At 52.0% G+C, this 143660-nt stretch overlaps 2 protein-coding genes across 2 annotated transcripts; both read right to left on the reverse strand.

Moving 5' to 3' along the window:
• Positions 1-230: 230 nt before the first annotated feature.
• Positions 231-73820, reverse strand: FAM53B (family with sequence similarity 53 member B; the record flags this gene model as incomplete). The annotated part of the gene is made up of 4 exons (XM_079708111.1): positions 73728-73820; positions 64601-64655; positions 50070-50848; positions 231-593 (listed from the first exon to the last, which is right to left on the reverse strand). Exons 1-4 carry the CDS (start codon positions 73803-73805, stop codon positions 231-233), a joined length of 1275 nt encoding a protein of 424 aa, XP_079564237.1. The 5' UTR covers positions 73806-73820.
• Positions 73821-124732: 50912 nt separating this feature from the next.
• On the reverse strand, positions 124733-133141 carry EEF1AKMT2 (EEF1A lysine methyltransferase 2; the record flags this gene model as incomplete). Its single annotated transcript, XM_079712219.1, has 4 exons — positions 124733-124827; positions 128682-128898; positions 132133-132240; positions 133127-133141. 4 exons carry the CDS (start codon positions 133139-133141, stop codon positions 124733-124735), a joined length of 435 nt encoding a protein of 144 aa, XP_079568345.1.
• Positions 133142-143660: the final 10519 nt, after the last annotated feature.

Here is a 143660-nt window from a genome sequence, read left to right on the forward strand (position 1 = left end):
GCGGCTGGTGCTGGGCCAGGACCCTGCGGGCGGGACAGCGTCTGGGGAGGTGGTGGGCTCACTCCTGGGCCCCGAGGCCTTCCAGGAAGCGCTGATCAGGCCCAGGAGTGGGGCTCCCCCGGGGGCCCTGCCCAGCACCCGGCAGGAGCGGGGTCGGGGGGTGGTGGCGGGAGGCCCATGGATTCTAGCGCACCTCCTGCCCTGCCCGCCCCGCCGCCAACCGGGGCCTCTCAGTTGTTCTCTATCTGCTCAATGTCCAGCTCGCCGTCCAGGGAGCAGGGGCTGTTGCGGATGGGCCCGCGGTCCCGCCAGGCCGTGCCCGGCTCCCCACGCCCACCGCAGCCCTCGCCGAGGGCGCAGCCACCTGCCTCCTCGCAGCACGGCTCCTCCTGGCAGGCGGGGTGGTCGTCCAGGGACGGGGGCAGAGGCTCGGGGATCGGGGTCCCGGCGGGGGTCCTGCCCCCCGTGCCGGAGGCCGAGAGCAAGGCGGTCCAGGACCTGGTGCTGCTGATGTGGAGGGCGAAGGGGCTGTGAGGGCCGCAGTCCTCCGTCCCTGCGCTCAGGCAGCTGAGGCTGCTGAAGGTCTGACAGTTCTGTGGGGGAGAGAGACATACACGTCACTCAGGGTCACGTTCCTGGAACCCAAGGCCCGCACGCCCCAGCCAGCCAGGCCCAGGCCCCTGGGGCTATCTGCTGGTGGGCCCGCCAGGCAGCGGAAGACCACCCAAGCCCTGGCCTCCTCCCCGACCTGGGCAAGGACAAGGATAACGTATGAAGAAATACCCCTGGCCGGTGAACACCACGTTAATAAAGAAAATGCGAGGTGCAGCTATTCATCTGCAAGTTGGCAAAGAGGACCAGCTTGCCAACCCCCAGTTCTGGGGGCACTGCGGGGGTGGGGAGCAGGGGCGTGCCCACAGCCCTTCACACACAACCTTTCTGAAAACGGATCTGAACTCTTCATCAGGCAATTTCACTTCTAGAATTTTTATCTGAAGAAAACAACCCGGACAGATGCAGAAATTCAGTGACATGAACGTTCCTCGTCACGCTGTTAAATTGCAAAGAAGAAAGTGACCCAGGTTCCCTGCGATAAGGGTTCCATAAAGCATGTCTTTTCAGACAAGGGAAGCCTCTTTAGCCATTAGAAGAACACGGCAGGAGTGGATTTACTGACGCAAACGGAAACCCCGCCAGGCCGCACGGCTGCACAAAGGGGGCACGGTGCCCATGCCACCCTCTCGCCATGATAGGAGGGGACATGGGCCAGGAGGGTTGGGTTGACGTCCACGTGGTGCACGTCACTGCTACCCGGGGGGCCGGTTTCCACATGAGCCCTAGGCTCCTGTGCCCTCAACAGGCACTCAGGTGACGGATGCTGCAGCCCTGCTGGGGAAGGGGCCGGGCTCACAGCTGGGGGCCGCGGAGAGACCCCGCAGCCTCCCTAGGCCTCGGCTGCCTCATCTGTAAGAGGCGAGTGATGGTCCCCGCCTGTCCCACGGGGCCCTTTGAGGTCCCCGTGAGAGAATGTGGCTGCCCAGGGCTCTGCACCCGCAGGCTCTGCCTCTGCAAGGGGCCAGCCTGGAGGAGGCAGCCTAGGGCCGGCCCGTGGCGGGCAGAGCTTGAACACGGCCCAAGGGTGCTTGGGGCCACCCACTCACAAAAGGGGGCAGGCCCGGCACTGCGCACCGATGGGTTGAGCTACACGCCTGCTCTCCCGGCTGAGCACAGAGTCAGGACGGGGAGCTGTGCAGACGAGGGTGCCCACGGCCCAGCCCCACTGGTCCCCAGCAGGACCAGCAGCAATGCTGTGCCTTCTCGGGACGAGACAGGAGAGACGCGTGTCGAAGGCAGCAGGAGGGAGTCTGGGCTTCGGCTTCCCCCCTGTACTCACTGGGGACTTGGGGGCGCGGGGAGCACCGCACGTCTGCCAATGCCAAGGTCACAGGCCTGTCCCGAGGGCCCCTGTCCTTTCACAGGCAGCAGTGTCTATATGTCACTTTGAAATAAAGGTGACCACCGGCTGTCACAGCAGGCAAGCTGCTGCAACAGGCTTGGCAGATGGAAAGGGAAAGGCGCTCTCTCTGGAGGAAAGTGGCCGGGCCTGCAGCAGGCACGCTCACCGTCCCCACTGGCGCCACGGCGGAAACCGCTCTGATGGGTTTGCTCGTCTTGGAATCCTTTGATTGACTGAGAAAGGGAGGCTGGGGTACTGGCGGGGTGGGGGGCTCTGGGATGGAGGAAAGAAGGGCTGGGCCACCAATCAGACCTGAGACGCTGGCCCAGGTCGTGGTGGGAGCCAGACTGGGGACCCTCGCGGTGCCCCTCCTGGGCCACGTGGGGCTCGCTGAGGCCCCAGGCCACGTTCCCTCCGCTGCCACAGCAGAGGGCCGGAGGCAGGTCCTCGTGCAAAACGGCCGCCAAGATCCTCCGTGTCCTCAGGTCAGAACACAAACCTACTGCTGTGTGTGGGCAGAGGCCCCAGATGCCTGCGCCGGGAGGGTCCCTGGGGCCCCTTCTGCCTCCCAGCCACTCTCCTGACTGGCCTAGACCTGAGCCAGGACGAAAGGAGAACTGGGTAGAGAGACAAGAAAGAGGGAGGATGGCTCAGCCCGGGCCTATAGAAGCAGCGGTGTGTAAGGAATTTCCGCGAACGGCAGTGTGACCCGTTACAAATAATAGCGCCCAGCGTAAACCCGACGTGCTGTGAATGGGTCACAGGTGATGCCGAGACCCTGATGCCCTCAGCCCTACGAACATGTGTTAACTAAGGTGCAGGCGGCTGCCTGACTTCATGGCACACGTGACAGCCTGTGTCTGGGCACTAATCATGTTAAACAGCAGCCACGCCAGCAGCAGGGTGCTGGGGACCCCAGTTCGTGGGAAGCTTTCGGAGATGCGGCTTTTGCCTCACGTGTGCCCGGGCGAGGCCTGAGGTCAGAGAGGCTGTTACAGTCCTGGGTTCCGCCACACGCAGGCCTGATGGCTTCAGACAAGGCCTTCCAACCTCTGAGCCTTGGCCCACCTGACAAATAAGGGCTGGGCCAAGGGCACCTGGGAGACCCCCGTTCTGAATGTCTGGAATAACTGGGTCCTTTTTGCTTTGCAGCAGGGCAAGAAGCTACAAGGTTTGGTTGGTGAATGTTGTCACAAGCAAACCCCAGGATGCCACTGAACCCCACCCTCTGAAAGTCCTCAAAGGCACCTACTCCTTGGCTACAAAGCCAGTGTCACATTGAAAACATTGTTGACTCAAAACTCAGCTGTTTCAGCCACAGTGAAAACCTGCTGAATGTCCCAGCCGGTGGCACGCCCCACCTGCCGGGGAGGAATGTGACCTGCACAAAGGGGCAGTGTGTGTGTCCTGCCCAGGCTCCATCCCAGGAGGGCCCATCCTGTGTTGGCATCCAGGGCGCGGCCCTGGGGGCAGGGTCCCGCCCAGCCTCTCCTGGCGGCTCGCACTCCCCAAAGCCCAGCTCCCATGCAAGAATGCTGCACAGGCCTGTTGGAGGCCTGGAGGCCTGTGTGCCCTCAGAAATGTCTGGGGAAAGCTGCAAAGCTTCGAACAAGTTCAAAGCACTGTGTGAACACATCTTTCCAGGGTGAAATGGCTGCTTTGGGACAGACAGTGCCCCCTATGCCAAACTCTGTTCTCTTGAGACCCGGCCTTGGCCCGGGGATGGGCCGCCTACTTGGGCACGGGCCTGCCCAGGTAACAAAGCTCAGAGAGAACCATCCACGTGGCCTCAGGCTAGTGGCTGGAGACACTGCTCGGCACCCCAGTCCTAGAGTCTGGAGCGACTTTGGAATGGAGCCCCTGAAAGTCAAGTTGCTCCCGTCAGAACTGCCAGGCCTCAGGTACCGGCAGCAGTGTCTCAGCCCACCCACCCAGCCTCCCCAAGTCAGGAGCAACGGCCCCTTCTCTGCACAGCCCTTCTGTGCAGATATCTGCTCCCGTCCCCTCCTTCTGGGTGGCAGCCCCCTGGCCAGGCCCTGGAGACTGAGACAAAGTCTTCTTCTGGGCTCAGCCCCGCTGGAACTCTGTGTAGCCCTCATTGCAGACAGAGGCCCCCCAGACCTGGGTAGTGAGAGCACCCTGAGGGCCAGGCCCGGCTCCCATCCACGCCCGCCATCCACACCCAGCCCCAAGCGCCCACACTGTGAAGAGGCCGAGGAGGACGCAGCCCCTCGCCAGCTGAGGGCACCTCTGCCTTGAGCTGCAATCTGAAAACCAGATCCCCCCTCGGGAACCTCACATTAACTTAACGGACTCGGCCCCGTCCTTCTGTGCACGCCGGCCACCACCCACCCTGCCGAGCCTTGGGCCATGAGCTCCGTCCCCTCCCCAAGTGCCAGCCTGGGGCAGGCAGCCCGGGGCCAAGGGCGAGGCAGGCTGTGGGGTGCCGTGGCCGAGAGCAGGCAGCGGCAGCCCCCTTTCTCCTGGTCGCCTTGCCCTCAGGAGGACAGGCTGTTTTCCTCACCCCCCGTCTCCCTGGGCCCCATCCTGCCTTTGAACCGGGAAGGCCTCGGGAGCGCGGTGCACGTGGCCCAGGGGAGGGGCGCGGGATGCAGGGTCTGGGGTCGGAGGAACTCGCCCAAGACTGGCCCCTCCACTGACAAGAGTCGCCTCATTTGGGAAGTGAACAGCCGTCACTGGCCTGGCTGCCTCCCTGGGCCACTGCAAGGGTCCCACGAGAAAATGGATGCGACGCGGGGCTGCTGGGGCCCCACCCACGGAAGCCCGTTCCCCAGCGCCTGGCACAGCTCCCCTGCCCCTGCCTCCCGGGACAGCCCACAGCCAGTGACTGGCCGATACGGGTTCCGGAGCTGACCCGGGCCTGGGGGGTCAAACCCCAGGTGCTTTTCACACTGCTGGGCCCCCCTGGGTTAGGCTGAGGGCTCCTTCCCCGGCCCGTCTGCTTCCCTCACTTCCTACAGGTTTCTCCCAAGGGCCTCCTGATCTCTGGGACCAGATTCCCGGCTGAAGCTCTGCTTCCAAGGAACCGACCTAAGACGGGAGGTGAAAGCACTCTGTATCAACTGCTCATCGGTACTGCTGTTCCTTCCAGAACAGGAAAGCCGGGTGCCGCTCAGAGGCTGACCGCCAGATCCCGTCAGGAGTCCACCTGTCAGGACCAGCCTGCCTTGCGTTTACTGGGGATCAGTGGTTGCTGGGGGGCCTCTCCTTGCTCAGCCCGGGGCCTCGTCGTCGTGCCCACGTGAAACTTCTTCTCAGCATCGTGCTGGGACAGAACACGTCTCCCCAAGGCACACGTGTGCTTCCCCTTCTCAGACAAGAAGTGTGACAGAGTCCCCCAGCTTCCGTCTTCCGGCACCATCCTTCGAGGCTGGCTCAGCTGCTTCTCCTCTTTCTAATGCTATCTCCCTCTTTGTAATCCAATTCGTGGATCTCTCTGTGTTACTGATTTTTAGGGAACCACCTCAAATTCCTCTAGAAAGAGGGGCATAAACAAGCCCAACCAGCCAGGCAGAACGAACAGACCGGGTCCTCGCCTGGCCCAGGCTTCTGGAGCCTTGCAGCCACTCTGCTGCAAGCTGCTGGGCTAGGGCCCTGGCTAAGCGGAGGCATTTCCTCCCCCAAGCAGACGCTCATGAGAGCAGAATTCTCCAAGTATCAAGAAAACATCAGGCCATGAGAGTGGCTAGCGGCCTGGAAATTTTCTAAGTCTCACTTGTGCTGGAAGCTGGCACAGAGACAACCAGGGCGGTGAGGCATGCGGTTTCCTGGGGTGGCAGTTTTGTTTTGTTTTTTAAACTATCTCAGGAAAGAGAAAAAGGCACCGGCTTATTTGGGGCCTACCTTTAATCCATCTTTGGTAAATTGGAGTTTCCCATGAAGGCTGGACTGTCTCTCATAGGAAGCCCCAGAGCCCAAGGGGTCAGGTGGTGGGCTGCCCCGGCTCGGAGCTGCGGGTCTGGTGTCGGGTGTCAGGCAGGTGCTGGAGGTGGTCCCTCGCCCCAGGCATCCTATCACCGTGCTCAGGCCCCAACCCAGCTCCACTTCCTGCTCACTCAGGTCTGTGTCGGGCCCAGCCCGTTTCTGTGACATGCTTATTGCCCTTCGGACTCCACAAGAGGCAGCCCTTTTGAGCCTGGACTGCTTCCCTACCTCAGGAAGAAAGGCAACGCCGGCCACACAACCCAGATGGGGAAGCTGGGTCGCCGAGGCCTGAAAGCAGAAAATGGAGTTGCCTGAAGGGAGGAGCCTCTGGGGCCCAGGGAGCACCTCGGACTTGGCACTGGACACTTGAGGTTCTTCCCAGATCACAGGTTCTAGAATCAAACAGCAAGGGGAGGGCAGGACGTATCTGAGGGGTGGAAGGATGGCCCTGGCAGTTACTAGGAAGTCCCTGCCTTCCTGGGCCTTTTTCCTCAGCTCACTGCTGCAGAGGCCACAACTGTTTCCTGAGCACCCGTCACCTGGCAGGCGGCTCCTCATCCACTAGACCCCTGCAGGGGTGTCATCCCCTGCAGAAGCAAGCCTGAGCCCAGGTGTCCCCTGCTGGTCCCCTGCGGGCCCGACCCCGCACCCCAGCGCCTGGCTCAGGGGCCGGCTCATAGAAGGTGCTAGTGCAGCCCGGTGGGGTGGGAAGGAAGGACCCGCTGGGTTGGCCCCGGGGGCTCGACTTGGGTGTCCGCACAGCCCTAAGGTCCCGGGACGCTGTGGGCACGTCCTCTGAATGGTGGCCAACCCCGTGGTCTGGAGCCCCTCTCTGCCCAGGCCACGCCGTGGCAAACGCTGTTTCTGCACCAGGCCCCGGGTGGCAGATGGCCCGCCTGGACACAGAAGGTGTGCGGAAGCCAATGAATGGCAAGGGGCCTCCCGGCAAGCTCACAATTAGAAAACAAACATTTTCTTTCTGCGGTGTGCATCCTGGCCAGCACACACTCAGGACAGGACTTGTAAAAACACCTCGCTCTCAGCTTGGCGTGGAGGGAATTCTCTGCCTGACAAAAGTCGAGGGACCTTTCCAAAGTACACAGGGCGCTGGCGGGGGGACCAAGGCTAACGCACTGCCGGGACGCATGGGGACCCTGGGGGCGGCTTCTGCACCAGGACTGGGGGCACTGAAGGTGGGTCCAAGGCCCCAGAGGGGACGGCGGGCTCTGGGTTTTGTTCAGCTGGCTGGAGCTGGGTGCTCCAAGGGCCATGGCAAGGCACAGGGAGACAGGACTGCAGAGTATTGGGACCCTCTCAGCCCAGCCCGCCATTCTCTGTTTGGATATTGGCTTCCAGAGAAAGGGGATGCTTTTCGGAAAAACGGGCAAATCGCCAATCAGTCTAACAGCCTTGTCTGCAGATAGGCAGACGGAGGCCGGGAGAAGGGAAGAGACTTGCCCCAAATCCCACAGCTGGTTGATGTGCAATCATTCCTCTTGACTTCTGGGTCGAGCTCAGGAGAACATTCGATCCTCGGGCAGGAGGGCGGCCTAGAAGAGGCTGGACAAGCCTGGGCTGGAACCCTGGCCCTCTGGGGGCCCTGGGAAGTCCTGAAACTTCTCAGCCTCAGTTTCTCATTTGTACAATGAGGCTAATATGAGCCCCAAACGAAGCCACAGAATTGTTTGGAGGGTTAACTGCGTTGAGACCATGTAGGAGGCCAAGGAGGCGCCTGGCAAACCTGAGCTCCCTCCTCCCCCTGCGCCCACCCCGCCGTGCTCAGGCTAAGGTGGGGGGCCCGTGGCTCTCCGTGGACAGCACTGCACAGCCAAGGGGTCAGGGGCTCGGCTTTGGGAACAGAATCTATACTCTAGATGGTCAAACCCACTGTCCTTTTTAACCAAAACCTGCTTTCACAGGAGCCAGAGACATGCCAGCAACACGAAAGGTGAAATCTCTAGGAATAAAAATATAAGAGACAGAGAAAAGAGATAGGAAGAAAACCTTCTAGAACACAAATGTGGGCTTGAACAAATAGACATCCTGTCTGTGGACAGGAAGACTCAACCTCAGAAAGGTGTGAATTCTCCCCAAGTTAATTCAGAAGTCTAACTCAATCCCAATCTACAACATCTACAGCAGTCCCTCCCCCCACCTCAAGACAAGCTGATTCTCAAGTTTTCATTGGAAACGTAAACAGGTGAGAACAATCAGGAAGCCTCTGCGAAGAACAATTAGGAGAGACTAGTCTTACCAGATGCTAAAACACACTACAAAGCCTCAAAATTAACAGTATACTACTACATGAGGACACGCAGAGACCAATGAAATAGAAGAGGATGTTCTGAAGTAGCCCCAGGTTAGCATATGATAAAGGTGGAATCTCAAAGCAGAGAGAAACAGATGGAATTTTCAATAGCTGGTAGGGAGACCAGTGGGTAGACATACCAAAAAAGAAGAAAAGGGCTTTCCTGGTGGCGCAGTGGTTGAGAGTCCGCCTGCCGATGCAGGGGACATGGGTTCGTGCCCCGGTCCAGGAAGATCCCACATGCCGCAGAGCAACTGGGCCCGTGCACCACAACTACTGAGCTTGAGCTCTAGAGCCCGTGAGCCACAACTACTGAGCCCGCGTGCCACAACTACTGAGGCCCGTACGCCTAGAGCCCATGCTCCGCAACAAGCCACCGCAGTCAGAAGCACGCGTACTGCAAAGAAGGGTAGCCCCCGCTCGCTGCAACTAAAGAAAGCCCACGCGCAGCAACAAAGACCCAAGGTCACCAAAAATATAAAATAAATTTTAAAAAAGAAAGAAAGGAATGGAGTTACTGACACATGCTACAACATGGATGAACCTTGAAAACATTATGCTGCTCAGTGAAAGAAGCCAGTCAATGAGAGACCACATTACTGTATGACTCCATTTATATGAAATACCCAGAACAGGTAGATCCAGAGAGACAGAAAGTAGATTAGTGGCTGCCTGAGGCTGGGAGGCTAAGGATGAACCGTGACTGGCAGTGGGCATGAGGGTTTCTGGGGGGATGATGAACATATTCCAAAATGGACTGTGGTTGATGATTGCACAATTCTGTGAACATACTAAAAACCACTAAAAGTGTTCGCTCTAAATGGGTGAATCGCATAGCGTGTGAATTATAAAGCTGTTGAAGAATGCCAAAAGCAAAGTCAAAACACAAAGAACAAATGAAATAAACATTTGCAACTCATAGCAAGGCAAAAACTAATCTCTCTCATATAGAATCGAGAAAAAGAGCGACACCTCAATTTTTTTTAAGGGCAAATGAATACAGCAGTCGCAGAGGACTATACAGCAGAGGACATACAAATGACCTTTAACTACAAGATGCTCAACTGATCAGAAGAATGCTAACTAAAATGACACGGAGAAACCATCTTTCACCTACCCGGTTGGCAAAATCCACATCTGACCAGAATCTGTCGAGGCGGCGGTGGGGAAACGGACCACCTGAGGCACCCGTCGGTGGTGTGGGGCCCCCTCAGGGTCACCTGGGCAATATCCTCCCAGACGACAAGTGCGTACAACCTGCAACCCGCCACCCTAGTGGCAGGATGTGCCCACAGAGGGTACACCTGCAAGTCTGAAAGGACCCACAGGCAACACAGCTCACAGCTGAGAAGCCTGCCCCCGGCTTGGGAGTCCACAGCCGGGGCCTGGGAATGAAAGTGGGCACGTCCACACAACAGACCCTCCTGGTGCTGGGAAAAGAGGCGGCAGCGGCTCGGCTCTGACACCGAAACACTTCCAGGGTCTATTATTTAAGGCAGCGAGGTTCAGAAAACTAGATGTTAGCATGCTATCTTTCATATATGAAAGGAGAATAAAACAAGAACCTTCTTATTTGCTTGTATTTTTATAAAGGCTTTCTAGAAGGATCACAGGAAACAAATGAGTTAACCTGAGGCCACGGGGGATGGGAGGGATGGGAGCAAGACTTTCCCTGTATACTGTTTTAATTTTTGAACATGTGAATGTACTATCAAAAAATATGTGTGTGTGTGTTTATTTTAAAAGGAAAGGACACTCTAAGTTAGGAATGAAGAAGATGATGACTCACAGGCCAAACAATCTTACTGAAGTGGTCCCTCAGATTTTCAAAAAAAGAAGTCCCCCTCCCACACCATCTCCATATTAAAACCATTGTAATGTTTCTCCACCGAAGTTCTTTTTGACTTTCCTTTTCTCCTATTGGCAGGAACAAGGCTTATGCATCACACAAAAAATGGCACTTTGCAAAACTGCAGACAAAAAAAAAAAAAAACCCTCCACGGGGTTCTTGCACTTAATAATCACCAAATTAAATCTGAGTTTCACACGAGCACAAGACGTGAAAACATCAAGAAGGGCCAACCCTTGAACAGCAAACAGGCCACACATGTGCCAGACATCTGCCTGTGGGCAGTCGGCTGTTCGGGCCTTTTCCCGGGGCTGATAGGCGGGCTCATAAACACAGGCAGGGGGAAATCCCTGGGAAACATCTCGCTGTTCTAGAGGTTTGCAGGGCACCCCACCTGCCTGGTGGAGGCTGGCCTGGGGTCCTCGCTCCATGGGAGAACACTGCCGGGCCCTGTGGGTGACCCAAGGCGGGGCCGGGGCTGCTTTGCGCCCAAAACCCCAGCTTTCCCCAAACAAGGCCCGTCTCTTGGACTGCGCCCACCTTGCCCAAATGGGCCGGTGCCCGCCATTCAGAGCAGCTGCCCGGCCGTGCCCCAAGGCAGGGCAAGGTGGCTGCTTGTTTGTCAGAAACAGTCTAGGGGAACGGCCCCCGTGTGTCTGCGAGAGGCTCGGTGCCGAGGACGGGCGTGTGGGCCAGGTATCTGCAGTTGTGGTGCGTGTGGATACAGAGTCCCCACTTCCACCTGTCAGCATATTTCCACACCTGGTGAACACACGAAAAGCAGAGAGTAAGCTCAAAGTGCCAGATTCAGCTGGATTTCCTCTCTATTTGGTGCGGGGGGGAGGGGAGGATCTCTTCTCCCCTCCTTAATGATAAAATATAAATCAAAAAGAAAGGCAGGCAAACACTGTGGAAACACGACTGATTTACCTGCTCCAACCGGCCTCAGCACGGAAAACGTCTAAAGCCCACAGTCCCCAGGCCCCTCACAGACTGACCCTCTCCGTGGACAAAGCGCTCCCCTCCCGCTGGAAAGGACCACCAGGCGCCCTCGCCTCACTCCCACCCTCTCTGGTTTGGTTCCACCCCCTCCAAGCTCTGCACCTCCAGGCCCCCGGCCCCTGACTTCAGGGAGGACAGTGTCCGAGCCGGGCCCAGAGGCCACCTGCATAGCCGGGATCCAACCCACACCACTGGCTCCTGCGTCCACACTGACATCAACGGCACTGGAGGAGTGGGCTTCACAGCAATGGCCACTGGGCACTGACTCCCAGCTACCCGGCCCCGGCCAGAGGGCCGGAGAGGAGAAAGACATGCACGCTGTCCCCATGTCTGCTGTCTGGAACCTCGGCCGTCTCCCAAGGCCAAATACTGGAAAATCCAAGTAAAACTTGCCACAATCAGGCTGAACTCCGGGCAAACCCAAGGCCAAGAGAGCCTACACCAACCATCTTAGGATAATCCCAGCACCCCTCAACTCCTGGGAGCCAGGACCCTGGCCGGTCCCAGACAGCACTTGCGCTCGGAGCCTGAGGATGTAGCCAGACTGGGAGGGCAGGCTCGGGGAACAGGGATGGGCTGGAGGCCCCAGGCGAGGGGGCCTGTCTCCCCCGACTGGACCACCCACAGGGCACCCTGGTCTGTCCAGGTCCCCTGAGAGGGATATGGCAGGGCCACTGGCAAGAGGCCCCAGAGGGCCACTACACAACATCTGGCTGCCCTCACTTCCACAGCCTCAAGGGGGGCTCCCCTGCCCATCCACAGGGATTCCTCATCGGCTACAAAGCTGGCCACGTCACAAGCCCCAAGCCCCACTCCCTTGCTCTGTGACTTGGCCCAAGGTCAGGGTCCAAGGGCAACGGCCCCCCCCAGGGAGGCACTGGGCCCACGTGGGAGAGCGAGCCCCGCCGGGACATCAGACGCAGGGTCTGGGTGCAGCTCCAGGGCCTCAGGCAAACCCTGCTCCCCTCGCGGCCTCCGTCTGCCCTCCGTCCTGAGACAGGGTGGTCCCCAAGGACCCCGCGGCAGCCTCAAGCAGAAGGTGGGAGACGACAGGCAAGCCCCAAGGGCAGTGTGGTATCCAGGACACCCCTGAGGGGGTGTGGTCACCTGGCTCCAGGCTCCAGCCTGTCATGTACTGGCTGTGTCCTAGGGAAGTCCTGGGTCCACGTACACAACGAGGGAGTTGCTGGTCCTGCATGAGCCTGGCTGTCCCTGCCCGGCCTTGCCTGCGCCCTCCCTGCCCACTCAGGCTCCCTGGATGCTCTAAGCTCTCCTGGGGGTGCCCCACCTCAGCCAGGATCATCACCCCCTCGATAAGTCTCTCTGCCCTCACAGCCCAGCTAAAACACCCTCCCCGCCCCTACAAAGCCCTCTTGGAGCCTCCCTGCCCCACAGGCTGGCTGGCAGGGTTCTGGAGGGCTCGGCCAGGGAAGAAGTCTGCCGGCCGCACCTCTGATGCCTGGAGGAACGGGGTCGGGTGGCTGCATGGAGAGTTGACAATGGTGACCCATTTGGGGTGGAATCCCGCGTCTGCCACTACGTGTTCCCTCCTTGTGCAATCTGAGTTTCTCTTTCCCCATCTGTAAAATGGAGAAATAAAACTGCCCTTGCGGGGCTGTAACGGGGCTGAAATGAGATCATAACAGGGCCCGGCTCAGCGGGATCTCCACACCACATTATGGTGTCCAGCTGCACCAAGACGGAGGAGGAGGGCCGGCCCTGCCCCGAGGAGCTCAGGCGGAAGCCACAGAGGGAGAGCCCTTCACCCACAGCTGTCCCAACCGGAAGTGGCCCGTGAGAGCAGAAATCCCAGGCGTGCTGGGGAAAAGAGAGGCCGCGCTGGCCTGTCCTGGACACCAGAGTCCTGCGGGGGCGAGGAGGGGCGGCTGGGCTCCTCCAGCGTGTCCCAGCGTGCCTGGGCAGGGCAGGTGGCCACATGGCAGCGGGTGTGGCAGGACATTCCTGGGCACATTCCACCTCTGTGGGCTCGGCTGGCCCTCCTGCAGAGCCAGGGCTGAGTGGCAGGGACACCGTGTGGGGCTCTGGTGGTCCCAAGCCCCGGAGGTCCTATTAGAGGACCGCCTCTCCTGAGGCTCGATCTCACCTGGAGGCAGCCCGGACACTCAGCTACAGGACAAGGTGGGGGGCTCACCCCGGGCTCTTGCCCACCAGGCACTTTTCCTGGGATGGCCTGTCCTCTCACCCGTGTAAGTCACATCTCGCCAGCCAAATCCGTCACTGCAGCAGGGCAGGGGCCTAGCAGAGGCCCAGGATCCCTGGATGGAGTCCCAGCTCTGTCCAGAGCCCCAGGGGTGACCTGAGGTGTCATCCCCCTTGGAGCCCGGTTCCTCCAAGCTGCGGTGAGGGACGACAGAGGACAACCATGGGAGCCAGGGAGGTTGCAAAGACCTGGGAGCTCGCGCGGTGCTTGCGAAATTCTCTGGATGCTTGTGGCCAATAGCCCAAGACTCCTCAGTCTCCGCTGCCCAGGGAAACTCTGTCAGGGAACCCCTAGTGCAGGGGCTCTTGGGCTGAGGGGTAGGGGGAGCAGGCCCAGCATTCTCCACCAGGCCCAGGCCAAGCCCACCCCAGCAGGAGATCCAGATTCCAGGCCAGGAGCAGGCACCCAGGAGACTTTTTTTTTTTTTTTTTTTTTTTTTTTTTTGCGTTACATGGGCCTCTCACTGCTGTGGCCTCTCCCGTTGCGGAGCACAGGCTCCGGACGCGCAGGCTCAATGGCCATGGCTCACGGGCCCAGCCGCTCCGCGGCACGTGGGATCCTCCCAGACCGGGGCACGAACCCGCGTCCCCTGCATCGGCAGGCGGACTCCCAACCACTGCGCCACCAGGGAAGCCCCCCAGGAGACTTTTTTAAAAAAATATTTATTGGGCTTCCCTGGTGGCACAGTGGTTGAGCATCCACCTGCCGATGCAGAGGACACGGGTTCGTGCCCCGGTCCGGGAAGATCCCACATGCTGCGGAGCAGCTGGGCCCGTGAGCCATGGCCGCTGAGCCTGTGCGTCCGGAGCCTGTGCTCCGCTACGGGAGAGGCCACAACAGTGAGAGGCCCGTGTACCACAAAAAAAAAAAAAAAAAATTTATTTATTCGTCTTTACCTGGTCTTAGTTGCGGCATGCGGGCTCTTAGTTGCGGCATGCTGGATCTAGTTCCCGGACCAGGGATCGAACCCAGGCCCCCTGCATTGGGAGCGTGGAGTCTTAGCCACTGGACCACCAGGGAAGTCCCTGGGAGACATTTTCACAAAGCGCACTGGAGATGCCACAGAGGCTGTGCAGGGCATGTCCTGAGCGGCACAGGTGTGGCCTGGAGCATCACGCCCTATGCCACCAGACAGACACAGGAGCGGAGTGTGTGCTGCTCTGAGTGAGTCTGGATAAGCCGTTTCCACTTAGAGGCGTGATGGAATCATGATGCCTACCTCGTGGAAGACCCAGCTCAGGGCCTCAGCATGCTGACAGAATGCACTTCCCACTTGGAGGCCTGACCGCAAGCTCCGGAAGGGCTGGCCAGGGTGGGTCCCTGTTTCTTTGACTTTCCCAGGGACACACCTCAACATAACTGAATTTCCCGACAGGCTTATTTTTTTCCTTTTCTATTTTTTCCCTTTTGTTCGTTACTGTTTAAGTGCTTGACAGGACATGCAAATGCAGCACTGGCATCTCGAGGCATCTAGAAGCCCTCGCAGTCACTTGCCAAGTGAATACACCTGAGGTGGATGCCCAGGGCCAGGCTGGGTGAACCTCTCGCTCCATTATCTCGTCATCTAATCCTGAGAGGCGGGCTCTGCCAGCACCTCTGTGTACAGGCAGAGAGACCCAGGTAACTGGGCAAAGTCCCACGGGGCCGGTGGTGGGCCAGGCTCAATCCCGGCCCTGTCTGTGCACTTACCCGTCACTCTGCACCTCGTGGCTGCCAGAAACGCCTGAATCCGGGGTGGAAACCCAACCTAATTTCTACCCCCCAAGTACCCCCAGCAAGGCTTGCCTACTACTTGGTGAAAATTCCCAACTACAAAAGCCAAAGGCCCTTATGACAGCAAGGGCTCCGAGATGGCCCCGAGGAATGTGCAGGCCCCGGAGAAGCCCTAAATCATTCTTTCATCCAGACATTTCTTCTCATAAAGAGAAAACCGACCCACAAGGTTGCGCTACCGTAAATTCCACCTGTCATCCCCTGGAATCCTGCCTTGTTCCAGGAACGAAGTCAAGGCATTTCTGGGGGGTTCGTTCTCATGTCCTAGCAGCCGTGGAGCCTCTGATGGTAGTAGAACTAACGTCTACTAAGCATGTTCCCTGAGCTTCCCAGGGTTATCCCACTGAACCCACACGACACCCCCCGAATGGGGACGGGGGCACTCCCGTCACTGGAGGCTCGGGAACTTGCCAAGGCCACACAGGGAGTAAGTGGGGAGGATCTGAACCCCGGCAGTCTGACCCTGAGACCAAGGGCCCGTGTGCCGGAAGGAGAGACAGCGGGAAAGGACGCAGCCTCCCTGGTGCACATGCCAGCAACGCAGCAGCCCTGCCAGGGGCCAGAGGGAGGGTGTGCCCAGCCTGGCCCCGCACGGGCCAGGCCCTCAGCCAGATGGGAGAGAGCGGCAAAGGCCCCAAGTGTATAAGTGCTGGCCGGAGTCACCCCAGGTGATGATGTGTCGGGGAAATGCTGAAAGTGCCAAGGAGGCAGGCCCACAGGAGAAACCAGCCAGGGCCCAGTGACAGCGCCTGGGTGCACATAGAACCTGGCATCTTCCCAAGGGTCCCAGCTCGGCCCTTGCTCCCTTCCTCCCCTTAGATGTAAATTAGTTCACGTGTGTGTGCATGCACACCGCACACGCAGACACACACAGCTCCGCCATCTTGCAATCACTTCAAGATGCTGCAGTTCCGACAATCGCGTGGTCAATCTGACTCCGACCCCTTCGTGGCCATCCTCGACGGGTGAGGCGAGCTGTGATGGAGCCGAGATGGCAAATGAGGTGCCCACCGCCAGGAGACCAGCTAGCTTCCAGGCCTGGGCCCCAGCCTCTAGCTTCAGACCATCATTGGCTGAGCCCAAGCCAGGGAATGAGCCTACTTCTCTCCTGTAAAAGTGTCTGATGATTTGGAAAACGCATAGAACCCACGAGGAAGTCCCTCACTTTCCATCTGCAAGTGGCTACCACAGAAAGGAGCCGCCAGACTCTGTGTGTCATCAGCTGAAGCCCGGGTTCACTCAGAAAGGGGAGCCTTGGGAGAGAAGGTTCTAAAATCCCCATGAGAGCCACCACCAGGCCCTTAGGAGAAAAGCAGCCCCGGAGCCAGCCCACCCTCGGCAGGCTGGGTCCCTGCCCCCCGGACCACAGGAAGAGGGCCCCGTCTCCACCCTCTGTCTTCCAAGCAGATAGGCAGGTCTTATTATGAAAAAGAGAGCTGATAACATACTCCCCTGATCTGGGTTCCTATCATGTGCAGGTTCCTCCAGAACCCCTAGGAGGCAAGTGTCAGGGCTCCTACTGTACAGATGAGGAAACTGAGGCCCGAGGAGCCTGCCAAGGTCACCAAGTGAGAGTGGGAACCTCAGGCTACGCTCTGCACAAAATGGCACAGGCACACAGGCATGCACACGTGTGTGCAACATGCTCATGTGCACACACACACTGCCCTGCAAACCTGGAGGGGAAATGAGCCGTGGAGGCCCTCCTGGCGGGTCACTGCAGCCGCAGCCAGGGGTTGTTCCGAGTGGGCTCAGGGCAGAGAGCAGTCCTCCTTCTCTCCGCCTCGAGGACACTGACCCTGCCTGGGCCTGTTAGCAATCGGCCGCGCAAGCAGGCCAGGGGGACCTTAACGAGGCTGGGACTCCAGATGAGAGGCGATGAAAGCCGGAGCCACACTTGCGGACAAATCCACAGTGACAGGTCCCCCTCTTGTGCCAATGCCTCTCCTGGCTGTTGTGGCCAAAGCAGGCCAGCTTCAAGGGGCGGGGGGTGGGGGGGTGGACGGGCAGAGTGATTCTGCCGCGACAGAAGGGCTGCCTGGCAGAGCCCAGACAGCCCCAGATGCCACCTTCTCAAGCCTGGCACGTCCTCTCTGCAGGAGAACGGGCCTGGGGTGGTGGCTCCACCCTGGCAGCCCAGCAGGCTTGCAGGCGTCCCCCGCAGTGCGACAGCAGCCAGGCTGACGCCCTGCGGTCACAAAGTCCCCAGAGGGAACAAGGGCCCTGAAGCCCTGTGGGTCAGCAGCCCCCCAAACCCACCCACCCACACATACACACACTCACAGAAACCTGGGAGGAGGGCGGCCTTCTCTCTCTTCTGCACTTAAAATGGGTTCTCACTGCAAAACTAAGTATGAGCTAAGAATTTTCCCCAAAATTGTTCCGGCAGGATTGGAGAATCCAGAACAAAACTCCCTTAAAGTGCAGCACAAAGCTCTCCGGCAGTCGGCTGCACTGCTTGTCTACTTTCCAGTTTTCCCTCGCGCCGTCTCCCTCTTTAATCTCCGCCATTGTCCCCTCTAAGTGAGACCTCATGGTGTTTTCATGAAAGCAAGAAAAATTGACATTCCTGAAGGTATTGTGGGACCTGTCGAGGCAGAATCACTCACATATGCCTTTTTTCTCACTGTTAGCTTGAGATGATCTTAGAGAAAGAGAGAGAGACACACACACACACACACACACACACACACACCACACACACAAAACACAAACAAAAAAGTCCGTTCCTCGACTGGCCAATGAGAAAGAAAGCCGCACTCTGTCTCTCGAGGGAGAGACATCAATGGTCGGAGCGCTCAGGTTGACGGAGACACACAGAACTAAGCACCCCACTCACCCAGCTGCAAACAAGAGAGCAACTCCCAACCGACTGGGGGGAAAAATTAATTGCAGCTTTAGAAATATCCTTTCTCTCCCGCAGGACCCTGGGGCCCTGGGAGGCCATGGGAGGCCATGGGGGGCCCTGGGAGGCCGTGGGAGGCCATGGGAGGCCATGGGAGGCCCAGCCGCTTTGCAGGTTATTGCTATTCACTCCTCGCAGGTGGCTGATCAATTTCCCAGGGTTTATCAGCGTGGCGACGGTGCCGCGCTCTTTCAGCAAGGGCTGCGGGAACCCATACAGGGCCACTTAAATCAGTCTGAAGCTGTGAAAGGCTCCATCACTTGCAGCCTGGGCCTGGCCGCCCAAACAGAGCCCCGGGAGGGCTGGCGGGCGGGCGCAGGGCCGGGAGGATGGTGCCAATTAAAAACCCAAGCCAATGGGCCTTTCTCTTCCTCGTTTTCATTCCTACAGCTACATTGTGTCCACTGGCAGCAGATTCCAAAAGCAAGGCAGGGGCATTCACCTCCCAGGGCTTTAGGGCTGCCATTCCCAAACTAGGCTAATTAAAAGCACAGTCCCTTCCAGGCTGCTCCTGGGGAGGCGTGAAGACGGAGGCCTCAGGAGACAAGGCCTGACTGTGAATGCTGGACTCTTCCGGGGGCGGCTAGCAGTCTGGGAGGACGGGTCCCCTTCAGACCGTCACCCCATCTTCAGAGGCAGAGGGCCTCTGGAAGGAAAGGGCCCACTCCGGCATCAGTCCCCAGAAGAGCCTGGCCCCTGGGGTCTCTGGAACATTCCAGCATTCCCTGCGTGTGCCAGAGGCCCCCAAACCTGCTCAGGAAGACAGGGCAAACCTGGTGTGGGTGGGACTGGGCCGGTCTGCAGATTTCGCAGCCCTGCTACAGGGCTGATGTGCCTCTGGGAAAAATTCACCATCCCATGCCTGCTCCCAGGACACCCAGCGGACAGCAAGCTGGCCAGCCAGGGGTCACTGACTATGGAGACAGTCGTAGTCTGGGGAGGACGGGGCCCAGGCCTTGCCACTTCCTGTTTATCCAAGGCTCAGCCACTCTGCCCCTCTGGGCCTGTTTCAACTGGAAAGCGGTGACAATGGAAGTGACCTTGCAGAGTTGCTGGGCTAGCACAGTGCGTGGCATACACACAGCCTCACCCAGGGACAGCCAGCATTGTGACCACTAACCACAGCACTACCGAGTGGCCACCGCCCCCTCAGCAGCTCTGCCAGCAAACCCAGGAGCTTTGGCTCCATGGGGGCAAGTCAGAACCCCCAGCAATGGGACAGAGGGTCCTCCATGCCCCCCGCCCCCCCCCCCCCCCCCACCGCCTCCAGTGCCCCTTAGAATTCCAGGACAGCTCCTAGCCCGGCAGTGGATGAAGATGTGGGCGGCAACTCTGCTCTCTGAACAAAGTGCACGTTAATTCCAGCTGACCCGCGCGGCATGCAGCAGCCCTTCTCCAAATTACCCGGGTATCTGAGCTACTCAACGGGGTCCTCCCCCAAGGACGTCTCAGAAAGGCACCGCGCAAAGGTTGCTGCCGCAGAGCGAGGCCAGAGGCGACCTCCCTGGGCTGCTCAGAGGAGCCGCGGATGCCGGTTTCCCAGATGGCGGTGGGAGGGGGCATCTGGAGAGCTCCGAGAGGCCCAAGAATTTGACCTGAGAGGGCAGGCGGCTGTGATGGGAACGGGGGAGGGACGCAGAGGAAGTCAGCCTGGGCCGGCCCCTCCAGCCAGAGCCTCCCCTGGTCGGGAGGCCGGGAGACAAGAGGGGATGGTGTGTGCGGCCCCGCTGCCGTGGGACCCGACGCAGCCCGGAGCATCTGCCCCTGAGTGGGGTGATGGTGGCTCCCGCTGTACCCGGAACCATTCTTCCTCGAATGAGAGGAAAAGGAGCCGCGTGGGTGGAAGAAGAGGCCAGCCCTGCAAGGCAAGGAGCCCAGCAGTGGTCCCCTGCCTCAGGGGCGGCAGCAGAACAAGGACCAGGCTTGGGTCTCACCAGGGGAGCCCCAGGGTGCGCTGTGGGCCTGCAAGGAGCTGGGCCGAGCCCTCCATGCAGAAAGAGACGGCCAGCCCAGGGCTCCCTGGACGCCTCCAACGCAATGCGGCTCTGTGGCCTCACCTCTCCAGCGCTCAACGTCTCCCTCAAGGGAATATCTGGGACTCTGGTCCAGCTTCCTTTTTCTCTTTCAAGTTTAAAAGGCATTGAGCATTGAGAATTATAATAAAAATAACACTGATTCCAAGCCAGTGCCTCCTCAGGCCCTGCTGAGAGATGCAGTCTTAGCTCCTGAGACAGGCTCTGAGGCCAGGGGTGGCCCTGGTGTGGCAGTGTTCTCTCCAGTCCTGCTCCCAGGAGGGGCAGAGGACGGGGCCAGCTCTGAGGGCAGACAGGTGATGGTAAATCAAGTCGGGCTCGTGCCAGGCAGCTGCTAAGATCTTCCCGAGAACCCTGAAATCCGGATTCATGGAGGAGATGGCTCTGGGCTTTGGCAGGGGACTCAGGCGCCTTTTCTGATGAAAAGCAGTGGCGCACACTGCTGGCGGCTGTCTGGCAAAATGCCTGTTTGCCTGGCCTCCCTGGAGGGGATCAGGGGAGACCCTGGCACTGCCTGGGAGCCAGCAGGAGCAGTGGGCCAAGAAGCCATCAGACAGTGTCACCATCCTTTGTAGCTCCTGGGGTCTCTCCCCGGGGATGGGGAGAACAAAACTAACAAACCCGTCTCAGGGGCGCAGGCCCCGCACTGCCTGTGTCTTCAGGTAACAGGATATCCCGCCGCCCAGCCCTACCCAGCCTGCATGGCACTTGAGCTGAGTGGGCACTGAGAAGGCACCTCTCCTTTGCCACTGCCCAGTTCCGAAGAATAAGATTTCCTGTCTGAGGCCAGACATGTAACAGGGCCCCAGGGGCGGCAGCCACCAGGGAGGTCAAGATCTTTCTTTCATGCCAGTCAGTAGCCTCACCTATACAGTGTCGCCTCTAGGTGACTGTCATAACCTGGGGGAGGGGGAGCTTTGGGCACCTGTGGGTAGAGGCAGGGATCCTCCAGTGCAGGGCAGCTCCTCTCCCTCCAACGAAGACTCATCAAGCCCCAGATGTAATGCAGCCGAAACTGAGAGACTGCCCTAGTCTCAACAGCACAGCGTTTCTCCCTGTTCTGGAAGCTCGGTTTTCCTTCTCTTAGGCATTTGCTCGGTGCCTTAAAGAGTGTTCCCACTGCGGCTTCGGTGCTGACAATGGCCCTACAACAGGTTCAAACATCTTCCCCAGGTCTTCAGTGCCTGACGAGACAGAGGAGGAAAAACACGCAACTCTCCAGCCAAGCGGAGAAGGAATCCTAGAACGAATGGAACCTTTCTGACTGGCTACCCCAAACCGGGGCTCTCCCACTGTCATGCCACCAACTCCATGTCCTTCCTCGGTTCTTTTCCTCCCAGCCCTGGGCCTGCCTTTGGGACCTTAGGCCAAGGGCTGAAGGCATAAGGTTGGGTTCGCCATGGACGCAGGGGTTTATGGTGACTCAACATCCCTGCCCTCCAGCCCAGGTGGCGATGGTCAGTCACTCTCTATGACTCTTTTCCCCAAGTCTCCTCCTGCTACAGCGAGACCAGTCTGCACCCACCCTCCTCACGTGAACTCCGACTTCCCTTCTTTCTGAGTCGTCGGCCTGCAATACTGGGGTGACTCATATGCTTACAGAAGACGGAAGCAGGCACGGTGGACGCCCAGGGGTTTGGGGAGATGTGCGGGCGTCTTTTCCCCACTGCAGGAGGAGGGCCTGTGACAAGCAAAGAGCCAAAGTGTGAAGGCACAGGCGCCGTTCTCTCTGGGTCTAAAGGGAGGCCCCATCCACGGGATGCAAGGTGCCCAGGCACCCTTGGAATCAGCCCCAGGGGCCGTGACAGGGTGACACGGCCCATCTGGTAGGCACCAGGCCCCACCTGGGGGCCCAGAGCAGAAGGAGACCAGCCCGGCCTCTGAGGAGTCCAGTCGGGAAGGGCTGAGGCTGCAGAAGGGGGCTCGGGGCCAGGTCTCGGGCCAGCGTTTGCTGAGCACTTGGCTGGGATACCATCTCATTTAACGTACACTTCCCTGAGAGACTCAACTTTACTATTAGAAATGGGGAATCCGAGCCCCAGTGACGGGAATGAATGGCTGGCAGAAAGCCACCGCAGAGCCCCCCCCCAAGCAGCTGTCCAGGCCCCCGGGCCTCGGCCATTTCTCCTGCTCCCAGACCTGCACCGTGACAATCTGGTGCTTCAGGGCCTCAAGCTGGATGCTGATTTGTCCGTCTTGAGGCCCCAGATTCACGGGGTGCCCTTCGGATGGACAGGCGAGAGAAGGAAGGGAAGGCAGCCTGCTGAGGGCCCACCAGGTGCCAGGTCCTGACTCCCAAGCCGGCTGTGAGAGGATGAGCGTGCGTCCCCATACACCGTCGTGGACCGAGGGTACATGCCCAGTGTCCCAGCTCGGGTGTGGCAGAGCCCCGGCACCTGGCTGCAAGTGCCGAGGGCAGACCCGGGGTGAGCCAAGGATGACCTCCGGCCTCCCGAGAGACGCAGAGCAAGAGCTTTTGGACTCTGATGGGACTGTACTGGGGTCAGGGTTCCCTGCAGCACCCAGACCGCCAGGGAGGCCAACACGGAGCGCACTGGTAGCTGCACTCAGCTACTTGCCAGCAGGGCATCAGGGTGGGGTGAGGGATGGAGAGGAAGTGGGTGTGGGTGAGAGAGCATCAACAGGAAATGCACGGGACCTGCCTGTGAGCCGGCTGCCACCCCCCGGACTCCTGCCTTGTCGGTTTTCCCTCAGATGCTGAAATCCACTTGCCTCTGCAGGGCAAAATGGCACTCCTCCTCCTTGAGAAGGCCCTCTCTCTGGGATCGCCGGGGGCATCAACGCTTCTGGAAAGCAGACACTGAAGGCTCTGGAAACGTCTGCAGGAAACCCCCAAGTGTGAGAGGGATGGATGGGCATGGCTGCCCACAGACCAGCATGCCCAGCACCCATGAGCCCACACTCTCCATGGAGAGGAAAGCCTGGGGGGAGTGGGTACCAGGGGGAGGATGGATGAGCATCAGCCTGCTGGGTCCTGGCTGGGCTCTACACCACCCGCTGTAGAGTCATCAACCATCTCCGTCCCCCCTTAGCACCTCCATCTCCCCATCTGTGAAATGGCAATAATGGGCTCTGGCCAGCTCACCTGGCAGCACGACCGCGAGACCTCAAGGATAATCGTCATGAGGCTTCAGCAAAGAGAACCCACTGAAACAGCAGCAGCAGAGCCCTCAACTGCACCCCAACCAGCAGCGAGCCCTGAAGTGCTTTTCTCATCCTCACTCTGCACATGAGCAAGCAGGCGCAGAGAGGCTCAGTAAGTTGCCCGAGGTCCCAGAGCTGAAGGTCGCACCGCCAGAACTTGGGTGCCCGCCCTGCCTGCTCAGGGCTCCTCTTGCCACTATGAGCCTGGCCGGGATTAGCAGTCGTGGGAAGCTGCCCTGGGAAGAGAGAGCAGCATCCCAGCCCTTGAGGAATGTGCAGCGTCACCGGAGGCCAGTGGAAAGTGCCTGCCACAAGAGAGGCACTTGGAGGCGCAGGGTGTGGGCCAGGGCGGCAGAAGGAAACCAGTGGGAGAGGAGAGCCCCATCCTGCCAACTTGCAGGAACAGCTGCAGGCCTGCTGGGGAAGGTGCCAAGCGGGGAGGGCAGGCGACAGAGTGCTAGAGGGCCAGGGGCTAGTCGCCGCCGTCGCCAACCGACTCATGTCTGTGTGACCCTGGGCAAAGGGCCTTGCCTCTCTGGGCCTCAGTTTCCCCAGACGCGCAATGACAAGATTAGATGAAGGTCCCTTCAAGCTCTGAGGGGGCTTCCCTGGTGGCGCAGTGGTTGAGAGTCCGCCTGCCGATGCAGGGGACGCGGGTTCGTGCCCCGGTCCGGGAGGACCCCACATGCCGCAGAGCGGCTGGGCCCGTGAGCCATGGCCGCTGAGCCTGCGCGTCCGGAGCCTGTGCTCCACAACGGGAGAGGCCACAACAGTGAGAGGCCCGCGTACCGCAAAAAAAAAAAAAAAAAAACTGGGAGCGAGGAATCCAGCCCTGATTACTGGAAGTTCTCATGTTGTCGTCCTAGAGGAAAACACTGTCGTCTCAGGAGACACCGGCACACCGACCTCGGCAGAGGCCCCCGCGTTGTTCTTGGACTGGCCTGGCACCCTCTGACCACCCACCTGACCAACCAAGATAGGGGGATGGGTGGAGAGGGCGCTGCCCGGCACGCTGGCCCAGGCATCAAAGGCAGCGGTGGGAAGCAGGACGCGCAGTCCCGGCAGCCCCGCCTCCACGTGAGTCAGCAGCTCTCGCCCAACATACTTCTGCTCCACAGCACAGCACGGGGCACTGCCAAACCCCCAACAACTGCAGAGACGTGGACAATGCCAGTTCTAAACAAACTTCCACAGTTGAAGCCTGGGTCCGTGTTCGCACAACTGTGTGCAGGAAGCCTGCTGCGAGCGGCGCCCAACCGGAAGACGGCAGGATTCAGGACCAGAGAGCTGCCCCCACACCCCCAAACGTGGCCTGACAGCATCGTGCTCCCCCCGGCACGTGCTGGGAAGTGTGCACTTCATTCCAACCATTCCTTCAGGCTCCAAAAGCAACGAACACTTACTGGATGTATATTCGTCCCACAAACGATGCTATGTATCTCCAGTCCTCACGCTGCCTCCACGAGGCAGGTATTGTTAGCGCCATTTTTCAGGAGAAACAAACCAAAACCAAAACAAATCCAAAAACACCCCTGAGGCCCAAAGAAGTAACCTGCCCAGGATCGTGCAGCTAGTGAGCCAGAGAGGTGGGGTGGACCCCCAGGCCTCTCCCCGGGCTACCTCCCTCTCCGCTGTGTGCTCGGATCTCTCGTCACCTATTGAGGTATTTATAGCATTAAGAGCTGAAGTCATAACAAGATGATTTGGTGACACGCACAGATGACGTAATTATCTACCAGACGGCTCTTCTCCCTAATGGAGCCAGAATATTTTATTCTTAGTAATATAATTTAAGTATAGGATAATTTTAAGATACTGTAGGCTCTGCCTTGCACCCAGAGTAAGTGCTAAGAAGACAGCAACTAAGAAGCCCTCTCCCTACAAGGAAGAACTTTCTACCAGTTGGAAGAGGCCAGAGGTGAAAGAGCCTTCTTGAGGAGGCAGAACCCCAGGTCACACTGCAGTACACAAGAGACGACAGGTGTTTTCCATTAAGATTCAGAGAGCCAGGCATGAGACGAGCTTCTAAGTGTTCTCACTGGACTCCGCATGCTGGATGATGATGGAGCAGCGGATGGTGGTGATGATGAAGGTGATGTTGAAGGTGATGGTGGTGGTGATGATGACAGTGGTGATACTGAAGGTGATGATGGCAGCAGTCGTGGTGGAGATGGTGATGACATTAGTGGTGACGATGACAGTAACAGCGATGGTGGTGACACTGACGACAGGAGCTACCATGTGTTGAGCATCCACAGTGTGGCCGGACGTGCTAGACACTCGACACCCTTTGGCCCTCTACACAACCTCTGGTGTGTGATCTTCACACCAACCCTGTGAAGTAAGTTATCAACCCCGTTTGCCAAACGAAGAACCTGAGGCTCAGAGTGGTGACCTGGCTAGAGAGTGGTGAGGCCAAGATTCAAACACGAGTCCACTGAATTCCCAAGGCATTGCTCTTTCTCTACCTCATGCCTCCCCAAGGGACCTATTCCAGATAAGAAACCATTTTTTCTACTGATAACCAGTTTCCAGCCTCTATCTCCCCAGTATAAATGTCCCCAATCCCCCAATCAGGCTAAGCTCCCTTAGCCGTTGGTGTTTGTTTTAAGAGCGGGGGAGGCTTATCTGAAAGGAAAAGGCTCATCCTAGAGTGGACCTTGTGTGCTCCAGCCTCGGAGCCCTCTCCTGCCCTCAGCATTGAAGGAAGCACAGTGGGGACTGCTGGGGGCTGGGAGGGCGCTGAGGGGCGCTGCTGGGCTGTGTGCACCTCCCTTCCCCGAGGGCTCCCCAACCTCCCTTCAGAGGCCGCTTCCCACCCAAACCGCCCCAAAGCCAAAGCCGCAGCAGTGAAGAAGGCCGTGAGGCAGGGCGGTGGAGAGGCCAGGGCCAGGCACGTAGGCCAAGCAAAGGCTCTGTCCTGCCCAGCCAGCTTCTGCTGCTGTGCCACAGGGAGAGGAGACAAGGTCGCCCCTCAGCCCACCCCCGGAGCCTCTGATGGCCTCAGTCAGCCTGAAACCATGAGTCAACCATGAGTCCACTCCTGGAGCCTCCTTCTCCGCCCTCTACTTTCAAGCGGTTCTGCCAACAGCCAAGGAGAGATGGGCTGTTGGTCCATCGCTAGGGTCCCAGTGGGGTGGCGGCATCAGGCTAAGAGACAGGCAGACCTGGGCGCTCAAGGTCCTCTCTGCAGCCACGTCCTCCCTGGGTGGCCTTGGGCAGGCCCTCCACCCGAGCCTCGCTCTCCTCATCTGTAAGTTGGGCAAGCAGAGCCCATCTCAGAGGGGTCCCATGAGGAAGAAACAGGCAAGGCGTGTGAACGTACTCTGTGACTCTAATGTGCTGGTTGGATGGGAGGGGTCCACACCAGGCCAGGTCTGGAACACCTGTCGTCCAGTTCAGGGCCGGTGCCAGTTGGATTCTCCAGCTTATGTTTTTACATTAACCAGCACTGGCCAGAGGCTCAGCTGGCAAACCGCAGGGGTGGGGTTCCACCTGGCAGGCTTCTGGTAGTTCCGGTCAGCACCCTTCCCAGGCTGAAGCCTGCCAGGTCACTCTGTGGACTCAGGAAGGATGGATGCTCAGAACCATTAAAGAACCCACAGGAGGGGGGCTTCCCTGGCGGCGCAGTGGTTGAGAATCTGCCTGCCAATGCAGGGGACACGGGTTCGTCCAGGAAGATCCCACATGTCGCGGATCAACTAGGCCCGTGAGCCACAACTACTGAGCCTGCGCGTCTGGAGCCTGTGCTCCACAACAAGAGAGGCCGCGAAAGTGAGAGGCCCGCGCACTGCGATGAAGAGTGGCCCCCGCTTGCCGCAACTAGAGAAAGCCCTCGCACAGAAACGAAGACGCAACACAGCCAAAAATAATAAATAAATTTAAAAAAAAAAAAAAAAAAAAAGAACCCACAGGACACCAGGCACCAGCTAGGCTGCCACATCTTCCTTATTTGGAAAGGATGGAAACTCTTGGGTGTAATCCTAAATAAAAAGGCTCATATCATTACCAAAGGAAATAATTACAAAGCATTAAATGATAAAAACACGCCGTGAGCTGAATGCTGTGCCTGACACCCAACGCTAAGGTGCTCAGAAAAAGATCTTAGAACGAAGGACCTGAAGCCTTGGGCCCGCCTGGCCCTCCCCACCCCTGGGTCTGAGCCGTGATGTTCCCTCCACACTGGGACAAAATAGGACTGCAGTGGAACCCGGTCTCTGGGAGAGGGGCATTTCTGATCGGCTGCCACACAGGGACGACGGGAAGGAAGGGATGCTCCTGCAGACAGGGCTTCTGGCTCCCGGCGGCCGTAAGGATGGCGGCCGGGGCGGCAGGGTGGTGAGGGCTCATTTTCCACTTAGAGCAGAACAAACAGAAGTGAGTTACTGGGAGGCAGACTCTCCCTGATTCATCCGCCCAAGGCCCCCCTCCAGGGCCGGGGCCGTGCAGCACATGCCTGGGGCAGAAAGCCCGTCCTGTCACGTGCAGGAGTGGCCTCCGTCCCAGCGCGGCACAGGACGACGGCAGGAACTCGCTCCCTTCCGTGACCGGCATGGTCAGGGCCGACGGGGCACCGCGTTTTGGGTGGGGCGGCAGGTGGCCCTGACATCATGCTCTCTGCCCTGGAGGTCCTGGGTCTGCGAGCCAGCCGCTTTGTAGGAGCCCTGTGTGCCTACCCACCCATCTACGTTTGGCCCGAGAAGCCCCGAGGGTAGGTTCACACCAGATCACCCTGGCTTCCTTTAAAAGCAAGACACACAGGAAGGGCACAGAGGTCACTCTGACAACAGTCAAGGCTGACGTGAGCCACAGGTCCCAAAACAGAGCCCAGGTTACATGAGCCCAAGGCATATAGGTCACAGGCTTCTGGGAAATCCCATGGTCACGGACGGTGACATGGAATATGAGCTCCAGGGCCTGGGACTGCTTTCCCAGTCCCCTAGTCCAGCAGCCCATTCATAACTTCAGTGCCACACCAGCCACTCCCAGCCAGAAAGGCCACTGTGTCCTGCCACATTTAGGTGACAGGGCTGTTGAGAAGCTCAAGGACACAGTCAGCCCCCATCTCCAACCCACACCCAAGGACCATCCCATGATGACGCCCCCTCCCACACGGCAGACAGCCCATTCTGAGTTCAGCGTTTGGGGCAAGACCCGCTGGGCCGGTGAGGAGCCCAACACGCACAGACCTCGTGGATGGCAACAGGAAAACCAGGGGCTCCGCGGACTTGACACATTTCCCCTCCCGTGCACTTTGAGGCCAACACCATGGGACAGCAGATGCTGAGGAAAGGGGAATGGCGAGAACCAGCCAGCGCTGGGGTTCGAGGAGACAGCCCCTCCCTGGGGGCACCTGGCCCTCCAGGTGACGAGCCATCGCCATCCAGGGAACCACTAAGCGGCAGAGCTGGGGCCGGGCCAGGTGCGAGCCACCCCCGGCCGCAGCCCCATCAGCTACTGCCCACACAGCCAGCCGCTGGGGTCGCTCAGGCCGCCTCCCCACGGAAAGCCCTTCTGCTTCTCTGCCCATCAGCTCTGCCCTGCTACCCGTGCTTCTGGGCTGCTGAGCACTGACTGTGACGTGGTTTCTTCACCCCTGCTGACTGCCCACACAAGGGGAAGCTTCTGGAGAACAGGGCCACCTGCCCCGTGCTGTACGCTCGGTGCTGAGAGCAGGGCCGGCAGACAGCAGGTACACGGCGAACAGCAACGGCCCCGGAATGAATGGGATCCATCTGAAGGGAATGGGGTCCTGCCTCTCTTTTTCCTACTCTGCAGCACCAGCACGCTGCCCAGCACACAACAGGTCCCCCGAGAGAGGTGCTGGATTGAACGGATGGTGAGAGAGATACCCTTGAACGTGGATCCTACGTGGGAACAAACCAGCCCGAGACCCAGGGAAGCAAACACGACGGAGGCGGCACTTTTGGGTTTTCTCACATCAAACGCACACCCTGGCTCTGCTGGGCCAGCGTGGAAGCAAAAGAGGCCCCACAAACAAGCGTGTCCTGAATGAGTGCAGGGGCCGGGGGCTCCGGGGAGCACGGCTGTGGTGGGTGTGCAGGCGTTCCTGGGCACCGCAGCCCTAAAATGGAATGGTTCACTTAGAGAAAATTACACGGTCAAACCAGCTCCCCAGACTCATGTGCGAACTATTCGTAAAGAGCGAAACCAAAACAGCAGCAGGGCCCTGCCCCATTGGCAGCCGCGCTCCAAGTCCGTGGTACTGGGCTCGCACTGGAAATGATTCTTGAGCTTGGATGGGCTGGAAACATCTGGCCAAGTTATGCTCGGTGCAGCCAGGCCAGCTCAGCTCCTGCACTCAGGCCAATGAGCCCCCGGAATGGATGACGGGATTGATTAAATCTCATGAGGCGTGGTGTCCAAGCTGATGGAGAGTGTTCTGTGATGCTGAAGGGACAACAGCGTCATCACAAACTCATGGTACAAGAGAATCAACACATTCACCACAGAGGTTGGACCAAACAACCTAAAAGAATTCAATTCCATTTTGCACAGGGCCAAGAATTTTGTGGTCACCTCTTTTTTTTAAACCATGTCTGCTTCTCTTATTGGATAGAGTGAAAAACCAGTACTAGGCTCGTATATTTCCTGTTTTAATAAGTAGTATTTCTTTCATTTCTCTCTTCTGAAGGAAAAAAATTATTATTTCTTGTCATCATTCCCCACACGGTGTATCTGAACCCATGGAATCAATGGACTCCTAGGCTGGAAGGGGCGTCAAGGGTCTCCATTCAGCGTTATAGCTGTTTAGAAAAAAGACTGCAAGGATCTACACCAAACACTCAGTGACGGTATACCTGTGGGTGGATGTCAGAGGAATTTCACTTTCTGTGTTTTTACATTTCTGAACAGTAATTTTTTTACCTTCTGAACTTCAAATCTTTTACATGTATGCATTAACCTTGTAACCAGAAGAAACAATAAATAATGAATCTGGAAATTACCTGAGTTGATATGCAAGTGTTTGCCCCCATTCCAACAAGAAAGAATATTGCTGTATGCCATGAATTGACTGTTATGTGCCATTATGTCCTCAAAGTGAGACAGACATCATCTAACTCCCTATCATCATACCTATTTTACAGATGAGGAAACTGAGGCTCAGGGTCCCACAGCCAGAGCCGCACCCGGCTCTGCCTGCTTCCAAAGGCCTTGCTCTCAGCCAGCCTGCTCCACAGCCTCCTGGCAGACTTGAGGGCTCCTGTCTCCCTGTCCCCTTTTCTACCAGGCCACTGAAAGCAGCTGCCATTCTAATCACAAATGATACAGAGACCACAGGACTGGCGGGGGCCGCTCCGGAGGTGTCTTGGCCATGACTGGTGATTTCTCTCCCACAGGCGAAGAACCAGGTCATTCCCTACCCTCATCCTCAGACTGTCCAGTGCAGGGGAAAGGGGCAGGCTGGCAGGAGCCAGGGGAGAGAGCTTTGCCGGATAGTAGACTGCAGGAAACACTGGTGTGTTTAGAGATGGGGCTCCTACGGGGCAAGCACGGAGACCTGGCCATCTTCTGTGCTACCCGGCACCGTGCCACCCCAGGAGGTCTCAGGACCAGAAGCCTGGGGTCACCCCTGCAAGGGTCCTGGGCCACAGACCCCGGAACAGATATCAGCGGGTTCCCTCCTGCCCACTGCCACAGGCCCGGCTCTGATAGCGCGCTGATGGTGTTACCCTCTACAGAGGGTCGGCCCCACGCAGGCACGTCTGTTCAGGCTCTGAGAAGCGCGCCTCAGTGAGACCTGCTCAACCGTGCGGGACCTTTGAAACCCTTCCGCACAAGCCCGGCAGGACGAGGGTCCACGTAGCCTACCTCAGGAGAGAGGCACAAAGGCACACGCGAGGCCCCAGGAGTGGGCACACGCGAGGCCCCAGGAGTCGGCAAGGGGCAGGGTTACGGGGCAGGGAGGCGAGAGGCGCAGGCTGCCTGCAGCGGGGCTCCAGGGCTGCGTCCCTCCCCTCTGCACCCGCTCCCTGGCTGCGCCCAGGACACCTCCAGCCTTCGGAGCCCGCTCCCTGCACCTCCTGAGTCTGCGCGCACTGGCTCAGCACACACGCCCAGCCAAACCACCTGGGCTCAGATCCCACCCCCGCCAGGGCCTGGCTCTGCGGCAAGTTACTCATCAAGCCTTTGCTTCCGTGCCCGCAGCTGTTAACGCGGGTGTGAGCTAGCAGCACCTGTCTCCTGGGGCTGATGTGTTAGGTGAGCTCATACACGGACGGCATTTCGAGAGGTGCCCGGAGCACAGCGAGGGTCGGTGAAGGGCCTGCAGTTTCATTTTCATCACCCAGTGCCTCCCAGGGGCCCCAGAATGTTCCTGGGTCCTCAGTTTAGCACGTGCCTCATCCCCGCTAACTGCTGAGATGTCTGTCTCTCCCAGGCAGGGGCCGTCTGATGCCCACACACTCACTCCCAGCATCCTATACACAGTGGGAGCGTAGCTTAGGTTGCTAAGACTTACGGACTTTGTACGGTCTGTGAAGCTGAACGCTTCTTTGGAAAATCGTGGCCCCGCACCCCAACCCCGGTCTCCCTGCTTCTCGGCCACGGATACCGTTCAAGTGCGAGCGGAGTCGCCCACTGCACGGCCGCCCCTGCGGACGAGGTGGGGACGAGAGGCCTGCAGGGAGCAGCTTCTTTAAAGGGAGACGTACATCTTCTCCTCCTCCTCCACGCCTCATCTTCTCAACGGCTTCAGAGCAAGGCCGACGCCAACAGTGATGGTGGAAGTGGCTCCTGGTGGTACTAAGAACTTTCTGACCACATTCCTGGTCCCCGAAGGCGCTCCAGCCCTGGCCGCAGCCTCCTGGCTCCGGGTGCGTGTGGATCTCTCAGGCGTGGGGCGGCTCAGCCCTGGGATAGGCCGGCCTCTGTTGACTGAGTCTGAGATGGAGCGCAGGCTAGAAACCACGGCAGTCTGAGGCTCTTAAACGTCAGAGCCAACCTTCCCACCCTTATTTTCACAATGCTGTTCCAAAACCACCTCCCCGGGCCAAGTTCTGTTACCACAAAGTTAATATCCTCTAGCAACTTCCGAGTTGGTTGTCTGCCTCGGGGGCCAGAACACATCTGGCCAGCAGAGAGATTTCTGGATCCCCACCAGGGTGAACTTTCTAGGCGTTTGTCTTGAGTGACGAGAACCTCTGCTGTCTGCATCTCAGTTTTGTTCTACCATCCTGGGCAGAACAGCCTCACCAAAATTCTTCGAGGGACGGGGGAAAATCGAGGGAGTGAAAGCAGGAGGAAATGAACAAGCCTCACTTTGGTCCACACTCTCCAAGCACGGCAGCGGCAGAAAGGCAGCCTGGGAAAGACGGGAGCCCTGGGAGTGCACAGGCAACCCGGCCAACGCTTCCAGAGCAAGGCTGCTGGGAGAAGGCAGTTTTCAGTTTTAAGAAGCAATCGTGATTTTGTGCGCTGACACAGGAGGAAAGACTTGCTCTGACGCAGGCGCCCCAGTTAGCCAGGGCTCACCAGCCCCCGCAGCTCCTCTCTGCAGCTCCCTCGCCAGCGCCTCCTGCTTTTTTGTTTTGTTTTATTTTGCTTTTTGGCCACGTGGCTTGCAGGATCTTAGTTCCCCAACCAGGGATTGAACTCGGGCCCTTGGTGGCAGTGAAAGCGCAGAGTCCTAACCACTGGACCGCCAGGGAATTCCCAGCACCTCCTTCTTAGTTTCCACTTGGGGAGCACAGGAAAGGGCCGCGCAGGGGCCACGTTTGGACCCAGCAGAGCCTGAGAGTTGGGTGGCCCGCGTGACATGACTGCTGGGATCATGGTGCTGGGCCCTTTCTAGGACTTGCCCTCCTTGAGAAATCGCCAAACAAATTCCAGTCGCTTTCCCAGTGGGGAAACTGAGGCACTGGGTCATCCACATTAGGGGCTGGTAAAATTCTCTTGAAGGGCAAGAGAGTAAACATTTTTGGCTTTGAGAACCATGCGGTCTTTCTTGGAACATGAAAGCAGCCACAGGCAATAGTAAGAAACCGGCATGGCTGTGCGCCATTCAGACTTTATTTGCAAAAACACATAATGGTGGTTTGCTGACCCTGATCCACGTGGTTTGAGGGGACGGCTGTCACCACTCCTGGAAGGCACTGGCCATAACTGCAGAGCACCGCTGAACCCCACTTGGGAGGCCCCAGGGGTCCACTTGGTGGAGCTCTAGTTAGACTATTACATCTATCGTTATAAAATATTAAGTCACATCCCATACAGAACTCAACAGGCCTCCGTCCCCTGGGGTCCTGCTCTGTCACAAGGGTGGACCCTACAGCCCCTCCTGGCACAGGCTCAAGGGCTGAGGGTCAGGGGAGGCCCCGGCGCAGAGGGGCTCACAGCTGCCCTCTGTCCCACCTAACACGTCGAGGAAGAAGAGAAGGCGCCCGCAGACTGGAACAGAGGCGGATCCAGCTGCTCTGGACGCCCGGCCTCCAAAGAGGCTCAAAGGGATTCTGAAACCTGGGGTGAGGACCGCACTCTGCCTGTGTCTTTCCTTCCCCCCACTGGCCAGCTCTGGGACACGCCTCGTGGCCACCAGCCTGCACTGCAGGGTCTCTCTAGGGCCCGGGCAGTCGGGAAGGTCCGTGGAGAGAGGGGCCCTTCTTCTCCTCCACGCCAGGCCCTCATGCTGAGCCTCAGGCGCTGCTTCAGAAGCCCAGGGCGCTGCTTCAGAAGCCCAGGGCTCTTCGTGTAGGTCCCTGGGCTTCATCAAGACCACCACTGGTGCCCCCGCTTGGGCACTTGATCAGTGCCACCACTTCGATCTTAAGTTTCAGATTTCGGTAATAATTCAATTTTATCCTACTTCATCTAGAATGGTGACAACTGTCACCTTAGACCGTCTAGACAGCTCCAACAGCTGGCACAGCGGGGAGCAGATCAGGCTTGCCTGGAGATGTCATGTGAGATCCCAGCTGCCACCCCAAGACTGGGCACTGACTCCTGAGCCTGGCCACTGCACTGTGCTCAAACAGAGCCCCAGGTGCCCAGGGCCGACATGTCCCACCAAGGGCCCACCACAGCCGAGGAGGGAAGGCTCACTCCTAGCCGACCCACAGCCCCTGACTCTGGCCTCCGCTGGCCCTGACCCCCCACTGTGGATACCTGAGATGATGGCATAGGCCCGGTGCCCCGAGCCCTGCCTGGTCCCCTGACGAGGAATGCAACAAGCCTGGATCGCACAGCCTTGCCACACCCAGCCTTGTGAGCCTGGCTGCCACTCGGAACCTCAGTTTCTTCTTCTGCAAAATGGGAACAGCAATCCTCACTTTCTGGGACTGTCATCAAAGACAACATGTAACTACATGAACGCAAGACTCATCCCTGGTCCACAGGGTGCAGTGGAGCACAGGGACACACAGGCACAGTGCAAGCACGCTGTCGCACGTGGCAAGAGTCATCAGTGTTATCTTATCATTTACGTGTTGACCAAAGTTTCCAGGGGTGGGGCCCAGGCCACACAAGGTGCAGGGCTCCGGCTAAAGGTTCTCGACATGAACCAAGCTGTCCTCATTCCTGGGGAGAAGGGTCAGTGTGGGCAGGAGAATGACGAGGCAGGTGACCCAAACCAAGGCAGAAGGCCCCGCTGCCTCACTGCTCTGCTCAGGAATGTTACCACTGGCCTTCTTGGCTCCTAGGAGGAAAAGGAAGCCCTTTCTGACTCCGTTCATTTCCCTAAGGACAAACCTGGTCATCTTCCTTTTCCCCTGATGAACTTCCGTGTCTGGTGGGGGAGAGGAAGAACTCACCTGAATGGCCTCGCAGAGGTCAACTCAGCCAGCTGCCCCCGCTTCTGCACCAGGCCCTTGACCCTCAGGCCTAGAGGAACCAGGCAAGGAATTCCCCGAAGGCTCTGGGCCCAAGCAGTTCAGCCCCCCTTCTCCACTAAGGGCCGCCAAATCCATGGGCACAGCCTTCCCTGTCCTGGGGGTGGGGGGGCTCCCTGCAAACCTACCCCCAGCCCGACTGGGGTTCAAAACCCCACCATCCTGTTCAAAACTATCCTTGGCTCCCCACGGCCACAGAATAAGGTCCCAACTCTCCGGACGGCTCTCGAGCCCCTGCACGCTCCATCCCAACCATAGCTCCAGCCAAGCGGGCTGGTTTCCGGTCTGGGGAGCATCTCTGTGCCATGTCTCTCCTCTCCACTCCAGCTGAGGCGCAGCCTGAGTGGCAGCTGGGGCCCCATGCCTGGGCCCACCAGACAGCACCTCCCCTTCCAAGGAGCTGAGCCCTGCACACATCACCGTGAACCCGCCACGTGCCCCTGGTCCCTGCTGCCGATTCCTGGAGCGCTCCCCTGAGTGTACCAACTGCCAGGGAGTGTCTGTCCTGCAGTCATCATCTTATTTAACCCCAGCAACTGCCACTATGGATCCTATTTAACAGGTAAAAAGACCAAGGTTCAGGGGGAAGAGCTGCGAGCGCTGGTCATACTCTCCAGGTCTCTGCGTGATGATGTGTTTGATGCTGTGACCTCCAGAAGGTTGGGGCCGAGTGTCCTGTCTACTGCCGCACCCCTGGAGCCTACAGGGACCCGACACACAGCAGGTGCTTGGTAAGTGATGGCTGAATGAAGGGATGAGTCCAGAACTTGAATCCAAACTCTCAGAGGACACGGCTACCTCCCTAGCTTGCAGCTGGCTGCAGAGACACAGCTGCTCCCAGCCGACCCCTCTGCAGCCTGCAAACTCCTTAAAGGTAAGGCCGGGGTCTTAAGCATGCTGGTCTCCCCTGAGCCCCTGGTCCAGGCACTCGTACATAGCTGGCACTCAATCAATGCATGCTGATTTGAACCAGCTCACAGGGTTGTTGCTGCTTGGAGTCGGAGGGCCCAGAAGGTTCCCATGGAGGGCGGGGCCGTGTCTGAAGTTCCCAGGCTGCTGAAGCTGTAGACCCCACCTTCCTGTAAATCCCTCCTGGCAGGGGGTGCAAACTAGAACCACAAATACAATTTCCAGGAAAACTGTGGTCCGGAGGCTGCCAAGCTCCAGGGAGAGGACTGCTCGGGAAGCACATCCTACCCCTGGGCCACTTCCCACCTGCCCTCGCACCCACTGCTTGAGTGTTGGGGGCTGTGCAGCCCGCCCCCAGGGACAGGCCTAGAGCTGGTCAGCTGCGCAGAGCCTGGCTCGTGCTGTGCTCGGGGGGCGGGGGAGCAAGTACACAGCCCGGTCATCAGAGAGCAGAACGGCAGCACAGAGACGTGACCCAGGGCGGGGGGCACCGCAAAGCCTACCTCAGCATTCCCAACCGGGCCCCACGGGGAGAGCCCGCCTGGCCAGCCCGTCAGGCCCCGTCTGCTGCCGCTCCCCACCTCTTCCCCACCTCTGCCCTGGCCACGTATCAGACCGAGTGGGGCTGCACAGGCACGGTAACTCCAACAGAAAAAACGCCTCGGAGAAGAAGGCAGGATCTCCCCCTCCCCGCAGACCTGCTCCACAGGGGGCACAGCAGGTGAGCCTAGGATGTCCCTGTTCCATGATGGAGCGGTACCTCGAGCATCCAAAGGCTCCGTGGCTCCCGGTCCCCTGGGAGAGAGAGCACAGCCCCGGGGAGCTGGCACGTCAGAGCAGGGCCTCTTGCCAGCCCTTCCTTTACCAGCTGGTGGTGCCTGGGGCCTCACGAAGGACAGGGTTTCTGAGTGGGTGGCAGAGCTGAGCCCCTGAACCCACGGCTGAGTCCCAGTCCCACCCCTCACGTCCCCATCCCAAAGCCTTCCTGCCTACCTGGGCCATGAGCTCCGGAGGCTGACGGCTTGGCCACCTGATTTGGTGTGGCCTTGAGCAAATGCACTGTCCACTACAGGAGCCACCTTCCACCTGTGGCCACTGAGCACTGGACAAGTGGCCAGCCCAAGTTGAGATGTACTGTAAACGTAACACACATCCTGATCTTGGAAACTTGGTGTTAAAAAAAGAAAAGAAGGGCTTCCCTGGTGGCGCAGTGGTTGAGAGTCCGCCTGCCGATGCAGGGGACACGGGTTCGTGCCCCGGTCCGGGAAGATCCCACATGCCGCAGAGCGGCTGGGCCCGTGAGCCATGGCCTCTGAGCCTGCGTGTCCGGAGCCTGTGCTCCGCAACGGGAGAGGCCACAACAGTGAGAGGCCCGCGTAGCGGAAAAAAACAAGGAAAAGAAAAGCACACATCTCCACTAACGACTGATTCCTATTGCTTGCACGTTGAAATGACACTGTTTTGGATATATTGGGTTAAATAAAATATATTACTAAATTAATTTTACCTGTTCCTTTTTTCTTTTTAACTGTGGCTACTAGACGATTTAAAATAATCTCTGTGGATCCTATTCCGTTTCCGCTACACGGAGCTGAGACTCAGTTACGGCCCTTAAACTGGATAAGATGCGTCGACCTCACAGGGCTATTCTGAGGAGAAAATTCGATGGCTGAGTCTCCTCTGCAAACCCGCTCCCACCCCACCGGCCAGCAGTCAGCAGCCCCACAGCTGCCGCCTCTCACTCCACCTGTGCGGCCAGAGGCTGCCCTCTGAGGCCCCTGCGGCCCCATCCTCCACTTGAGCCTCCCGGCCCCTCTCAGGCCTCCAGGCGGCAGGCTAGGCGGCCTGCTGCTTCCTTCACTGGGCTGCCCATCCAGCTAGTGACAGTGACTTCAAGGCCACAAGCAGTAATAAGTCAAAGAAATAATACCGATGACAGTGGTGACAACACTGATCCCAGGGCCAACATTTCCTGAGGGCGTCATGTGCACCAGGCCTGCTGCAGGCGCTCCCACAACCTCAAACCCCGCATCACACAGAAGAGGACACGAGGGCCCAGAGCGGGACAGTGACTTGCCCAGGGCCACCTGGCTGGCGAGCGGGACACCAGCACTCCACGCCAGGCCCAACGGGCCCCGGAGCCCAGAACCCGCGCTTCCTCTCCTGCCGTCCTAGGCGAGGGGCAGACGCGGGCAGGGGTATTTGCTCACAGCTTCCCCACGTGCGTCATGCTGAAGCTCTGGTGTCTCTGCCGAGGGACAGCTAACCTCACACCAGTGCAGATGCCATCTCCCTTCTCTTGCCAAATACTTAATGCCGCACCTTCGGCCCACGTCTGCTAAAACGCTCGCCCCAAACACACTGCACTGTGCCGTTCCTCTCCTGGCCGTTTCTGAGCGCAACGAAAAAGCGTCTTTTCTGCTGCTGGCTCCCCGGCCTGCATACTTGTTCCCGTTTTTATTTGCCATCAATTATTGGAAAATTCCATTGTCCAAGACTGTTCCCGATTAAAGTGAGATGGAACTCCTCTAGGTGGATTAGGCTTGTTTACAGCTGGTCCCTACTACCAAGGGGCTATGGGAGGGTGCGCTGGCCCAGAGGTGGAATGCACTTAGGACCCTCTGCAAGACTGGACCATGGCACTGAGTCCCAGGCAGGATCCGTCCTTCCACAGGGGACACGTGATGCTCCAAGACAGAATGGCATGACGGGAGAAGACCACCCAGATGGCCTCCCCTGGTCTCAGTATCTTCCCGGGGAAGCCACATGAGAAAGGGGCAGACAAGAAATTTGGGGTAATAGGGCGAGAAGAGCCCCTCATGTGTGAGTGTGATCACAGCCCCGGCCTGGCTGAGCCACTGGCACAGCAAACCCTCAGCGCCACCTTGCGCCTTGTTTGTCGAGTCAGCTCAGTAAGGGGTTTGCTAGGACTTTTCCTTGTGGGACACAGGAGGCCCATTTCTCATGCCTCTTTTCCCCATGTCCAGGCATGCCCACCACTTCAGAGGGAGAGCAGGACTCCAGGAGGGAAGGGAGACGAGTGCCCAAGGGCTGCGTCCAGAACAGCCTGGCTGGGGGTCAGAGGGGAGGCCGACCAGGCCCTGGGCTCGGGCAAGAGCAGGACTGGCTGCAAGCCCCTTCCCTCCCACACGATGAGCCACTCTGGGGATGAGGCGGATGGCAGTGGCCAAAGGCTTCAGAGATCTTCTGGCAAATCACAAAAACGGGTAATGAAGGCTCTGCTTTGGGGGCTAAGAGGATTATTACAGACCGTGGATCTGTCCACCTGCAGGACATAACTGACATTTTCTGGGCGCCTCCCCTCGGTATGGCAGAGCCAGACTGCAGGGCCCGTCTCCTTTGTGCTCCAGCCTTGTACTATGGAAGGACCTGGAACAGGACAGCTGGGCCACACTGCTCGGGCAGAGCTCAAACAGCCTCCTAGGGAGGCCCTGGTGCCGAAACACGGGACCTCTTCAAGCCCCCGGTGCCCTGCTTTACCAACCAGAAAACTCACAGCTCAAGGAATGCAAAGCCAGGGGCTGGGAGGATGAGTCTGTTAGATGGTCTGATATTAGAATTTCGAGGCTACTTCATCAGTGTATGGGCCTAGTGGATATGATAAATAACAGCCATGCTTCCTGACAACGTCCCGAGGCCCTGGGCCAAAGCAGTCTGTGGTGAGAATGTCACTACCTCCACCTGACCTTCAGGAAACCCGAAGCCTAGTCCCAGCCTCGCCCAGGCCCATGGCTCCCCAGTGGTGGCAGGACCCACCCCAGCAGGGGCCCTCTGAAGAGGTCGTGGGCCGTGGGGGGCTGAGGAGTGGCCGGGGCTCTTGTCACTGCTCTGTCACTCAGCAAGCGAGCAGGCAGCCCACGCTCAATCTTCTCCCCTGAAGAGGAAGGGAGGAGCCCTCCCAGGGTGGACGAGGGCGACGACACCCTGGAGGGGTGCCCAGAACAACCAATTCCCTCGCAACCCTGCTGCAAACACAGGCTGGTACTGTTAGGAGTTAGGACCCCGCTTCCCAGGGCCTGAGCGAGGCTGATGTGTGAAGATGTGGCAGCTGAACGCATCCCCTCCTCTGGTCACCTCCTCAGGGAGGCCTCCCCATCCCTCCAATCTGAAGCCGGCCACCTCCATCTCCTCTCCCCCGCCCGGCATTACAAACCACACCAGCCTGCTTTAGTTTCCTTATGGCACACATATCGCCGTCGGAAATTATCTGGCCTGTGGTTTGCTTGCTTATTATCCCCCCTTTCTAGAAAGTAGCTTATAGAAAGGAGTGGCGATTGTGTGTGTCTTGCAGAAATACCTCTGGGCCTGCGTGAGTGCCACCCAGTAGTCACCAGGGAAGTACCTCTGAGTGCAGACGAGGTGGTGGGGAGGGGAGAGGAGAGCGGAGCAGGCCCCTAGCGTCCTGGCCCAGGACACCGGATGGTACCGAGAGCAGCGGGCTCGCCTCGGTCTGCACAGCGCACCCCACGGCCAGGTCCTAGGACGCGGGAGCTGCGTGCAGGTGGGAGGGCAGGGGTTCCCCCAGGTGGCAAGGGTCAGCTCAGAACCCAGAGCTGCCCATCGTCTCAGCTCCAGGCCACCCCCGCTCTGCACTCTGCTCTGGAGCCAGGGCTCTGCCATCTGCCCCCTGCAAGGCTACGTCCATGGGAGGGCTGGAGGAGGGGGCAGGGCTGGGCATCATCCGCTCAGCTTCCTGTGTCACGGCCCCCCAGCAGGGCTGCTCACCCGCAGGAGCAGTCTGGTCCATTCACAGCACTTGCTTCCAGTCTGCAGCTTTTCCAGCATCCGCAGAGCCAACTTCTTCGCCCTCCCTCTCCTCAGCCCCACGGGCCTGTGGACTCCCAGCTGCCGGGCCTTCCAGAGGGCAGCCTCTTCCCGGGTGGGAGCAGCTGCCGGCAGTAGCCACCTCCGTGATACCGGCGTTCACACCTCGGCTTCTCGGTTCTTCAGGAACCTGGTCAACAACTGTCCACAGCGACCTCTCTGGACACACGGGGTGGTTTCTGGCCCCGCCAGGAAGGCCCTGGCTAATCCTGTCAGCCGGCCCCACTCTCCACGCACAGGGCTCTGTCAAGGGAACGGCTGCGGCACAGCCACCACCCTCTCCACCAAGATGAAACGCGTTACAGGCCCCTGCACTGTGTCAGGGAAGGCTCTGGGCCTGGTGGCCTTCAGTGACATATTATGATGTGAGCTCACTGCTACTGCTCACAAATGAAGCTTCTGGTGGTTGCCTTATATTTTAGAACCAACCATTTCTTTTGTTCTCCAAGACAGAAAACAAAGCCACCCCTCGCCCTCCCCAAAAGGAATCATCCAAGAGTTCTACTATGCCCAACTTTCAAAGGAGGCCTTGTTAATCTTCTCGCCATAAACAGGCAATTAACACCCACTCCGGGTCCAGTCAAACCAAGTTCCTGCCGGCTTGAGGCAAAGGGCTGGCTGGCCCTCCTGCATGGCATTTGCTTTCTTTAGTTCTCGACTGTGGCCTGAAGCTGCAAGAAAGGCCAGGAATTCAGGAAGGCTGATTCGGCAAAAATTTTACAGCTAAATGGCTCATGTCAACAGGGATTCTATGTTGATGCCACGCTTGGGACAATGGAGGACTACGTTACAAAAGGCAAAACGGGCATAATTTCACCCTGTGTGGGTCCCCACGAAAGCCAGCGGCCTGTACAGGATAAAGGCACGGGTAGGCGGCAGGCGCATCACCTCAGGCCCGGCTCATAATTAGTCACACGTCCGTCTCAGTGACCCCGCTCCGTGCTTCCCTGTCTCCGGCCCTCCCAGGGGCAGACCCACAGGCTCACCAAGGGCTTGGAGCTCCTTCCGGGGAGGCGTTATCCCGCCGTCCCCAGTAAGGACGCAGGGATAAGACAGGGAGTGTTGAAATCCTTCCGGGTTTCTCTCAAGCGGCCCCTTGCCCTGCAGCCTTCCAGGCTGGGCTGAGGTCACTGCGCTCTGTTAGTGGATTCACAAAGGCCACTACAGGCACCTCATTTCCCAGAGACTCTGCCTCAGCTGATGTAAACAGACCAGATGCGGCACAGCTTCGACGCGACCCAGTGTGACAAGCCTTCGGAACTGAGAGCATCCTCCCGTGGCCCCGAGCTGCCCCGCGTTCTCCAGCCAAGCCCAGGATAGGGGAGCCAGTTTCAAGTGGACAAGGATGGAGAAGCTTCAGCAAAGGAGTCGGAGGCTTGGAGGCAGGCGTGACAAGAAAGGGTAGGAATCGGTTTCCTCAGGGTGGGAAAGGGCAGCCTGGGCTGGCAAAGCACTGATACCTAAGGGTTTGGGGGCGGGATGGTCTCAAGGACACTTGTGGAAACAAAAGGAATCATGGCGATCAGCTACACTTCACTTCTACCGAGAACAGATCATGAAGAAATACAGGCAAAGTGGGGGCTGCAGGTGAGATAACAAAAGGGACTTATGATCAGCAAACTCTAAACACGATAGCTTAAAGACAGTTATCTCTGGGGATTAGGGTGACTGATTCTCGGCCCAGTGAGGTCTGTGACTTGGAAGCTCATGACAAGATCAACTCCCTGGCTGGGCCTGTTGGTCGCGCCTCCAGAACGTTTCAGCCCCTGACAGGAATCAGCGTGTCCCCTGCCCTGGTCTAGCCCACGGTCCTATCTGCCAACAGCCCCCTGCCTCCCCCACCCCTCAGTCCATGCTGCTCCCCCCAGCCAGGAGCGTGAGGGCGGGGCTGTCACTGCCCTGCTGAAAACTCTAACGCTTCCCCCTGCACTCAGAATAAAAGACAAACATCTTCAGAGGACCTACCGAGAAGGCCCTGCGCTCGGGTCCCCTGCCCCCATCATCCGCTCTGCCCCAGCCACACGGGGCTCCTCCCAGCCCCCTCCTGACTCTGACCTTGGCGCACGCACTCGTGCAAGCCCCCACACCCGCCCCACCTGCACTCTTCCAGGGCCGCCTCAGGGCTTATTTCCGTGGTCACACGATTCTAAGGCGCTGTGAGAACATTCTGGAAGCCTGGCCTCTTTTAAAATGCTACCAGGGACCAGAGATGCCCCATGCACACAGCAGGTGGACAGGGCACTGACAGCCACACCAAGTTCCTGGCCATTCACTCTGCCGCCCAACACAAGACTTCAGCAGGGACGCGGAACCACCACGCGTGGGGACTTGCCTTGGAAACGTCCAACACAACACAGCAGACGTTTTCCAGACGTTCCCCACAAAGCAGGGCCGGAGATGTCCTCAGATGCGCCTCCCACAGGCCCACAGGCTGTGGGCTCCTGGGGCAGGGCGTCCGCCTCCTGCCTCCACGCCTGACACGGGAGAGCAGGGCCTAGCCAGTCGCGGGTGCCCCAAGCTCACGCGGGGAGCTGGAGGGGCTCCCACCTGGGCACCTGGGTTAGGAAGCAGAGGCCCCATCCAGAAAGCCCTGGGCACCCCAGAGCTCTGTCGCCTCAAGCACCCTTCCTTCGGCTCAGAGAGGCTCTCAATTATGGCATGGAAAATCACCAAGTGGCGTTAAAAGCTGCCTCCCTGGCATGTCCCCAGTTGAACTCCTTCTATTTTTCTTTTCCCCAGGAGATCAAAGCTATTGTGTCAACACTCGGCCCTGATCCGAGTGACCTTAAGCAGATTGCTTATGCAACCTGGTGGCTGTGCCTGGGACACAAGGAAGGACCCAGGGGTCTGAATAGGGGTTTCCTCAAATTATGAGAACCCCCATCAGGGGTTCTGTGGTGTTTCTGAGGGGAAGGAGGGACTAGAGACAGCTGGAACCACTCTCCCGCCCCGGCCCGGCCCTGCTCGACGGCTGCAGGATCACGACGCCCCTGTGCCAGAGGCAGCAAGCCCAGCTGACCACGGGAGCCCACGAGACAGGCCGCAGGGTGCGGCTCTGAGTGAAGGCATCATCCCTGGCTGGATGCACGCCACGTGAGTCCTGCCCACACCCATGAGAAACAGGAACTGTCATTCCCATTGTACACACAAGAAAATGGAGGCTTACAGAGGGTGACCTGCCCAAGGGCACACGGCTCAAAAAAGCGGCAGAGTGGGGAACTGAGCCCCACCTGACACCAGAGCTCACGCTTTCTCCTCTACGCCGCCCTGTGTGTCCCGCGAGTGTCAGCTACCTGGAAGGGGCACCTGGGGGCAGATCACAGAGCAGGAGGAGCACTGAACCCGGTCTTCCCAGCCTCCTCAGGAGCCGCGTGGCTTTGCGCAAGTCACCAGCTCTCCCGGACCCTCGAGTGAGGGGTGAACAAGAGCAGAGGTGGCAGATCACTTAGCAGTGGCTGCCAAGATCACGGAGGGGAAGATTCTAGACTTCCTCTGAGTTCAACCAGAAGGACCACCGCAACTGGCCAGCAATGTCTGTCAAGAGCATGGAAGGAGGTGCCACCCTTGGCATCCACTGCTCTGATGGCCTGGGTCTTAAAGGCTCCCTTCCTTTGTTCAAGCCCATCCTGTTTCCTCACAGGAAGCAACTATTCCCATGTGCCCACAGTGGTTTTGCCTTTACTTTTATTTAGCATTTATGTCATCCCAGTTGGAATCCCAGGGCTTTCCATGACTACTCCTCAAAGATCTTAACACCCATCTGCATTCTGTGCTGCAAAGGGCGACCCACCTCTGAACCCCTCTGCTTGCTGTCAGCACAGTTCCCCACGCCCGCAGGAAGGATGCTAAGGGTGCAAAGGGGCAGGAAACTGGAGCCAGTGAGGTGGCCGGCCGCTGGCAGAGGGCACAGAAGGCCATAAAGGCTCAGGCAAGCCAGGCCTGAGCCCAGGACTCTGCCAAGAGAAAGCACAGCTGGCCTGCAGCTGCCAGGGCTGCCGGAGTGCAGCCAGTGGTGTGAGGGCCACCCCTCGTTCAAGGCAGGCCCCACCAGCACACAGGCCAGAGCGGGAGGCTGACCAGAGGGGGCCTCACCCAGGGACGACCCTGCCGGCCAAGAGGCACGAGTTGCTGATGAGCGTCTGCGAGAAGCCTTCCGCCCACTTCCCCCACCAATCCCTCAACCTTCAGAGCCCACGCGGCCCTGGCCAACCTGCTCTCCTGGACTCGTCCGCGGGACCACGGCTCTCAGCGTAGTTTCTACGCTTCTTTCCTACCCCAAACTGCCCCCGGCCAGCTTTCACTGGCCCCTCCAACATCTGCTAACACAACAGTTGCTGCCTGTTCTGAGGCCTGCTCCGGGAGCTTCGGGGGCTCAGTGTGTGGGCAGCTGCAATCAATCAAACCTCTGTTCCAGCAGCCTGACCCCTCCTCACAAACGTCTCCCTTCTGTTGGAAGCACTGTTGAGAAATACAATTTGTTGCTCTTTCAAGCTGACCAGCTTGGAGTTAAAAAGACAGCAGGGCCTAGGACACCCCGGGCATGGCGTTCGGCGGGTAATCCTTGATTGTCGCTTTTGCTGAAACCTTTGCTCACACACATGCAACCCATGTCTAAATGGCGACACACAGCCCAGGTCTCACTGGGAGTCAACCAATGCTTGGTGGTCAAACCAGGTCTCAAAAAAGCAGTAATAAGTAATGTCAGCGAAAGTCCCGCTAATAAACAACTCACGTGCTCAGGCTGGGCCCTGCCCTCAAGGGCACACACTGTCGCTTTGCAAAGAGGAGGCTGCAGCTTCACACAAAACACCAGGCAGGGCTTCCCTGGTAGCGCAGTGGTTGAGAGTCCGCCTGCCGATGCAGGGGACACGGGTTCGTGCCCCGGTCCGGGAAGATCCCACGTGCCGCGGAGCGGCTGGGCCCGTGAGCCGTGGCCGCTGAGCCTGCGCGTCCGGAGCCTGTGCTCCGCAACAGGAGAGGCCACAACAGTGGGAGGCCCGCGTACCGCAAAAAAAAAAAAAAAAAAAAAAAAAAAAAAACCACCAGGCAGAAGTCGCCTCGACAGACCACTTGAGGAAAGCTGCGTGGCGAGGTCAGCAGGACCGGCCCTGGCACGCACGAGGCAAGACTGACCCCCGGGCCACCTCTGAGCGTCTGGCTCTGTGGAACGAGTGGCTGCAGTCACGGTTACAGGGAGGGAGGGCCTTTCGGGGCCAGGTCCTCGCGCCAGCCCTCCTCGTGGGGGCCTCCTCTCGACAGTCGCCCTCCCTCACTCAGGACCCAGCTCCCTGCCTGAGAGCCGGGCACTCAGGATTTAAGAAGCCAAGACAACCTGAACGCAATTCTCACCAACCCCCTCCCCCACTGCTGCGAGGGACAAGAGCCACCGCTGCTGCCAGCTGGGAGCTGTGCCCGGAGACCTGGCTGGGAGGGCAGGGCACCTGAAGGGGCGTCGGGTGGGCTCCTGGGGTCCCTTCCATCCTGGTACCACGGGTGACAGACATGAGACGAGAACGCTCACACATGCCAGCCTCCTCTGGCAGGTGGCGATTCTGATTCTCTCCCCATTTCACAACCCCCAGCTCCAGAACATGGAGCTTACCGCAGGCAGAGCAGGGCTGCAGGGCAGGCCTCCTTCCCATTTTCAGAAGAGAAGGATGAGGCAAGAAGAGGAAGCAGCGAGAAGACATAAGTGGCGAAGACAGAAGAGGGCGGGTGAAACCAGAAGGAAGGAGACGTCAGACAAAGAAAAGGGGAGGCTTCAGAACGTCACCCTCTAGGCCCGGTTCTGCCTCTGGAGATGCCCAGAACAAGCCCACGCCTTCCCTCCCAAGCCCTGCCATCACGACGACAACCATCAGGATCGGTCAGCACTCCCTGGGCCCGTGTGCAGGTGATGTGTGTGTAGATCAAGACTCACACATGTATCAAAAGGTATCACAGACACACACATTTATACACAGACACCCATACACAGCTACACACATACATACATGTGCACGCGCACACACCGACACATTTACACAGCACACGCACACACGCGCGCACATACGTGGCCTCCCCGGTTCCTCCCAACAGTCCTATCTTGGTGGTGGTGGCAGTGCTGCTGCTCTCTGCTGCACAGAGATGTTAAGCAACTTGCCCAGGGCTGCCAGCCTCCTGGCCCATCTCTGAGGCCTTCTGATTTGTCAATGCCCCGCCCCCCCCCCATGAGGATCTAAAGGTGAACACCATGTTCCAGAAGGGTCTGTTTCCTCAGGAGGGGCTGGGAGGGACACAGCCCGAGGGCACATCTACCTCTCAAGGCCTCAGCTTCTGGCTCAGAGCCCGTACCTTAGAGCGGTGCCCACCCCAGGGCCTCCCTGTGTGCACGAGGACCTCAGGGCGTTTGGCCTCTCCTGCCCGCCTGACTCTCCCGGGGTCCCTCCCTGGTCCCTTTTCTGTGGCAGTCTGGAGAGGCTCTGGCTACCATCCTTGCTCTGGGCGCTGCTGGTGCTCACACAGACCCCAGGGAGGTCCCGGCCCCGGTCAGCGCCTCTGGTGGCCGGGGTTTATCGGAGCTGCCCGTCGTCCCAGAGGTCTGACCGCAATGCGCTCACTCTGTGCCTTCAGCTCGAGTCTCTCACGCACCTGGGCCCAGAGCCCACGCACACAGGGGCTCCTTGACGATGATGCTCACGCGGAGCCCCTCCCGCCAGGGAGGCGAACATATAAAGCAAGGTCAAAAGACCCAGGAGAGAGAGTCTGCGATCCGGCTGCAGGAAAGGGTGGCAGGACAGAGAGCAGCGCTGACCCTCGGCACAAGCTGGCCTTCCCACCGTCGTGCAGACCCGCTTGCTTCCCGGAAGCTACAGATGTGGGTAAGAGCATGCGGAGGCCAGGGTCTGGAGGCAGTAAGTCCTGCACCAACCGCCGTCTGGCTGCGAGCAGGTTCCCCCCACCGCCCCACCCCCAGCAACAACACCACTGACAGGGTGCCAGCTGAGGGCCCTACATGCTCCAGGCTGCGTCCAGCGCTCTTCAAATGCATAGAGGTGGCCCTGGGCCTGGCTTTCAAGGCTCCGGGAGGAGGAAGGCCCACCTCCCGAGGCCATGAATCACCTGGTGGGGGAGCCGAAGCAGGCGGTGCCCCAGAGGAAGAGGGCTGGCTGGGTCTCGAGGCTTGGTGGGGGGCGGCTCAGGGCCCATCCATCCCCAGGGCTCTGGCCGCAGCCCCTCGGCCCACACGCTTCCCAGGGGCCCCTTCTCTGCTTTCCCGGGACCCCGCCCTCTCCAGGCCTTGGCTGGGGAAAGACAGGCAGAATGAGGGCAGACTCCTCAGGACCTTGGAGGGCTGCCTGGAGCCAGTGAAGCGGTCCATACATCTGGGCACAGTCCCACCGGGCAAAATATCTTTAAATGGTTTCTACCCAAGTGAGGACGGGAAATGTCTCCAGTGATGCCAGTGGTGTTATTCCAACTTGTGGCTAGTAAAATACAATTACACCTGTATGTTGTTTTTATTACCTATCTAGCTTATTAGCTAATAAAATAAGCTCAGTATTAAACATTTAACTGAAGCCATTTATCGTCCCCACAACTCAGGGCTCTGGGTTTCCTTCAGCAGTCACCCAAATCTGTTACCTTTCCAGCCTTTTTACCTATTTACATTTCTCCAGGAAGGAAAATTCCACCTGCCTGTCCAACTTGAATGAATGTGTTCGATCGCTGTCTAGCTTGGACACCCCTGGAGAGGCGATGGGAGGAAGGGAAACTGGCCATGAGGGCAGGGCCTGGGCTCTTGGACAAAGGTGGCCAGAAAGGCTGGACTCAGAGGTCAGGTGGGTGGCCTAGACCAGAGATACCTGCACCTCTTCTTTTGGGGGGACCTCTAGGCTTGGAGGGAGAACTAGAGGAGAAGGAAACGCCATAAACAGAAGCTATATTTTCATTCTGAAATGAAAGGAGGCCCGGCTGAAAAAGCAGCACTGGCCACAGAAGGAAGGCAGTGGTGCCCGCCTGGGAAGCGGTGGACACGACAAGCCTGCCTGCACAGACGTGCCATACGCTCACGAGCGAGGCCAACCTCTCAGCGCCAAGCTAGTCCCCACTCCCTCAAGCCCAGCCGTGACAGATGCTCACATAACAAGACTAGAAAAGATAATGTTCAAACCGTGGCTCTGAGCACCTGAGGAACCCCTGGACACAGAACCTAGAGCGCCGCGTTCTACCCACCACACCCATCTGTCCCCACGTGGACAGATGGTCACAAGGACCAACCCTGCTCCCTGGGCCTCACTGTCACGCTCTGATCCTTGGGACTCCTAGGTGAGAACCAAACGCAGGCAGCCCTCAGGCTTGGAGACTGTCCTGATGATGGCGTATTAACTCCAGGTTCATCTTATTCAAACCCATACCCAAATCAGGGTTAGCACGAGGCAGGGCTCTGAGACTCGGAGGATAAAGCACAAGTGACAGGGGTGTGTGGCCAGAGGCCTCGCCTACAGTGAACAGCAAGGATGATTACACGGGTGGCACAGAGCGGAGTGATCACAATTTCTTGATGGTCTCACACTGTTGGCAGTTTAATCAAAAGAATAAGTGCCTCCCCCCATTTCTCGTTCTTTAAAACTATCACCCAGGGCCTCCCTGGTGGCGCAGTGGTTGAGAGTCCGCCTGCCGATGCAGGGGATACGGGTTCGTGCCCCGGTCTGGGAGGATCCCATATGCCGCGGAGCGGCTGGGCCCGTGAGCCATGGCTGCTGAGCCTGCGCATCCGGAGCCTGTGCTCCGCAACGGGAGAGGCCACAACAGTGAGAGGCCCGCATACCACAAAAAAAAAAAAAAAAAAAAAAAAAAAAAAAAAAAAAAAACTATCACCCACGGCCCTGATCTCAGGATCAGCATGATCCGAGTGACACTGAATCCCGGCCTGTGCCAGCAGTTCCTACGGCGGCTGCAGGGACGGGCTCCTGGGAGAGGCTCCAGAGAAGTGCCAGGAGGGGGACCACCAGTGTCTGGTGACGCCGGACTGCCCGACGCCCTGCCTCTCACCATCTGTCGGCTCCTGTACCGCTAGCACGTGTGCAGAGGGAAAGAGCATTTCTGATTTTAAATGGAAAGAAATAGATGTTTAAAAAAAAACAAAAAAAGGGGGGCTTGATTTCATCTTTCACTGTATAGAATTTTTAAAACGAGGAAGTTAACCCACTTCCTGGGCATTTCTGACACTGGCACCCTGCGGTTGCCAGGGACGGGCCAGGAGCCGCGGAGGCTCCGATAAGCACCTGGGTGCTTCTGCAGCGCCTTCCAGCACCTTCCGGGGCTCTTACCTGCGCCATCTTGGCCAGGTCCAGCGAGGGCCTCTGCTCCTGCGCCTCCTCGGGGCGACGCCGCTTAACGCCGACCTTCTTGTCGTTAAGGACACACGGCTGCGAGCGGCTGCGGGAGAGCCCACTGGAGCGCCTGGCCAGCTCCGGTGTCGAGGCCGGGGTGCTGCTGGCTGAGGGCGGACAGTACTCCGCAAAGGAGAACTGCTCGTGCGAGCAGGAGAGGGACCGCTGCATGTCCAGTCGGGCCCCGCCCACGGGGCTCGGGTCGGGGCCCCAGATGTCGCCTGCCTGTCTGCAGGTGGCCGAGCCCGGTGCCCCCTGGCAGGGCTGACCACCAAATCGGTGGTGGAGTCCCGCCTGGTCGTAGGGCGAGGAGAGCACGTTGGCGCGGGACGGGAGGCTGAAGCTGGAGCTCCTCTGCATGGTGCTGAAGCCGTTGGAGTAGCGCTGGACGCTGCCCCCGCTGTAACAGCGCCTCTTTTCAATAGGAGTCCAGACTTTGGACCCCAAGGGCCTCCACGATGTTCGGCAGCTGGACATCTCGTCGGAGAAGGACAGCGACCGGCACTGGCGCTTGCTGGGGGGCGCGGAGGGGTTCCCGCTGTGGTCACTGAGGCTGAGGTCTTTGATCAGGTTGGTGACCGCGCAGGCAGTCGCGGCCTCCGGGTGCCACAGAGCGCTGTCCTGACACTTGTCGGGCAGGCACTCCCAGATGCTGGCGCTCGGCTGGTCGATCTGAAGAGGGCACTTCCTGTCCAGGTCTCGCCATCTGTCATTTTCTGGTTCGTAAATGACAAAGAGAAACAGGATTTGAGAAGGCCTTCGTGCCAGCCCTCTATCTCCTCACCAAGAGCCTGTCTTAAACAGGACGTTAGAGCCAGAAAGGCCCTTAAAAGCCATCCAGTCCAACCTCGCTTTACAGATGAGAAACTGAGGCTCAGAGAGGGGACCTGAGTCCCACAGTGCTGAGTCAGGAGCAGGACAAGGTCTAGGATCCAGGCAGCCCCCAGGACTCCTGAGACGGTTTCCTTTCCAACACACCGTACTGCCTCCCAGGAAAGTCCAAAGCACTACTGTTCACCCCAAAGGCATCTCATTTTCTAGAAGGGAAACTGACTTGCCTCACCCCTGCCCTGGCCGGCAGCAGAGTGGGGGCAACGTGTCTGTCACATCCCGTCTTAGGGCTCTGCTGCTCTGGGGCTGGGACTCGACACCCTGGCGGGAAGACCACAACCAAAGATGAGTCTGTCAGAACTTCAGAGGGGCTGGAGGTGCTGCCAGGTTAGTGCATCTGATTTCCATCTTTAAAATACTTGCTGACAATAGAAACTGGGTATTTCATGGATTTACATCCCCTCCACCAAAATGTTCCATAACCAACAACATTAGCTGCCAATCACTGAGGACTTTCCTTGTGTTCACTTGCTTTCTGGCTGAAATCGAGGACAAAGTGGCTAAAATCTATAGAAGTAAGTCTTGGGCTGCAGAGACGTAAGGGTACAATTTCAACTTACACATTCGGGTCTCTCCATGAATGCATGGATAAACAAGCTAACCCTGCTAGGAAATGCGGACTTTTGCACTTGAACCCTTACTTTAGAGAAATATTCAAGAACTATTTGTTATTCTTCTACTACGGAATCAGGCACTGTGCTGAGAATTTTAGGAGAACAAACTTGACACAGTTCTTGTATTCAAGTTCACAATACAAAAGCAAAGTTAAGAAATACGCTGTGCTGCCAGGGGTCAACATGCTACCATGTTTCTATGTTTTCCTAATCTACACATATTTATAAACCGTGCAAATGTGGATATGGAGAAAAGTATGACCAAGTCAGTCAGTAGAAGGAGAGAAGTAAAATCTGAAATGACATCCAGTAGCTATTTCACACACACACTGATTCTCAGAACTGCAATCAGTTACTGCACAGCCACCGTGGGTGGTGTAACCCGGCACAGTGCCCCGCACGGCTACCACTGCCGCCCAGATGGGAAGACCCAGGCTTGGGGGGGGGTTGAGTAAGTGGCCCCGAGCCACACACCTAACAAGTGACGAGATGCAAACCCAGGCGGACCCACCTCAAAGCCCTTTGCTCTTTTCGCTACACTGCAGCACTGAGGGAACCACAAGGCAGTCTGACCTTGGCCCTGCCCTCAAGGAGTTTACTAGTCGTTCAAGATGAGTCATCACTCAGAAAATTGTGATGTCCTTGCTCCAGGCAGCAAGGACTGTAGGACCATCTTCTCTACCACTGGCCACTTCTCAAAGGGCCCCGAGAGACACACCTGAGGGACTCACTCCATGCTGAGTGCCACAAGCAGCAACTACTGGACAGGTTCAAAGGGAATGAATGACCAGTGAGGCCCAAAGGGAGCTTCACGAGCCAAAGGAAAAGCTAAATCAGGGCTAAATGTGATGCTCCTTCCTCCTGGGCACCCTGTGCACCCATAAGACGCAGAGCCTGAGGCGCTGGGACCCTGGACAGGGGGCATGGCAGGAATCGTCCAGAGGCTGTTCCCACAGGAGGGCCTTAGAAGCTGGAGAGACAGGAGAGAGATCTGCCGAGTTAGGCCAGCTGGGAACAACGCAGGACTGACGCTAAACGTGCAGTTCATCTCATCCCTGAAATCTGCCCGGGCCCTGATACGCGGCAAGTCTCGATAAGTGTTCCTGTAACTTAATCATTACTAAACCCTGACAAATCATTACTAAAAATTATCCTTTTGCAAATACCATTTATGCTGTTCAAAATAGGTCCTCACTACCTACCACTCCTCAAATATTCACCATTCTTTTTTTTTTTTTTTTTTTTTTTGGCCACACCGTGCAGTACGTGGGATCTTTGTTCCCCAACCAGGGATCGAACCCGCGCCCCCTGCAGCGGAAGCACAGAATCTTACGCACTGGACCGCCAGGGAAGTCCCTCACCATTCTTTTAAAAGAGTTTCAATCTGACATTCGTCAGCAGTTGAAAGTTCAGTAAACTAATACTAGAGTAAAATTTTAAAAAATACAAACTAACCTTGACTGAGTCACGACCATCTCTGATTTAGAAGAAGAAAAGTTATCCTCGGAAACAAGTGAAGGTTTACGTATGATGATGTTCTTCAAAAGGATATGAGTGACAGCAAACTGGTAAACACAACTAAAATGTCCTACAGTAGGCGGCTGCTTAAATGAAGCACCAGGGAATACCGTGGAGCATGAAAAAAGCAGTTTCAAAGAATATTAATGATGTGGAGAAATGTTAACGATGCAATACTAAGCATAAAGAAACAGGATACAAAACTGTAGAGACAGCGTGATTCCTATTTAGTAAAATACATATGTTATATGGGAAGATAAAAAGAAAATAAACGAAAATGTTCATGCTTGACTGGCACAGAGCCAGTTGATTTTTCTCATTTTTGTTTCCCTGGAGCTTCTACGTTTTCTATAAGGACAAATATGTGGAGGACCAGGGCCTATGACCCCATCCTCCTCCTCTCGGTTTGCTCCTTTGGTCTTTTAGGAAGTTCCCATCAAACAATGCTCGCCACCGACTCCCCTTTTGGGACAAGGCATTGAGGTGCCACATGGGCCACAAATGTGGTCGATGGGGAAGGAACCAAGGACCCAACCGAGGGCAGTGAGGGCCCCAAGATGGTGCCATAGTGGCCCCAACTTAAGGAGCCTAGAGCCCACTGGAGACGGTCTCTGTCCCAGGCCTTGGGAAACCTGGGAAGTTAAAAGAGATTGGTCCTATCCTCAGAAGATACCACTTTCTGTTCCATTTGTCTTTCACGGCCCTGGAATTGTCCCCATCTCTAGGGAGATCGTGAGACAAAGGGCAAGTGGGAGCCAGTTAAGCACGAACATCCTGTCTCTCCAGTGGCTACCTTGTGATCTTGGTGCTTCCTGACTCGGGCCTCCCTACTCCGGTCCCATTTCCTTTCTGCCCCCAGAGAACTTCGTGAGGCCCACACACGTCGTGGGCCCCATCTACTCGCGGTCTCCCCAGTAGGCCCTGTGCTCCAGGCACGCCGGACTTCCTGTGACAGCAGAAGTCAGACAAGAGTCAAGGAGAGCCAAGATCATCCTTGAAAATCCCTGAAACAGCCCATAAAGCCCACTCCTCCTGGTTTTGTGTACAAAGCCCTGAAGAGTACATAAAACTAAAGTTTAATCAATCGATTGCAGGAATGAGCACAGGTGACGTCTCTGTGCAGAGGGGTGTGCATTCGACTTGTTTTGCGGTTTAACTATCAAATCCCCAGTGGGAACTGGGGTTGGATGGCTAACTCTCGCGTGCTCCTACCTGCCTACAGGAACCACCTGTCTCTGTTTTGAAGAGTAAGCCTCTACTGACCTTAATACATAGATGTCTTTGTTGTAGGGAGGAGTAAAAGAGTCAGTTCTCAACTCAACCCACCGGTTAAATGCGGGTGCAGCGTGACCGCCGTGGACCTGCGGCTTCCCCTCCCACGTGAGTTCTTCCACGCCTTCACACCTTTGCAGAGACCTGCACCAGTCTCTTACTTCCCATTGCAGAGCCAACTCAAACATCACCTCCTCTGCCGATACGCTCTCCCATACAAGCCCTTGGGCACCTGCAGCTCTTTGCCTAGACTTTCAATCACGTGGCTCATGTTAACTGAACTTGAATGATCTGTTTACGTGTCTACGTCATCTACTGAGCTAGAAGTTCTGGAGCACAGTCCCAGCGTGACTCTCCCGTGCCCAGCACACAGCCTGGCCCACAGCAGACCTCAGCTGGTGGTGGGTGGAAGAAGGAGGGTATGACAAAGCGCAGATAAAAACTACAGAGCAGACCATGGGTGTTCACTTGGTCTCACTTATCCTCTGTCCCTGGCACAGGTAACCCGTTCCTTGGCCAGGCAGGTCCAACCTGGGCTGTGCCTTGAACTCCCCACCCCACCACGGCCAGGGATGGTTGCGTATGAACTAGCCAGGACACTGGCTGGCACCGCAATAGCTAAGACACGAAGCACTGCCCTATACTGAGCACTGCTACTGTGTGTCAACACCAGCCAGGTGGCCACTTGTTCTGTCTGCAGAGCAGATAATATTTTGATTGTTTCTATCTTTATCGCTTCAAGAAGTACAATATAAGAAAAGTAAAAACAATCAAGGCTATGTTTAGCCCTTGTGTTTTCCCCCTTTGCTCAGGGAACAGAAGGCGATTTGTTGGGTCAGGTCACCAGACAAAAGAAACAGGAATAGAAGCTAATTTTTCGTGGCAAACCGCCCTGAGCGTTAGGCCCAACGTCATGGTGTACAAAAGGCCTCGGTTCGGCTCCAAGGAGAGGATACCGGACACCCCCGCCCCTCCATTCGATACCACTTCTGCACAAACAACTATAACTCTTCCAGAAGTGACAATGGCCGTGGACGTGGGGATTCCACTGAGCAGGGCTCACTTGGTGTGGTGGGAAGGGTGTGGACTTGGGTTCGAGCCTCAGCTCTGCAAGTGACTTAATTAATCTCTCAGAGCCTCAGTTTCTTCATCTATAAAACGAGGGCACTGGTGATAACCACCCTGCAGAGCTATTCTGAGAACTAAACAGTTGCCTCGCACAGGGCCTGCGAGGACGGAACAGGCTCTCCAGGCGGCAGCCGTGACTGTGACCACGCTGCAGAAGGCTCGGACAGCTGAGCCTCGGCCCTTCTGCAACCGGGGACCCATCTCTGTGGGGTCTGGTTGGAACGGGAACCTGGACGCTCTGCACGAGGATGTCTCAAAGTGTGGTTTCAGGACCACCTGCAGGGGGCATCCTCTGGGCTGTTAAAATGCAGACTCCCAGGCCCAGATTCTGATACACAGAATCTCTAGGGGTAAAAGCCTGCATTTTAATAAACTCCCCCGGTTATTTTAACACGAAGTTGTTGAGAACCGCTGCTCTGGACTGCAGGCTACACAGGGGCCTGGGTTCTCAAACACCTCTGCGGCAGCCCAGTCAGACCATCCAGACACACCAGGAAGCTTCTGCAGGGTTGACCATCCCAGTCTCCAAAAATCTGGATTTAGAACCTCACTGAACACTGGTGTCCTGGCGTTTGTTTTGTTTGGGGCCAACAACAGAAAGTAGAATTACGGAGGAGGATGACTCTGTCCTTCAAGCTCCTCAAGGTCCCTTTTCACAGGAGGGGGTGGGGACCCCGAGCTGCACGGCATGTTCTGGATGGAGGGCCAGTGGGAAAGGCCCGAGAGGCCCACCGTTCACGTGAAGGGGATTGCGTGAGCCCCCCTCCCGCCGAGACACACCGTGGCCTAGAGCTTCTCAGGGAGGTTCCCAGCACCACGCCTCCAGCAGATGGGGCACAGCCCCTGGACACAGGCACCGGCCACTCAGGCTCTCAGCGAGGCCCCCCTGCCTTCAACCCTCAGGGGCAGCTCCAGTTCCTTCGCTTCCCTGCCGAGCCTGCCTTCACAAGGCTGAGGTCACACACAGGAGCGGCATAAGCGCACACGGCCCTCTTCCTACGGATGTGGGGCAAACTACGCAAAACACACGAGCCACGGAAGCATCGAGCTCTCTCGCAGATGGCCTGACTAGGTGGCCTCCACGGCGTCTGTCCAAGCTGAGGCGCCACGACCGAGCCGGACACTCCCCGAGGCACAGAAGCCGACGGGCACACACGTGGGGACAGGAGCTCAGATCCCCCAGCCGTATCACAGGCTTTGGCCCTGAAACCAGCCCCTGACTAAGGAGAGAAGGCTGCTGGGTGCACAGATCCAGAGCTCAAAGAAAGAAAACACCCGGAGGGACACAAATAGCAGCTGACCTCAAATGTTCCTGTTTCCATGTCTGCCCTTAAACTTGAAGGGAGATTCCCAGGGGCCCAGGTTCTGAGTGGACTACAAGCCTTCTTACGTTCAAAAGACAGAAGAGATTTACAGCCTTGGATATCTTTATCCTGTGTTTAGAGGCTGCCTTATGGTGACATAACCGCAGCAGAATGTGGTTTCTAGAAAAGGTTAAACACCTGAAGCACAGCCCCGAGGCACAGAAGGCTCTTGCTGCCGCCCAGGCTGGGGCAGCAGGCCTCAGTCACATCAAGGTCGGCTGACTCATTCCTGGATTTCACACCTGTCTATTGTGCTGACATCAGTCTCCGGCCCTGCCCTGCCCTGCCCTGCCCTGCCCTGCCCTGCCCTGCCCTGTGGGTTGGGCTGTGCTAACTTGGTCTCAGGGCTGCAAGGACTCTATGCTTGATTTGGGGGTAGAAGCTCACCAACCCTTTCAAGGGGAAACTCCAGAGAATTGAGGTGTCTCTCTGAAACCAGCTTTATTAAACCGGTCTTACGAAAAGAACACAGGTGGAAAGACGTAAGGGGCAACGACATGAGCTATCCGTCAACGGCGGCATCTACTTGTAAATGAACTTTTAGAGGCCCTGGCCCACGGGTGCGCCTCTTTCCCTGGATCACCAGAACGGGAGACTCAATTCAGAGCTGTGTCAGAAAGACACAGCTGGGCTCCGCCCACCCAAGCATCAGCCTCTGGTTGTGCCCCCTCATCTGCAATAAATCATAAAATGTCAGCGGCATTTTGGGCTCAGGGACAACAACACAAGATGCCAAGCTCCTCAGCCAAGGCCTGAGACAAGGGACAAGGATGGCTGGAGATAACTAACGCTCCACTGGTCCCACCAAGTGGAAGGCTGGCTCAAGGGGCGCTGGGAGATGCCCGAGAGGCTGGTGGGTTCAGAGTGGTTACTGGGGCCCTGACGTCACCAGCCAGGTTGGGGTGGTGCATGGCAGCTGCCACTGCTTCTGAGAAGTCTTTGCTCTCATAAAAAGAGGCCCAGTGGGATCCCCAGACAGTACAGAGGTGTAAATAAAACCCTCCAGACTGGCCACTGGGAGCATGGGCCTCAGCCTCCCAATCTGTAGGAGGAAGTGCGGACTAGGGCCCTGTGACGGCCCCTTTCAGCTCTGAATGGACCCCCTGCTCCATCCCAACCTCCAGCAATATGCTGGGAAAAGCTAGTGGCAACAAAAACTCTGAAGAGACAGAAAGGCTGGTTTCATCCATCTCCGTCAGATTCCTACCCCGGCTGTGGGTATGCACAGAGCATGGGAAATGGGCAGCTGCCTGCGATTCATCTCTAAACCGATGTGTGCAGCAAAGCTGGGTGCCATTATACAGACCAGAAAACTGACAGCTGGCAGAGCTTTTCAGGAAACTGTCAATAAATTCACATTAACTGTTAATTAACTAACACCCCATTGGGATCCTTGCTGAAGTTGGGAAAAAGCGTGAGCACATATCCCAAGCACAATACTCATCTTGTGAGGTGTCACAGCACTCCCCGTGTGACTGGTGAGGAAACTGAACTTCAAGACAGCATCACGTCTCACCTATGGACACACAGCTAGCAAACAGCGGCCTGCGGTCCCAAGGCCGTGCTCTTGCAGTTGGGCCAGGCTGCCTCCTAATGACGATTTCTGCATGTGGAAGGCAACCTGACGATGCACCACACTGGGGTTGCCCAAGGCCAGTCCGGCAGCTGCCAGCCCCTGTCCTCTAGCAACTCGGGGGCCCCTCTCCTGCCCATGTCAGACCAGCACGGGTAAGAAGGCAGCCTGGGAGGCTCCCTTTTCACTGTAAACAGCCATCATGTGCCAACTACACTTTGCACCTACTTCCATTCTGTACATTATTCCAGAAACACTGTCTGAAACCAATAAATGGTGCAAGGAAAAACTGAAAGCACTCTGTATGGACAAACCTTACACTATTTTAGAGACGGAAAGGTCACACCTATGACCACAATAAATAAAAATAGTCATTAAAAGTAAGTTTTTAAAAATCATGCATAGGGGCTTCCCTGGTGGCGCAGTGGTTAAGAATCCACCTGCCAATGCAGGGGACACGGGTTCAAGCCCTGGTCCGGGAAGGTCCCACATGCCGCGGAGCAACTAAGCCTGTGCGCCACAACTACTGAGCCTGCGCTCTAGAGCCCGCGAGCCCCAACTACTGAAGCCCGCGCGCAGCAATGAAGACCTAACGCAGCCAAAAAAAAGTCATGCATATGCACTTTTGTATATGGATATACTAGCCTATTTTGGTTAATAATCAGTTTCTTAAAGGAGACCCTGGTCCAGTGATGATATGCAGCATGGCCATCTCTGAGAGACGGAAAAAGCCACAGAGACCAGAAACTCTGGCTTTGTTATCACTGTTGTTCATTTTGTTTCAGTCATGTGTGTGTTTGTTCTCGGAAACCTGAAATGCTCAGCCTCTGAGTGCTGCCTTTTTCCTGCACGGGGCAATCACATCCCACTTTCAGTGACAAACAGTGATGGAGTGAAAAGACCAAAAGCTACCAAATCTCAAAGTGATATCTTTTCAACCTGCACGGCTCAACACAGCCGAATGACTTACCCTGTAGAAATTAGTACAGAGGGTGCCCCAGGGAGAAACCCTTTTATGCACAGAGCAGACTTTAACAGCCAAGTAATTAAACAAAGAAAATAAGGGCTTATAATTAAAATGCTGACAAACCTGAACCAGAGTGGCACAAGCGGGGCTGCCATAATATTTTTACAATTCCTTTTTATACATCATGTATGATCCTTCTGCTCAAGTTTCCTCTACGTTCTTTGCCTGTGAAGTAATTTACATTGATAAATAATTTATTACCATAACTCCTAAGGTAATTATGGGTTTCCGCCCAATTTTCTTTTTTTTTTTTTAGCATCTGAATTGTTTTGTTTTTTGTCCACTGACTTGTATTTACACAACTTTTCCCAGTGGCCTTTCAGATGATTGGTGTCGCGTGCACTTTCTCACGTTATTTGATTTCCGGTCTGCTCCTGGCCTGAGCGAGGAGGAGGAGTGTGTAGTGTCCAGTGTCCCTGCAACACGGAACTCATTCAAGGGGTGCAATTAGCCAAGGCGAGCGTGGTGAGTGGAGGCCCCTCTCACCACCGCCCACTTTGCCCTGTTTCACCAAAAGAGATTCAACTAGTACCCGTGTGACCCTGGGTTAGCGTGAAGAAGCATCTCCCATGGCAAATGCTAGAGGAGCCGGAGGGAGGGAGGGAGCTGCGCGCTGAGGCTGCCCGGGCAGCCCCCGCCTTCCCCAGCACAGAAAGGTCCTCTAGGGAGCAGCCAGGCCCCTGTCCACGCCCACTAGAAATCATGGCCAGGAATGGGGGCTGGCTCGCCTCTCAGGCCAGCTAACCAGTGGGCGGGCCACACCCATGAAACTGCCACCTGACCCAGGTTTCCTGTGTCAAGAACGCAATAACCGGGCAGACATGGCTCTTCCCCAGAGAAGCTGGTTGCAGAGGAAATTCCAGTTCAGCACAGGTGTGCTGAGGACGGTCTGGGAGGTGAGAAAAGAAACCAAGAGGCACAGCACTGTCTCTGCTAGAAGGGGCCCTGTGGTAACCAGGCTAGGCGGGCAGCCTGATGATGGGCGCCCAGCCCCGGCCTGCCGGTGGCCTGGCTCCACTCTGCCCTGCTTCTCTCATCCACACTTCACGCTGCCTTTGTCCCCCCACAGCCCCACTCTGGAAAGGAACAAAGCCACTTCTTTGTATCAAGTCCCCAGACTTGGGGCACGGGGCGGCGGGGGGAGGGGGAGACAAAGGTGGGGAGGGGCCTGTAACCCAGCTCACAGTAACTGAGCATGAAGTACTTCAAAACAAAGTATTGCTGCGAGCGCCGGTTATATTAGTAAAGCATTTCATCTCCGTGGGTGCAGAGGAGGCTGAGCTACTTGCAAGGGTGGCTTTTTAAGAGGAAGCAAACAGGCACTCCCTACCCGAATACACTTGCCTGGTGTGTCTTAAGAACATTGAGGAAACTCTAACTCATCCTGGTGTCCAGCTAGGACCCTTGCGTGGGGGCTTAGGAGGGAAATGTCCCGAGTCACAGGGCCAAGCTGTCCCCAGCTCTCAAGGGAGAATTCCACTGATCAGGGCCAGAATGTGAGTCCTCTTTCTTCAGGAGACAGGCAGGGGGCTTTGGTGATTATAATACTAATTTTTATTTTTTATTTTTTTTGGAGGCTGCATTGGGTCTTCATTGCTGTTCGCGGGCTTTCTCTAGTTACAGCGAGCAGGGGCTACTCTTCTTTGCGGTACGCGGGCTTCTCATTGCAGTGGCTTCTCTTGTTGCAGAGCATGGGTTCTAGGCGCACGGACTCAGTAGTTGTGGCTCATGGGCTCAGTAGTTGCTGCACGTGGGCCCTTGAGTGCACAGGCTTCGGCAGTTGTGGCGCGTGGACTCAGTAGTTGTGGCTCGCAGGCTCTAGAGCACAGGCTCAGTAGTCGTGGGGCACGGGCCTAGTTGCTCCATGGCATGTGGCATCTTCCCAGACCAGGGCACGAACCCGTGTCCCCTGCACTGGCCGGCGGATTCTTAACCACTGCGCCACCAGGGAAGTCCCAGTGCTATGATGTGTTCTCTTTGCTGAGCACTGTCCATCCCAGGAAGGGCCCAAAACCCTCTGGAAAAGTCTGGCTGGACCCACTGGGTGTCCTCTTCCCTGCTACGGAAAAGCAGGCACAGCTAGGATGAAGTCTCACTGCCACTCAGGTCACAGGGCGAGGCCACACCTTGAGTCCCGGGTTCACTGGGCTGGAGCAGCCACCGGAGTCTCCACGAGCACACAGCCTGGAAGGCCTTGGACTGCTGACATCCCCGCCTCAGCAAGTGCAGGAAAGGGATGGAGGTGGGAGGGGCTGAGCCGGCACCTCCTGGGTGCCACTGTCTCTTTAAATCCCACAAACACCTGCCACGTGCAGGACGAGGAAAGTGAGGCTCAGGAAGATGCGCTACGCGCCTACAGTGCCGAGGGCCCGCTTCAGGCGCGGATCGTGGAAGTCGGCCTAATCCACGGGAATCCACTGCTCCCTGGCCTTCCTCCTCCGCCAGAGAGAAACCCCCGTGAGGGCAGGGGCTGATTCGCTCTATCCCCGCCCCAAGCACCTGACACAGAGTAGGTATTCAATAAATACCTACCAGAACAAGCCACTGAAACGAACTGTGGTGAACTTTTCTAAAAGCCCTGGTAGCGCGTGCTGTCAGGTGGGTCAGGGTCTCCCGAACCAAGAAGGGGCTGAGAACAGAAAGATGAGCATGTGGGAGAGAGGGAGACCGAGGAGAGGGTGGGGTAACTGCGCAGACCTCACAGAGTGGCTGTCCCACTGCCCCTCCACTGCCTGGCAGGGCCCTACTGCCAGCCAGCAGAGCAGGAGGGGGACAGACCCCACGGAAGGGGAGAGCCCGAGGGCGAGGCGAGCACTGCAGAGCCCCTCCTCAAGAGCCGCCCGGCAAACAAGAGCCTGGAGGAGCAGCGGCACAGGCCGTCCTGGACACCCTGGCCAGAGAGAGGGCCCGCCCCCCACCCGGCGAAAAGCAGGCCTCTGGGCTCTGCGGGCTCAGACCGACTCTGCTGGGAATCTGGGAAAAGGCCTCTCCCCACACGCCTCTGCCTTGGCCCCTGGGCCTGAGCATCTTCCCCCGGCAAGGGCGAGTCTCACTCACACCCCCTCCCCAAGGAGGCCAAGGTGGTCCCTTTGGGCATGGAGGCCCCCTGCAGGAGCAGGATTCTCACTTTAGGCCTCAGCCCTATTGTGTATGGAGCTCACGCTGTGCCAACCTCCTTACAAACGTCTCAGAGTGCTCGAGGCGCGCCCACAAGGCAAGTGCCGTCTTAACAGCCATTTTACAGATGAGGAAGCTGAGGCTTAGAAAAGGTAAATAGCTCAGAGTGGCTGTGTGAGTGCCAACACCACCATCACGAACCCACAGGAGCTCCAACTTATTCTGATGCACTTGGAGCAAAGGCCAAGGAAGCCCGACACACGACACGGCCTTGAAATAAAGACCAACATCTCCACAGTCCAGGTCACTAGCCTGGCCCAATTCAGAGCTGACCTCCTGGCTGGGCTCAGGGGTTCGTGTGCCCAGGAGCCCCACTCTCCTTCCTGGACGTGACAGAGGAAGGCAGCCCAACCACAGCTCAACTGTGAGTCTGACCAGGAAGCAGGCAATGAGGCAGCCTTCTGGGCCACGTGGACGGGTCGCTGAGGGTTTGTCGAAAGCTGTTAACCACCACCGAGGTGTTCAGTCAAGCCCCATGCGGGGACAGGCCTCAGAAGTGTGCCACACGGGTAAACCAAGGCCAGGTGAGCTCCCTGTTTCCACTTCCTCTGGGTGGCAGCACCAGGAGGGCCGCCCGGGGCTCTCCCACAGAGCTGTGGCTTGTGAGTGAGAAGAAAACAATCCTCACCCGCTCCGGGTCCAACTCTACCCACCTCATGAGGTCTCAGTTTCCCCAGATGTGAGTGGGCGCCCCTGCCCGCCCCCCGAAGCAGCTGCAGAGTCCAGGAGGTCCTGCATGTGAGGCGCGTGGCACCGCACCGTGCTCACTGGGACACCCCCAGCACCACCCCCATCGCCTACCTAAGGGAACTGAGTCTAAAGAAGAAAACGCCGTGCCCTGAGGCAAAGCGCCGAGACAAAAGGCAACAGAGACTTTACATAGTCCTGCGGAGACAAACTTGAAACCGGAAGGAGAGGACCCATCGTGGAAGCCTGGTTCACAGAAACTCATCTGGCGAGCTGTCTCCGCAGGGGGCAAGAGTCCAGGGGACGGCGCGCAAGGAGAAACTGCCCGATCAACCGGAGCAGAGAGAAATCAATACAGTCAATACAGTCCTCTTTTTGGCCCCCTTATACAAAGGGTAAGTAACACTCCCGTGGGAACAGGGTACCCAGGCAACCTTTCTGGAAAGCATGTCAGAAATATGACGCAACGGCCTTAAAAACGAAAATGTTCCCGCTCTCCAGCCACTCCACTCCATACCTGGGAACGATCCTAAGGAATAATCCAGAAGGCAGAGCAAGATTCAGACCCTGAGTCACTGTTAAACGGAAAACAGAACGGTCCTTCTACCCAACTACCAAGAAACAGTTACATCGTTAAATACACTTTGAATCATCCACACAATGCAATACCAGAGCCTCATTAAAATGCATGGAATGGGCAATTTTAGCGCTGCGGGGAAACGATGGTAATTATTACTAAGCGAAAAAAGCGGAAAAATAATTTTGTAAATAATTTTGTACAACCGCATGTTCGTCATGGACTTGGCTATATAAAAAATGCAATGGACATAAACTACACCAAAATATTAACAGTAGTTATAACTGTGTATTGGGGCTGTGATTTTTATTTTATACGTTACACTATGGTGCGTTTTCTGAATTAAAATAAAATGAACATGATTCCTTTAACAATCAGACAGAAACTTTCAGTATTCACTGCTGGAGATTAGATTCGTTAGCCACACACCAGCGCCCGGCCCCTCAGTCAGCCGCAGCAGCCCCTGCACCACTCCAGCACCGCTGAGACCGGAACAGTTCAAACACACGGAAGAGAGTCCCCACGGCTGCTCCCTGGGCCTGTGTCCCGCAAGTGCTCTTAGCGTCTCACCTGGAGGACTCAGGCCCTGGTGGAAGGGCTAGAGAAGGACTGACCGTCCACAGCCACCTTGGTTACTCACCCATAATTCCACAAGAGAAAAGTGTCGGTCCTTGACTCATCTTCTTTGGCGTGTGCTGAAAACAACCAGAAAAGCTATCACTCTTCAAGTCATAAGAAGCACGTTTGCACATGACCCTGCACTGATCCCTTGCTCAAGTCACAATTAAAGGGGTAGCCTCAGATTAGGGAAAGGAGAAAAAAAGTATTAAAAGAGACATCTGCCCATAATGAGGTCTGGGCTCTTTGTCCGGAGCCTTCGGTGAGTTATGGAGTCCATCAAGTTAATGGGCTTTAAAAACACACAAGAGAGCCCCGTGACTTCTGACACTAGGGGATTTTTCCACGTGAGTGATACGGAGGAGGGTGCAGAAGGGGCTGTGACGTGAACAGTTCGCCCAGCTGAGCTGGAGGCAGGCCTCCCCACAACCCAGGCTAGGAGGACAGGGGACCTCTTCCTGCCCGTGGTGGCGGGAAGAACCTTGAGCGAAGGTCAGAGGCCACCTCCAGAGCCCTCCCTTCGAGACACAAGGAGAACACCTCTTCCGTCTCTGTGAAGGAGCAACGGGTAAAGCTCAGGAGTGTGGCCCTGGCCCTGCAGGCTGCTGTGCAGCCAGGAGGCCCCCCGAGGCATCCTGACGAACTGAAACAGAAACTCAAAGGTTACGTTTGGTCTCAACACACAGCTACGGCTTTGGAGCTCCTCGGCACCGCATTTCCACAGTGGTGTCCCTGTCTACTGTAAACACTGTGTATCTGCCCTCTAACCCCGCACCTAGCCTCAGCCCACCACTATGATCACTGGGTGAAAAGCCAGTGAGGCCCAGAAGAACCCCAAGCCCAGGTACTTGCTCCACGGCTACACAGTAACCCGAGCGTGGAACATTCCAGGGGTTCCTCGTGCTGGCCGAGGCCCAGGTCAAGAGGCCTGTTCTGACCTCTGATGAGGAGGACACCATCTATGCCCATCGGGGCCCCAGGAAGAAGGGTCTCACTCATTCCTGCCTTCCTGCCTGCCTCCACTCATTCAGCAAATATGTACCGGTAATTCGTTATGTGCAGGCTGTGCTGGGGTTGAGCGTGCGATGGTGAAAGAAGCTCTCAGCTCCAGAGGGGTCAGAGGTCACAGAGGGCTCTAGCTTCTGAGAGGAGCCCCAAGTGACAGGGACGCGCAAGGCTACCAGTCCAAGAAGTGGGCAGAGAGCCAGGCCCTGGCTCTTTCAGGCCTGGAAGGAGGACGGGGTGCCGTCCAGGAACACCCGGCCCACCCAGGTAGGAGGGTAGCCAGTGTCTGGCAGCAGCTGCCCCACCCCTGTCCTCAGCTGCCCGAGTCAGGGACCTTTGCCCTCGGTCAGCAATGCGCTCATCCATCAGGTTATCAAGGGTCCGTCCTGACCAGTCTGGAACACGGAGGTGAAGGACGCCCGCCTCAGCCCTAAGGAAGCTCACACGTCACAGACGCCACAGTCACACAGACCCCTGAGCTACAGAGAGTGGGACTGGAGGGAGATGGGCCAGGCCGTGGGTGCTGGAGGTCAGGGCTGGCTTCCGGGGGGCAAACAGAGCTGCTTCTAAAGGACCAGAAGAAACTTAACGGGCCGGGGGCGGGGGGAAGGCGGGCAGGGCCGCCCTCCTCCAGACCCCCATCTTGGGTTTAAAATAACCCTTGTGTGTTCAGGATAGGTCCCCCTCCTGGAGTCCCCCCGGGGAAATATCCGGAAAAAGTTAGAGACGGCTGCCTCTGCCTCCCTCCCAGCTCACACCAAAGTCATTGAAGGGAGAGCAGGTGACAGACACTCAGAGCCCTGCCTCCGGGGCAGCGTCACCTGCGGAAGCCAGACAGGCCCCACAGCCCAGAGAAGGTTTGGAGAGAGAGAAGCTGGGCCTGGCTGGTGCCACAGGCCCCGCTGTTCGAGGGAGGCGGCCCCGACGCTGCAGGAGCCCCAGCACAAAGCAGACACCCCCCAAGAAGCACAGACCCTGCCCCGCCCCACCCCACCGCCACGCCTGGTGGCGAGGGGAGCCCCCCAGGATGGGGGCCCACAGACGCCCAAACCAGGACCGGGCCAGGGCGAGCAGGAGGGCGCGAGACACAGGGGCCGCGTGTCGCTGCCCTGGGGCCACCGAGGAAGGCCTGGGTTTACAGACACGAGGGCAGCAGACTGACTGCTGACGGTCGGGGGGCACCGCTCACCGGCCCTCCTCCCCACCAAGCCGCCGTGCTCCAGACAGAGGGGCAGCTGGGAGCCCTCCCAGGAATGGGGGCCGGTGAGTGGGCGCCAGAGATGACGGGAGCCACCGGGCCAGCACACAGGGCTCCCCCGCCCTCACTCACGCACTCATTCATTCACTTAGCGAGGACCTGTGTTTGCCGCAGACGCGCTCGCCAGGCTGGAGAACACACGCTCGGAACGACTGCTTCTCACACCCCACGCCGCCCGGCTCGAGCCTCCACCGAGGGACCAAACGAACCCACGACCTGGTCCCCACCCTGCGCCCCGGCCCGTCCTCCATCCTCCATCCTCCACACAGACCCAGGGGGACCAGGCCACGTGGCTGCTCTGCTCACAACCCTCCAACCATTCCCCACAGCAACCGGGATGAAACCGGCTGCGCCCCCCTCCCCGCAGCCCACCAGAGCCAAACCTCCGTCCATCTCGGCCTCACTCAGGCAGCTCGGGACCGGCCCAGCTCGCTGCCGCCTCAGGGTTTTCGCTCTGCGGCTGGTTCCTGTCACGTGGCCTCCTTGGCGGCCTTCCCCGACCATCCCGGCCGAAAGCTGCCCTCCCCACCCGCGCTTTTCTCCACGTGGCCTTGTTTAACGCTTTCCCCGTGTGCATCAGTTCGTCTGTTTCTCTGCTCATGCTCCACTCCCCCCCAAAATCAAGCTTCTCGAGGCTGCTGTCCTGTCCCCGATATTCCCGGCACAGAGCAGGCGCCACGTGACTCTCTGTTGACCGACCGCTATGCCCACCTGTCAGCCCAAGCTTGTCTTGCTCTGGCCGCCACACGCCTGGCGAACGCAGGGCCGACAGAAAAGGATTTTCACTGGACAGGATCTGCTGCCTCCCAAAATCTCTGGGCTCGTGCCAAGTCGAAACTCAGCGGAGAAGGCGGGAGAGCACCAGACAACGTTGGGGTCGAGCCCCGGGCCGCCCGGGCTCGCCACGCGGCCTCTGACTCTGCACCCAGGGGCGCACGCGGACGGGCCATCCTCGCACGGAGATCTTACAACTCGAAGGAACACCTCCTCCGTGTCCCCCGGCTTGGATAAGCCCCACGACCGCTCCCCTCGTTGAGCGTGTGAAAGCGCACGGCCTGGTGGTGCACCCCCGTCTTCTGCCAGCAGCACCCCAGGTTTGCACTGGGACTCCTCCTCTCCCTCACCGGACAGTGTCTTGGTGGGACTGTGCCTCTATCTCCCTGGCACGGGGTGGGTGTGGCCCACCAGACGCTCCTGCTCTGGGGCTCCGACTCCTGGACCGGGGGGTGCGGGCTGGCTCATCCCGCGGGGAGGCCCCGAGCCTGCCCCAAGCCCCCGCCTCCACCATCCTTCCGGCTACCCTGTCCCTGCCCTTTCCGGGGCTTCATTCACCAACTCCTCTCCCATATTTCTCTCAATCGCTCCAGGGAATTCTCTTCTGGTGCAAATCAGTGGCAGACAGTCTCAGCTGCTTACAACTGAGGAACCCTGGCCAATTCCATGCCGGACTTCACGAGGCTAATGGTGAAGTAGGCCGTGGCTCAGCTACTTGAAGGAGTATCATGCAACTGCTCAAAGTGATGTTTGGGCAGAGGCTTCTAGTGCCAGGAGGAAATATAATTTATAAGTTAAACCTGCTTAACTAAAAAGACATAAGAAAACCTGCCAGACTATGTAAAGTGCAGTGTAGTTCCCCCCACCCTCCCACCCCGCCTGAAATGCAGCTTTTTCCTCTTTCTTTTCCTTCATTCTCTTCATGACGCTCAATTCACACTGGTCTGTGTGTGTAGACAAATTCCATCAAAATAATTATGGAGAAATGCTGACGGATAGGACAGCAGCAATTTTAAGGTCAAACATAAGGCCTGAAATAGTCATGAGCTAACTACTTCCCCCTGGGGCTTTCTGCCTCCTGTTGGGATAAAGAAAAAAAAAAAAAAAAAAAAAAAGATGGGATCAGGCCCCCATCTTGCTTTCTGAGTCCCGTCCATGAGCTGGGCTGGCTGTGAGCAGGCCAGAACATCACGTAGTCAACAGCTTCCCAGGGTGTTAGGCCCCAGGCACACTCTGACTGCTGGCCAGTTTCCCTGGGCCCAACAGCGAGGTTCCCACTGGGTACCAAGTTGTCCAGGGCTGCTCTATTCCCACTGGTTCATGCCATTCTGCAGCCGGCAGCCTCCCTGACCCTTTGAGCCCTCCGCACTCTCAGTGGGAAGGATGAGCCAATCACTACGTGGACGATGTGGTGAGGCCAACAGGCCTCAGGGGAAACTCTCACCATCTGAGGTTTCACAAGACACTCAGCATTCGCACACAAGTGCACGCCCAAGCCCTGGCTGGGGTCTGCAGTGCAGCAGAGCAATAAGCACGGCTCCCCGGGGTATTTCTCCTACTCCAAAGCCTCTGTTCCTGAGCCTCCCCCAGGGCAGAGCCTGGTGTCTGGGAGACTCCTTGGATCACCAGAGCACGTTTTGGAATCAGATCTTCCATAGGAAAGGCAAAAGCTGGAAATCAAATGGAGGCTCCAGGGGCCATCTGTCTGACTAAGTAACGCAAGAAACCTTGACTTAAATAAAGACACAATTCAGGTCATTATTTAATGAGGAACTAGCTCAGACAGAAAACAGCCGAGCTCATCTCTGGCCGTAATCATGCTTCTTCGTAACTTTCTTCTGTAGACTACTGACTATAGCAATCACGTCACTTTTCCTTCTCCCGATGCAGCGCTACAGGGAACCACAGGGCCACGCAGAACAAGCCCCACGCTCACGCACTTGAGGGGAACAAGTGGGGCACCCCAGCCTCTGGAAGGGAACAGGGTGAGACCTTGGCAGTAGGACGCAGGAGGCAGAGCCAGGCCCGAGAAGGAAGAGAAGCTGAGGAGGGAGAGGCGCCCTTAGGTGGAGGCCCTCGAAGGTGCCGATGGAGACAGGGCAGGCAGCCCGGCTCCCCAGGCTGCAGGGTCAGCCTCGGCAGGGCGGGCCCTGGTGCCCCTGCTCGCCGGGGATGCGGGGGTGGGGGGAGAGGCAGGGAACTGCCTCGGGCTCTGTGCGCTTCTGGATTCCGGCCAGGGACCCTGGCTGGGGCCGTCGGGCCCAATGCCGACTCCGGGGGAGCGGGAGGATGAAGACCCTGGGTGCCCAGGCAGCTGGGTGCCAGGCCGGACGTAGTCACTGAACTCTGCTGCCGGGCAAGTCACTTAGCCTCGGCGTCCTAATCTGACAAGCATGGAAGGAAGGACCTGATCCCAAAACGGGTGTCTGCTGTGGCCGGAAATACCTTGAGGCTGAGCAAAGTGAGGCGGCCTGGAGCCTTGCTCCGGCCTCCACCCCCCGCCCTCCCGAGAGCGGGGCACCCCAGCTCCCGCTGGTCTCCAGACTTGAGAGAGGCTGGGAGGCTCGCAGGGGAGAGGAGGCTGGGCCCGGCCCGGGAGGAGGGAGAACAGGCCCTTGGCCGGGGCGTGGGCGGGCGGGACGGAGCTGGGGGAACGCAGCCCCGAGGTCAGATGTCCGGGCGGCCTTCCAGCGGCAGCAGCTAATGTTAGCACACTCAGAGGAAGAGCTGCTCACAGGGGAAAGGAAGGCGGCGGCGCGGAGTGGGGGAAAGGGAACCGAGTCACTGCACTCCCCCACCCCCGCCGCGTCCCCCCCGGGGAAGGCGATACCGGGTGCTTGTCAGTCCCCTTTCCGTCTGCCCACCCACCCCTCTCGGGAGTTGGGGCGGTCACGGCGTCACCAGCATTTAGCTTTTAGGGAAAGGAGGAGAGAACCATCACGGGGGACCTCCAGCAGGCGGGGAGGGGCGGCCAGGGCCCAGGGGGGCCAAGCCTCACCTCTCCCAGTGTTTCCAGGCCCCCAGGGGACCTTCACCTGCAGTTTGGGGCTCTGTCCTCACTGCGGGGCCTCTCACTTCCCTAACTCCAAAGCGGCCTGTGGTGATTCATGATTTCTTTTTTAATCTGAACCCCCAACTTCTGTTATCTTCTTAGTCTGATTAGAAAACAAAAGAGAAAAGCTTTTCCATCTTTCCTGTTATTATCTTGATGGTATTTACATGAGGATGATGTTACCCGTTTAGGAAGCTGAAGCAAAACCCCCATCTTCCTCTCAACCTTGCTGGCTGCTCAGAGCAAATTCTAATCAGTTTATCTTACATTCTGTGGATGTCATCACTAGGCTGGTCTTATTTAGGGTCTTTCTTTGGTTGTTTACAGCCGTGCCTCTCCCCAAGGCCTAGCGGATTCCAGGACCACAGCCTCAGGAGCCGGGCAGGGGCGGGCATGAGGGCCTTGGTGGGTGAACAGGGCCTGGACTTGAAGCCTGCGTCCTGGCACCCTGCCTGCCAGCTGTGTGACCTGGGCCCTCCGTCCCCTGGGCTCTGTGTTTCCTGCCTGCATAGCAGGTAGAGATGGACGAGTCCCCACCCCTCAGCAGGTTGGGAGAGGCTCCAGGAGAGGCAGGGGTGACGGCAACTCTGCAGGCCCCACACAGACTACGCTCCCATCCTCCCGCTTGCCTTCACTGTGCTTCCACCTGCACCGTGAGAGCAGAACCAGGCCAGACCTGTAACGTGCTGACAACCTGTGATGCACCCACCAGCTGACCCAGGAGAAGGCCGCTCTCCAAAGGTGGCTGCTGCCCACAGCTGGCCTGCCCATCCGGGAGTCCAGGGGAGGGAAGAAGAGAAGGAACACAGAAGGCGATGACTTTCCAAGAAGGGGAGGGGTGCGGGAAGAAAGGCCAGACCCCGACCTGTGAAGCCACCGAGCCCCCTTCAATGGCCATTTGCTTCCCTTGGCTTTCTCTCCTTTTTTTTTTTCTGAGAAGATGGGTTTTCCTTCCCCGGCTGGGGCTGGGAGGCCGCGCTCCTCCTGGCGAGGGCTCAGGCCCTGTCTCTTTGAAGACCGGCTCAGCTGACCACGGGCCCACGGGCACTGAACCCAGCTCCACGACCAGGCCCAGGCAGGCCCACCCCCGGATGGAACCAAGTTCAGCGGCGGCAACTGAGGCAAACAGCACAGCTGGAGCCAGAGGGGGCCTCCCTTGGGCCCTCCAGGAGGCCCTCACCCCGAGAGCCGTTGCTTTTTGGTCAGAGCTACTCTACACGACTGCTTTAATTTCAGCGGGAAAACACCCACCAACCACAGAAAACAGAGCAACTCATACCTGCACCCCCTCCGCCGTGAACTTGAGCAGCAGAGAAGGGACTGAACGATGACGAGCTGAGAAGCTGGGCTACAGGAACCCGCATTCACTCGCTCCAAAACGTCCCCTGAGCACCTGCCACGCACTAGGTCCCGGGGTCAGGCACTGGGTATTCGGCAAGGAGCGAGAGTGACAAAGGTCCTTCGCCTTGTGAAGCTCACACTCTGGGGCAGAAGGCACTCAGCGAACAAGATCAAAATGTTAGAAAGTGGTGAAGCACCTTGGAAAGAAAAGGACAGGGAGAAGGGGACAGGCAGTGCATGGGGGTAAGGAGGTAGGGGAGGTCGTGGAATTAGATGTTAGGCCAAGTGGCCAAAGAAAAGGAGGGAGGGAGAGAGTCCTGCTAAAGGGGAGCGTTCCAGGCCAGGGAAGAAGTGCACAAGCCCTGAGCCATGTAGAGCGGGGAGGCCGGCGTGGCTTGAACAGAGTCAGTGGCGGAAAGCAGCGGAGAGAGAGCACAGTGGTCACGGGGGCCAGGGTACACCGGACCTCATACATCCCAATAGGAGTCTGGTGTTTGCTCAGCCTGAGACGGGAAGCCTTGGAAGGCTCTGGGCAGAGGTGGGACGGTCTGACTCGCATTCCCTCTGGCTGCTGGGTCATGCAAACAGGCTAAAGGAGCCAGAAGCGGGGGCCAGTTCCCAGAAGAATCCAGATGAGAGAGTACGCAGGAAGGACCGGAGCAGCAGCAGTGGGGACGATGAGAGGGAATCTACGGACAGATACATACTCAGCACAAACTGCAAAGGAAGGAGCAATGGGCAGACACCCTACTTGTCCTACGGAATCCCTTCAGCCCAAGGCGCTCCGTGAAGGCCTGTGGGGTGGACACAGGTCTTGGTGGCTTTCACAAGCTCTTAGGACGACCTAAGACCCACCCGCCTGCTCTCGACCTGGGTGGTGGGGTCAGATTGGGGGAGAAAGCCCACTAGGTGGTAGCGTGGGGTCTCACGAGGGGCTGTGAAGGGCGCCGGGAGGGGCGCTGGGTGACGTGACCCCGGACGGGGCCCCCATCCCTGACCACAGAAGCAGCAGAGTCCCTGGGACGTACCCAGGTGCAAAACCCCCCACAAGAGTGTTTATGCCCGAGTGGGACTGCTTTCAGCTCCCTCTGCAGGGGAACAGCCCACCCACTTCTGAGGAATTAGGGCTATGGAAGGAGGGAGGAGGCCGTCTTGTTTGCGGCCTAAGGAGGCCGGCTGTCTGCCTGTCTGGCCAGGCTCACCGGGCCACTTGGTCCGAGGACCACCCTTGCGGAGGGCAGCCGCCACCAGGCCCACCACCTTGGCCGCCAGGCCGCGCCTTCTTTCTCCACCGTCCCCCACTCTGGACACTCCTGAGGCGGCAGCTCTCGCTCGCACTGACCGCCCTTTGGAGGCCCGGCCTTACCTCGGTACCACCCCGCCTTCTGGAAACTACCCCCCTGACCGGGTGGAGACCAGAAGGAATGTGGGTCTCAGCCCGGCAGGGGCGGCAGAAGCACACTTGGTATTATTTACCAGGGTGCTGGCCTGCCCTCCCCGCTCGCCAGAGGACTCAAATCTAAGCTGGCTCCTTCCTTCTTGTGAGGGCGAAGCCGGGCTCCGGGTGACTGCTCCACTGCCCCGCCTGCCACGGCTCCCAGAGCTCTGCTTGCGGGCCCTCTGGGCACAACTGCTAAGCCCTCTTGCTCAGTCCACAGCCCCACCTGGATATCGGGCCTCAAAAGGGTCACCAGAGAAGCCAGGCCACCGGGTCCTTACCAGCTCAGGGATGAAGGTCCTGCACGCTACGGGGTCAGCTCCCTGCTTGTCGAGGCTTTGACTTAGGATCATCACCATGGTAAGGACCTCAGGCACTGGGCGCCAGCCCAGGGTGGGCACGAGCCATCTTCGGTGGGCAGACTTGGGCAGAGGCGACCTCCTGGGCACCCCCCAGATGATGATGTCAGCACAAACGGCTCCCCATCGGCTGCTCACGCTCGGGGTGGGGCTCTTCCAGGAAATGGCCAAGTGTGGTCAACTCCCTGGAAAGATAAAAGAAACGCAAAGGGATTCAGGACTGGGGCAGACCGGGGCCCCGAGAGAGCCGCGCCCTCCCCTGCACGCTGGGACCCTGCTGGGGAATAGAACCGCCTCTCCGCTGCAGGAGAGGTATCCTGGCGGGGGCCACGAAGGCCGGAATGGCCTTCCCGGAGTCCTCACCCACCCACAGGCCAGCCTTAGGGTGTCCCTAAAGCCAACACCTGGTGGGCACAACAGTGAACCCCAGCTCAGCTTCGCGGCACCTTTAAGACAGATCTCGGGGTCTGGGCTGCTCACAGACGGCTGTCCCCAGAGTGCGCTCAAGCCGTGTGACCTCCTACGCTGAGCTAGCCCTACAGACAGCCCGAGGTCAGCTGAGGTTAGACACGGGGCCAACCCTGCAGTCAAAGCCCAAGGGCTTGGCCCTCAGGCAGCCAGCAAGGTGGCTCCTGTTCTCTGCCCAGGTCTGAAGGAAGCCACTGGAAGAACTGGGAGGGTCCATTTAAAGGCACATACTTCCCATCCTTGGAAGCACCACGATTCCAAAATGACACATTTGCAACACAGGGCGCCTCCGTCCCCTTCCTCAGAATGAGCAAAACCAAGTCACAGCCTGCGCACACCCCTCTGTGCTCCCAGCAGTGATGGGACCCTCTCTCATCATCGTGCTACACAGCCCGGAGCATCTCCCCGACCCACCCTCATCTCTCACCAAGCAAAAGCCCAAAGAGTGCAGCCTTCAGTCCAGGGTGGGAAAATCGCTCCTTACGAATCAATTTCTCTGATCCTATTTCCATCCCACCCCTCTGTGGTTACACCTTCAGAGGAAGTCACAGAGATCCAAGGAACCTGAAGATCACCAACCAGGTTCCATCAAAAAGTAAAAAGTAACGATAACGATAGTAAAAAATAAAGAAACAAAAAGCAGCTCCTAATCTTTAATTAAAACCAAACTGGTCAGTGCAGGAAAATGTTTTAGAATCTGCTGCTCTGTGTAAAAATTAGTTGCACCCTGGTATTTGCTTGCCATCCAGATTGTAAATCATATTTTCCTGTTTACTTCGATTAGACTTTACAGTGGGTGTTATTGAAATTGCTCAATTACGGGCCAGCTGGCGAGCACAGGAAAATTACCTTCTACTGTTCTTCGAAAACAAGGTTCATCCAAAGTGCAAAAGCAGGGAAGGGAAGGAGGGAAATCAATACATTTTCAAAGGACTGACTGCTCAGGAGGGAGGGCCGGTGGAGTCTCCAGGCTCCCAGGTCACACTGGGAGACCTGATGCAGAGTTTCAAAGCCACATCCATCTAGAAGTGAAACATTCTGACCAAGTATGATCTGCCCCAGCCAAGAATTTCAGATCACTCCTCCGAGTCTGGCCAGAAAGCCAAGCCAGGAATGCCCGCCAGCCCCCTGGACGCTTGGCTTGAGAGCAGGGCCGGCCACGTGAGCAGGAGAGTGCCCGGACTGGTGCTGTGGACTCTCCCTTCAAGAGGACCCTCTGTGCCGATCAGAGACGGGGATGAGGCCTGATGGAGGCCGTCTTCTCTCTAGGTGCAACCTCGATTCAGTTCTGGGGCCGCCAGCCATTACCCCAGGCCCAGGGGTGACCCGCCCTCCCCATTCCCTTCTTCCCTAACAAGGCAGGAGCGTTCGGTGGTTACAAGCTCAGGTCCTGAGCCAAGCACACCTGAGCTGGAATCCCAGCTCTTGAAACGTATCGTCTGAGTGACCTTTGCCAAGTTACTTACTCTCTGAGCCTTGGTTTCCCTTTCCATACAATAGGGACAACAGTGCCTGCCTCAGAAGATGACTGTATTATAAGAAAAGAGAGCTCGCCTTGCTCGGTGAGAAGCCCTAGCTCATTTGAAGAACTGCTCAATAAACAAGTAGCTACTGCCACTAGTTTCATGGGGGAGCCTGTGAGTCCCGATCTTTTCTCAGCAACGGACACCCAAGCATCTGTCCTCTCAAATTTTTTTTAAAAGGGACATTCCATCAAAACTTTTCAAAGCTAAATTCCATCAAGAGGAGACTAGCTGGGCTTCCTGGGTGACACAGTGGTTACGATTCCGCCTGCCAATGCAGGGGACAAGGGTTTGAGCCCTGGTCCAGGAAGATCCCACATGCCACGGAGCAACTAAGCCCGTGCGCTAAAACTGAGCCTGCACTCTAGAGCCCGCAAGCCACAACTACTGAAGCCCGCGCGCCTAGAGCCTGTGCTCCGCAACAAGAAGCCACCGCAGTGAGAAGCCCGCACACCACAACGAAGAGTAGCCCCCGCTCGCAACAACTAGAGAAAGCCCGCGTGCAGCAACGAAGACCCAACGTAGCCAAAAATATAAATAAATAAATAATTTTTTTAAAAAAAGGTTGGCGGGGGGGACTGGCTGTATTATGGCCCATGCCTCTGGTGAAACAGTAGGCGGCCAGTAAGAACGATGCGGTAGAAGTCTTATCGCCATGGAAACACGTTGGCCCATCCGATGCAGCCGCTGTGTACCAAGCACGAAGCTGGATGGAGGAAGCGGTGCAGGTGTCCCAGCTCTCGCAGCTCTGCTCGTACTGGAGCCCCTACCAAAGGCCAGGTCGCAGAGAGGCAGCATAACTGGTGAATACCAGAGCACCATGTGCTCCTGGAAACTGGGCGGTCAGTAAACATGGCAGGCACCGGAAGGAGGAGGAAGGTCCTGCACGAGCCCTGTCTTCAGGAGTCGTGGAAAGACAGTACTGTGAACACAGGTACCACAGCTACGGAAGGCAGATGGAGGAGGGGGGCCCTGGGGCTGAGTCATAAACAGACCCCTCTGCACAGGGACCAATGACATACAGCACTGCCTGGGAGAGCCCAGGAGTGGGGACGACCCAGACGGCCATCAGCAGGTGACTGGTAACAGAAATCACAGAGTAGCTATGTCAACAAATACCATGTCACCTTCACTGCAGTGTTAATGAGGCAATTTTAATGGTACAGATATGAAGCACTCTCTAAGATAACACTGTAAATGAAAACAGCAAGAGGAGTACAGCATGGTCCCATAACCACGTGGCCCTGGAGTGGGAGAAGGCACTGAGTGTATAGCCTTACACACGGACGCGTGCTATTTGAGTATTTCATCCGGTGCATGCAACGCCTTTCTGATTAAAAAGAAAATAGGCAAGATTTCAACATGAAGGGAAGAGGCACCTGGGAAGAGGGAAGCGTGAGCGTAGGATAGCAGCCTGGCCTGTACACAGCATGGGCTGGGGGGTGGGGGCAGTGAGCACACTGCTGGCAGGCACACAGGGCACGTGGAGAGGCGGCAGCAGCAGGACAAGGGGCCGGAAAGACAGAGTCACCCCAGACCAAAGGCTCCGAATGCCAGACTTTATCATGCGGCCGTAGGATGCTCCCAAACGAGCTGGAGTTGGCTGGGTTGATCTGCTGAATGATTTTTTTTGAACCCTTTGCAGCACCTAGCTCGGTGCCTTGACTACGGCAAGAGCTCCACACGTTCCTGGAATCCGGCTAAATCGTAACAACACCTGAAACGATCCGGGCACATTCTCAGACCCTGTGAGGCAAATCCAGACCATCAGAGCCTGGCACAATCTGGAATTCCCTGGGATTCCTTTGATCCATGGCATGGGCCTGGCCAAGCTCACTGGGGAATGCCAGTGCCCATCTAGAGACTCGGAGCCCAGTCTGAGAACAGGGCCAGTTACTTCTCAGGGAGAAGCCAGGAACTCGGCCTTTGAGGGACAACTGGGTGAACAGCTCTGCCCAAGGTAAAAAGGAGGTGGCCCCAGGGCCCACGGGGGGCAAGGGAAAGGCTTCCTGAGGTCACCTCTGGGGCACAGATCCTGCTCTGGCCTGGCGGGTCTTCTCTTAACCCATGTTAAGAACAGCTTCTGGGGGCCTCCCTGGTGGCGCAGTGGTTGAGAGTCCGCCTGCCGATGCAGGGGATACGGGTTCGTGCCCCGGTCTGGGAGGATCCCATATGCCGCGGAGCGGCTGGGCCCGTGAGCCATGGCTGCTGAGCCTGCGCATCCGGAGCCTGTGCTCCGCAACGGGAGAGGCCACAACAGTGAGAGGCCCGCATACCACAAAAAAAAAAAAAAAAAAAAAAAAAAAAAAAAAAAAAAAAAAGAACAGCTTCTGGGCTTCCCTGGTGGCGCAGTGGTTGAGAGTCTGCCTGCCGATGCAGGGGACGCGGGTTCGTACCCCTGTCCGGGAGGATCCCACATGCCGCGGAGCAGCTGGGCCCGTGGGCCACGGCTGCTGAGCCTGCGCGTCCGGAGCCTGTGCTCCGCGACAGGAGAGGCCACAGCAGTGAGAGGCCCGCGTACAGCAAAAAAAAAAAAAAAAAAGAACAGCTTCTATCTACTGAGCACCTACTGTGTACCAGGTGCTTTATATATCAATACACGACAGATATAAGTAGTTAACAGTGTACAGACAGATGAAGCAACTCACCCAGGCTATCAGGGGTGAGCTCCCGGGCTGTGCTTCCCACTGGTGTCCACCTGCAGCAAAGTCCCCACCCCTACCTGCCTCTCCATACCAGATGCATCCTTCAAAGCCCCATCGAGCAACTACCACGCAACCCGGCAAGTGCACTCCTTGGCATTTATCCCGGAGAAATGCAAGCTTATGTTCACACAAAACCCTGCACATGATTGTTCATAACAGCTTTATTCGTAACAGCCAAAACCAGAAAACAACCCAAATGTCCTTCAACAGGTGACTAGCTAAACAAATTGTGGAACAGCATCCCATGGAACACTCCTCAGCACTAAAAAGGGACGAACTATTGATATCTACCTGGACGAATCTCCAGGGAATTATGCTGAGTGAAAAATCCCAGTCCCCAAAGGTTAATGACTGCATGACTCCATTTACATAACATTCTTGAAATGACAAAATTACAGAAACGAAGACTAGATTCGTAGTTGCTGGGCGTTTGAACGGGCGCTTGGGATGGGGGTGAGGGAGCTGGGTGTGGTTATGAAAAGACACCGGCAGGGATCCTTGTGATGGAAATGTTCTGTATCTCGACTGTATCGCATGGGTGTCAATTTCCTGCTTGTGATTTGTACTATAGTTTTGCAACATGTTACCGCTGGAGAAAACTGAGTAAACAGTACACAGGATTTCTATGATTTCTTACAACTACATGTGGATTTACAACGATCTCAAAAGTTAAAAAATGTTTTTCTTCCAGTTTTTTTGAGATATAATGGATATACAGCCTTGTATCAGTTTCAGGTGTGCTGCATCATGATCTGACTTACATACATCATGAAACGATGATCTCAATAAGTTTAGTGAACATCCATCATCTCATAGAGATACAAAGTTAAACAGAAAAAAATTTTCTTCTTACGTCAAAATTTTAAATTTAAAAAGCCCACTCCGTCTATGCATTTGCCAAAACTCACAGAACTAAACACCAAAGAGTGAACTGTACTGCATATACATATAAAATTCTTTTTAAAGAAGGCCACGTGGCAGCCACTGCCTGTACGGGATGGGATGCAGCCTGAGGCAAGGAGGCGTGCTAAGGGACTGGGCAGCCTCCCCTCACCTCCCAAGCCCCTTAACTTCAGCTTCCTCATCTTTAAAATGAAAGTGAGAACACCTTTGCTCTGGGGGCTGCTGGGAGAGTCAGGTAAGAAAATGTGTATAAAAGAGCGCAGCACAGAGAAGGCCCCAGACACCGGTGCCCACTCCCCAGGGTACACACGGATGGTCAGCGGGCACCAAGTGACACTGCCCGCGGTTAGTGAGAGGCTTCAACCCAGCCCCGTGGCACCCTGGCCCCAGAGCCACCTCCGCCCCCTCCCAGCTGCGCTCCCAGCCCCCGCCTCCCTGAGGACCAACTATGGGCTGGGCTCTTCTCATTTCATCTCTCGAATTCCTGTGAAGAGGCATTGCTATTAACAGTATTCCCATTTTCCAGATGAGAAGACCAAGGCTCCAGGAAAATAAATCAAGCATTTGCCCAAGATCCTACAGCTAGCAGGGGTGAGGGTGAGATCTGAATCCAGGTCTGTCTCCTCAGGACACCGCAGGGACAGTGGACAACTTTACTTTCTCACACGGGTCCTTCCTAACATGAAACCCTCTTGCTTTTGTTCTGCAGTCTTCAATGTGCCTTCAGGCGTCTGCAACCCTCGAACCCAGCTGTCTGATATCACTGTGGTCGAGACTCTCGGCTTCTGGCAAATGGGAACCCTGCCCGGTGCACGCTAAATGCCTTTATATATGCAAAAAAGTTTTGCAAACTCTAAGAGTCTATATAACTCTTCAGAAGATTACAGGAGTTTACCAAACGTTTCTGTCATGCATTTTTGAAGAGCCACCCTTTCAAGAAAAGAAACTGACCACGCTGGAACTCGCCCAATTAAACGTTTCCTTCTTTTAATATCCTTATCCTGTGTTTACTACTTGTACAAGTTCGCTTTATAGCAGAAGAATATCTCAGCACCCCAACACAGGACTCAGAGCAAAACCTAAACATAACCTTGGCCGCTGACAGTGATTTTCCTGATGGCCCAAGCAAGTCATTCCTTTCAGAGCTTCCATTTCCCCCTCCCATTAAGCAAAGGAAATGGGAGGAAAACAGCAGCAATTCTACAAGGTCTTTGGGAAGGCTGCATGCACTTTTAAACTTTCGTAACTTCAGCTGTTGGTGTGACAAAAGCAATCTGTGAGCAGGATCTAGAAGCAAATTTATGAACCTTTGGGGAAGGGCATCTTTCAGAGGGTCATGCTGCCTCCTGCCAGATCCTATGACAAACCCATGGAAGGGTGGAGTGGGCAGAGGAATCCTCTGGTCGCAGTCAAGGTCCACATCTGCCAAGAGTAGGGAATTAAATCTGCCCGGGGATGCCTTCTGCTTGCTGCTAAGGCATCTGAGTTTAAAGGATAAAAGTTAAAAGCTGCCTAGGAACTTTATCAACAGCCCGTGCTTTCCCAGACCGAGATGACATTGGAAAGAGAGTCTGGAGTTTCAATAAGAGAACGTGCCCGGAGAATGTGTTTCCCAGACGGCAGTGGAACATTTAAACGAATTCCCTCGGCCCAGGTTCCCAAGTCTTCAGGTCCTCCTGAAAAATAACTGATCAAAGACAGCTATGCCTTCACCACCTGCAATCCACCGACAGAAAAAGAGAGACAGACGAAACCTCTTAAGTCAATACTTGAACACCAAGGACATGTTTGATACCAAACGTTACTGACTGAAGGAAACTCCACAATAGAGGCAATAGCCAGAAAAAAATACATTTTTGTTCACCATTTTCCTAGTATCTTCCTGGTCTGTATCTGTGGAAATAACAGGTGACACGGAGTCTACCTTTTATCAAAGCATGAATAAAATAAGAACAGCCGCAGCAGCAGTGCCAGGCCCCAGGCTTACTGTATCCTCAGAGGAGCCCTACGAGTGGGCACTATTGTTATTCCGTCTTACAGAGGGACAAGCTGAGGTCCAGGCCCAAGGTCACCCAGTTGTAAAGGGTGAAACAGGACTCAAGCCACATCTGCTAAATTCCAAAATCTTTGTCTGAACCACCAAGACGCCTACTCCAGGATCCATAAACTGTGTCCTAATTATCCCATAAGTATTTGGTTTCTCAAACTGACCAAAAGCTGAAGCACAGATGCTGGGTTTGCAAGCCACCCCTTCCCTATAAGCTCCTCCTGTGGTGCCCCAGGCCACACCTCAACCTCCTGGACTTAATGATGAACTGGCACTAGGGGTTCCACTGAGGCAGGGAGCGGGGAAGTGAGAGGGGAGAGGTGAAACAAAGGCACTGATTCCCATCCCTAACCACATGGAGGGGCGGCCGGGCCGGGTGCCGTGCAGAGGTGAAGTGCCTCCCAGGAAAGCCAGGGTGCCCCCAGGCCCGGGGGATGGTGCTGGCTCCTCACTACATCAGCTGGAATCTGTGTCCATCGGCCCCCGTCTCCCTGGGGCTCTGCTGCCCCTCCCCCAGAGCTCCCCCCCACCCCCGTCCTTCTCCCCAAGCCCATTTCCAGGGTGTTCACGGGGGGCCGCCCTCCACCCATGTTGTCTGGGTGTGGCCCTGCCTCAGGCCTCCCCTGGTCTCAGCACAGAGCCTGTCACAGCAGGAACCCGATCGGCGTGTGTTCACCTGGGGACGACCACTGGACTCGAGGCCCGGAAGTCACACGTCCCCTCCAGCTCAGTCCTGGATGGGCTGTGGCACCCTGGACGAGGGACAGAACCTTGCTGAGCTTTGTGATCTGTAAGAAGCCAGCCTTGTCTGCCCCCGCGAGTGGGAAGTTAAGGAAGGAAAGGTCTGTAGAGCGGGGTGCCTGAAGGGGGGCCAGGGGCACTGCGGGGAGTCCTTCGGTGAGCGCAGTTCGAGCCGAGAGCAGGCCTGACTCAGCACGTGCGAACTGGCTGACGGAGACCACGTCTCCACGGCTCCAGCACGAGCGGCCGGGCGGGGGAACGGAACATGCTTGCGACCCCTCTGAGCACCTCGCTGGGCGACGTAGCTGCTGGACAATCAAATCCATTCTTGAGTCTCACGTTCACCCGGGTTCCCGTCTGCATGTGACACGTGAGGAAACTGGGCTCAGAGAGGCAGTGCAGCCTGGCTAAACCACGCAGCTGACGTGCGGCTGCATCGGACTCTCGGGGGCGGGGCAACACTTTCTTGCTGCAAGGATAAAGCAGCTGCCGTCCTTAGAGACAGCATGCTCACCCCACCCTGGATTCCTCGCCCCGGAGTAAGGTGTTTTCTTCAGTAACCGGGGTGAATATACATTCCCTGGACTAGAGCTTCAGGTAGTCAAAGGTCACCGAAGGCCCACACTCAGCAAAGGACTGGCAGTCACATTACCTGGCTGGAAAGGGACCCACCCTGTGCCCTGGGCTGAACAAAGTGGCCCAGGCTCCCTTATGAGACTGTCTTAATGGAAGGGAAACAAAACAAAACAGCAAACGAGATGTTGAACCGAACTGGGAGTCTGTTCTCTGGGACTTTACACAGTCACTCGCACAGTGTTGTAGGGATTTGCTGTGTTTTTAAGCAAATAACATCTCAAGAGGAGGGGGAGGAAAAACATTATTCACGGACATGAAAGTGTTGAGACCCAGAGCCAAAACAAACGTGAACATGGGAACGAGACAGCCTGTGCTGCTTCTTGAAACTCAAGCCAACTGCATGCATGACCTGTCAAGAGCTCATTCATCAATGAGACATAACTGACAGGCAAGTTTCCTATAGGCAGTCCTGCAACGCTCGCTACCATTCAAGTCCTTTTAACCTGCCAAACCCTACAAGAGAAGGGTGTCCTATGGACTAGAATCTGCAGAGGGGTGGCGGGGAGGAGAACCAGTACTTACTGAGGGAGCACAGACTAGACACCGCCTTGTCCTCCAGACCAGGATGAGGGAGAGAAGGGGAGAGAACTGGGGACGGTGAGACACAGCAAGGGCCCCAGAGATAATCTACTGAAATGTTAAGCCACTTAGCCTAAGACGACCATGACCTCTTCCTCAGTCAGACCTATTTACAAGTACAGTGAATTTAATCAAACCATGATTTGAAACCAAAAGAGACGAGGGGTTAAAAAAAAATTAAACAAGAACAAAAATAGAGAAGCCCAAACAAGAGGCAGCGTGGCCTGTGTGAAGACAGCAGGACTTGGGAAACATGGGTTCTGGCCCTACCTCTACCACCGAGCAGCTCTGGCCCGTTTGCCAAGTCACTTCCCCTGTCTGGCCTCAGATCCCTCACCTGACGAATGGAAGACCGGGTCAGACGGGCTCTGTTTCTGCCAAGTGAGCAGCCACGTGCAGCCCTGCATCAGCTGTGTGGCAAAGCCAGGTCACACTGCCTCTCTTGAGCCTCAGTTTCCTCACCTGTGACATGCATATGGGAACCCGAGGGAGCATGAGACTCAGTCATGGAAGGTGCTGCGTGAGCCGCGAGAGGGTGGGAAGGGCTGATGATGCCCGTCCTGCAGCCACTGCTCTGGTGGCCGTGTGTCAGCTGGCCTTCCCGGTCTTGCCCAGACCTGACCTCCAGTGTTCAAGGTCGCAGGAGACCGGACAACAGCAAAGGCCAAATTCTCACTGGCTGCCATCATGAGCCTCAGCCGTGGCCTTCCATATGGCCGAGTGGAGAGTGGGAAGCCGCCCTCATATTCCTTCGGGGCAGGTAACCGGGAGGTGGGGTTGCCCCCCTCTCTTACGTACCTACAGGCGCAAGTGGGGATGTTCGCACAGGTGCGTTCTCCAAACTCAGTCCTTAAGCACCCCAGGGCACCTTGGTGTCTTTCAGTGCCATTAACAACATTCAGAATTAAGGAGTTTCTTGGAAGGCGAGGAAGTTAGTCACTTACCAGTTTTCACACCTTCATCTCCTACCTCCTGCTACAAAAACAGCCCCTTCCTTTGCAAAATGTTTATGGACTTTAGGGACCAGAGAGAGCAACGTTCTCTCCCTCCTGCGGGATGATCTACCCTCACCCAGGCTGCATGCACGCTTCATGCCAGTGTGGCCCCAGGAGCCCCTCGGGCAGGGGGAGCGTCCCCGTTCCTGCCCGGCCACACGCCAGCACTGCCCTCACAGAAGCCCCAGGCCGCTGCGCAGAGCAAATGGAGCCTCCCAGCAGCTGGCACCGGGGACACAGCTGGGAGGCAGCCTCTCTTCATCTCAGGGACCTGGGGGCTGGTGGCCTCACACGGTGACACGAGTATCACACTGCAACAGGGGCGGTGACGCAGGAGGGGACCAGGAGCTCTGTAAGAACTGTGAGGGACACGAGAACCAGGTTTCCCCTCTGCCACCCACTCGGAGGTCACACCCTGACCTCATCTCGCAGACCAGGACATCACCCTCCTGATCCGACCAATTTTACAGGGTCTGGTATAGAAATTAATCAGCCTTCTCCCCTGCCCCCCACACGGCCAGCTGCACCGCACAGTCAAGAACGCTGTCATCTGCCAAAACAAAACTCTTCAGAGAGACTGCCAGACAGGTCCGTCAAAACGACAGGTACCCCTGAGCTCCGGGGCACCTCTCAGTCAAATTCCCAAAGCCATCTCTCTGGTGCCTCCCAGGGGGCTTCCGAAGGGCGGGACAAACTCTACTAAGATGACTCTGACATCAGCTGCAGCGTGGTGGCGAGGGAGCCATTCTATGTGTAACAACGGCCATCTGCCTGCAGAAGGACCTCAACAGCACCAGACTGTTGACTCTTTAGGAGGAGAAAGAGGCTCCTGTAAGAAGGGCTGCCCTGAGGTCCTAATTCAAAGCAAAGCCCAGAGATTCGGCTCTGAATTACTTAGCACTGTTCAGGGACCGAACAGAAGGAGCTTGGGAGCAGCTGCGTGTGGGTCTTGAGCTCCTGCTTTACCTTCTGGCAGAGTGTGCAGGCAGGAGAAGGGAGGGACGCCTCATTTGCAAACCCATCTCCACTTCCTCTAAGCATCGTGGATATGACAACCCCGGCCTCCCGGGCTCACAGCAAAGACCTAGAGGGGGTTCAAGAGGAAACGATATGGCCAACCAGATTCAAGCCCTGCTGAACTCTTCCAGAGCCTGGGCGGGGTTGGGGCGGGGGGCTTGGTACTCTTGACAGCTCTAAGTGAGACTCAAAACACCCTCAGAGAGTTACCTTCCAGAGGTGAGCGGATCATCGTCATCAGAAATGGCCCAGGCCCCGGAAGAAACAGAGGTTCACTCCACTGTCTGTCCACAACATATCCCAAAGTACCTGAAAAACCACCCAATGTGCCAGCGGCCGCTGTAGCTGTCGTGTTATCGTCATTGTCCTCTAGGGGAGCCATCGGAACCGAGTTTTGGTGCAGGCTTGTCTTGCCCTCAGGAAGCTCACGTCACTAAGTCAGCAGCAAAACTCTACAGCTAGGCCTCGGAGCACTTCCCAAACCCACCAGCGAGCTGGCCTTCGCCTCGCCTGAAAGGGGCCTCACCCTGGTCAGGAGCCCCATCTGGAGGCATTACCAAACGTGCGAAAGCAGGAAGGCTACATCTGGAACGGGTAACACCAGCCTCCTCAACCAGGAGTAAATCCCGGGGAGGCGGGCATAAATTATCAACGTTCTCAGAGTTAACAATAACGATAATAAACTTAAAAAAAAAAAGCTGTCAGACTGAGTAAGGGGACAAGATGAGAATGGAAGACATTTAACAGGTACTGGTCAGGGGCCAGCCTTTGGACACCCAAACCAAGTTTCAGGTGTGCTAGGTGAGTAGTTAACAGCAGGCTGTCCTCCTTGAAAAGCCTGATAGGACAGGAGTTGTGCACAAAAGCATATGTAAGCCACAGGCCCTCTGCCCAAGGAAGTAAAAATTATTAACTGATGCATGAGTGAAATGAAGAGTAAAATAAAATGCACTAAGAGGTAGAGTACATTTTAAAAGACAAATAACACGATATCATAACAGGGCCTTCTATGGTTCAAAAATGAGCACCGCAGGGCTTCCCTGGTGGCGCAGTGGTTGAGAGTCCGCCTGCCGATGCAGGGGACACGGGTTCGTGCCCCGGTCTGGGAAGATCCCACATGCCGCGGAGCAGCTGGGCCCGTGAGCCATGGCCGCTGAGCCTGCGCGTCCAGAGCCTGTGCTCCGCAACGGGAGAGGCCACAGCAGTGAGAGGCCCGCGTGCCACAAAAAAAAAAAAAAAAAAAAAAAAAAAAAAAAATGAGCATCGCAACCTTGATGGGGTGGGTGCAAAGCCATGCTGGGATCTCCTCCTCCCAGTCCGTGGTGGGTGTTCTTCCCGGGCAGATTCTTGTTCACATCAATTATTAATAAATCGACAAAACATTTGCTAGAGCCATGATGTTCATGAAGCACAAAGCCTGGCAAGTGCCTGGAAGTGGCATCCACGTCCACCAGGCCCCAGCAGACAGGGCTGGCAAAGCTGCTCTGCAGGCCCCTGGCCTGGCCTTGCCTGGCCGCTGTGAGTGGCAGGAGGGTCCGAGTCCGGCACAGGTGCCCAAGGAGCTGTCCCTCTGAGCAATGCTGACCACACCCCTGGGTGAGTGGTGTTTCACGAGTCCACAGTGGGTCCCCTGTCTTAGAGGGGTCAGTGGGAGGCGGCACCAGAATGAAACAGTTTCTCCCCCAAATTCTCAGCAGAACCCAATTTAAAAGTCACTTGCCTTCCACAAAGAGGAACAAGGCAACTTCTAGAGAGAGGAAGCAAAATACAATCTGGGCAAATGTCTCTGTGCCATTCTACTGTCATCCTGGCGGCTCTCCTCTTGAATCTCAGGACCCTCAGATGCCAAGTTAACCTGCCCTACAGATAAGCCTCCTTGGGTGCAAAAAAAAATATGCACCTTCAGCACAGATAGGACAGAAAGCAACTTAACTGCCTAACAGTAAGGACAGGATAAACGAATGTCCCAACATCCATGCAAAGGACAAAATGCAACTTTTCAAAAGACTTGATAGGTGCCAACAGGAAACCATCTTCCAGTCTAGCGTTAAGTGAAAAACCAAAGACAGACAGTGGACACAGTAAGCTCCTATTTGGGTAAAACTAAATAAATGTAACAATAATACAGAAGGATACAAAAGAAACTTAATATCAAGAGTCTTCAGGGAGAGGAAGTGGGTTGCTGAGAACCAAGGGGAGAGGAGACTCTTCAAGGAATACCATTTTGTACGTTTTGAATTTTGAAGGTACGAACTATGCAAAAAATCTCTAAATTTTTAAAAATCAAAATTTCATATATATATATATATATATATATATATATATATATATATATATATATATATATGCTTGCACATCAATGGAATCTCTCTGGGAGAACAAAGAAAAAGGCAACAGGAGTTCTTCCAGAGAGAGAAGTAGAGGTAGATATGAGGGACAGGGATGGGGGAAGAGTTTGTAACAGCTGAGTTTGTAACAAGCGCATATATTGCCTATTCTTAAAAATTAATTTACACACACAGAGCGGCTTATAGTTCCCCAAACACCCCACCCCCCCCCACGTGTCCAGACCTTCGCTCACACTGGGCCCTCTGGCTAGAACTTGCTCCCTGCTTCCCCCTGCTCCCCTCTCAGCCTCTTCAGCCTCCAGCTGAGCTAACTACTCTCAGCTTTTCGACTCAGCTCGGGCGTCTCCTCCTCCAGGAAGGCCTCGCCCACACTGCAGAGTACGAACCAAAGGAGCATGAAATGAGCTGGCAGTGTGTCCGTCTCCCCCATTGACGGCGGCCTTTGGGAGGGCACGAGCCCAACCACGGTCCCCGGAGTCCCGGGACCGGGCACGAAGAACAGCTCTCAGGCAATGTTTGCTGAACCAAAGAACACACTCGCTGCATTAAGTCAGTTCTCAACTTTCCTGATGCCAAAAGCTATTGAAACCTCTCTGGCTTGTGGGGTTTCCCACAGCTATCAAAATCGTGTTAACACTAATTCGAAGCATTACACCTCCTAGTCCACAGAGGGGCTGGGCTCAAAGCTGTCTGGGTTCCACAGCAGCAGAGCACGAGCAGAATCTGTGGTTGGCACAAAATCACTCTGTCGGATACCGCGCACCTCCCGGAAACTTGCAAATACTCATCAGAGGCTCCTTGGGGCAGGCGGGCAGGTGGCCGGCCCCTCGCACTCCCAGTCCCAGGAAAATCTCGGCACAGGGTGTTCCCTGTGGTTTTGTTTCCCAAGTTCGGCCTTTGGGAGAAAGCACCTGGCTGCCCTCAGGGCTTGCCGGGAGGCAGCACCCCTATAGGCCGGTGTCTCCTGAGAAGGAGGAAGGCCAAGGTCCTGGCAGCCTGCACGGTGAGCAAGATGGGGTCGAGGGGCAAGATCACCCGGGAGAAGTCAAATGTGCATGTGACGCTGTGCTCCTGCACAAAGGGCATCTTCTCTGAGGGCCTTTAATTCAACAGGCAGATCCTGTGCACACCCTGCGCTGTGTTTCTCTCGTCATTTCCTCGTGGTACGAGAGCCCCAACCCGAGTCCAACACTCCCCGGGCTGGCCGTACCAGGGGCTGAGGGAAGAAGGCAGGTGTACCAAACCAAGTTCACACAAACCAAGTGTCCAAACAGGTATACCGCAAGGCACAACGAGTGCCAGGGGAGGATGCAGGCTATGGGACAGGAGTGAGCTGTGACGCCAAGCAGGGAGGTGAAGGTCTGGGGAGGGGTCCTTGAGTGTCGGACCTTGCGGGCAGAAAGGAGTTCAACAGCCGGAGACGGGGCGAGGGCCTCCCCGGAGGAAGCCCATCCGTGACGCGTCCGGCACCCAGGGAGCCGGGGAGCCGGGAGGTGAGGCCCCTTCCCAGGTTCGGGTGGAAGCAGCCCCGTGCCGCCCAGTCGGGCACGTGTCTGGCTGATGCCTGCGCCCCTCACAAGGCCCCGGAGGGGGGGCTCCACCATCCAGGGCAGCCTCAGCGGCACCAGCCTCCCCACTCCTGGCCCGGCCCCACCTCGCCCGGCTCCCCTCCGGCTCCTGGGGGTCTGCCCCGCCACACCTGTCCTGCTCTGCCTTCTGCCGTTGAGAGCACCAGGCCAACAAGCTGAGCCATAAGGGGCACGAGCGGGTGCTTCACTCAGCCGAACGGAGCCAGGCGACCCAGGGGATCCTCACAGGGGATCAGAAACCACCCCCCTTCATAAAACGGCAGCATCAAGGTACACAGCCGCAAGACAGTTATTTCCATCTCCCAGTGCACCAACAGCCCCGGCGCTGACCCACACCACTAACCCAGAATGCCGACAGACAATACAGCAATTGTGTCCTCACTTGGGAAGGGGGAGTGGCCACGTCCAGCCCCACATGAGAATGTCACGATCGTCTCGGACTCCCGAGCTACAAATATGTGATCAAGGCATGTGCCGAGCACGCGCTCACCACGTGTTTGCGTGGCTATGAAAGCACAAAAGCACAAGGGCCGATGTGCTTCAGCTGCCGGGGACTGGGTCTGGGGGCGGCAGAGGACAGGGTAACGAGACAGGAGTCAGAAAAACAGCACAGAAACGCTTCATTCAAAACCATGACTGCTTTATTGTCCCCTAGTTTTTGAGGAGTGGGAGTGAAAGGGGGACACTCCTTTACAAAACAAAACTGCAAAGCGAGGCAGCATTGGTGACTGCCGTCGCCTCCCAGCTATTCCATCCTAGGCTAAAGGCCGGAGACAGGCAGTGATTTCAGATTCACCCTGGACAACTGAAAACCAAAAATGAGATGCAATCAATCTTCGCGCACAGGCAACCACCGCTGACAACTCAGATCCGTACAGCCTCTGGCTGACGCTGTACGGACGCAGGCACGTCACTTCCGAGCTCCGGGCCTCAGGTGCCCAGTTGTAACAAGAGCTCTTTCACTTCCAGAAGCCCAAGCTGGGCTCATCTGGTGGCAGGTAAGAGAAAGAAGGGATAAAGCACTGGATTCTGGGCATGGTTGGCGCCCCCGTGTCCATCACTACATGGGGACACACGTTTCAGGACACCTGAGTCAAAGGGCACCTCAGCCTCAGGACTGATACCTGGGAAGTCGAGCAACATGAAGGGAACAAGCTGCCCGAGGAGGCAGAGCTACCCAGCACCTCCAGGCCAGACGTCAGCTCAGCCAAGTGGGGCCTTTCTTTGGTGAGAATGGGTCAAATAAACCTACGTGGGAAACCAGAGTTCAAAACTCGGAATCATCAGTGTTGCCTCCCCTGGTATCCAGGGTCCAGATTAAGGGGGTTGGAGGCAGGGGCAGAGAGTGGGTTAGAAAAAAGAATTACCTAAAGGTAGGAAATAAATGTTTCTCCAGCTATTACAATGAGAGTCTAAAGATAAACAGCTTCCATAAAGATGGTTGGTGTCTTACTCTGCTGGGGCTGCTGTAACAAAATACCATCAACTGGGTAGCTCATAAACAACATTTATTTCTTGAGGTTCGGGAGACTGGGAAGCCCGAGATCACGGTGCCGACAGACTCAGAGCTGACAGGCTCTTCTTCACTGATGGTCATCTTCTCACTGCATCCTCACATGGCAGGAGGTCTGAGGCCTCTCTCTGGGGTCCCTTTTGTAAGGGTCTAATCCCATTCGCGAGGGCTCCAACTTCATGACTTGGTCACCTTCCCAAAGGCCCCACCTCCTAATACCATCACTTTGGGCTTTAGGTTTCAACATACAAATTGGGGGGGATATAGACATTCGGTCCGTAGCAACTAGAAAAGGAAACATCTTTGGACGTCTAGGGTCCAGTTTCCCAGAAGATAAGATGCAAAGCTTCGTAAGCATGTACCTCTGCACAGCAGGAAGTAAAAAGGGAGAGCAGGCTCATACGCAGGGCAGGCGTTCGCGTCGCTGGCTGGGACCCAAACCCTTGTCGGGGCGAACACTGGAGGGTTTGGCGCCTGCTTCAACAATGTGGTTCCAGTGCAGTGGTTCTCAAAGCGTGGTCCCGGAAGCAGCAGCAAGCAGCCTCACCTGGGAGCTCGTTAGAGATGCACAGTTTCACTCTCCACCCCACACTGACTGAAGCAGAGACTCTCTGGGTGGAGTCCGGCAATCAGTGTTTTAACATGCCCTCCAGGTGAGTCTGGTGCCCCCGAAAGTCTGAAAACCAATGTTTTAGTGGATTTGGTACTTAGAACCCTGATACTTGGGGAGACAATTCCGCAGATGAAAAAACTGGGGTCCATCAAGGTTGAGTCTCTTGCAAAAGACCATGAGGTCAGAATCGGGTGGAAGGCCTAGGCCCCACCCCCAGCCCTTCATCTAGGCCAGGACCTGGGGACCTAGATAAAGATGACCCAGTGCTTGTCCTTAAGGAGTTCCCAGCACCCCCTAGAATGCACTCAAGAACACCAGTGGGGGCGGGGCCTTCGGGGTCCTTCTCAGGAGTCTCATCCCAGTGGAATCAGGGGGTGGACAAAGCCCCCAGGCATGGAATGGACTGGCTGGGAGGGGATGAGGAAGCAGATGAGGATGCCACGTTTCTGCAGCAGATCAGGGGGGCAGGAGGGCTTTCAGGCAGTGGGACTTGTGGCCCACATTTCTCAAATTCAGCAAACAACCCAGAATGACACTAAGAAGCCCAAAGGTTGACAGTGTAGTGAAATGTGTGAGAATCAGAAGAAAAAAAAAAACTGTTTGCAGAATATTTGCCACAAGAGGAGGAAAAAATGGAGTTGAGGAAAAAAAGTAAAGGAAAGGAGTGACTGATGTTAAATATTTGGAGGAATATGGGAAGAAAAACTCAATTCCTGAGAAAATATAAATTGCCATTTGGAGGCTCTTTACTTCCACTTGCTTCATTGAGTCTCTGTCGAAAAGAATAAGCTAGGAGGCTCTGAGAAGCGTGTTCTCATTTACCCTAAGAAATTTTTCCCTTTCAACCACCAGCAGAAGTTATCTACTTGATATGTGGCAGCTAGACTGCCTGCCAAGATAATTTAGAGATTAAATCTTTGTTTGAAAAAAAAAAATCCCGCAGCATCCGTTAAAATCATGGAAGCACTTTTGGACTAAGAAGATTAAACTGGGTGAAGCACCTGAGTGACTTTAGCGGGGCTGGGGGACAAAAAGGATCCCCAAGTCACTTGGCATCGCAGGGCAACCAGAATGAACTCTGGGGTGGAGACTAGCTTCCAAAGAGTCAGGCACCTTGTTCGAGGAGCTGACTCCGAGCCGCGTCAGGGGTTACATCGGGAACAGCAAGGGGAAAGCTCCACGCAGGTGAACGAAGCACCTGCCCTGCTCTGAGCCCGGCTCATCTCTGTCAGTTTCCTTGCAGGTGGAACAACAGGCTGGATAACGGAGGGAATGACCCTGTGCAAGGGCCATTTCCACCACAGCCCCGCCTTGCACCATACAACCTGGGGGGCCAGAAAACCTGAATCTACCTTCTGAATGTCTGGTCCACTCCAGAGATCTCCAACTCAAATGCCTTCCAGAGCCAAGCAGGGAACAGAAACGAGTGAAACGCGCTGCGTGGAAACTATGACGCAGACCAGGGAACGTGGCCCGGGGGGGTGGACGGCTAACACTGCGCGGCTGCAGGGGAAAGCGGGCCCAGGGTAATGTTAAAGATCTTCTGATGCGTCAGGAAAAGCTGAAAATCTAGACTTCTTTATACAATCCCACTTTTTAAACGTTGTCAATACATGCAAAAATGCATAAAGCATTATGGGGGCCAAACAAATCTTGCCCAAGGACCGCATCTGGCCCCCAGACCACGAGTGCACAACCTCTGGTCTAACGGACACTGACTATTCAAGCTCTGAAATTGCCCAGACAACTGCATTACACCTCGGTTTGAAGGGCCCTGTGGATTCGCCCATCCTGAGCACCCCACAGTCACGCGTATCCATCTGCATCACTCCTGGCTCCTTCTGAGTTAGAGGAAGGCCTAAAAAGGACTAGAAAGCGCAGACTGCCTGAAATCCTGAGCACATCAAAGCAGCGCCACGATACTCCCAATCCCGGACAACGGAGGCCTGCCTTCCCACGCACATGCTCGCAGAGGTGGGCGAGCTGGATGGTTTCCCTGCCTGGCATCCACTCCCCAGGGCGAGCTGCGGCACCACTGGGGCCAGAGGAGGGCCTGGAACCTGCCCCTGTCCTCACCAGGAGAGCTCCCTTCAGACCTCTCCCACAGTGGGGGATCGGGGAAGGAAAGCATTTCCATGCCAAATTCTTTAAACAAATCCAAGTAAACCCAGCAGATGGAAGAGACGATTCTGGATCTCTGACGCCTACAGATGGCGGCTCTGGTCGGGTCATCGTGAACAGAACAGATGCTTCCTCCATCACAACTCCTGCACAGAACACAGGATTCTGTTTTGATGACATCTGTGCAAGATATAGAAATGAGAGGGGGGTTTCCTGCCTTTTATTTCAAAACAGCCCTGGACAAACGAAGACTTCTTGTACCATAACAACACAGTCAAAGGAAAGCTCCACCAAGTAGGTTTTCTTAAATGTCAACCCGCAGAGCAACCTACTTCTCTGCCCACAGGCCATGATAAAAATGCGAGTGGGCAGCCCATCCAGAGGAGGAAGAGATTCCTCCTTCAAACGGCAGCATGGTCCATGATGGGGGTAACGCCGGGTATGGAGGAGATGAACTGGGGTCCAAGCCAGGCTCTAGCCTGGTAGGACCTGTCCCCTCAGGGATATGCCGGGAGCCCGGTTCCTCCCGGTGGGGCAGAGCTCATTATCCAACAGCCGACTGCACGACGATCAGGTGAAATACAGGCACAGTGCTTGGCACATAGCAGGTGCTCAACAAACACCAGCTCTCTAAGTAATAAACAACTTCCACTGTAAACTTTGTACCAGGGTTCTTTCCAGGCACATGCAACGTATCCCCTTTTCTGGGTGTTGAGACAGCAGTGAGCAATTCTGGGCACAGCCCAGTCTGCCGTGCTCTCAGGTCCCCACTGGCTACAGAAGGCAGACCCAGGAGCCCATTCTGAGTGGCTGGCTAAAGGCAAGAAGCGTGTCAGAGGGGGGCGCACAATCAAGTCTGGGCTTCCAGGGCTATTCTTTCCCTTTTTAAAGCAAGAGCGAAAAAAAATTAAAAACCCTCTGTGTGCATCCTCTTAACCCCAACTTCCTCCTTAGCAAGCACTTCTTTCATGCAACTGTTCTATGGCTAAATGCACCAGACTTATCTGGTTTTCTCCATTTTTCACTCTTGCCCAAGGTCCTGAAAGCTCCTCCTGATATCTTAGGCTTGCAGTTTGGAAAAGTTTCCATCCTGACTGTAAAGGGAGTGTGCACTGTCTAAGCCGGGAAGATTCGTGCAGACTGGACCCATGTAAACCCAACATGGAGAGGTCTAGCCAGCGTTCCCAAGAGCAAGAATGGACTGGACTCCTGACAAAATGCAGCATCTCATTAACGCAGCTAGCCCGGGGCCAGGACAGCCCAGCGGTAAACAACCACGCAGCTCTTCTCCACACTCAGAGTCTATCAGCATGCACCAATGGTGGGGAGATGGTTCCAGCACCGATGCATTATTTACAGTCAGGCCCAATGAACAGAATTCAAATCTATGTTCTCCACATTTGCCTTCACACCTCAAAACGACTCTACCCCTAATTAGCTTCCAAAGAGACTCCTATTAGGTAACATGGGAACGAAGCAAGACCCGAGCTACAGTTCAGCCCAGCTCCCAGCTGGTCAACAGACTGCCCCAGTGTTGCAGCTGACGTCATTTTAAGGAGAAAGCCACGTGACGTTGGCTGGCAGAGGGGCCTGGAACTTGTCTTCCTTCCTCATGCTACACAGTAGCCACCATTCTGAATGAATAAAGTAGTTCCTTATCTGTCGCCCACGGAAAACATGGCCACATCATCAAAACAAAAATGTTCCCATCCCAGCACAGTAGGAACAGTGGTACAACCCATCGGGTCCAGATGATCCAGAACAGAGCACGATCTGAATACAGGTAAGTTTGGATTTCTGTGGCTGTCCACAGGGCCCGGCACGCGCGTGCGCGCACACACACGCACGCACGTGCACGCACACACGCGTGCACGCACACATGGGGTGGGAAGGGGGAGTGCTGGGCGCAGCAGAGCTGTTGCGGCCGTGGGCCCAGGTGAGTCAGGAGCTGGGGTCACAGGCTGGAGGGTAGCAGGGCTGAGGGGGTCCTCAGGTAGCAACTGGTCACCTGCAGTTGGGGACCGTGGCCTGCACGGTGTGGCTGGCTTGCCCACGGTCACATGGAAGGTGTGGGGGAGCTTCTTCACTCCAGGCCCAGGCCCCCTCTGTCATGTCACACACTTCCCATCACCTCTGAGTCAACGGACTCATTATCCATTCTGTGCTCCGGGGGCAGGAAAGTCGGTGTCCTTTCTTTCACTGGAATGCCTCCTCTACACTTCTGGTTCCCTCAGACTTGGATTTTCCACACACTGAGAGACAGTCTAGCACACCTCTGCCCCCCGGAACTTTCTGTGATGCTGGCTAAGTTTTATATCTGTGCCGTCCAACCTGACAGTGAAAAGCTGCACGTGGCTACTGAGCACGTGACCAGTGGCTAATGCAAGTGAAGAACTGAACTTTCTCTTCCATTCTGTTTTAAATTTAAATAATCACAATTGTGTCAATTATCCCTCAATAAATCCGGAAAAAAATTTAAGCAGTTACATGTGGCTAGCGGCTACCATATTGAACAGCACAGGTCTGGAGTACAGAGCATCCTTATAGGGAAGGGGTCAGCACATTTTTTTCTGTAAAAGGCCAGACAGTAAATATCTTAAGCTTTGTAGACCATATGGTCTGTCACCAGCTCTGCTGTGGTAGCACAAAGGCAGCCACAGACACCACATACACAAATGAGTGTGGCTGTGTGCCAATAAAACTTTACAGGAACAAGCCATGGGCCAGATTTGGCCTGTGGGCTAAGTGTGCCAACCCTGATCTAGAGTACGGGGCTGAAGTTCAAATCCCAGGACTACTGCCAAGCAGCTGGACGATCTTGGGCATCTTTATCTTATGAAACCTCAACTTCTTCATCTAGAAAAAGGGAACACAGTATCCACTTCTCCCAGTCGTTATAAGAATTAAATGGGAAGCTGGTAACACACTTAGCACAGGGCCAACACAGATGGGCGTTCAAAAAGCCCTTGAGGGTGAATGGAAACTGGATACGTACTGGGAGCTCTGACTTAAAAATATCCTACTGCTTCCTCCCTTTCCTGTGAAGTGGACACTACTATCCCTGGCCTACAGAGAAGTGGCTGGTTCAAAGTCAAAGACAATAAAGTGGCAGGACTAGAACCCAGGGCGCCCGTTTCCTGGTTCCTTGCCCTGGTCTCCCTTCCTCTCAGGCTTTTCCAGCTGACGTGAGCTCTGCCCAAGGTTCCGCCTGACTGGGCTCACGTGAACCACCTTGTACTGTAAGAGGCTCGAATCCTTTACAAAGGAAATTGTTACAAAAACAAAGCCAATGACTTCCTGAGGCTCTACGATGTCGTGCTCTACTGGCTCCTGTTCTGTCCACTGTTCGGGGGCCCCGTCACCACCAGTGACCAGAGACCCCTCATCAATCACCAGTATACCATGGGAACGCCCTCACAAGGGGGCTCCCCTTTACTGGGCAGGGTCGGAATGAGGTTCGGGCGCTGCAGGTCCACGTGAAGATCCAGCCGTCGCCCTTCACAGCCCCGCCTCCCCACAAGTCCTCCAAAGCTGAAAAACGCTATCCCTACCCCGGCGATGGGGTCACACAGAGACGCTCTCTGCGGTTCCTTAGAGAACTGCACGATCTGACGTGAGCAGGCCCAGCTCAAATACGAACTCGGTGCTGGCTTCCACCTTCCTCTTGGCTCGCTCCCGAGCAGAACGAGGCGCCGAGGTCTTCTCCCCCGTCTCCTTAGCAGAGTCAGCCAGGACCATTCCTGAGCAGAGGAGAGGGCGCTCAGGATCACCACCTTCTTCCCCAAGGGCCCTAAGTAAGGCACCATCGGCTGTGCCCGCCATGCTGGCTTAACTGCAGCAACCAGGGCATGGGGCCAAAACCCCAAACAGAGGCCAAATCGGAGATGGGCAGCCAGCTGGACGGGGGCGAGCCCCTGGGCCCCTGCTCTCTCCTCCTGCCACGGAAAGGGGCTGAAAATCAGGCCCCCGTCCCCCCGAGCACCGGAAGCCTGGCCGTGACTCTCACCGCCTTCCATGAGGGACCTCACCTGGTCTCCCCACAGACCCGCCCAGAAACTGTGCAGAAGCGGCCGGCTCAGCCTTTCTCTCACAAGCGCAGGGAAAGGGCTGGCCAGGCATCTTCACACACGTTCAAAGCCGAGGAGGATGCTAGCAGGCCAGGAGCTCCTCAGGCCAACACAGAGCAGGTGCCAAGCTGGCCCTGCTCTTCCGTGGCCAAGCGGAGGGCTCCGTGCCACGTCCTAGAGCAGAGATGTCCTGGGGTCTTTTCTGCAGCACTCAAGGACGTGCCCGAACCTTACAAAAGTTTAAAAACCTGATTTTTTTCTTAAAAAGCAAATTAGAACCCATTCACCTGTAGACAGAGCATCCACCACACGCCTCAGCCAGCAGCCCAGGCACCTGACGGGCACAGCTCTTCCACTCCAGGCTGCAGTTCACCTTCCGGCCTACTTAGCCTCGGCCAGGCCTCACCTCTCTCTTACTTTTCTAACAGGTGAGGGTGTTTGCTAACTGCCCTAGGAATCAGATGAACAGGAGGCTGACTGCCAAACTTACGGCCATCTGCCGCTAACTTACCTACTTCTCTCCTCAAGACTAAATACTGATGAGCAAAACCCCCACAGGGCTCGGAAAAGACACCCCGAAAGCTGACGAGGGCAGCCCGTCTCCGTGGGTTCACTGTTTTCCTTCACTATTGTCCTTCGGGCCCGCGTCACACGCCCCACAGCCACCGGGGCCTGGAATCCTGGCTGGCATCTGAGGGTGCGGAGTCCCCAGGAGCGCCAGGAGTCAGGTGACCCAGGCAGAATGGTCTCGCGTGTCTGTGTCAGCGACTCCCCCACCCTTTGAGATCACCAGCGAGAACACGCTAAGACAGAGCCCAAAGGGCACCCAGACTCCTTTTTCAATCACACCAACATGGTCACTTTCTTTTCCTTTAAGGGGTGGGGAAAAAAAAGTAGGTTTACACTGAATCTGACTTTTCCAACTCATCCAATGCCAGAAGGTTTTGTTCGTTTTGATTCCTTTAGTTCCAGTGCAGGCACAGGCAAGGAATTTTGGAAGTTCTTGGGAATCCCAAGTGCCTCCACTGAAAGCAAGAGCTTCAACTAAAACAAACACAGACCACATGCCTCTGGCCAAGTAGATGACACTTGATGAAAATTCCGTGTGTAGGGCGCTACTCTTGTGCCCTCCAAGGAGGTCACTCCAAGGTCAAAAGGATGCTCAGGGGAGCAGTCTCCCTGGAAGGGGGCCCCGAGTGAGGGCCACTGGAGAAGGCCGTTCCCTTCTCCTCCGGCTTCCTCACCAGCATCCAACTGGTGACCGACCAACAAACCGCTACCCCCTTCAGCCCTCGCCCTGCCCTGGTTTGCCCCTCTCTCCTGGGTCACTCTGTGGTCTCCCAGTGTCTGCTCCAACCCTGTCCGCAGTGCCACTCCCCAAGTGCAAGCATCAGCACGTGCTCCCCAGCTCCCAGCCCTCGGGCGGTAAAGTCGGGACTCCTCCGTCTGGCGCCCACTGCCGTCCTGACCTCGACCAGCTTAGCCGCCAGGCCAGCAGCGTGCTTCCCACCCTCAAGCCTAGGCTATCCTCCACCACCCGAGGCAGTGTCCGGTGCCCCTGCGCACACTGCTCCCTGGTCTGGAACACCTCCTCCTCCCGATTCTGCGTCCGTCTAAATCCCTGCTCATTCTTCAAGCCTCAGGAAGGCTTCTCAGCCCTCCTCCCTTCGGCTATGTTTAAATGACCCTCCCATCACTCCCACAGGACTGTGGGCTCACCAGAACCCTGTGGACCCACACCTCCGCTACACTTACTACACACAGCACATGGTAGGGGGTGGATAAAAACAACTGCAGTCTGAGTGTTCACGACACAAGCTGATGAGCTCCTCAAAGACGGATTTGGTTTTCTCATGTGCGAAGTCTTCAGGGCCTGACACATATGGTAGGCGTTTACTAGACGTGAAATGGACCGCGCCTGGGGGACCATCAGCATGGCAGAGTGTTCCGTGGTCACCACAGAAACAGCGACGCGTCCAAAGAGGTACAGAGGGCAAGGAAGATGAGTTCTGTCACATCCACCAAGATCAGAGGCAGCCCAGGCGCCTTGGTCACCTCCCTCACACAGTCCCTCGGTCACCAAGCTTCGTGATGTCCGGGAAGAGGGTCTGTGTCAAGGCCACCCAAGGCCAGCCACCTCGGTGCCAGCCTCTGAGGGCACCTGCCCAGAACCTAGAGAACAATAGTCTTCGCACCCCTGTACGAAAGGCTCTCCCGCAAAGCTGCCCAAAGTACAGCAGCAATCTCTCAGGCCAGGACTGTCCACCCTGCTCACCCCACAGGACGCCAGGCTGGGGCTGACAAGGGGTGACACTCAGAAGACACGGGGAGTGGAGATCTACGCCCACCAAGGAGGGGATGACCTTTTCCTCCATCATCCCAGTCAAGGACTCATTTCAAAAGCTTTTATGGAGGGGCTTCCCTGGTGGCGCAGTGGTTGAGAGTCCGCCTGCCGATGCAGGGGACACGGGTTCGTGCCCCAGTCCGGGAGGACCCCACATGCCGCGGAGGGGCTGGGCCCGAGAGCCATGGCCGCTGAGCCTGCGCGTCCGGAGCCTGTGCTCCGCAACGGAAGAGGCCACAGCGGTGAGAGGCCCGCGTACCACAAAAAAAAAAAAAGCTTTCATGGAGCTTAGATGAGCTCTTGCTCCTGGAGAAACTGCCACCACGTTCAGGTGGCAGGGGGGTCTGGAGACAGCGGAATCAGACCCCAGTGGTCGGTGAAAGGTGGCCAGGCTGGGGGCAAGGGCCGCAGCTGCGACCACGCAACCTGCACCAAGAGGACGCGGGCCTCAGCTGTGAAAGGCAGCGCGCCAACTTGAAAGAAGGGGCAAGATGAGAGAAAGACATCAGCTGCGGAGAGTCTGAAAAGAATCTTAAAGTAAATGGACCTCCCACTCTCAGTCCAGATAGGTGTGCAGCCACTGAGGTTCCCGAAGAATCCACTCACGGACGTTGGTGAGAGCGGAGCCAAGGTTCCAGGCCGCGTCACGACACGTGCGTTTCAATCATCTGTGTTTAGGGTCAAATTACATCACTTTTGGTAAACAGAGATTTTGTTTCCTAAAGAGAAAGCTGAAGAGATTTCACTCACCTTAACTCTTGTTAAGAGACACACTGCACACTGAACTGTGACACGTGCTCTCAATCCTTCTTCCCCCAAGATCACATCTGCGAACGGAGAAGGCGGGTGAAGAAAGGCTCTACCTGGCCTTATCCAGCCAAGCCCAGCTCCGAGGTAAGTCCCCTCTGCTCTTCCCTCATCCTGTCACCCACTGGGGCCGTGGGGACAGTTGCCCTGGCCCTTCCCCCTGAACTCCCGGCCCTCTATCTGTCCTCCCAACAGCACGCGCCTGCCACGGGCTGCACACCAACATTCACCGGGCTCCAAGTGTCCGCAGCCATGGTCTCACTTAGTGCCCGCAACCCACGGGCTGGGTGCTGTCGGCACGGCCATAGTCCAGAGGAGGGAAGCCAGGCAGGAGAGGCAGTCAACGGCCTAAGAGCAAACAGAGGGCAGACCTGGGATTCGAACCTAGGCACTGATGCCACAGCTGAATGCTGCCCTTGCAGTAAACGGCACAGACTGGGGTTTCACCTCCTCTCTGCCCCAAGTTCCCCCGTGGATGTTCTTCTCTTGCCGACACGCAGCCCGCCCTGGACCGCCTGGCAGAACTTATGCCCACCCAGTCCAGCTCACGTCCCACCAGCGGCACCGCACCTTCGCCAGGGGCTTCTCGGACGGGCTCTCATCCGATCCTCCTGAAACCACTGGGAGGCAAGGCCAGCAAGATGAGAAACCTGAGGCCGCGAGGGTCACACAGCAAACTGGGTCCAGCAAGTGAGCAGTACTGTGCCCTCTGCTTTCCCCCTGGGGAAGCCCACTGTCTGACTGCTCCGGGGCCTTCAGGGGAGGGGGGCTCCCAGGACCACGCCACAGAGGGGGCCCCTGCATTCCACACCCCGTCCGGAGTCTCAGAACCACAGACACCCCCGGCCCCCCTCCTCACCCAGAGTGCAGAGGCGGCTGGCTGCCGAGGACGGTGTCCTTCCACCTCCAAGCACGCAGAGGCTGCTCGCAGGCGGCACACGGAGCGTCCCTCCACTCCCAGGCCCCTGGCCAACATGAAGGCCGGAGCAAGGGGAATTCCAGGCACGGCGGAGGCCTCTCCCAACTGGGCTGTGTCCATCAGGGCACTTCAGCCAGAGGGCAGCCGGGAAGGAGGGTGGCCTCCGTGGGGTGAGCAACCTCCTCCCCCAAGGCCCTGCTCCAACTGCCAGGACACAGAGGGGCCCCGGACAGACACTGCTCCCCGGGTGCCCTCAGGCCCCCCAAGCAGGCTCTGCCACGTGGCCACGCCAGCCCCTCCTGGAAGTGGCAGCGTGGTCCCCGGTCCGTAATCGCCGGGGACCACCCCCTGGATGATGCTCCCTGCTCATGGCAGGAAGCGTACCTCCACTGCCCCGGGGCAGCCGCTGGACCAAGAGGGAGCACACGGAGGCCCACCACAAAGAGCTAAAATGCCACTGTCCCGCCCACCAGAGGCGAGGAATTTCTCTAAGCAGCAGCATTTTCAGCAAGAGACGGAGCGAGTTCCTCAGCCATGGGCTCGTGCTGAGGATTCAATGAACTCATGAAGTAAAGTGGCCAGCTCGGCGAGGGACACCCAGCAGGTGCCCAATCAGTGTCTGCTAAATGAATGCAAGAAGAACAATCCCCCTCCTCCCCACCTCATTAGGCCCAAACCCAACTCCGAGCGGAGGAGAAAGGGCCCTTATTCACCCACCACCACCAACGCGCGGAAGAGCAGATGGACAAACCTTTGCCAAGGCGACCAAAAAGGCCTTTTCATCAAGCTCAAGGTTTCAGCACTTCCCAACAGGACTCAGTTTCCCCGGCTGCAAGTTTCACGAGCCTACACGTTCAGTAACTGAAGGGATGCCTGCTGCACACGCATCAGGGGAGGAAGTGAAAAATGGGATGGGCTGCCAAAGTCAACCAAGAGCTTCGGAGGGCATGTTTCACTAGGCCACAGAACTCTGGGCAATGACCATGTGGCCTGTGGGTCTGCTACAGTGTGCTGTCCTGCAAGCAAGAATGTGTCCCGGGACTTCCCTGGTGGCGCAGCGGTTAAGAGCCCGCCTGCCAAGGCAGGGGACACGGGTTCGAGCCCTGGTCCGGGAGGATCCCACAAGCCGCAGAGCAACTAGGCCCGTGCACCACAGCTACTGAGCCTGCGCTCTAGAGCCCACGAGCCACAACTACGGAGCCCGTGTGCCACAACTACTGAAGCCCACGCGCCTAGAGCCCGTGCTCCGCAACTAGAGAGGCCACCGCAATGAGAAGCCCGCACACCTCAATGAAGAGTGGCCCCCGCTCGCCACAACTAGAGAAAAAGCCTGTCCGCAGCAACCAAGACCCAACGCAGCCAAAAATGAATAAATTTTTTAAAAATAATAAAATAAAAGAATGTGTCCCTAAGTCTCGCAGGAGAGAATGCAGCACTTGAGCAGGGCACCCAGGAGATGCAGGTTCTGGTCCCTCTGTGCACTGGCCCACGTGACCTTGGGAAAGTCACCGCATCTCTCGGCGTGGGATTTCCCTTCTGTAAGATTACATTCTGTAATCTTACATTCTGTAAAAGCAGGCCACAGTAGCTCCTGCTCTCCCAGTCCCGGGTCATCCTAAAATAATTCTATGAAACGTAATCCCAAGCATGTAGAAGGACAGGTTCCCAGCAGTCAGGTACAGCCAGGTGGCTGACAGTATGACACTCACTGCAAACCAAGGTGAAACGGACCAATGGCTTACTGAGAATCACCAAGATACACCCTGAACCCAACCTGCATCTTCCCACCCCTGAGCCCCAGAGGGATACTATGTGCCAAACCTCCAGAAGGAACAAGAAGCTGAAAAGAGCAGCAGGATGGTGGGGATGCACGGCCTGCATGAGAACTACCCTGAGACAACAGACTGAATAAAACCTGCCCTCTTCGCTCCAGAAAGGAGGTAGCTCAGAGGGGCTGTACTGAATCCTGTGCGGGGAAGCGCACCCAACGCCTGGCCCAGCAGAAACAGGAACTACCTGGATGATGTCTGTAGCAGGCACTTGGCCCAGGGATGGGTACCTTTCAGATTCTCCTTCACTGAGACATGGCAGCAGCGGAAAATTCCAATAGGTTTATTCCACTCCTGAACAGGAAGGTCCCTAATCCCTGCTAAGGGAAGAGAGGTATACGTGGGGTCTATTCCAGCCCTCGTTCCTCAGTCTTAGATGCACAACAGAATCAACTCAGAAGCTTTAAAAGTACCAACACTGAGTCCCATCCCTTCTCTCCAAGATTCTGATGTAATTGGTCCTGGATGCTGTCTGGGCATCCAGATTTTTTTTTTTTTTTTTAACTTCCCCAGGTGATTCTAGTGTGCAGCCAAGGTTGAGGAACACTGCTGTGAAGTCTAAAAACTTGGCGACAGGGGCTCCCAGCCCTCTCCCACAATCTCTTTAGGAGCAGAAAGGCCAGCAGACCCAGCCAGGCAGCCCTTGCTGGAGATGTGGGTATACCTACCCCACCTCCACACACAAACCAGGACCAACCTGCACGAGCCATCTGTCTGAGACAGAATGCAGGGCCTCTGCCCAGCCCTGGCTGGGGCATACCAAGTGCCCACACGCTGGAGGATGTACAGTTGTGTTCAGCTATTTGATGACTTTAGGCATGTAAACAAAATGTGATAGTGTACAAACCTGGGGTGGCCAGGACCACAAAATGATTTACTATGAGACATCTAACTTACAAATGCAAAAAAAAAAAAAAAAAAAAAAAAAAAAAAAAAAAAAATGCTGGAAACCCTTTTAACAATCTCTTTGAATGGAAAATGGGATCTGCATAAATGTGATGCTTCTAGTGGGCTGTCAGATTTATTTCCCATTTCCCCCAGAAGGTCACTGGGAATAATTATATTATTTTCTTATGAATCTGTCTTTTGTAAGGATGAAGCAGAACATTTCAGTCTTCCCAACTGAGGCACTGTCTTTGGTCCTATGGTAGATACAGAATCCAATTACTCCTTCAAAGAAAAAAAAAAAAGGCTGTAGGAAACAGAGGGGCAAGGGAAAAAGGCAGTTAACATTTCTAAGTTCCCCTGTGGTGTTAACAAGACTAAACAAAATTTATGCTTCGAGATAAAACAGAACCCAGTGCCTCTGTCTTATGAACACACCAACCAATAGCACGGTGTATGGAGAGCAAGCAGGCTCTGAAGCCAGACAGACCAGAATAGAGCTACCAGAGGCTCAGCCTTCCAGCTGTGTGGCCCTGGGCCAGTTACTTGGCCTCTCTGAGCCTCAGTTTCTTCAGCTGTAACTGCAGGGCTTCTTTGAGAATTAAAGACAGTGTATACAAAGACCGTGGCCAAGGGTGAGCCTTCAACAACCAGTGGGCACTGCTATTATTCTTTGAACAATCCACACCCATTTCAGCTAAATCCCACTGCACCCAACTTTTTACAGGCCTGGATCTTGGGAACCACATTGTATCACTACAGGAGGAGAATCTGTTTCTTTGTTTCAAGGGAGAGTGAGAACAACCAGGAGTTGGTCTGCTCCTGCATTCTGGGGTCAAATGGGCTGTTTACCGACATGATTTGCTTTCACCTCCTGAGAGGGGCCCAGTGGAAAAAGTCCCTCCAGGGACCACAGATACCTAAGGGGAGCTGTTGTTGCCGTGATATTCCTGCACAGTCTAGCCAGGCTGCCCCCATCCCCCCTGCAAAAGGCAGCTTCCCATGCAGCCCCCGCAGCAGGAGAGGAGAGCCGTAAAGAAGCAGGGTGCCTGTCACACGTCTCCGTAACCCCTGACGTGATGTGAAATTCTACAAGGTAGACCCTTTGAAATGCAAAATCTTCCCGAGTCCTTCAAATGTGTTTTTATTTTCTTGGGTTCCTAAGGCTGCTTTCAGACCCACCCATCAGCATTTCCCCCTCTCAATCAACCCACACTTAACAAAAAAAGGAAGAAGAAGAAGATGAGGAAAAAGGAGGAGGAGGAGAAGGCAGCTGCAGCAAAGACGTCTCTGTTTTCTGAAAACGCTCAAGTATCTCCAGTCGCTGCAAAAGGGGGGAAAAAAACTTGTCGTCTGCTCCAGCCTCCCCGTATCCCTCCTCCAAGACACCCTGAAGCCAAGTTTCCTCTGGAAGATTTCCTCCCATCCTAACCAGCACAGCACTAACTGCTGCTTCTCAGGATCTCAGAGAACTTTCTTAAGACAAGAATCCAGATGCCCTCTGACTAGAGTTCGGGAGGGTTAAGACCGGCACCACCAAAACCACAACCCACAATTTTCGAAGCCCAAATCTTGATCCAAAACTGTGTGCACAGGAGGTTTGGATTAAACATCAAAGAAGAAGTTACCTTAAAACAAAGTTGTTTGGCAAAGAAAATTACTTCACCATAAGAAGAACCCTAGGGAATGGTAAATAGCTTTTGAATATAGACTTTTCAGTGGCAAGGTCATTAATCATGTTAATGTAAACTGCGCTAAAACAAAAATTTTCTAAGCAAGTCTCCCGGGCACATCAGCATATCTAAGCCTCTAGGTTTGTTTCCAGAGTTCACATCCCGGCAGGCAATGAAACTGTTGTTAATGGGGTCAGCTATTACAGTGCAGTCCCCGACCTTGGGCCATAATAAAGGTGACTCAGTCCTGTAGAAAGAACCCTTCTAAAGTTAGGCAGGAAACAAACATAGAAATTAATCAGAGAAGGAGAGTCAATGATTTCAGAAAGTTTATCCATTGGGCAAGTTTAAACAGCAACTCTCCCTGGACGATCAGACATTTCAGAAAAGAGTTGAGGGAAACCAGTCAACATTCCTTACAGCACCCAAGTCCCTCAGCCAGGCCCTGTTTTGTAGGGTGGAGGGCAGGACAGCAGCTGGACAAGGCGAAGAGAGTGGAGCCCAGCAGAGTTAAGCTGTGCTGAGCCCCACCAGACCCAGCCATGTGCTTCATGTTGGCAACAAACCGGTTCTTTCAAGAGAGGAAGAGTCTGACAAAAAGGACAGCTGCAGCGAGAAGCTGAGAGGCAAAAACTTCGAAAAAGCTCTGGGTTTGGGATTCTCCCTCCCCTCAAGTCAAAAAAAAAAAAAAAAAAAAAGAATCACCTTTGGGGTTTACAAGGGCTAGTTAATCTATTAAAGTGTCTCCCTTGCTGGATCAGTTAAAGAGAGCCCCTCCACATCTGGTTTCCACCTAAAACCGAAACTTGTATTATCAGCATATTACATAACAAATTATGCCTGCAGGTTCCTTTTATTACACATCAGAGAGGTGTGTGTAGTGGTGGTAATGATGGGGGTTGTGCTGATCTGAGTATCTGCTTATTTCAGTCTTTTTTTTTTTTTTTTTTTGGGCAAGAGCAAAGTTTTCCACACAGTGTGCAATCCAAAAAAGTCACACTGACTGGGTGAAACATCAACTGAACAATCCAACAGTGTGTCCGGGGCTCAGTCTTGAGGGCCTACTGCATCAAGCAGGGGGTCAGAAGGGTGTGCTTTTTCAAAGAGCAATGCAAAGCTATACCAAATTGCTCCGAGGCGTCCTCTGCTGCCAGCTCCCAGATTTTACACAAGGCTCCCGCCTCTCCAGCCTCCTGCAGGGGAGGAGAGCTGGCTGGCCTTTCCTGAGCTTCGATCATGGGTCAGGCGCCTGCTCCCTGAACCCACTTAAAGGACACCCAGCCCACTAGGCTCCTACAGAACCGGGGAGATGGAGAGGCCGGGCAATGGTGAAGGAATCAGCAGGGGAATAAAGGCTAAAAGGAGTGATGGGAAAGAGCCTAAGAAATAACAACAGGGCTTCCTATAAAATGTCAGTTAAGTGTTGCCACCATGATTACAAGAAGGTATCTTAAAGCTCTTCCTCCTCAAAAAATTTTTATGAACTTCCAAAATGCTACTACATGCAACATACCCTAAGTTCAAAACAGAAGGGAGAAACTGACTAAAAATATCATCAATCAAAACAGTGGAATGCTCTATTTGTCCGGCCGGCCTTAGAACATTCAAGTCCACTTCTGTAGCAACTATACTGCTAGCTTTTATTTAAAACTTGTCTTCGATGTTAAAACGATTGCACAGCAATAATCACCTTCTCAGGGGAAAAGTTGTTCTTGGGCAAAATTATCTGAACTGGTCTTAAAACCGCCTTGTTCTCTGGAGGAGCATTTGGGAGAAAGAAACAGACCTGCCGCAGGCCTCTCCTTCATTTTCTGGCCTGGAACAGCACCCTGGGAGGTGAATCAGCAGGCTCCTAGGTCTGTACCATGGCTGGCAGCATCCAGACCCTTGCCAAGTACAGACACAACGTCAAGGGCTACCAATCCTGAACTTAAGACCCAAACCTTCTCCCACTAACATGGGCCTATCGACTGGGACAAGAGGCTGTTTTCTGTTTATCTAGTTGTCCATAGCTAAGGAAAAAGGGAGGAAAAGAAAAGAAAAAAAAAAACCACACTACAGATCTGCAATTCAGTATCAAAACTGTAACTGAGACAAGTTACTGTTAAGTGGATAAATTAAAATGAAACCAAAACCTGGCGAAGTCAGAAACAGTGAGTTTCACCCAGTCTACTAACTCCATTCCTTTCCAAGTCTTCGAACCTGATGGCATATTTTAACCCAGAGTCCAGGATCTGGAGAAAGGAGGGATCCCCTTCCAGCCGGTGGGAACTGCTGGGAACACATATGCTAGTATGTCATTTGGAAGTCTGCTAATATGTTGTAAGCAGCACAAGACGCTTGCCTGGCTTCCCAGGCCAATAAACAATGCCATTCCAACTCCTGCAGCAGTCAATAGAAAACAGTCCCTTGTCTCCACCATGCAACAATTCAACAAACATTTGTTCCTGTTGAACAACCGTCAGCCTGGCTCCATCTGCACCCGCTCCGGCAAGACGAGCGTGGCGGAGGCGGCATCGGCACAAATGCCCTGCCCAGGTCCGGGGCCCGGAATGCAGCCCACCGCGGGGGCCACTTGCCCAACACCACCGAGTCTGGATGCTGTAACGAATGGAAGACTCGGAGTGTGGCCTATAGGAGGCAGAATCCCATTCATCAAATGCCGCAAAGAGCTGTTCTTTGTTCACCATCGTACGAAGTACAGTACGTGTTAATGAACCCGGGCGGTCAGATGGAGGCAGCCTGGCTTCAGGGGGCGTCCGGGGGCGAGGGACGCGAGCAAACCGGCTCTCGAGACTCGCTGGTGCTCCGCCGCCTTGTCCCGAGCCACGAGCATTGTTCCCCAGGTCTGCGGGCGGGGGTAGGGAACCGGGGGGTGCCGGAGAAGGCATTTGGGGCAATGCAAACCGAGGGCCCTCCCCGGGACTCTGGGCGTCCTCCCCTTCTTCGTCCCCGCCCCACCAAGAGAAAGCCCGAGCGGCGAAGACGACTCCCACGGGCTTGGAAATCAAGGACTGGCAAAAATGTGACTCGACCAGTGTGCCCGTGCCGGACGGCCCTTCTCGCCATGTGCAAAAGCCACGCCGGCACGGCCCCCCTGCACCCCCCAGCCCCCATTCCGCAAGTCCCCGCCGCGGCGACCCCGGGGGCTTCCCCTGCCCGGGGCAGAACGCCCTTTCACCCCCTACGTGACCTCCCCGGCCGGTCCAGCCGCCGGGGAGCCCGCCGCTGCGTGCCCGCATCCCGGGGTGGCGGACGCAAACTTCCGCGAACAAAAGAGTTGTCTGCAAACGATGCGGGAACTCCGGGGTGAGCGGGGACGCCCGGGTCCCGGGGCTCGGCGCCTTCGCCGCTGCCGCAGCCAGGGCTCAAGTTGAGACGTGGAGAGGAGGACACCCCCGGGCGCAGCAGTCCCCGCGCCCGCCCCGGGAAGCGCAGACTTTTCCGCAGGGGCCGGGCTGGCTCGTTCCCCTGGCTGCGCTCTGACAAGTCTCACGCATGCACCAGCGGCGACACTCAGCGCCCCCGAGAAACCACTCGACCCAACGCGAAACAAGGCGGACAAAAAGGAAATCAGCAACATAAAAATAAAAATTAAAAAGGTCAAGGCCAGCACACACGCGAGCCGGGCTCCCTACAGCCGGCGGCTGGGGCGCACACGGCAGGGACCTCCGATCGGGACCGGCCCCCCGGTCGCCAACGCCGCCGCCCGGACCGGGGTCGCTTACTGTGCGCGGCGGGACGCTCCGAGAGCGGACCCCGCGCCGTTGCCGCCGGCGCTCGCCAAGTCGTCCAGGCTGCCCGCGGCTCGTCCGCCGCGCGCACGCTCTTCTGCCGGCGCCGAGCGCTTTGTACCGAGCGGCTCCCAGGGAGGAGGAAATCGACTTGTCACTTCCTGAACTGTTTGCAACTCGTCCCTTTAACCGGCCCCGGCCAGGCCGCCCGCGCCCGCCGCCGCCGCGGGGCAGCCCGACCGCCGCTGCGTGTCGCTGGGTCCGGCGCTCTGCGGGCGGCGTCGCGGGCCCGGGCGCTCAGAGCGGCGGCGTGCAGGAGCCGGGCAGCGTGCGGCGGCGGGCGAGTGTGCAGTGCGCGCAGCCGCCGGTGGGCGGGGAGTGGGGGGGTCGCGGCGCGCCGCCGGCGGGGCTAAAGGGCGTCCTGCGAGCCGAGCCGCGCGCCGCTCGCCGAGCTCGCGCCTGCAAGGCCCCGGAACGCGGGAAGTGGCCCCGGCCCCCGGCCGTGCCGCCGCCACCACCACGGCTGCCCGGGCCCCGAGCCAGAAACCCCGGGGCCGTCTCCCCCCGCCCCCCGCACGAGCCGGGATGAAAACCCCGGGCCGCGTGGACTTAAGACGTCCAGCTTCCGGGTTGTTGGGTTTTTGAGGTTTTAAGGAAACGATTTCAGGGGCGTGCTGGGCGGTAGGGGAGGGGGGACCGTGTTAGTGTTGTCACACTTTCGGAAAATAAATCGCTACTTTCCTAATTCGGGGTGCTGATCGAAATAAAGGAATGTGTACTTCAGAAGCCGCATCCAAAATACATGCAACCGGTGAAGGAAGGATTTGTGGTTGCTAAGCAGAAGCAGAGCATGTTTAGTTCTGTAACTTAGGATGTTGACTTAAGTTCAGGAATGTAACCCTGATAGAATAAGCAGAGTATTTTCATTGTGCTGCTCACCTGGGGGAGGGGGATTGTTTTCCTTGTGAAGTGAAGCCCTAGATTTCCCACTACTCCTTCCTACTGGTGTATGTTATTTTATTAACCTTGTATCCAAAAAGAGATTTTTTTAAAGAGAAGGTTTTTGAAAAGAACTCCCTATGCCTGTTTTGTGTTCTCCTTTGCCAAAAAAACAAAACACCTCATTACTTTACATGGATTGTGTCTGCACCATCTGAATGGTTCTATTCATAAATCAGGAAACTTTTTCTGCTGCTTCTAGGAACATTTAATTGGTTTTAATCCAATGTTTCAATCCCAGTATCAAACATAAATGAACAATTAACTTCTTGAGCTTGTGTACACTTGGGAAACTATTATATTTCATGGCTATTGCTAAAATATTTCAGTTTCTCATCACACTGGACCCATTCTTTTTCAGAAAACCACGAGCTAACATCTCCTTTCACACTAACTACAGCTAACTCTAGTGATTTCTACTGTAGGATGGACCACAAACAGAAGAAGGATGTGAGTGAGTATGCATTCAAGTAGATGATGTGGGCTATAATCAATTCATCCTAAGAAAGCCAAAAGGAGCTAATATGCAGAATAGTAAGGTACTGATATCCTTATCCATAAACACTGCGTTAAAAAAATTTATCAAGGGCCAATTCTGAAAGGAGCTAGAACCAAGTCTTCCTAGATTGAACAAAGAAAAGCATAAGGGATAATTTGAGAATGCTGCGACACTGCCCTAATGCCATCTTATCACAGTGTCACCTCAGCCTTCGAGAGCTTTAAGGATATAGTTTAATTTACTTTTTATTAGGAGGCCTAGAGTGACTCCTGCTGGTAAGCATTCAGTTTATTCCTGCAATTACTAGTTCATCGGGTCAACTTAAAAAACAAAATTCAGGGGTCCCAAGCCTGGAAACAATTATTGCAACGATTATTCTTGCTGCTTTCAGGATGATTTTAGTCTCACAAAACTCCAAGGACTGTGGTTATGGCAAGCTCCTTTGCTGTACCGCCTCCTTTCTAACCTAAAGCAGCCTGTTTTTCTGGTTCTGAGGCTTTCTTAAAAGTGTAGAGAACTAAACTATCTGCTTCAAGAGTTCTGCTACTAACCAATGAATAGCTATTTCTCATATACTTAGTTTGAATGTCCAAAGACTAAAAATATACATTAAGGCCTGTGCCACTAACCTTCCATACTACAGGCCTTCCCACATCATGTAATAAAGTCCTATAGATATAACACACCACTTTTTAGGGCTATACTACATAGTTCTTTATTATAAAAAATCCTACCCAAAAGTTTGTATATTAGAGTTGCTCAATTCAAAAGAGTAAATATAAACTCAGTCAAACTCTGGACTTAAAACTATGTAAACTGCAGTCGGAGGAAGGGGGGCTAAGCTGTCTACCTTTGTTCAGTCCTCAAAGGTCAAAACCAAATCAAAACCAGATTTAGAGCACAACCAGACACCAATATGCAAATTCATAGGCCAATTTAGGAATAAATCCATAAGTAATCCAAAAATGATCACCTGTAACTTTTCCATTATCATCAACCAACACTAACCTGGTTAAGCCGTAGAACAACCTAGGGATTACATACAATCTCACTCCAAGACCAATATATGGAACCTAGGGAGAAAGCACAGCAATACTGGCTCTTCTGGCTCCTGGCTCCCCGCAAAGCAGAACTACCAAAAGAAGGAATGCCTATGTGTATGGTATGTGTGATATGTCCACTCAACACTGCCTGGGAGATACAAACTGAATAGCATTCTATGCTAGACGGTTCCCCCATTCCAAGTTTAAAGCTCTTAAGCAACAGGAGACAATGAGTGTATTTTATTAAGAAAGGGTGTAACCAACTATAACTTGTATCAGCAAGCTAATAAAAGTATTCACCTAAGCACATTTGTGCAGAGGAGGGTAAAGACTGGGTTTTGACATGCACTAAGAAATGTCCTTGGTAGTTAGTGGGTGTTTTATTTTTGTGCCTTCAGAACCAGATAAATATGATGTTCAAACAACAACGAGCTGAGCTTGAAGTTTGAGCAAGTACCAGTCAGTATTGCTCAGTTTCTCCCATCAAATTTATCTGTACCTATGATTGTAAAAAGAGCTCACCACTGGGCTTCCCTGGTGGCACAGTGGTTGAGAGTCCGCCTGCCGATGCAGGGGACACGGGTTCGTGCCCCGGTCTGGGAAGATCCGACATGCCGCAGAGCGGCTGGACCCACGAGCCATGGCCACTGAGCCAGCACGTCCAGAGCCTGTGCTCTGCAATGGGAGAGGCCACAGCAGTGAGAGGCCCGTGTACAGCAAAAAAAAAAAAAAAAAAAAAAAGCTCACCACTAAAAAATGATAAACTGGTTTGTCTCTGAGAATAACATTCTTTTTAGACTAACAACATGAGTGAAACAGACATCGAACCTGTTATACATTGGACCCAACAGCAGTATGCAGATGCATGTGCATTAACCCCTTTATTCAGCTTCCAAAAGCCACTGCCTCTTTGTCACAACTGCTGTATTAAAAGCCAGTCATTCACATTTCACACTGTCCTTTCTACATTTGAAAAGATCTTTTTTAAAGGAGAACCTTTTAAAATTGCTTATAATAGATGATGGGAAGATAGACATCACGAAGTCCACCTGAAACATTTTCAAAGGGATTGGCTGCTGAAAACAAGTTAGCGAAATACACTTCTTTTAAAACTATGTAAACTTTTTGGTTATTGATGGAAGCCAAAAATCTGAACCTACTATGGGGGCAATTTTCTTATGCAGCTTATTCAGAAAAATAAGTTCTATAATTGTTCCCACACCTATGATCCAGCATACAACTAACAGCCCTACCTACATAAGCATGTTATGACACACTAATCCTTCTGTTCTTTCCTTTCTATTCTTTTTGTCTTTTGTTCTGAAACCTTTCCACTAATGAAAATGAGTTACAGCCCTGGCTGGAATCTCATATAGATATAGATATATAGATATAGATCTATAAATCTATCTCCTATATCTATAGATACACACCTTTTTTAAGAGGTACTTTGGTTCTTGAAGACAGTTATTTTTTGATTCAAGAGGTAAATAAAATGAATTTATTTTCATTGAAAAATAAGCACAGCAGTGAATTTAATGATACCAATCTAACTCCTTTGATACAAAATGAGAGTTGAAAGCAGCTTGAAGGGGAATGCCTATTGAAATCAGCGCATGTGAATCTGCACAGCTTTGTAACCGAACGTCTAGCACCATTGAGGTAAGAAGCATGCCAGCTGGGACGGCATTGTGCACCACAAAGTGTGGGTTGTAAGCCTAAGTCCTGAGCACAAACCCTGGTTTCCAAGTTGGCAGGTGCTGAAAACACAGCAAATGTCACGCTTGCAACTCACTGGATGGAAGAGCTCTGAGTAAAGTAAGCTAAAAAGAACAGAGCAACAGTTAAAACTTATTTCAATTTGATATTATTTTTTCTTTGCAAAGTTAATAGTAGCTATTAGTGTTATGTGCTAAAAGAAAACTCAAGCATGACAAAAGAGACACTGAAAAGTTTATGCATGGGAAATAAGCAAAAATAAATATAACAAAGTAAATCTATATTCAAAGTCACTGACATATGTAAAACTTCCCAAACCTATTTTTACTATTTTAATACTAAGATTCAAAAGCATAATCAATTCCTGGCCTTTCCCTGATCTATTTATGATCTTAGCTGATCTAACTAGTATCTAACTAGTATCACTATAGCATGGTTAGTCACCTATAACTTAGTTTGCCTCAGTTACTCCACCAAAAACACAGCTAAAAACAAGTTACAGCATTTTCATACTGCTATACATTGAATTTAATATAGAAAATATTTCAACAGCACACTCAGACTAAATGTTTATGTTATCATCTTCAAATAATTTTTTTTCTCATATATTCTTTTTTTTTTTTGGCTGCGTTGGGTCTTTGTTGCTGCGTGCGGGCTTTCTCTAGTTGCGGCGAGCGGGAGTTACTCTTCATTGCGGTGCACAGGCTTCTTATCACAGTGGCTTCTCTTGTTGCGGAACACGGGCTCTAGGCGCGCGGGCTTCAGTAGTTGTGGCACGTGGGCTCAGTAGTTGTGGCTCGCGGGCTCTAGAACGCAGGCTCAGTAGCTGTGGCGCCCGGGCTTAGTTGCTCTGCAATATGTGGGATCTTCCTGGACCAGGGATCAAACCCGTGTCCCCTGCACTGGCAGGCGGATTCTTAACCACTGCGCCACCAGCGAAGTCCCTTCTCATATATTCTTTAGTGGAATTCAGATTTAGTATTTGAGATATTAACCCCGAAATTTAACTTAATTTTTCTATCAACTATCTGCCATATAAGTCACTCCCTCAAGAAAAATCTATTTTTAACTCATCCCTAGTGATATGCTCAAAGCTACCGCTATCCTGCCTATTACCCAGAAAAATGAAAATGAGTGAATTTCATTTTCAGTAGGTAAGAGGAAACTGAAAGATACAGCTTGTGGTTTCATAGAGTTTAAATACCCAATCTGAAGACTGAATCCTTTGGATCTAAAATATCAAGAAAAAAAATTAGTCTCTGGCTCCAATGGTAGAATATCCCTGGGAGCAGCATTTGCCCCACATATTACATTAGCCTCTGAATTTCTTCACTCTTCTTGTCACTTTGTCAATCTTCTATATTAACCGAAAGCAAAGATATTTTGTTTTATCATACCCATTACTGTTTGTAAGAGGGACCAGCCTTGCCTATTTTGTCCTAGCATAACCTGCAGCTGACCTGAAACAGAAAAGAATTGATATGAATGAGAAGCTGGCATGCTATTTTAAATACTACTTTACATCTTTTAATTTTCACATAGAAACAAAACAAGAAACACCTTGATCAAAACCAAGTTATTCTTGGACTTTCCTGGTGGTCCAATGGTTAAGAATCCGCCTTCCAATGCAGGGGACGTGGGTTCGATCCCTGGTCGGGGAACTAAGACCCCATATGCCATGGGGCTGCGGGGCAACTAAGCCTGCGCGCCGCAGGTAGACAGCCCGTGCACTACAACTGCTGAGCCCGCACGCTCTGGAGCCCGCACGCCACAACTAGAGAGAAGCCTGCGCACCACAACGAAAGATCCCGCCTGCCTCAGTGAAGATCCCATGTGCTGCAACTAAGACCTGACACAGCCAAATAAATAAATAAATAAATAAATAAATAAATAAAACAAGTTATTCAACCCTTGTAACGTTAAGCTACCTAATTAAAGGTAGCGAAGCTTTGGGCTTCCCTGGTGGCGCAGTGGTTAAGAATCTGCCTGCCAATGTAGGGGACACGGGTTTGATCCCTGGTCTGGGAAGATCCCACATGGCACGAAGAAACTAAGCCTCTGCGCCACAACTACTGAGCCTGAGCTCCAGAGCCTGTGAGCCACAACTACTGAGCCCACATGCCACAACTACTGAAGCCTGCGTGCCTAGAGCCCGTGCTCTGCAACGAGAGAAGCCACTGCAATGAGAAGCCCGCACACCGCAACGAAGAGTAGCCCCCACTCACCGCAACCAGAGAAAGCCTGCACACGGCAACAAAGACTCAATGCAGCCAAAAATAAATAAATAAATTTATTTAAAAAATAATAGTAAAGTAGCGAAGCTCTGATTATGTTCTATCCTGATGATGTACATCATATCGTATTGACCTTATCTCTGTAGAACTTTTTTTAAATGGTTCAAAGATTTAAACTCTTTGAGGTTAACTAGAGAAAGTGACACTGCTCTGGCCAGCATTTCTATAGTAATAGTAAGCACTCTAAGCATTGAGATATTCATTTAACCACCAATAAAAAGGTTAAATAAATAAACAAATATGAAAACCAAGTGTTTTCTACACTAGCATAAACAACTGATTCACTGTACTTTCCATACTATACTGTCAGTACCAACATAAACCAAGGTCAAATCAGATAAACTACTTAAAGTACTGCCCAACATCAAACTTTAAAATGCCACTGTGAATGGTACTGTTAACTCAACTTACAGCAAGGAAAACAAACATGACTCACTGATCAAAGAAATCAAATCTAGATGATGCAAGGTGGAAATCAATGATAAAATCTTAGCCCGCAGCTTCCTAAATGCATAGTAAAAAAACCCAAACCCAACTCAACAACTCAGTAAACCTGAGGCATGGTCATTTGGGGTATCTGTTCTCAGGTCCCTTGTTAGTTGTCGCTGGAAACAATGCCTTGGTGTTCAGACCTAACAAGGAAGGTGCACCCTATCCTTGACCATTTGTTTTCAATTCAAATGCATCCACATTAACATTTTCCCCATCATACCTACGTTTAATTATTAAATAACTACCTCTAAAACAGATAATGATCTTAAACCTGAGGGGTATTCTTAGAGTCTGCTGAAACACATCATAAAGGACATTTCGTGAAAATCCAGAATTAGGATATCTAGCCTTCATTCCTTAACTAAATAAAAAGGTGCTTTCAGCAGCAGCCCTATCTAGAGACGAAAGAAGCAGCAGCTATACAGTATGATTTCTTAAGACATTCTGAAAGGCCCACCTATTCCATACCTTCCCTCTTACTTATCTACCACTCATTCGCCTCTCTGCACTCACCTAATCACTCCTGAAATACAAATGCTTTACAATGGGACTGAATACATTAACTCAGTGGCACTGAGGGTTAAAATCCTGAACAATATATTGGCTCTGATGGGAAGGTTTCCTTGGAGAAAAGAATATTTATTTGGCACTGGTGTGTGCTAAGAATCGTGCTAAGATGATTTACATTTATTTTTCTCATTTAATATTCACAACCCTATTATGTAGAGTCTACACAACTGCTTCTCTCTCCACTATATCAAACTGCTTCAAAGAAATGTACTAAAGGGAAACCAACTTGAAAGAAGTATCTACTATACATTAGGCACTTTGCCAGAGCATTTAAAATATTGATACTTCAACTTCATTGAGGGGGTAAGCAGTTTTAGGACAGACTGACAGTAGCCCAGAGGTAGAAGGCATAAGAAGGAAAGACCCATGGACTACACTCTGTATAGCATGAGAAGGTAGAAATCTCAAAGCCATGGGCCTTTCAAGTGGTAAATAAGGTCATCTGTGAGTGCGTAGTGGTAGTGTGTGTGTCTGGGGTAGGGAAGAATCAAATTAGGGAGATTCTTCAGGTTATCATAATTTTATATAAAATTAAGGTGGGACTAAAGAATTAGATGTAAATTTCTGAGTTTCTCAGATAAAACAACTCTGTGGTCAAATGAATACAAGCTGAATTATCAAACATGTATCAGAGGCAATCAATACTCAAACCTAAAGTTTACCAATGAATGCACAAAGACAGTTTTAGACTGAAAAACAACCATGTGATTGCTTCAAATGTTTTATTATGTGTACACATATTTTTTCATATACATGAATAGACAGTTTGGTTTAAAAGAATCAGAAAGTGACCTAACAACTGATATTTAACTAATGGAGTATTTAAACGTCCCATGTATAGTGGAAATCTATTTTGTGAGCTTTCTCTAAACCTCAGATCAATTTCAGCAGTTATTATGGACTGAATGTGCCCCCTAGAAATTTATGTTGAAGCCCTAGCACCCAAAGAAATAGTATTTAGAGATAGGGCCTTTGGGAAGTAATTAGGGTTAGATGAAGTCATGAGGGTGGGGCCCTCATGATGGGATTAGTGCCCTTATAAGAGACACTCAAGAGCCTTACAAGAGACACCAGGGAGTTTGCTCACTCTCTCCCCACAAGCACACACAAAGAGAACATGTGAACATATAGGGAGATGGCACCCATCTGCCTACAAGCCAAGAGAAGAGACCTCAGAATGAAACCTACCTCATCAGCACCTTGAACTTGGAATTCCCAGTCTTCATACTATGAAAAATGTTTCTGTTTGAGCCACCAAGCCAATGGCAGCCCAAGCTGACTAATACGGGAGTAGAAAAGAACTTTAAATATCACCAACTGAACACCCTTGTTTCACAGAGAGAAAAACTGAAGCCCAGAAAAGGAAAGTGACTTGCCTAGGTTCCAATCATTTTTTTCTCCAGAATTTAATATTTTAAAAAAAAATCACTTCTCTCTGATATTTATTCTATTAACAGATTTTAAAGACAAAGTATCTGGTACTATAAAAAGAAATGGGGCTTCCCTGGTGGCGCAGTGGTTAAGAATCCGCCTGCCAATGCAGGGGACACGGGTTCAAGCCCTGGTCCGGGAAGATCCCACATGCCGTGGAGCAACTAAGCCCGTGTGCCACAACTGCTGAGCCTGCGCGCCTAGAGTCTGTGCTCCACAACAAGAGAAACCACCGCAATGAGAAGCCCACGCACCTCAACGAAGAGTAGCCCCCACTCACTGCAACTAGAGAAAGCCCACATGCAGCAACAAAGACCCAACACAGCCAAAAATAAATAAAATAAATAATAAATTAAAAAAAAAAAAAAGAAATGAACCAAAATAAATTTCAAGTTCAGAAAATAATCTGATACTGCACTTGCTGCACATTAAGTCATTAATCAACTGGACTTAACAAAATGATCTCTCAATTCTGGCTATGTAATGTCTTTATCATATAAAGATTCCACGAGGAAACCTTAGCTCACTAAAATGAACAAACTTTTGGAAAGGTGAGGCTTATTTCATAGTGAGGTTCAGTATGTGGAATATATTATGGAGTATATTCCAGAGGGAATAAATCGCTCTGACTTGCTTATGACTGATTCTCAAAAATCAACAAATATTATTCTCATTCAAGACATAGCATAAAAGCAGTTTCACTGAATCACAAAGTTTCTATTTATAAACCACACAACATGTAGTTTTCACTCACAGTTTCAGGCCTTTCTTCCAAAACTTGCAAACAGCTCTTTAATGCAGCCCAGTATGTTTTATTAAATACCATATTATGATTTTCCCCATTCAGACTCCAACTAGACTTCTTGTTAAGGGCATGGAAGGAAAACCTAATTAGTGCTGCTCCCGTGCATCTAACTTTATTTCACCACGAGAATCAACAGAGTAGGGGCTGGGTGCTGTCACAGAAAGGCCGACGGGTATGGACTGCAAACTGCTCTTTCCTCTACCCTCCCCCTCTCCTACGCCACCCCTCCAAGTTCCATGGCTGGAAATCACCCTAACATGTGTTTAGCCAGGATGTACTAAAAGTAGATGGGAACAAAGGACTGACGTTTTCATATTAAAGGAGGGGTTAGGAGAAAAATGCGAACTGGCAGCACCCACTCTCTTCTGCATTTAGCCTCTTCATCCTGACGACTCCCTCATCTTTGAAGCAGCAAGGAAGGCAATAGCAAGGGAACTCCAACTATTCCAAGAGCACTTCTATTCTGCTGTGATCACATAATGGTAAACTGCTTCATCTGTAACTATGTTAATGAAGAGTGATAAATACACTTCATGGTCCCCTTATTCAGAGTACTTCATTATTGCTTTCTAAGCTCCTCAGATAATATCCAGAATATGCTAATTGCTGGCTCATGTGTAAATTTTTAGGTATTTGGGAAAACAAGTATGTTAGATTCGCTTTTCTTAAAAAGCTTCTGGATAGCATGCACAATAAAGCTCACTCACTAACACACCATTTCCTGATGCAGAAATAACAATACATGTTTAAAAATATAATACAGAAGAATTTATCATTTCTTCAGGAAGGGTCACTTAAAAATTAAAAAAGTAGATTTGCTTTTTTATACCTTCCTCCAATAAACTAGGCAAGTAATTTGCAAATACTTTAAGGCACAATTATCTCTTGGATGTAAGTCTTTCTTACAATGGTATCAGCATGACAAAAGTGCATTCTGCCAGCCTCTACATCCCAGTTTTTGAAGTTCTGCTCCATAAAAGCAGGATACTGATACATTCATGTCTTGAGAATTATTCCTATCTTTTTAATTTGGTTTCCCTGGGCCTAAACCACAGGTCCGTACAGTGACAGCTCAAAATGCTGAGCTGTTAGAGAAGCCCTTTTAATGATTAGTCTAATGCACTGTGTTGTAAAGATTTTTAAAACTCAGTAAGTACCGACTCAAGCTCTCTTTTTTCTTCTGGTTACTGGAGCCCATCTTGACATCTAAGCTGGAAATGAATGATCTTTCAACAACACTCCAGGGATTTTGCTAAGGTCATATTCAATCATTCATTAGGCTTCTTACCCCTTGCTTTTCAGAGTTCCATTGTAGAGCTGGTTTTATTCAGCATTTATGTAGCCCGTGGGCTTGGGTATTTGTCTGCTTAATGTTGAGTTTCATTTCTATGCCACTAACATAGGAATCCATCAATTGACCAAAGAATTTCAAACTATTCTTTTACTTTTCTAACAAATTGCATGGTATGTATGAAGAATAAATTAGCATTAATTTTCTTCCATTAACTGTTAATAAAACATGCTCATGTGCTCCCCCTTCTTTAAGGACATCTCTGTTTTCTGCCTAGCTAAGAGAAATGACAGGGTTTCCTAATTTTTTTCCCACTATGCAATTGTCCTTCAACCTACCACGCTCCTCATCTCCCACAGTCAAGCTCTAGGTCATAGGCAGCCTCCTTCCAGTGAAGTGTACTAGACAAGACTCCTTTCAGACCCCATCAACACCCACCCCCCCGACACACACACACACACAATGAACTAAAGAGGTTACTACAGTGAACCCAAGACATTTGGTCTCTTGCTCTCAAAGCAGAAGGCTGTCTCTGGAGCACATACATTCTAGCTCACAGTGCAAAAAATAGGAAATCAAACTCAGGTCTCCCCACAGTGGTAGAATGCTGATCTGGAAAGCAACTAATTTTTCACATTTACATATATTTTCATTGCAGGCTACCAGACACACACACACACACACACACACACAAATATATAAAATAAAATTATTTAAGACAACATAAATGAAAGTCTATTCACATAGGCAGGGATACTCTATTTCTTTGCATATCAATTTAAGAAAAATTATTTCAAAGCCATATAAAACTTAATTACTCATATAGGTTCTTTAAGGTTTCTATTATACTCTGGATGAATGTGAATGAAGGTCAACATATAGTAATGCATTACAGTATCATGGAAATTTAAAAATAAATAATAAGTGAATTGAAACACATTATTCATACCAAAAATAAAAATCTTTCATATATGTTTACCTCCCTTCCTCCCCCAAAATAGACAGAAAATTGCACACATAATCACAGATGAAGAAAGACAAACTCGTTGCTACTACAAAGGGAAAAAATCATTCAAGGACAGTTTGTACTTATTGTAAAATGGCTTTAGTCAAGCTGCCAAGAGTAGTGTCAGGTTTGATTCTCAAATACATAAATGCCAGTCCCAAAAAGCAACTCGAACTTGTGCACCTGGCTTGAAACAAAATGTTCCGAAAACTTTCTATTTGTCAATTGGTGTAACGCACCCATTCAGGCCTCCAATCCCTTTGGACTTGCACACACACTTCCTATACACACAGAAGTGGCCTGTTATGCAGCAATAACATCATCATGAAAAGCAACAATTCTGTGCAGGCTCCACAGAGAAGTCTCGTTTGCATTTCAAACAAGTTTCCTCAAAATAAGGGTGCCTTTTGATGTAATAAAAGTACAATTCCAACTTCTTATCCAAATAAAACGGCATTCACTATATAACTGCTCCCTTTTATAACTGCATAATTTCTTTCAGTTACCCACATGTCATAGGACCTAACAAAACTAAGTTTAATAATAATGTATTTATGACTTGTTTCAGTAACTTGGGAACATTAACTGGCCTGGGTTTTAAAGTGTGGTATTACTTGAAAATACTAATAATTTATTGTTAGCATTTTTGGACCTTCCATTTGTTCTGATTTCAATCTCTGAGAGGCTGATTTCCAGCAGGATTAAACTGATAAGAAGAGATGACAACTCCCTTTTCCTAACCGTATCAACAGCTCCAGGATTCCCCCCCAAAGTCCTACATTTTTGCAAGTGGAACACACATACCCCCCACAATAGTGACTCAAGGAGCTTTTCAACAAAGGCCCCCTCCAAGCTATCAGTGAATCCAACCCAATGTCTCAATCTGGTTGCACAGAAGGCCTATTTTGTTCCATCGATGCTTTAAAATAGCATATATGTAACAACTCAGAATTCTAAAAAAGTACTTATATACTATTACATATTTAAAATCAAGAGATATTAATGTGAAAAACAACAAAGACAAGATCTCAATAAAGTATAAAACACTGATTCTATGGTTTAAGATCCCATGTCTAGTTTATAAAATCAACACAATTTTACACGTTTAAATCACAGATATTTTAAAGTAATTTCTCACTTTTTACATGTTAAAAATTAAAGCTTTTCCAAAAATGTTATTTGTGTTGAAAGTTTATGTAAATGTCTTCAGTTATCTTGTGCAAGGCAGACAGTAATCTTAATGGTTGATTAATGTTGATCTAAATCAAACCACCCATCTCCTCCCCCGTCCCCCCACCCCTCCCCATAACAAAAATGAAAAGAAAAAGGGTGTAATGCTAGACTTGCTCAGTACTAGGATAACATTTGCCAAACAAACAAAAATTCTGTTTGTTTTGTAACCCAACAAGCCCCCAAAGCTGAAAATCATAAAAATTATTATCACTTTTTAAAAACTCATATTGTGACTCCAATATTAGACTATTAGCGCAAATACAAAACGGCACTAAGGATTAATAAAACTTATCTCTTCAAAAACGTTCATAAATAAACCGTTCCTCTTGCTCATCAGCCCCTGACTAGAACATCTTTGTCCCTGTATCCCCGAGGGTGTATATATATAAAACTTACACCACCTCTCACAGAGGAATGACACAGTTCAGTTCTTGATGACGTAAGTCTTTTAAGACAAGTAGGGAAATGGTGAAAAGTAATGAAGGATGACTCACTATTCTCACAGTCCACGGATCAACAGTCACTAACAGGGAGCTGCAGAGCTCCTAAAAATAACTGCCCGACCTCTCTAACAGAATTTTCGACGTACGAGTCCTAGTTCCCCAACTGAACTGTAAATGCCGTAAAGGCAGAGACTTAGACCTGGGAGGCAAATACGCTAGAGGAAGAGAACAGGTTTTAGAGTCAGACCCAGAGAAGAATCCTGGCTGTATCCTGTACTAGCTATCTGATATGTAGAAACAAGAATAAGTAATACATGCCTCGAGAAGATATTGAGGGAATTCAATGACTTAGGAAGATAATACAACTTAACCTAGTGCCAGCATATAATAGTATCTCTTAGTTGTCTTTCCTTCTACTATTTAACCCTCACAGTGTGTAGAAGATCATCAGCCACAAAATACAAGCTCAATAAATATTTCTTGATCAACTGATACATTTATCTGATTTTGTTTAATTATACACAGAAGGGCTGGGGGATTTTCTCAGGTATTAAATAATTTTTTTTTTAAAAAACACTATTCAACTCAAAATATACTTACTATGTTTTATAATAGTCTAATAAAACATTAAGAAAGTCGTTTGGCTTATTATTCTGGCCCTGGAATAGCCTGGTCACATCTTCATAAATAGCTATATTCAATTCACCTTTACCAAAGCACAAAAATCAAGAATACATACTATCTGTAAATTCATTTACTGCTTTAAAGTTTTTAACTGTTCAGCAGTTACAGGAAATTTTTTTAAATCAGAAAGAAAAATATTTACATCTCAAATACAAAAGAAAAATTTAAATTATTCTTGGTTGATCTCTAAAACCGAACTACTTCCATGCTCAAGATTTTTTTAACCAACCCATTTTATCTATTCAACATGTGCATCCTGTGTACTTACTAAACATTTATTTGCACTTGCATTTTCTGTATCAGGTTTACTTTGATGTAGAGCTTCTTTAAAAAAGCTAACTGAATTTGTCCAATGAAAAGTCTCACGTTTTTTGGAAAACCAGTGCTGCTACACTGTTTCCAGATCTGCCTCCAAAGCTGAACCTGGGTGTCCGCAGCTCTTCAAAAAGTTCAAATCCTGCCAGACAAAAGTGAAATACTTTTATTAGGGACTGAATCCCACAGTTAAGGGATATTTGTATTACAATGTACTTTTGAACATTTTACAAAATTACGTGATTCCAAACTCTAAATTGTGACTAAATTTCACTTTATGATCTTCTATCCTATATACTATATGTGTATATGTGTATACACCCAAAAACACTTTGAAATGAACAAGTAACAGACAAAATCAAACTGGAAAAAAGAGGCTTTCCATCCATCCTGTTCATCATCCCTGTTTATCACCCCTTCAACTCTGCATCTCCAGTGGCCTCTTTTACCATCTAGTTGTAGGAAGCAGATTACCGTGTGTTGAGGTCTTACCATGTATCCGGCACTGTTTTGAGTGCTTTATATGTAGGAAGTCAATTAATCCAAATCAGATATACAAAAGCACTTAATACAGAGAAGATAAGTAACATGGAAATAAAAATGAAAAAGTCCTGGAGACGGATGGTGGCAATGGCTGCACAACAGTAAGAATGTACTTAATGCCACAGAACTGTAAACTTAAAAATGGCTAAATAGTAAATTTTATGTTATATATATTTTACCACAATAAAAAAAGAGTTTGTAACCAAAGATCAAGACCCAAACTGAACTGAACTTGGGAAGGTAAGGAAGTAGTAACTTTCAAAGCAGCACAGGGTGATTTCTTTTTTTTTTTTTAACTTAACATGTATTCAAAAGTCCTGGGTTCAAGTCCCAGCTCTACCACTTACTAGGTGAAAGGTTACTAGATTAAGGTCAATTTACCTTAACCAGAATCCTCAATTTCTATGCAAGGAGGTTACAGGTATCACTGCCCCTATCTAACTTACAGTGATTTTGTGAAGATTAAAATAAGAATATGTGGTGTTCTCCTAACCTATAAAACAAAATGGAAATTTAATGTTTTATTATTCTGTTTTCAAAAAATAAGACGAATAAGGGTAGAAGGTTGGTTAACTCTTAGTTAACCATGGTTTTCTCTCAGTGATGCGACTATCAGTTTGGGAGAATTCTTTTTCTTTTGTGGGAGCAGGTGTCTGCATTTTCTAAGTTTCCATGTCTTGAGCTAAAGCTCAAATAACTCTTGTAAACAGAAAAAAATGCTTAAATGGATCAACTGGTTTTTTTATACTTTACTTCATAATTCATATTCTTAATCAAGCTTCACCAAATCTTAACAAATAACTAAATATTAACATACTCATTAAAAACTGATAAGAAAACTTTTCCAAAGAAGGCCAGGCCTTTTAAATAATATGATACATTTTAATGCTAAAAATGGAGCCACGGTGATGCGTACACACCCATATTTGTTTTCTGAAATTTTACATATGCTTAAAATATTTCGTAATCAAAATTCTCAAGAGAAAATGGAGCTGTCTGGGTGAATTTTCTAGGACTAATCTTTTAACTCCCTGGACTAACCCTATAGAATTTAAGTTTTATATTTCAGTAGATAATACATCAAAATGTTGATGTGGGGCTTCCCTGGTGGCGCAGTGGTTGAGAGTCTGCCTGCCAATGCAGGGGATACGGGTTCGTGCCCCGGTCCGGGAGGATCCCACATGCCACGGAGAGGCTGGGCCCGTGAGCCATGGCCGCTGAGCCTGCGTGTCCGAAGCCTGTGCTCCGCAATGGGAGAGGCCACAGCAGTGAGGGGCCCGCGTATGGCAAAAAAAAAAAAAAAAAAAAAAAAAAATGTTGATGTATTATCAACAATACAAAGTGGCTGTATACCAGAGATAGATAACAAATTTTAATTATTTTAATCTATATACTTATATGTTGGGGTTACTGATATTTTAAAATTTTTTTCATAATGAATCTGATTACTTTTACAGTAAGATAGATTTGGGGTTTTTTTTTAATTCACTCGTTGTAAGAAAGTCAAGTTCCTTGGACATCAAATTAGAATATCCTAGTGTCTGCCAAATGATTAAGTAATCCTCACCAAAACAAACGGCAACACAAAATATTTATATAAATAGGGCTACAAAAGAAAAATGAAAAATTCATTTCAACAGATTTATGAACATTTACATTTCAAATTAGGAAAGAAGCAAAGAACCTTAAAAAAATTAGTGAAGCAATCTTTATTCTATGCAAAAGGGACCATGGAAGTCAATCTTAAAAGCTAGTGACAAGCCCCTTGGCAGTGATGCATGGCAGTGTGTTCTGTTAGTGTCCTGTATCTAACTCCAAAAACCATTTTCTAAGAGAAGCATGCCTAGAAAAAAATCTTCAATTGTATATAATTATTTCTTTAACATTTCCTGTTGTAACATTTCGCTTATTTAAATTCTGCATTAAGCTCTAAAACTGAACAGAAGTTAAAGAATTTATTCAGTAGTTCTCAGACACAGACACATTTTTAATCACTCTTTACAAGGCTAAAGTCTGTTCCTCATTATGAAAGACAGACAAATATGTTTTTGTCTGGTGGTTCCAGGGATAAAAGAGAACACCTGTATTTAAAAACCAGGAAAGGAACTTGCCCTACACAGTGTAACTTTGAGCATTTATTAAAACTGTCAAGCTTCAAGAAGAAAGACTATTGATACGGGGCCTCAATAGTTCTAAAGGAAACAAATTTAACATAGAAGATAATAAAATTAATGACATGAAATAAAAGACAATAAATCACATAATTCTTGTTTTCCAGAGGCAACAGTAATGAAGCTCACATTTCAAGCCTCAAACACTTCAAGTTTTACATTATATAACCTGCCAAAGCCATCGAATGCACACAAAAGGACATGTGTTAAGTGTTCTCCCTCCTACTGCCTATTCCCTTACTACCAAAAAGAAAACAAACTCTGAGATAAAGCGCGTGCAATACAGTTATAAATTCATCTCCCATTAGCTTGTGACAACCGAGGTTCAAAATTAAATTTAACCACAAACTTAGTACCATATCACTTATTAATATTCCATCCTGCAAATTCTTCCCACTCCTTTAAAAAAAAACAATACTAATCTGAAATGGAGTCTAAGGAAAAAACAAGCAAATATATAGTTATAAATTCTCAAGGTACTTTCCCAGAAAGTCCTATGCACTGCATGAGTAAAGTGACAGGTGAAATAATCCTTAAATCATGCAAGAAACAGTCTTCCAAAGAGCTCAAAATATTTGTGTATGAATTAAAGATTCTCGATTCTTACAAGATCCCCATTTAGTAGACACAGCACTAATTATACTTTGCTAATGGGGCAAAAAAGGATCCTGTCTTGGCACCAAAATCTTGCAAAAAGTAGAGATTTCCTCAAGAATTAATAGGTAGTAATTCTTCTAAGTTCCTACATTTTGTTTCTGTGCAATGTTAAAAAAGAATATACACTGAAAACAAGAAGAAAAATCCTAAATATCTAAATGACCACTAGGCAAGACAAAGTATCTATAAAATGAAAACTCTCATACAAGACTTTAAAAAACACTACTACCATCTGCATTATTACTGTTATTACTAATTACCAGTATATCAGTACACTGAAGTCAGAAACACAATATATGTACTTTCTTTGTTTGATTCCCTAAATAACAGATTATATAGCTTAAACAAAGAACTTAATTTTTACAGGCTCATAACCTTTAGTACTTAACTGCCAGGATTTCTTGGAAAATTTTACAAAGGACTCTGGATCTCAACCAATATTATTTCTTTGCTCTTTGCATATATAGTTAAAAGTACTACCGTGGTTATTAACAAAGAAGAAAAGCAGGCGACTCCCACAAATAGAAAAGTGAAATACTATAACACCATGGGAAAAAAAAAAAAACTATTTAAGTGCATTAAACCTGAGGTAAGAACACATTTAAACAACGTAACAGCCATTTACCTTCACTGAATTCATTTAGCAACTCTTCCTTGGTCCAATTACATGAGGTTATTAGAAAAAAGCCTTTCACTTTCAACACCCTGGAGAGAGATTTCACATATTGCTTCCTCTTTTCAATTGCATTGTCAGGATTAAGGCTTATGGCATCAAAAGTCCCTTTGTCAATACAAATATGAAATCCAGACAGTTTTGTGGAAGGACTCAAAAAGTCTTCTACCTATATTAAAAATCAATGTCTATGTGAGAACAATGCACACACAATATTTACTGAATTTAAGTAACAATCTGTAAAAAGTTATAGATAAAAAGAGCAATTACTTATGATGGCATTTTACATATAATAAACATTTTCAACTTTATAGCTAACTTTTACGTGCTTCATTCCAAGATCATTAAAGCTAAGATTAGTAAGCAAGACTGACAGTGCTTCCTGGACATTCCAAATCTCTACAAATTTGGAAACAAATCAAAGCCAGGTGTATTGCCTAATAATACCAGCACATAAATGGGGCTCACAAGCCTGGTTTATGAAAAAGTTATTTCTGTCGAAAAAAAGAATATTTGAAATATTTTTTTAAATGACAAAAAAATATCTGGAACTCAAACAAGGCACTTGAAATAAGATGATTTTTAGCTGACATTACTAGTTGTATGACCTGAGGTAAACATGGTAAATCAAAAGTTCTTTTGCCTTGATTCAGCAGCTTACAAAGCAACTAATGGATACAATGAATGGCACAAAGCTTAAGAAATTAAAGGACTGTTTAAGCTGTAATTACTTAACTTTATAAATATCATGCACTTCAGATTTTGAAAGTCACGTATCAGCATCTCATTCATTTTCAATAACTTCAATAACTTACTGATACTTTAGAAGCATTTGAAATAGTGATCTGCCTCAATTTCATAAAATATTCAAAATAATTTGCCAACAAACTTAATTCTGAAAAGCTGCTTTGAAAAAGTAATTAAGCAATTAGCTCGTGATTATTCATATAAACTTAAAATAATCATAAATAGTGTATTACCTAAAACTCTTATTGTTTGACTTGAAAATGTGTATTGCATGTTTACATACATTTGAACATAGGTCTCCTGCCCCTGCCTCACATCAAAGTATTCATTTACACCTGAAGCAAAACAATGACTACCACTCTTAAGAGTGAAGTTTGGAGAAGTTCCTATCCTAAATGCCTATATAAAAGTATTCATTTAGTGGGACTTCCCTGGTGGCGCAGTGGTTAAGAATCTGCCTGCCAATGCAGGGGACCTGGGTTCGAGCCCTGGTCCAGGGGGATCCCACATGCTGTGGAGCAACTAAGCCCATGCGCCACAACTACTGAGCCTGTGCTCTAGAGCCCGCACGAGCCACAGCTACTGAAGCCCGCACGCCTAGAGCCCGTGCTCCACAACGAGACGCCACCACAGTGAAAAGCCCGCACACTGCAACGAAGAGTAGCCACTGCTCACTGCAACTAGAGAAAGCCCGCGCACAGCAACGAAGACCCAACTCAGCCAAAAATAAATAAATAAATAAATAAATAAATTTATTAAAAAAGTATTCATTTATTCAACAGATATTTCATAGACACCTATTATATGCAGGAACTTTTCAGGCCCTGGGACTGTAACTGCAAACAAAGCAAAAAAGGTCCCTGTATGAGAATATATCTCATATTCTCCAAAAGGAGAGGCAAACAATAAATAAGCTAACCAAATTATTTCAGATAAAGTGCTATGAAGAAAAAAAAAAGAATAATGAAGACAGTGAGTGACTGGGAAGAGAAATGTTTTGGAAAAGGTAGTCAGGCAAGACCTCTTTAAGAAGGCGATATTTGGGCTTCCCTGGTGGTGCAGTGGTTGAGAGTCCGCCTGCTGATGCAGGGGACACGGGTTCGTGCCCCGGTCTGGGAAGATCCCACGTGCCGCGGAGCGGCTGGGCCCGTGAGCCATGGCCTCTGAGCCTGTGCGTCCGGAGCCTGTGCTCCGCAATGGGAGAGGCCACAACAGTGAGAGGCCCGCGTACCGCACAAAAAAAAAAAAAGAAGGCGATATTTGAGCAGAGATCAGAATGATGAGAATGAGCCAAACAAGCTAAGATCTGGGGCAAAAGCATTCTAGGCAGAGAGCAGCAGGTATAAAGACTGGAGGAAAACAGGGCTGACATGTATCAGGAGCAGAAAGAAAGCCAGTGTGACTGGAGTACTGCTGATAGAGAAAGAAAGAGGTAAGAAACGAGGGGCTTTGTAAGGCTGGGTGGGCGTTCAGATCCCATTCTGAATGCAACTGGGAAGCCCTTGGAGGCTTGTGAGCAAGTGACACAAGCTGATTTATATTTAAAAAACTAACTCTGGGTACCCTGTGGTAATGGACAGCAGGGTGGCAAGAGTGGAAATGGGAAGGCTAAGTAAGAGGCTACTACAGTCATCTAAGTGAGAAATGATGGTGGCTTGGATCTGGGAGGTAGCGGTGGAAATATCAAGAAATGATCACATTCCTGATATACTCTGAAGATAAAACCAACAAAATTGGCTATAGGATTTTTTGTTGTTGTTGGCGCCTTGAGGCTTTCAGGATCCTAGTTCTCTGACCAGGGAGTGAACCCGGACCACAGCAGTAAAAGCGCCAAGTCCTAACCACTGGACTGCCAGGGAATTCCCTATTATAGGATTTAAAGGAAAGAGTGGGGTAGGGGATGGGAGGTGAGTGAGAAGTTTAAGGAAGAAACCAAGAGTTTCATTTCAGACCAATTAAGAGACTTTTAGCTATCCAAGTGGAACTACAGAATAAGCAGTGTTTATGTAATTCTAGAGCTCAAAGGAGAAGCCTGGGATAAAAATATAAATGCAAGAGTCATCATCTCGGGCTTCCCTGGAGGCACAGTGGTTTAGAGTCCGCCTGCCGATGCAGGGGACACGGGTTCGTGCCCCGGTCCAGGAAGATCTCACATGCCGCAGAGCGGCTAGGCCCGTGAGCCATGGCCACTGAGCCTGAGCGTCCGGAGCCTGTGCTCCACAACGGGAGAGGCCACAACAGTGAGAGGCCCGTGTACCGCAAAAAAAAAAAAAAAAAAAAAAAAGAGTCATCATCTCACAGATCAGAGGGCAAAACATAAATTGAGTAATCTTTGGTGGCATTATTTAGGCATTTACAACTTTTTGATCTAGTTAATCCGAAGTTAGCTATTATTTGTGTGTACTTGCAAAAAAAAAAGAGCGAGAGAAAGAATAAACATACTTGCACACAAGGAAGAGGAGAAAATAACTTTCCCAAACTGACTAGACTGAAAATTTTAATACTGTCACTCAAAAAGTATCATTTTGGATTATTTATGATTGACCCTTAACTTATAAGCTCAAAGATGTCAGCAAATTAATATACTTGAGAAACATTTAAACTTTATAACTTATTATAAATAAAAATAAGTTACAGTAATATAAATAATAGTTACCTTCAACTTAATGTTAGATAAACCTTCTTTCTCTATAATATTTCCAGAAAGCTGTATTGCAGAAGGAGAGTAATCAATTCCAGTAATATTAGAGAAACCAAATTTTGCCTAAGGACAGAGAAATAATGTTATACTTTAGTTTTCAGAAGTTTTAAATACTGTTTTACCTATGAATTATATTATTCCTTTAGGACTGGGGCTGTTTTATTTTTTTAATATATCAAATGACATATACTATCCAATAATCTAAAATGTTTAAATTTTATTGTAGAATCTAAATAGAAAGTAAAAGTTTAAATTTATATAATGTGACAATTTATTCTTTTATAATATTTGATTTCTTTTTCAAAAGGAAATTCATTTTCTTAAAGACAACGAGAATATATGTGTATTTTGGCCCTAAAGCAGAAAAATGTAGTATTAACTTCTAATGCTGATATGCTTTAATTCACACAAAAATCTGTCATAGATTTTACTTAACACAATTAAGTTACATGAATAAATTAAATGCGTATGTAATAAGTTCTCGCTTTTAAAAATTTTCCTTCAGTGTGCTTATAAATCATGCAATTCTCCACCAAGCATGTGATCATTAACCACCTTACATTTGTATAATATTTTTCGTTTTTGAAATATTTCATACATTCCAATAGACCTTTACCAAAAACCTGTGAGATAAATTGGGCAGGTATTAATACCCCCAAAGAGTTAAAGAAAGCTCACTGGACTTAAGAGGTTTGAGACTAAACCTGCAGTCCAGCTGTTTACTAACCATATTAACCCATCTAAGGGTGTGTGGAGCCTGAGGCAGAAGCATGACAGCCTCTGGTCTTCACCTCTAACTATGCTGAACATTGTAAGACCAATCAGACTAAAGAAAATTTCAAAGGAAATTTGAAGAACAGAAGTTGCAAAGTAAAGTGTAGCCTGAAATTCTCTTCCAGCTCTTCACCATTTACTAACTGGTTACTTCCTTCAAAACTACTTAACCTACTCCAACACCATCCATTTAAGACTTTAGACTTTTCAACCTTAAGTGACTGATTCCTAATCTAAACTCAATTAACACAACAATTATTTTCCACAGAGCATTTTGCTCCCTTTGATCATTTTTATTTTTAGTCTTAAGGTCTAATATCCCTTCTTTGATGCCAACCTCCTATTCTTTTAGTGATCTCAATCCATATTCTTCAAGATCTTCATTTTCTCCCAGTTTCCCTCATTTATCAGACCTAGAATGCAGGATGATTCTATTAATTGACTCTTACCAGTTCCTTCTTCTCCAAGCCTGTTTATTCTTCCCTTAGAATTTATAAAAATCATATGTAGATGTTTTAAGTTTCTAGAACAATCATCCTCAAACTACTGCCAACATTTTTCACATTCAAGTTCTGGCACTCAGTGAGAAATAAGCAGACATTCAAGGAAATAATAAATGACCAAAAACCAAAGGGAAAAAACTTACATTAGAAAAAGACCCACAGGAGACTCAAATAAAGGAATGATCAGAAACATATTTAAAAAACTGAAATAAATGACAATTTGGAGAACTGTGACAGAGAACTGAAAACTATAACAAACAAACATACAAATAAGAGAATTTTAAAATGCAATGATTAAATTAAGATACTCAAGGATGGGCTTGATAGCAAATTGGACACACACACACCAAATAGTGAAGTGGAAGAAAAGTCAGAATACCACTTTAAGCACAGAATGACAGAAGGATGGAAAATTAAAAACAGGAAAAAACATAAAAGACATAATATGGCACAGAGTATAAGATCTAAATATATACAATAGGAGTCTTAGAAAAAGAGGAAATAAGAATAGGGCAGAAGAGAAAATGACATATGACTGAGAACTTTCTAATTTTGAAAAAGGATCCCAAGCCACAGATTCAAGCAGCACTATAAACTCAAGGCATGATAAAAACAAAGATAGTATAGTATAATATATATCTGATAAAACATATAATTTATATTATATACAAATAGTATAATATACCTGATGAAAACCAAAATCAGAAAAATCTCAAAAGCATTCAGGGAGTGGGGTGGGGGATACAATGCGACAGATTACCTGCAAAATACAAACAGTAAGACTGACGGCTGGCAATAAGTTATAAAGAATGGAAGCCAGAAAACAACAAAAGGAAAATGCCAATCTATTACATACCCAGCAAAAAAAACCAAAAAAGTATGTATGTGTATGTGTGTGTGTGTGTGTGTGTGTGTGTGTATCCATCAAAAATGTAGGTGGTCACTGAAAAAGCACCAATTATAAGCAATGATTGTTAGCATGACAAAAATACAGAAAACTAAACATTATGTGTCACATAGGCAAATAACATGACCACCTATTAAATTTACTTGTTTTAAAAAAACTGAATTTGATAAAAACCTATGGATCAGAGGTAAACAAACTTTTTCTTTAAAGGAACATAGCATAAATATTTTACGCTTTCCCAGTCATACAATCCCTGTCACAACTACTCAACTCTACTACTGTAGCACATAAGCAGCTACAGACAAAGCTGTATTCCAAGAAATATTTATAAAAACAGGGGAAGCCTAGATTTGACTCATAAGCTATAGTTTGCTGACCCTTATTCTAGATTTAACTTCCAACCTACAGAAAACACAGGGGACAGAAAACATGTTAAATAATACTACAGAGATGCAATTAGAAAGTCCACACTGTGGTAAATCATTTGGGACTAATAAACTACCTTCTACAACAAATAAATCACCAAGTTACATAAAGAAAAAGTGTAGGGAGAACTTAAAAGAGACTTAGGAGACTATCAGCCAACTGCAATATGTGGACTCAATAACAGAATGGAAATGACAGAAGAAAAGTCAGTGAACTTGAAGACACATCAATACTAGTTATCAAATCTAATCAACAGAGAAAAATAACTGGAAAAAAGCGAACAGGTCCCAAAGCTTCAGGGACCTGTGGGACAATACAAAGAGGCTTAACGTTGATATTTACAGACTCTCAAAAGGAAAGGAGAATGTGATTCAGGGGAAAAAAAAAATTGAAAACATCCCAAATTTGGCAAAAGACTTAAGTTCTCAGATTCAAAAAGCTCAGTGAACCCCAAACAGGATAAGGAGAAAGAAATCCAAGCAGCAGTACATCATAATTAAACTGGTAAAAACTAAAAGACAATGGAAAAAATCTTGAAAGCATCTAGAAAACTGATGCATTACTTACAGGAACACAACAATTCAGATGACTGCAGACTTCTCATCAAAAACTATGGAGGCCATACAACATTTTTAAAGTACTGAAAGAACAGTTAATTCAGAATTCTATATTCAGTAAAAACATCCCTCAGGAATGAAGGTGAGATAAAGACATTCTCAGGTGAAGAAATGCTAAGAAAATTTCTTGCCAGGAAAGCTGCTCTAAAATCATTCCTGAAGGAAGTTCTTTAGACAGAAGGTAAATAATACCAAAACAAACAAACAAACAAACTTGGAAGATCAGGAATGAAGAAAAAAGCTGCGAAAGTAAATATCTGTGTTAACATAATTAACTACTATTCTCCTTTGAAAGGAAATATTATAGCATTATCCCACAGGATTTTCAATGTAAAGGTAATATTTAAGACAACTGCAATATAAAGAAGGGAAGATTAAAAAACTCTCAGGTGGTTAAGGTTTTCCACATACCACATGGAATGGTAAAACACTGATTCTAAGTAGACTGTGTAAATAAAGTATGTATATTATAATCGTACAGCAACCACTAAAAAAGCCAAAAATATATAGTCATTACAGCAACCACTAAAGAAACTATACAGACATTTATACAAATAGATATATCTAATTAAAATGGAATACTAAAAAATGTCCAAATAAACCAAAATAAGCAGGAAAGGAGAAAGGGAAGAATGAAAAAACAGAGGTAACAAAGAGAAAAGAAATAATAAAATGGTAGACCTAAATCCAAATGTTCTAAAGATACCAATTAAAGGATAGAGATTATTAGAAAGGATAAAAAAACATGACCCAACTATATGCTGGCTACAAGAAACTCACTTCAAATATAATGATATAGGCTGGTTCAAAGAGAAAGAATAGAAAAGGATATACCATGCAAAAACTAATTTTAAAAAGTTGAACTTCACACCCACAAGGATGGCTACAATCAAAAAGATAATAAAAAGCGTTGGTGAGAATATGGAAAAATTGGAACTCACATACAGTGCGCATGGAAGTGTATAATGGTGTAGCCACTGTGAAAACAGTCTAGCAAAAGGTTAAATATAGAGTAACCATATGAACCTGGGTATATACCCAAGAGAAATGAAAACATATGTCCACACAAAAACTTATACATGAATTTTCACAGCAGCATTTTTCGTAATAGTCGAAAAGCAGAAACAACTTAAATGTCCATCAACTGGCGAGTGGATAAACAAAATGTGGTAAACCCATCCAACAGAATATTAATTGGACAAGAAGAGGAAAAGAGTATTGATACATGCTACAATATGGATGAACTTTGAGAACATTATGTTAAATGAAAGAAGCCAGACACAAAGACTACATATTGATGATTCCATTTATATGAAATGCCCAGAATAGACAAATCCACAGACACAGAATGTAGATTAGTGGTTGCCAGGGGTTGAAGGGAATGGGGAATAAGGAGTGAATGATAATGAATATAGGGTTTCTTCTTGGGGCGATGAAAATCTTCAGGAATTAAAATAGTGGTGATGGTTGTACAAATTTGTGAATATACTAAAAACCACTTTCAAAGGATAGATTTTATGGTATGTGGATTATATCTCAATTTTTAAAAAAAGCTGGAGTGGCTTTATTATTAGCATCAAAGTAAAATCAAAGTAAAGAAAACTACTAATGTTAAAGAGGAACATTATACAATAAACGGGTCAATTCATCAATACACAAACACATACAATCTAAATGTGTATCCTCTGAACAACAGAGTTTGAAAATACATGTAGCAAAAACTGACAGAAATAAAAGTTAAAATAGACAAATCTACCAATATGGTCAGACATTTCAACATTACTATTTCCATAATTAATAGAACTAATAGACAGAAAATCAGTAAAGGTATAGAAATGAACAACACCATCAAACACCATAAGTCTAGTTAACATATACAGAATACTCTATCCAGTAACAGCAGAATACACATTTTTTTCAAGTGCACATGAAACATTCACCAAGATGGATATATCCTGGATCATAAAACAAAGTAACACATTTAAAAGAATTTAAACCATACAAAGTATGTTCTCTGACATAATCGAATTAGACTAGAAGTCAAAAGCAGAAAGAGAAAAATCCACAACATGTGGAAATTAAACAACAGAATTCTAAATAATCTGGATCAAAGAAGAAAATTCGAGAATTCCCTGGTGGTCCAGTGGTTAGGACTCCATACTCTTCACAGCCAGGGGCTCGGGTTCAATCCCTGGTTGGGGAACTAAGATCCCGCAAGACTCACGGCACAGCCAAAAAAAAAAAAAAAAAAAAAAGAAGAAGAAAATAAAAATACAGCATATCAAAATTTGCATGGTGCAGGAGCACCTACAGGAAAATTTATAGCATTTATATCATTAAATGTTCACATGAGAAGAGAAGGAAAGTCTCAAATCAATAATCTAAGCTTCTACCTTACGAAGCTAGAAAAAAAGAGCAAGAATAAATTAAAAGCAAAAAGAATGAAAAAATAATAAAATTAAGAGCAGAACTCATTGAAATTGAAACATAAAAGCAATAGAGAAAGTCAATGAAAACAAAAGCGAATTTTTATAAAAGATAGAAAAAATGAATCTCTAGCATCACTGTCAAAGAAAAAGAGAGAGAAGACACAAGTTACCAACATTAGGAATGAACAATGGGATTTCAATACAGACCCAACAGACTTTAAAAGAATAATAAGAGAATACTGTGCAGAACTCTATACACACAAATTCACAATGGACTAATTCCTCAAAAACCACAAACCACGCAAACTCACTCAAATGAAATAAATAACCTAAATAGGACTGTGACTATTAAAGAAACTTAATTCATATTTTAAACCTTCAGAAAAGAAATCTCCGGGTTAAATGGTTTAATTGCAAATTCTACCAAACACTCAAGAAGAAATAACACTAGTGCTACACAATATCTTAAAAAAATTTAAAAAGGAGGGAATTCTTCCCCACTCATTTTATAGGGCCATCAATGCCCTGAGGCCCAAACCAAATAAAGATAATACAGGACTGCAGACCAATATCCCTAAAGAATACAGATGTAGGGAATTCCCTGGCAGTCCAGTGGTTAAGACTTCACCTTCCAATGAAGGGGGTGTGGGTTCAATCCCTGGTCGAGCTAAGATCCCACATGCCTAGTGGCCAAAAAACCAAAACATAAAACAGAAGCAACATTGTAACAAATTCAATAAAGACTTTAAAAATGGTCCACATCAAAAAAATCTTTCTTTTTAATTAATTTATTTATTTATTTGGTTGTGCCAGGTCTTAGTTGTGGCAGGCGGGCTCCTTAGTTGTGGCATGTGAACTCTTAGTTGTGGCATGCATGTGGGATCTAGTTCCCTGACCAGGGATCCAACCCGGGTCCCCTTGCACTGGGAGTGCAGAGTCTTATCCACTGCTCCACCAGGGAAGTCCCCCAAAAAAAGCTTAAAAAAAAGAATACAGATTTAAAAGTTCTCAACAAAATAGTAACAAACTGAATCTAGCAATACAGAAACAGAATTATACATTATGACGAAATGGGGCTTATTCCACAAGTGCAATACTGGTTCAATATCTGAAAATCAATTAATATAATCCACCATATTAACAGTCTAAAGAAAAAAAACCTCATGATTATATTCACTGATGCAAAAAAAATTTATTTTATTTTATTATTTTTTAACGAAATTCAAGAAATACATCCTAGAAATACAAGGGAACTTCTTCAACCTGATAAAGGGCATCTAATAAAATCCTGCAGCTAACATCATCCTTAATGGTGAAAAACTGAAGACTTTCCCCCTAAGATGGGAACAAGGCAGGAATTTGCCATCACCAGTCCTAGTCAATATTGTATTGGAAGACCTAGGTAGTGTAATCAGGCAAGAAAATAAAAAGGCATGCATATTGGAAAGAATGAAATAAAACTGTCCCTATTCACAAATGGCATGACTGTCTACATAGAAAATCCCAGAAAATCCACTTAAACCTCCTAGAACTAATAATATGCAAGATTACAGGATACAAAGGCAACACAAAAATCAACCATATTTCTAGCAATAAACAATTGGCAACTGAATTTCAAAAAGCAATAGCATTTTAAATACTCCAAAAACAGGGGCTTCCCTGGTGGCACAGTGGTTGAGAGTCCGCCTGCCGATGCAGGGGACATGGGTTCGTGCCCCGGTCCGGGAGGATCCCACATGCTGCGGAGCGGCTGGGTCCGTGAGCCATGGCCGCTGAGCCTGCGCGTCCGGAGCCTGTGCTCCGCTAGGGGAGAGGCCACAACAGTAAGAGGCCCAAGTAACGCAAAAAAAAAAAACAAAAAACAAATAAATACTCCAAAAACAAATACATAGGCATAAGTCTAAAAAATATGCACAGGATCTGCATGCTGAATGAAAACCAAAAAATGCTGAGGAAAGAAATCCAGGAAGACCTAAATAAATGAAGAGACACACCATGTTCATGAATTAGAAGATCAAGATAGTAAAGATGTCAATTCTCCTCAAATCATAGATTTAGCTCAATTTCAATGAAATTTTCAGCATGGATTCTTTTGTAGATATTTACAAACTAATTCTTAAATTTATTTGGAAAGGTAAAGGAACTAGAATGGCCAATACAATATTTGAAAAAGAATAAAGTTGAGAGAATCACACTACCCAACTTTAAGATTTACTAAAAAGCTACACTAATCAAGATAGCATCCAGAGGATGTCACCATGAATTCTTCCAAACATTTAAGAAAGAAACAAAGCCAATCTTACAACAATCCTCTGAAAAAAATAAAAACAGAGACAAGTCTCATCTCATTTTATTAGACCAGCATAACCTTGATACAAAAACTTTACATTAAAATTGCCAGTAAGCACAACTAGACAGCCCGCATGCCGCAAGGAAAGATCCCGCATGCCGCAACTAAGACCCAACGCAGCCAAAAATAAATAAATAAATATTTTTAAAAATAAAATTGCAAGTAAGGAAAATTACTGTCTAATCTCTCTCATGAAGCTATATAATTCCTAAGTAGAATACTACCAAATCAAGTCCAACAATATATGAAAAGGATAATACATCACAATCAAACTTGGTTTACTTCAGGAATGGAAATTTGTTATAACATTGAACAGTCAATCACTACAGTTATCTCAATAAAAATGTCAATTAAAAAAAAAACTGAGGGGCTTTCCTGGTGGTGCAGTGGTTAAGAATCCACCTGCCAATGCAGGGGACACGGGTTCGAGCCCTGGTCCGGGAAGATCCTACATGCCGCAGAGCAACTAAGCCCGTGTGCCACAACTACTGAGCCTGCGCTCTAGAGCCCGTGAGCCGCAACTACTGAGCCTGCATGCCACAACTACTGAAGCCCATGCACCTAGAGCCCGTGCTCTGCAACAAGACAAGCCACCTCAATGAGAAGCCCGCACACTGCAACAAAGAGTAGCCCCCGCTCACCGCAACTAGAGAAAGCCCACACACAGCAACGAAGACCCAATGCAGCCAAAAATAAATCAATAAAATAAATAAATTTATTTTTTTAAAATTGAGGACCCCCACTAAAATCAATCAATTCAACTCTAACAGAATCAAGAAGAAAAATCATCTGATCATATCAATGAATATTAAAGAAAGCAACTGATCAAGTTCAACAACCATTATGATTAAAAACTCTTAACAAACTAGAATATAAAGGAACAGCCTCAATCTGGATGACTACCCATAAAAACCCAGAGCTAACATCATATTTAACAGTGAAATATTAGAATTCCTCTTCTAATAGGCAGTGTTAGAAGGCTATCTGCCTTCACAATTTCTATTCAATGTTGACCTAGAGACTGCACAGCATTTTAATAAACAAAATATTAAGAATGAAATAGAAGAAATACAACTACTATTTACACATGACATTAGTCTTTACAGAAAAATCCAAAAGAATCTATAAATAAATAATTAGAATTAATGTGTGACTTACTGGATACAAGATAAATATAAAAATCTGTTGTACTTATACACAGCAGCAATAAACTATTAGAAAATAAAATTTAAAAGCATAACAATAATAATCATAACAAAAAAAAAATCTAGGAATCAACCAAGGAAAAATACTGGGTTGGCCAAAAACTTGTTCTGGTTATTTGGGGTTTTTTAAAATATGTTTATTTATTTATTTTTGGCTGCGTTGGGTCTTCGTTGCTGTGCGCGGGCTTTCTCTAGTTGCGGTGAGCAGGGGCTACTCTTCATTGTGGTGCGCGGGCTTCTCATTGAGGTAGCTTCTCTTGTTGCGGAGCACAGGCTCTAGGCACGCAGGCTTCAGTAGTTGTGGCGCGCAGGCTCAGCAGTTGTGGCACACAGGCTTAGTTGCTCCGTGGCATGTGGGATCTTCCCGGACCAGGGCTCGAACCCGTGTCACCTGCATTGGCAGGCAGATTCTTAACCACTGCGCCACCAGGGAAGTCCCTGTTCAGTTTTAAGCAAAAATAAGACACATTTTTCATTTTCACCAAGAACTTTATTGAACAGTGTATTCATTAACCGAGCAAACTTTTTGGCCAACCCAATATATAAGATCTCTGTACAGAAAATCTCTATACAGACAAAATACTACTGAGAGAAAATTAAGAACTAAATAAATGGAGGAATACATCATGTTCATGGATTCACTCAATACTATAAACATGTAAATCCTCCTGAAACTGATCCATAAATTCAATACAATCCTAATCAAAATCCCAGGGTGGGTTTTTTTTTGTCCTGAAAAATGATTCTAAAATTTAAATAAATATGCAAAGAGCTAACTAACAACATACAAGACAACAATGGAAAAGCTATCAAAGTTGGAGAACTTACATTAACCAAATGGGGAGACTTACAGAGCTGCAGTAATTAGGACAATTTGGCACTGGCATAAGGATAAACAAACAGACCCAAAGGAATAGAACAGAGGATCCAGAAACAGACCCAAACACATACCATTACTGGACTTATGACAGAGGCACCCCTACAGTGCAGTGGGGGAAAGAGCAGACATTTCAATAAGTGGTGCTGGGTTATCTGAATATTCATAGGTTAAAAAAAATAATAAACCTTGACTCTACCTCACAACATACACAGCAACTAATTGGGACCTAAATGTGAAAAGGAAAACAACAAAGTTTCTAGAAAAACATATAGGAAAATATCTTTTTGACTCTGGGTAGGCAGATTTACTACACAATATTCAAAAGCACTAGCCATTTTTATTTATTTATTTTCTTTTTTGCGGTATGCGGGCCTCTCACTGTTTTGGCCTCTCCCGTTGCGGAGCACAGGCTTCGGATGCGCAGGCTCAGCAGCCATGGCTCACGGGCCCAGCCGCTCCGCGGCATGTGGGATCTTCCCAGACCGGGGCACGAACCCGTGTCCCCTGCATCGGAAGGCGGACTCTCAACCACTGCACCACCAGGGAAGCCCAGCACTAACCATTTTTAAATGATATATTAAACTTTAGTAAAATTAAAGAACTTCTGTTCATCAAAAGACACTATTACAGGGACTTTCCTGGTGGTCCAGCAGTTAAGATTCCAAGCTCCCAATGCAGGGGGCCCGGGTTCGATTCCTGGTCAGGGAACTAGATCCCGCATGCTGCAACTAAAAAGATCCCACGTGCCGCAAGGAAACGCGGCAAGAAAGATCCTGAGTGCTGCAACTAAGACCTGGCACAGCCAAATAAATAAATTTTTTTTTTTTTTAAGATACTATTACAGGGCTTCCCTGGTGGTGCAGTGGTTGAGAGTCCGCCTGCCGATGCAGGGGACACGGGTTCGTGCCCCGGTCCGGGAAGATCCCACATGCCGCGGAGTGGCTGGGCCCATGAGCCATGGCCGCTGAGCCTGTGCATCCAGAGCCCGTGCTCCGCAATGGGAGAGGCCACAGCAGTGAAAGGCCCGCATACCACACACAAAAAAAAAAAAGATACTATTACAAAAGTGAAGAGACAAGCGACACACCAGATACAAAGGTTATATACACAGAATATATAAAAAAACTCCTACAAATCAATAAAAGAAAGGCAACCCAATTTTTAAATAAGCATAAGCTTGAATAAGCATTTCACAAAAAAGAATAGCCAAATAGACAGCATATGAAAATATGCTCAATATCCTTAGTCATCAGGGAAATGAGAATAAAACCACAAGATACCACTACACACCTACCAGAATCACTGAAATTGGATAAGCTGACAAGAGCAGGTGTTGGCAAGGATGTGGAGCTACTAGAATTCTCACACACTGCCAGTAGGAGTGCAAACTAG

This window comes from Hyperoodon ampullatus, assembly GCF_949752795.1.
Source record: "Hyperoodon ampullatus genome assembly, chromosome: 1".
NCBI classification, from domain to species: Eukaryota; Metazoa; Chordata; class Mammalia; order Artiodactyla; family Ziphiidae; genus Hyperoodon; species Hyperoodon ampullatus.